The 121418-nt window shown below is 48.8% G+C and overlaps 1 protein-coding gene across 2 annotated transcripts; it reads left to right on the top strand.

The window, feature by feature from the left end:
• The first annotated feature begins 1274 nt into the window (after positions 1–1274).
• On the top strand, positions 1275–112691 carry MRC2 (mannose receptor C-type 2). 2 transcript variants are annotated; one of them, XM_090044145.1, is made up of 30 exons: positions 1275–1580; positions 52946–53353; positions 55442–55615; positions 56522–56686; positions 59283–59396; positions 60986–61129; positions 66568–66756; positions 71486–71640; positions 72195–72302; positions 82403–82518; positions 83186–83334; positions 84114–84331; positions 86213–86355; positions 87773–87875; positions 89536–89674; positions 92174–92209; positions 93299–93459; positions 94219–94286; positions 97022–97122; positions 98033–98178; positions 98970–99084; positions 99315–99478; positions 100958–101066; positions 102089–102327; positions 102789–102957; positions 104313–104462; positions 105041–105160; positions 106208–106387; positions 107836–107862; positions 109024–112691. In XM_090044145.1, the coding sequence occupies exons 2-30, from the start codon at positions 53098–53100 to the stop codon at positions 109242–109244; spliced, it is 4179 nt and encodes a 1392-aa protein (XP_089900271.1). In that variant the 5' UTR covers positions 1275–1580; positions 52946–53097; the 3' UTR covers positions 109245–112691. The 2 variants fall into 2 exon arrangements, with proteins under 2 accessions (XP_089900271.1, XP_089900269.1); XM_090044143.1 differs by lacking the exon at positions 1275–1580 and adding an exon at positions 1600–1926.
• Positions 112692–121418: the final 8727 nt, after the last annotated feature.

The following is a 121418-nucleotide window of genomic DNA, read 5'->3' on the forward strand; positions in this document are numbered from 1 at the left end:
ACGTTGAAGAGTGCAGCAATGCTTTTCATTTAGGCCTAGCAGGCTGTCTGGAGGTAAAGGCTGCCACTAGACACAGCAGAGCAGGTGAGCTGCTACCAGGACTACTTTAGCACTGCTCACTCAAGCCTGACTCTCATTGCATGGGGAGGGCTGCTCTCACTCCAGCTATAAGTTAGTATTAGCTTGAGGTAATCCTTTTGTGAAGACATAAACTAAGAAACCACATCTGGTGAGGCCAGTCCTTTGGAGAAGCTGCTGGGAGGGCAGTCCCCTAACTTAACTCAGAGTTTCTCAACCAGCGGGACTTGATGATTGTGTAGGTGGGACTTCAACTCATTGCCCGCTTGAAAAAAAATCAGTTGTTTGCACTTCAAATAGATGAATCAGCAGATATCTCGAACAGTGCATAAGTGGGGTTTTGTTTTTATCATGGTGGGCATGAACGATGCATGCCTCCGAAGGCTGGGGGCAAGGCATCTGCCCAGGTAGTGAGCTCCCGCAGGCAGCTGCGGTGGTGTTGGCGGCAGGGGACCACCAGCAGACGCCACTGGCAGTGGCGATCGGAAACCGCCTGCAGACGGTGGTGGTGAGGGGGTGGGTGCTGAACATTGGTGGCAGCCAGCGGGGGTTGGCAACTGCCCACAGACGCTGCCGGTGGTGTTGGCATGGCCGGCAGCGTTGGCGGCACTTCTTTCAGAGGGTGCACAACCAATCTCAAGGGGCGCACATACACCCCCTACCACTGGTGACTCAGAGGACGCATTGGTGGTGCACCCCCTGCGAAAAGGTGCCATCGACACTGCCACCCCCCCTCGCTGGCGGTGTCTGCGAGCGGTCTGCAATCGCCGCTGGCCACTGCCGGTATGGCTGGCAGCTTCTGTGGGTGGGCGCCAGCGCTATGGCCGCCTGCGGGAGTTCGCCGTGCCCTGCCAGCCTCGGGGCAGGCGGCCTTCATGCCCCCCACGCCACGCCAACGATGGTGGGGCCCAGGGTGTTTTGACCAAACGGTCGGTGGGACCCAAGGTGCGAAAGGTCTTCCCTAAACGGAGCCCTTCTCCTGGGAGAAGCAGCGGCGCGGGAGGCAGGAGGCGCTGTTGCCTTGCCTGCACTCCCCTCTGACTTGCCATGGCCACCTTCCCCGAAAGAAAGGGCGGCCAGGTTGCAAGGAGCGCCCCGGCCCCATGCGCGGCGCCTCTGCCCGGGAGAGGCGCTGGGGCCCGGGGTTCCCGCGCCGGGGGGAGGGGGGACGCGGGCGGTTGGGCGGCCCCGCGCCGCCTCAGCGCTGCAGCCGCGAGGTCTCCCTCGCAGCGGGGCCCCGGCGCGGCCGCCCCCTCCCCCGCACCGCGGCCAAGTGAGGCACCAACAAAGGAGCAGCCCCGAGCCCCGCGCCGCCTGCCAAGCCACGCAGCCGTCTGCTGCGAGCCCGAAACTTTTTTTTCCTTCTTCTTCCCCTCCCTCCCTTTCCCAGCTTTTTTGGGATCGGCCCACAAGTGAGGGACTGCCCGGCTCTCCGGTGACGCAGTGTCTGAGGCTCGCTTTGAACCATTAACAGACACAGAGAGACACACTTTTTTTTTTTGGTTGGTATTCCTCCTCCTCCTCGAGCTGTCCTTCCTTCCCCCCCTCTCCCTCCTTCAGCCCAGTCCCTGCATCCTCCTCCCGGCCCGAGTGAGAGCAAGAGGGGAGAAAACAGTCAGTTAACCCACCAAGGCTGCAAGGACAGGAGGGAAGAGAGACAGGAGAGGGGGCGGGGAGGTAGGGGGCAGAGAAAAAAAATCCAGCCTCCATCCCAAAAAAAGCCCCCTTCGGCTACTCCATCCCCGGGCATGAAACTCTTGAATCCCGCCTGCTTTCTATGGCCACGGCTGCTGCGCTGCACTTTGTGCTTCTTGAGCCTGGATGCGGGACTCGGCGCCGCTCGCTCAGGTAGGGGCTTGCAAAGGGGGGGTGCCAAGTCCGGGGGGGCATCTGGGCCAAGGAGGTCTTTCCCTCCCCCCTTTCTCTGGTGGAGAGGGGGGAGAGAAGGAGCCAGCTCCAGGAGGAGCTGAGTGAAACCAGATGTGGAGGACTGGCTGCCGGGAGCGGGGCTGGGCTGGAATGAGGCTGCACAGCTCATTCAAAAATAATGACCCCCCAATCCTGTGCCCCAAAAGGTGCCCCCTGTCCGCCCAGATCAGTCCACTCCACTGCCTGGGCTGTCCCTTAGCAAATGCATCCACCTGGCACATCCCCTCAGGCCAACAACTCTGGGGTGGATGCAGAGGTAGAGGGCCTGGGGCCCTTCAGCCTCTGGAAGTGACAGTGACCTGGCACACATCGCTTTGTGCGTGGCTTGTCAGTCCCCAGAGGTCCATAAAGACCCAGAGACTCCCCCCCTCCCCCCCCCCCCCAAGCACCAAGGCAAGCTCAGGAGTGCTTGTGTGGCTCCGTTGCGTGTTGCTGTATTATTATTTTTTTTCCCTTTCCTTGTTTTTGGCCAAGTTGGCAAACATCCACCCAAGAGTCTGGACAGCTCGGGGGTGGTACCAGACAGGAGGGCTCAAAAGAGGGGGGGAAGTGTCTCTTCAATCCAATTCCTGCTATTTTTAAGACGCAGGCTGGTAAGCGCAAACAGAAAGTCAGCGCGGCCCGAAGGAAGCTTCCAAGGAATTGGAGGCTGTATCATAAGAGGAGAAGAATGCTACAGAGAGAGGGACTGCGGGGGCAAGAGTGGGTCTTGTGGGACAGGAGTTTATTAGGTCAGGCTGGATGTTAACCAAACTGCTCAGGAGCTGGCTTGCCAGCTCTGGAAACTGTAGATGCAGTATGGAAGCCTTTTGTCTTCAGTGGGAGGGTTGGTGTGGATTTGTAACCATTCCATCTTTTCAGGCCGCAGTGCCACCCAGCACGTCATTCAGCCCCAACACTGAGCATAGGTTTGGGTCCCAGTAGGAGTTAAGCTCCTACTTAAGCGTTTTGCTGAATGGAGCATAGATGGGAATTTATCAGCTATGATTTTTAATTTTTCCTGACAAAATCTGTTTTTTTAAACTCTTGCCAGATGCCTGTGGCTTTTCAAGACATCCCATGTAATAACCATTATAAATATTTTAGAACCCAGAATGTGTCTGTTTCCAGAAAGGAGTGATCAGTGTCCATTTCTGTCACTTCTTTTAATTCATTGTGCCACATTAGCATCCAAAAAAGAAAAAAATTAAAATTGTCTACGTTTGCCAAAATGAAAACAAACTTAAGGCCTTGGCCTAATTTATTAGAGTACACTTTGTAAATCTAAACCAGATTTGTGACTGACAAATTAGAAGGCCTGTGCTGTTTTTTTCTTCCTCTGTGTATAAAATAACAATAGGGACAAGAATATGCTGGTCCGGATTTTACCCTCTGAGGTTACTGGTTGCATATGTATGACCTGACCCATCCTGAAGAATACTGATAGAAAGAGGAGTCACAAAAGATGTAATGCACAAAACTTGCATGACTTCTGTTTGTGTCACAATAGCATTTAGAGAGTTCAGTAAAAACCAAGTGTGGGGTGCTGTACTAATCTCTGTTAAGAGGCAGCTCCTGTCCCAAAGAACTATATTTGAAATAATCTAAGCTAAGGCTAGGAGGGGAAACAGAGGCACAAAGAGGGAACTCATCAGATTGCCCACAAAATTTAGAAAGCAGTGTCAGTAAACTAATGGAAAGTAAACAATGATGTTGCTGATTTGGAGATGAGAAAGTGAGGCATGGAGAACTTCAGGGTCTTTACTATAAGTGCGAGTAGTTCTTTTTATGGTCCAGATTTTCCAAGGTAATCACGCTCCAGCTCCTGTTGATTTCCCCAGTGACTAAGGTAGTTCTTCTGCAAACAAGAGGTTTGGGAAAGACCCAGAAAAAGAACCCAAGTCTTGTAAGGCCCAGTTAATGCCATAAAAGCAGGGCCCCAAGGACGGTCCTGTGTAAAATGGGTTTGGCTGTTCTCATTTGTTTCCATGCTGAGGTGAGACTGGGAGAGCAGATCTCTGGGTTGTCCTCTGCTAGCTGTGGGTATGGGGCAGAGTTTAGTGTAGCACATTGTATCAGTGGCCAGATTCATTAGGGAGGGTTTTGGCCAGGGGCAAGAGGGTGAGCCCCCTGCTGCATGAATCTCTCCAACTATTTGTGGAGTTTGCAAAACTGCTTTGAATTCAGAAACTCTTCCTATCCCTTGTAATCTTAAACCCCTGCTTTTTATTCCAAGGGTAATTACATTTAAAGACCTCTACCCATGATTTTGCAGCTAAAGGGGATGTCTGTGCTTAGAATTAGGTCTCAAAAGCCCTCCTTCCAGTTGCCCTCTGGTGCTCCCTGGGCAAAAGTGGGTGAACTTTGAACAGCACATGGGCTTTGTTTATTTTCTCCTTCCCAGTTTGCTCCTTTCCTCTGAATTCTCTATTCATTTTCCACTTGGTCTCCTTCTCCGCTCCATTTTTATCCAGTTCCTTTCTCCCCTGCCAGTTGTTCTCTGCTTCTCCCTTCTCTTCCCAAACTTGCTATGCAAGGAGCACTAACTCCGTAGCATTTCAGTTTGCTTGTAGGACTGTGATCTGCTGTGGCAAAAACTGGGTTTCCTGTCTCTGCTCCTGCCCCTAGTGAGTCAGGCCTGTTTAGTTTACTGACCACAAGAGTTCATGCTTCAGTTGGGGCTGCCAGCCCAATGGGGAAGGGAATCGAGCAGGCTGCCTTCTGCTTTGCTTTGCACACAGTGTGCCGCGTTGTCAGCAGGGTTCATTGTGGCTGGGGTTGTATGGAGCAGGCTGATACTCCAGCACTGAGCTGAGCTTGCAGTTTGGAAAGGACTCTCTCTCCCTTTGAGTTGTGATTTGAGCAGATTAGTCATAAAAACAAGCTGTTTCACAGTCACTGGCTTGATCCTTATCTTTCCTTAAACCAGTGGTTCTCAACCTTTTTAAATTGGAGGCACCCCTCATAGACTCAAGGCAAGCCCCCCCAAAAAGCTAGCTCTTAGCTTTCATTCATTTATGAACTACAGAGTAATAGAGTAATTCTTCTGTTGCAAAGAGCAGAGAAAGACCACAACAGGGCCAATGTTTTGATCACTTTTGATTCCTGTTTGAAATTTCTGGGTCTATCTTCTGTACCAGATTTGGTTACCTAATGGTGCTAAATGTATGTGGTACCCCATTGGTACCCTTGAAAGGATCTCAAGGCACCCTGGTTGAACATCATTGTAAAAACAAGGGTGGGCAGTTATTTTGGGCGGAGAGCCACTTACTGAGTTTTGGCAAGCCATCGAGGGCCACATGACAGGGAGTCAGGGGCAGATAAATATTAATTTTCTAAATTTTTTAGGGGCCCTGCAGGCCAGATAGAATAGCCTGGCAGGCCACATCCGGCCTGTGGGCTGCATTTTGCCCACCCCTGCTTTAAAGGGACACTGCAGGTAAAATCTGGATCCTAAGCAGCTGGCCCTCAGACACAGAGTACCAGCCTTCTGGAGAAATTCCTGGGGGACAATGATCACTAGGTTCCCCTTGCAGAGACTCCTACTACACATCTCCCTCAGGGAGAGAGTGAACTGGAGGCAAGGCATCACCTGGGTCTGGAGACATCTGCAGTAAGGATTGCTGTGCCTTCTGACTGTAGTTCCTTCCAGCAATACTCTTGCTGCTGTTGTTATCTGTTATCTCCAGAGCTTGGCCAGATCCTCTGAAGAGTCCCAATGTCAACATTTTGCAGCAGTCATTATTTTCTCACTAACTCTAGTTAATGCCACATATTGGGGCTGCCCAGCAGTGTTCCCAGTTCACACAGAGGAAGCTTGCAGGCCAGCAGGAGCCATTGTGATTTTCTCATCTGACCTCTTGCACAGCACATGGATTCCTACAGCTGATGGAATTATTCTTCCCTGTTACATAAACGAACATTTTCAAGCCCTGTAACTTGTGTCTGAACTAAAATATGTCTAGGAGAAAGGCATTCTTTTACAGACTCCAGAGGGTGGAGCCCACCAAGTCTCTTGGGCTGTGCATGCAATGTGAGCACCCAGACTATATGATCAGATGGCCTCTTCTGGCAATAAAATCACTGACTCCTCAGCAAGCTGCTCCAGTGGTTAATTACCCTCATTGTTATAGCTGCTGTCAGATCCAAGCTAAATGGAGCACAGTTTGGCTTAGCAGGTTTGGGTTGAACACTGTTCCGTTCACTTTACATTGTTTCCTGCTGTGGGTGATCATTTGGGGTATGAATTATTTCTTGTGCATTGGCACCCACAAGTCTGTTCCAAGGTCCATGGTACCAGCTGAAACCCCACCCCGTCAAAGGCTGTGGCAAACTCTTCATTGATTTCAGTCAACTCAATGCTCATTTATTCCAGTTTTACCCTTTTACTTCAGTGAGGGAGTTTACAGTCTAAGGCCTGGTCTGCCTGCCAGGTTGTCCTTCTTCCCATGTTGGAATAAGTATCTGCCTTCAAATGAAGGGAGGGTGCTTCTGTTTTAAGTTTATTAAATATATCAATAGGGTTAATGTTTGCAGGTAGGATCTAGAGCAAACAAAGGTCAACAGAGATTAAATGACTTTCTCAGGGTCACATAGCAGGTGGGTGGCAAGGCCAGGAGCAGAACACAGCTCTCTTGGGCCAAAGCCCACACGTCTGAGTCAACTGCTATTCAGCTGCAGTGGTTGTTCAGCTTAACTGAATCTAGACTTGGTTATTTTTAGGAACGTAAGAAGTGCCATACTGGCTATGGTGAATGGTCCACCTAGCCTAGTACCCTATATCCAGTGCTGGCAAGTAGTAAAAGCTTTAGAGGAAGAGTATATGAATGGGGCAGATCTATAGTGGTCCATCTCCTGTCAGACCCTCCCTGTTGCGAACTGTTGTTCACTTAGGGATGACAGAGAATTTATCCCAGAATGTTCTGTTTAATAGTTTCCCATGAACCTGTCCTCCATGAACTTGCCTAATCCCTTTTTGAACCTGGTTATACTGTCTGCCACTGCAACCCCCTGTGGCAACAAGTTCCAGAAGTTTAACCACATGCTGTATAAAAAAAGTACTTGATCTTGTTTTTTTAAATCTGCCTCCTGCTAATTTCAGTGGATGCCCCCTAGTTCTTGTATTGTGGGATTTAGTGAATAAGTTTTCTATTTACTTTATTCACACCCTGAATGGTTTTCTAGACTTCTGTTACATCCCCCCCTCAACCTTGTCCTTTACAAACTGAAGAGTCCCAGACTTTTCAGTCTTTCCTGGGAAGACAGCAGCTGCTCCATACCCCAAACACCTTTGTTGCCCTTTCTGTTTCTCATGCCTTAGCATTAGGCAGCTGTGTTTGGGCTCGCATCATGGAGGATGGTAAATAAAATGAAAAACTCTTCTCAGTGACCTTGCTACTTACAGCAGAAAAGTCACAAAATTCTTCCTGCTCCAATATTTGTTTGTAAAATGCTTTGGCTTGAGTTTTTTAAAAATCATCCTTGATTTTTTGGGTGCCCAACTTGGCTTTACTTGTCAGAGTTTGTGATCATGCCCCCTCCACCTCCCATCCCCATGCTCCCAGATGGAGTTTGAAAGAGCTGCACATGCTCAGCAACATTGAAAATTGAGATCAAATTGTTCTCTTAAAAATTGAGGTACCCAGTACTAGCAGCAAATCTGCCAATGTGGCCTTCATGTGTAGAGCTACATAGAGAGACATAAAAGTTATAACTGGTCCATGTATTTCACTAAATTACAACCTTTTTAGCCTTCCACTAAATTGCCACCATGAAATTTACCACCTTTTTAGCCTTTCTTGACAATGACCAACATTTTTGCATGTGGATAAAATATTTCCACATTTGTCACTTAGATTGCAAGTGCTTTGGGGACGGGACCATGTTTTTGTTCTGGGCTTCTGAAAGAGTCTAGTGCAACAGGGTCCTAGCCCGGGACTAAGCTACCTAGCGGGGGTTGTACATGACATGGAGGTTTAATGCTCCCTAAATTGAACTAGTGGTTTTTTGAAAACACTGCTTCAGTTTAGGGCAAAATAAACTCGTGTCATGTACACCAGTGTCGGAGCCCGATCCTTACCTACCTCTCCAGTGGTGGGTGTGGGAAAGAGCGAGCTGCTGGCAGGCAGAGTAGCGGTCCGTGAGGTGGGGGTGGGGGGAGAGGGGACTGGTGCTTCCCTCTGCAGCAGCAGTGGCTTCCCCCCACCCCTCCAGCAGCACCTGCCTGCAGACACCTGGCTCGAGTAGTCCCAGGGGGCACCGCAGCCGTGGAGGAAAGCATTGGGCCTCCGCACAGCTCAGCAGGCAGGCTTGGTGGGGAGATCAGGCTCGCCACTTTTTTTTTCTTTCTTTTTTGTGGATCCTGCCTTCCTGGGCTGCTGCTGGGCTGCCTGCACAGTCCCTGAGCTGCATGGGGCCTGCTGCTCCCCTCCATGGCTGTAGGGTTTAGAAACTAAAACTCGTCGGAGGTTTTTTACTTTGCAGCTCCCGAAAGTCATTTAAGGCGCGTTATGCTGTTAAAAGTGCTACAGCAGCTGGAATTAATGCTCAGTACGCCACCAAATGTGCAAGCAGCAGTGCCATTAAAGTGGTGCAAAAGGCATTGAACCCACCTTAAACCTGCTTTAAAGTGTCATCTACAAACTCCCATAAGTGCTAACACAATACAGATAATTCAGAATAATAAATAATAATTACTACTTGGGCACACTTTGGTCCCTTGGAAATAACTTTAGTATCATAGTTGCATTGAACAGACACGGTGAACAGTGGACCCATATTTTGGTAACCAAAAATCATGTGGCAAGTGAAACCAATGGTGACCATTTGGAGCTGGTTGGATTACTGAACCTTTCTTTTCCCTTTGTTGTATGCACTGTTTTCTGACTGGCATGGAAGTCATGCAAATCCTAAGGCAGAATTTTGCTCTTTAAGATTATTGAATGGTACACTTGGATAGAGCTTAAGTGCCGGAATTAGGAGGATTGCATCATGGCCTCCTTTCTGCATTTGGATCCATGAAAGTAAATGGAGCCCTGGGAAGACAAGCATATGCACTGGTTTTGTATAGAGTGGTAGGGATGTCAGGTGTGTTTAGATTAGGATATTAAGAGACAGGATTCCTGGTTTCTGCTCCTGACTCCCCTGTGACCTTGAGCAACTAACATTTCTAGGCACAAGCTTTCTCTAAAATAATTATAGATAAATTAGCCTATGTCAGTGGTTCTCACCTGGGCTCACACAGGTGCTGCGGGACCCTTTTATGGGTGCTGCTGCTCCTGCCACCACAGCCAAGCGAAACTGCTCTGCAAGTCTCTGTGCCCAGAAAGGGCATGCAGGGCCAGATGGGGAAATGGCTGTGGCAGGAACAGGTGTTCCTGCCTGCATTAGGTTTTTCTCCCATCCCTTATTGGCTGATAGTTTGGCTGTAAATAGGAAATGCAGGCAACAGTCTGTAGGGGGACTCTCTACATGTAGGGTAGGGGTTCCGGAAGTATGCAAGTATGCAAGACATCTCTGCGGGTAGTACACAGGAGAAATTGTGTAATGGCTGATTTAGTTTTCATTATAATAATTGGCATTTAAGGGGTTAAAATACAAAACGTATGTTGATAGGGGAATGCGGCTAGCTGGTAAATCTGGAAGGGAGTATGCAATTAGAAAAAAGTGTAGGAACCTCTGATGTAGGGTATAGCTACATTCAGTGTCTGCAAAACCTGCAGTTCTTATTTATAAACTTTCAACCAGTGGGGGAGGAGAGCAAACCCTAAATCAAGCAGGGGTGTCTACTCTTGCCATAGCTCTTTCCCCATCTGCCCCCCACACCCCTTCTGGAAATAAAGGTGCATAAGGCCGTCTCAGCTGTTGTTGGTGGCAGCCTGGAGATAAAGGAGGTAAGCTGAGATTTTCTAGTGGTTCTCAGTTGGGGTGTAACCTAGTCCAGGGGAGTTATGGAGGGATGCCTTGAGTTTAAAAGGTTGAGAAACTCTGCCCTATGTGCTACAGAGTGTGCAAGGAGGACCAGAGCAATTTCATAGTTTCATAGTTTCTAGGGTCGGAAGGGACCTGAGCAGACATTTGTTAATTATCGTAAAACCTATAGCTTAAATGCTCTATCTAGGCCTGATCCAAAGCTCCTTGAAGCTAGTAGAAGAAATGGCTGTTGACTTCACCAGTCAGGGTCATAAATAGTCTCCCCAGAGGTGAGATCAGATCTGAATAATGGGGCATTCTGGTAACTCTCTCACCACATAAACAACATCTTTGCTATGTGCCATTGCCATGGCCAGAAGGAGTTTGTTGGCTCTTTATTACCCAGAACAAGGCTTCAGGGTGTTTCACATGCAAATCCAGCCCATCAGAGGCTTTACTTTTTTCCTGGAGCAAGAGAACAGCTTACTTTCCCTTGAGGTTTAGTAAGATTTAAAAAAAGAAGGAAAAAACAACTCACAAAAAACCCCCCTACTTTTCTTTTACTTCTTGGCCTGAGTGTGTAGATCCACTTCCTGCTGAGTCAGGCCCCAGCCAGCACCAGGCAGGCCTGACTGGGTCTCTTGTGTGACAGGCTGTGTCTGAGGAGGATGCTGGAAGGGAAGCAGAACACTAACCAAAGCTGTGCTTAGAAATGATTTATTTCTTTTCCTTTTTTAACAAGTATTTTTAAAAGGGTTGGTGGTGGTTGGGGGCAGGAGAAAATAAACACAGATATAACCCAGGAAGTTTCTCAGCGTGGGTACCTCTGACCATCACAGAGGTCTGACTTGAGATACCTCACCCGCATTTATTATTTTCCCCTTCCTCCTGGAATTTTGGACCTCAGTCAAGATCCAGGCTTGAAGTGCGCAGCCACAGTCATCTTTAGGACTCTGGGGTCTTTATCCTGGCTCAGCCGCATTGGGTAAATCACCTCCCCCCACATCTATTCAGATTGTAAGGCCTTTGAGACGGCTACTGTTTTTCTTATTATATACCATATTTTCTTGCATACAGCACACATCTTTTCACCCAAAATCAACCCCTCAAAATTGGCTGCATGTATTAAGTGAGGAAGCTGCTTTTAAAAAAATCTAAGATAGAAGCACCTTGCTTGGATCCCTGGTCCACAGTGCAGCAGCTCTGGTATTACTCGTATGACAGCTGAGGGAGTCAGTGACCAATTAATTGTTTTTAATTTCAGAGGTGTTAAAGATCATCAATCCTTTTTAATAGCCTTGATGTTCCACTAATGAAACTAACTTTTCTTAGGGGAATTTTGCTTTCTGCTAGGGCTTATTTCACAGCTCTTTAGCTCTTTTCCAGATCAGAGATCCACGCATGGAAACCAGTCTTCAGCAACGTCTAGGGCAGGGGTGGGCAGAAAACGGCCCACATGCTGGATCTGGCCTGCCAAAGGATTATGCCTGCCCCGTGCAGGTCCCTCAGTCCAGCCCAGCTCAAATGTAGAGGGCGGCCCTGGCTGGATGCCCGATGGCACTAGACACGCCTGCCAAGATAGAGGAGGCAGCTCCTGGCTTTCAAACTAGAGCCCCAGCACCAAGGTGGCCACTCCCACCCACCTGCCCCAGTGACTGGAGGGAGCATCAGCACTCAACACAGCCTGCAGGAAGGGACCCCAATGCTGGCAGTGACAGGCTGTTTGCAGAGCTGCTGCTCCTGATTGGCCCTACTGCATGGCGTGTCCAGCACAGCCCCCAGTGTGTGGCTCCTGCCCGGTACTTGCTGCCCAATATTCCCTGCATAGCCCTGCCCTGCCCGCGCTCTCCCTCCCCACCGCCCAGGCCCTCCACCGCTCCCCACCTTGGCAACGGCTCTGCTTGAGTCTCGACCTGCTGCGAAGCTCTCGTGCACCGCCATTCCAGCTGGGCTAATGCTTGGCTCCGCACAGTGCTGGGAGTTGGGACGTCTGCAGAAAGCGCCAAGCCCCTGCTGGGACTGTAGGGGTGGCGGGAGCCCTTTGCATTCCTTTCGCTCTGAGGCCCTTCAGCTCTTGACACCTTACTGTTTGGGTTTTGCAGGCTGCTGCCGCTTAGCCCAGGATCCTGGTCCTGTGCACCTGTCCCATTCCTGATGCTGCTCCCTGCTCACCTGTAGCCCCATGCTAGCTGGGGCCAGGGCAGAGCCCAGGAATGGGAGGGGTACAGAGGGTTGGGGCTGGGATCCCAGGCCAAGCAGTGTGGCAGAACACTTTAATTTTCAGGTTCAGTCTTCTCAGGACCTTGGGGTCTGGCTGTGAGCTAATGTCAGTGTACCTGTATTGTGAAGAGTTATTTCTGATTTACCCCTGTGCTAATGGAGAGATCAGGCTCTTAAATTTTGGCTCCCTGTGGCAAGGGGTGTTTTCCTGCTTTTAAGAATGCTTTGAAGATTTCAGATGTTTGTCATCTACCAGCTCGGGGGTATGTGTTGGTTCCTAAGTATGACTTGCACTTCCTGTATGCCAGAGCCTAAGCAATCTTTAAAAAGTAATTGCACGTAATATCAAAGGAGAGACAAGACGGCCCTTCAGGGATTTGTTTGCTATTGAGTGTGTGGGCTCCTAAAAAATTGGTGTCTGTTTCTAGCACAAGTAGAACTTACCTTCCAGCACATTTTCTCACTGCCCCTCCAGGGTACAGGCCTGAACACGTACTTGTGTATCCCTTTTTTTTATTCCTTAATTAAATAAATGAATGACCTCAGAATAAATATTTATGTGCCTGTCTAATTCTCCCAGACAGCACAAGGTATGTTACTGCATCTCTAACGCCTGCCATAAAGAACTCTGTTATAAAGTAAGAGCCATGTCATGACTACCGTACAATCCCAGTGAAGCCAGTAGGTGTGCCTGGGTGTTGTGGTGGAGGGTGTGTTACTGAGGAGAGGATGTTTTCAATATTAATGGAGATGGTATCATGCTGAGTTGTGCATGGACCAGATATTGTTTTCAGTTACGCTGGTGTAAAGCTGCAGCTGGAGTCATGGAATTATTCAGGCTTTCATTACTGATTGAGACCAGAATCCTATGAGGGTTTCCTTCCCTCACCCTGGATTTTTTTTTTTGCACTAGCTCTTTGTGCTTGTTAGCTGAGGAACAAAATGTTGTTCTGGCATTGTGCTCTGCCACTCCTGGCATCTGAGAGGTTGGATTCAGGATAGGCAGTGCAATAAGACTACAGAACAGCCACCAGAGGCTAAAAATTTCTAATTGCCTTCCTCTGGATTCAACCCTGTAGCCTCAGTGGCCTTCCTGGGGCTAGCTCATGAGCTTTTCAAATGCATGTCAGTGCATGGGAGTTGGGTATCCAGGTGTGTTATTGCTTGCACGGGGTCTGGGTGAGAGAATTAGAATAGCATCCTCCTGCAGGCTGTTGTTTTTGGTTGGAGGTTGCATTTTGGTACTGGAAGAGAGCAAAGGTAAGCAGCCCTGTCCTGAGGACAGAATCCTTCTGGCAGTCTCTGTCCATGTAGAGTAGGGGTGGTCAAAATATGGCTTATGGGCTGGATCTAGCCCATTGACAGATTGGATCTGGCCCACAGGCAGGCAGCTGCCAACTCATTGGATTTGTCCCAGGGTCATGAACGACATGTGCCCCTGGAGGCGGGGGGGCATGATGACCGCCTGGATGGTGGTGGTGACAGCAAGCAGGAAGCTCCTGCAGGCAGCTGCAGCAGTGTCATGGGAGACGGGGTGGTGAATGCTGACCAGCGGTTGGCAACCACCTGCAGACACTGTTGGCACTGGGCAGGTTGGCAGGACTGCCTCCCAATTATTTTGGGTAGAGGGCTGCTTTTGGCAAGCTGTTGACAACCACATAGGTAGCCCTGCCCCCTGACAGGTGCCCTGCTCCCTAATTGCCATATTGTGTTTGGAAGTCCTGCCCCCTAACCTCTGACCTTTGCCACCAGAAGTCCCTCCCCTTGCCTCTGGGAGTACTCCTTTCAGCAAAGGGTTTTGCCATCTCAGAACCAGAAAAATACCAAATTATATTCTAAAAATTGAACATCTACAACATTCATTAATTTGATTTCAAAAATTTTTTTGTCCTGGTTTACACATGTTTGTGTAATATACATAGAGGTGATTGCACAATAGCTTAAAATGAAGTCTTACTCTTGTATATTGTGGGGCATGGGTATAGATTTGTGGGGCGCTGTGGGTATGTAGGGTGTGGGGGAGGTTATGGGTGTCTGGGGGCTTTGTGGGGGGGATAGGTGTGTGAGTGTGGGGTAGGGAGCATGTGAGTATATGTGTGAATATGTCAGGGGGTGTGGATATGTGGAGAGTGGGTGGGTATGGGCTTTGTGGGATGCTCTCTGTGGTGGGAGGGTGGCTGGAGTGTTTGAGGGGGTATGGGGGTCTGCATGTATGGCAGGCTGTGTTTATGGGACTCGCCCTATGAACACACAAACACACACTCCCTCCCTCACTGCGTGCGCGCGCGCACACAAACACACTCACACTCCCTCTTTCTTTCCCTCTCCCTCATTGCTCTCTGTGTCTCTCACCCTCCCTCATTGCATGCACACACACAGCCTTCCACTCCTGGTTCCAGGGTACCGATGTGGCCCTATGCTCCTGTGGTCCATCAATGCAGGCTGGGGCACGTGGTACTGGAGGCTGGCGGGTGTGCAGGAAAGCAGTGAAAGCCAGGCCAGCAGAGGCTTCTGGTTGGGAGGGCGAGGGTGGGAGGGGGTTGGGAATGGGTTGGAGCTGGGCTTGCCTTGTTGCTGGCTCCCCCTGGGTCCTACTGCCTTTGGCTCCTGTCATCTCTGACAGGCAGCCAGGAGCAGATAAATATTAATTTTCTGAATTTTTTTAGGGGCCATGGGCTGGATAGAATGGCCTGGCAGTTTGGATCTGGCCCACAGGCTGTATTTTGTCTGCCCCTGAAGTAAGCTCTGCTGGTGTTTCTTTTAGCTGCCTGGACTCAGATTGTAACTATTTTGGAGTTCCTTGACAAATCTGAGAGCCCTAGGGACATCTCAGCCTCCTTGCTGATCTGTCAGCAAAAGTGACTAGGGATGGGGGTGGCTGACAGGGTCCCAGCATTAGGAATATTGGGTCTTTTGAACCTCCAGCTTCATATCTCTCCCAGGATGGTCTCGACAGGCTACTGCAGATGGAGGGATATCTCAAGGAGCTTTCTGTAGGAGAAGGAGCAGGCATTGGTCTCCTTTGTGTGAGGCAGCAGACACTTTAAGATATAACTTTCACAGAGAAGAGTAGGACTGCCTAAGCCAGTGGCCTGGGCAGCGCTTGCCCCCTCCCTCACTGTGGGGGGAATTGATCTGTCCCCTGCGTTGATCTGCACCCCCCACCCCCCATTCCCCTTCTGTCCCCCCTCCCCTTCCACTACACTGGACTTACCAGCTGGAGGCAGCTGTATCAGATATCAGATCGGTATAGGCTGATATGCCTCCTTAAATATCAGCTATCGGTATTGCCCCTCAGATCTATTGGTGGACCCCTCCAGTTTACATACATTCATTTTGCACTTTTATCCTTTGGGACATAATAGCAGAGGTTGCTGTTCTGCACTGATTCTGTTTGGTAGGCTGGTTACACGTTTACAGTACTTATTACCTTGGTATGTGGATGTGGAGCCAGTTTCTGGCTAGCTTCTGTTACACATATGTAACAAGAAGGTCATGGATTAAAAATGTCCTTTTGCAGATTCCGGCCAAAATCCTGTTTTGGATGCATTCCTTGTGGGTGCTAGGTGCCTAGAGGAAGCTGGGCTGAATATAGGGCTATATGCCCCTGCAGTGGCTACAGAGTGGCTGGGAAACATGTTGAGGTACGTTTTGCAGTGGAGATGCCTCTATCACTTTCGCTCAGGACAGTCCATCTGATTGAGCCAAAATCCCACTGTGGGGTTTCCATCTGCCATGCAGTTCTTCTGGCATATAGTACAGTGTGTGGCAAGCAGGGGGGTGGTGAAGGGTACTGTTGAAATGCTGGGTGATGGGATAGTGTTTTCTGGAACCTTGAATTTATATGAGGCTCATTGATGTTCCTTATGGAAAGAACAAGACCTGCTGCTTTATAGAACTCAGGTCAAGGTTTGCATCAAGTGCTTGAAGCATGCCCAAGGGAGCAAGCGAGTGTTAGGTCCCCATGTTCCTGTTCCTTTCTGTAGCATGGCCTTCTCACATTGTTTCAGTCATGTCACTTACATTCTCTGTGCCTCCTGTCTCTTTGTTTGGAGAAGAGTGATGAGCCCTTGATGTTCAACTGAAGGATCTGGAAAAATGGCAGAAGAACCTGCTGCCCTCACGTCAGTTTGGGTACATAGTACTGACAACCTCAGCTGGTATCATGGACCATGAGGAAGCTAGGTGAAAACACACAGGAGACAAAATCCTGGGATTCTTTTTCTAAAACTTGTAAGCCAGGCGTACTAATAAATTGTTCAAATGGGAAAAAAACCCCAAAAAACAAAAAAACCCCTCCCTCTCAGAATTAATTAAATACTGATAGCTCTTATCTGTTGGTCTACATTTTGCAGGAATGATCCTGCCTTGGGCAAGGGGCTGAACTAGATGACCTTGCAAGGTCCCTTCTGGCCCTACTTTCCTGTGGTTCAGTGATTCTATAACTAATGCAAAGAATTACCTTCTTTGTAACGGAAGGTAATTTTGGAACCTCACAAAGAAGATGTACAGTATATTTTTTTCTCATGGAAACACCGAGTACAGTCTTGCTTTCATTGCAGGTAAAAGGAGCTTTCCTACTCGGTTTCATGGGGCCTGAATTTCACCCCAGGTATTCTGTGCCTTGTTCATGACTGGTTTATGAGAAGGCTAGGTTTTCAGTGTGGGGGAGAAAACATTGAGAAAGAACAGATTGACTCCACACTCATAAATAAGTCTTATACACTTATTAATTCCCTCTCAGAATTAATTATTAAGACCTCCCTCTACATGGTGCTGCAAATTCATTGCTGTGATGTAGAACCTTTTGAAAGCTCACAAGGGCTGTGTCTGAGACTACACAGTAGCTCATTACTACTGCACGGTAGCTGCACATGGTATGAAGTGTAACTTAATGTTACTGCGCAGTAGTAACAGGCTGTTGCACAGTAGTAACGAGCTACTGTGCAGGTGGCATCACCAAAAGCCTTTCGGGGACACTACTGCACAGTAGCTCTGTTTACTGTGCAGCCATTTAATACTTGCGTATGCAAGTACTAAATGACTGCACAGTAACAACTGTGTAGGCATCACCAAGAAGGGGCATTTTATCAAGGCACTGGGCCTGTCTTGCCCAAGCTGGTGGTGAATTGGTAGTTTGTGTCAAGTTTTAAACCATACCTGATCTTACATCACACTTTTACCAATAGATCTCAAAGGATTTTGCAGAATATCGCTATCAATATTCTTGTTTTACACAGCTGGGGAAACTGAGGCATGAGTACACGAGACTAGCCCAAGGTCACCTGACAGGCCAGTGGCAGAACTGGGAACAGAAGCTCGGTCTTTTGAGTTTCAGGAGGCTCCATCGTAAAAAAGAAGTTCTCCCTTCACTAAGCAGCAGAGTGCACCTTTGTGAGCAAGCAGTCCTTGCAGAGATGCCAAGGACTGCACAGTTCGTGGGAACTGCAGTCTACTTTCTCTTCTACAGCCTCTGTCCAAGTCATGGCTGAGGCATCTCGGCAGGGTGGTAGAGAGAGATCCCGTTCTCTGTGTGTTTGTGGTTACAGAGCCTGAGTCTCCAGGTGGTCAGATTGAACATTTAATTTATTGTAAAGTAACAGTTACAAGAATGGGTGGGATGAGGACAATGAGGCCACTGATGTAGTGCCTTTCATTAGAGAATGCATCAAACCACTGTGGCTGCAGAGCTTCTGAAGTCAGACCTCTTTTATTGTTCTGGCTCTGAGAGGGGCCTAGGAGCCCTGAGGCCTCTCTGTCTCTTGTATTCTGCAGACTTATTGGTGTGCTACTGGGAAAAGCAGTGTCTGGCTGTCCTGGCTCCCAGCACCCAAAAAGGAAAGGTCTCAGTTAAAACTGGTTGGAAACCTTCTGGGAACAACCCTTTCTTCCATGGGAATGCACCAAACCACTTGCATTAAAACATTTGACAGAGGTGTGATGATTCTGACAAAACGGTTTTCTTCTACCCAGGTTCCCTTCTACCCAGTCCCTTGGCCACCTCCCTGGAGGGCTGACAAGGCTTCCCAGTTTGTTGCCACTTGGCTTCAGGGTCTTGGATAATCCACAGCTCATGTCGGTTCCCCCAGGCAGAATGCTCTGGGATTGACAGAAATTCTCAAAATATGTGTTGTTCAGAGTTGGGACCAAACCCGATTTCAGAATATCAAACTGTCTTAGAAACTGGAATGACCTTTCTCTGCACAGCCCAAGTGTTGCCCTGTCCCCCGCAGCACTGGTGGAGATCCTTTGTACTGGATAAAAAGGAGGAAGACAAATCCAAATCAAGGAATCACTCTATCCTGTTCTGTACCAGCTGGGCTTAGACAGCCCCCATGTTTTGTCAGGCCAAGGGCTTTGTTGCACCTTGTGCTGAGAGCTGCACAAACGTTGGTGGGTGTAAGTGCTGGCTCAAGTTTGGAGCAGTCACACATTCAGGCCAGCAGGGACCTGGAGGACTGAAAGGTGAGAACCCCTGCATCCCATTCTGGACTCCCCCCAGTTTGCCTTCCCTCAGGGCTTCTCTCTTGTTTCTAGGTTAACTTGCCTGCACAGCCGCTGCTGTTGCAGGGCTGCTGCTCTTTTGCCCAAAGAGCAGCAGAAGTAGGGACTGGGCGGTCAGGTTAACCCTTTCTTGCCTGCTCCCCCAGAACAGACAGTGTAAGCAGCCACAAGTAAGCAGGGGCTGGGGTGGGGGGCAGTGAGCAGGGATCTGGGGTGCTGGGAAGCGTGGGGGGTGGCAGTGGGCCCAGTATAGGAGCGGGTGCGGTGTTTACACTAAGGTGTAGCCTGTGGCTGCACCTTAGTGTGAGGGCCTTGTTGCATGGTGCTTTTGGGCAGGCCCTGGAGCTCTTTACCCCTGGATTTTCTGCACATTAACACCTTAAAGCAGGGGTTGGGAATGGTTTTGAGCAGAGTGCCAAAAACACCCCCAACCTTGACTTGTAAGACATTGGCATGCTGGGGGCAGACAGCAGAGGGCCGCGGGGTGCCCAGTCCTTGTTGTGCTGGGGATTGCCTACCCCTGCTGTGAAGTGATATTAAGCACTTGTTATGTGGCTCAAAGTTACACCATTCCAGGGAAGGATTATCTCTGATCTGTACTACCCAGCTCCTGTTCCATTAAGGTGAGCACTCCCCACAGATATGCTGCCAAGCTGAAGTCATCCAATATCCCAGGTTCTCTCACACCTTCACCTCAAGAGCAGGTTCACCAGCCCTCTAATGGCAACTCACAAGTATAGCTCCTAGTCCTGCCCCTGCTTGCCAGGCCCTTTAGTGTGGTAAGTCACAGATGTGCAGGTGGGAACAGTCAGAGAAGGTTTCTGGACTAAGGGTGTGACTGCTCCAAACTCGCAAGCTACCACTAACACCGAACAATATTTGTGCAGCTCACAGTGTTTAAGTATAACAAGGCCCTAGCACGAGCTGGGTAGCACAGATCAGAGATAATCCTGCCCTGGAGTGGCATCACTCTGAACTGCATAACGAGTACTTAAAACCAGTTTGAGGTGTTGATGTGGGGACAATACAGGGATTAAGAGTTTGAGGAGCTGCCCAATATTACCGAGTTTTGAGGCCCTGAGGTATTGTAAGAGATCTCGGTGGCATGTATGGTGCAAGAAGATGCATCAGATTTTAACTGCATGCTCACAAGCTCTTCAGGAATACAGGCATGAATAATAAGCAGACAGCACAGGTATTCTTGGGATTACTGTCCAGACAGCACCTCTATGATGGCTGCCAGGACAGTTTGTATTTGGGGACTGAGCTACAGAACTCCAGAGGTAAAAGTATGAACTGCTACAGCTAAAGAGGCAGGGCTCCCTAGCTGGGGGCTGTAATGCCTCATATGTTTGGCAGACTGGGCATGGAAGGTGCATATGGCATGTATTCATTGGTGGGTTACAGCTGCATCTTCTCCCTTAGACTGATAATCCTTTGGCCAATCTCCAGACCTACTGCTGCATGGTGTGGTATCTTGAGGCTCTTGGGGGATAATGCTCAAGGCTTTTCTAAAAAAGAGAGCAAATAAATAGCTTCAGGGCTGGCAGAAGTGTCACATGGTTATTGCTTGGAGAGCTTGATAAAGCTTTACTCCCACAGCACTTACAGAAGACGACCAACTTCTCTCCAACACCATCATGTTCATCTGCTTCAGTTTTCATCTGCAGGGATGACAAGAACAGGAAAAAAAATGCTTTCCATTATATATTTTGGATTGCATATAAGTTTTTAGTAATATGGGAAAAGTTTAAAATCAGCTGAAGCTCAGAAAAATCAATGGTAACAAGGGAATGAGTTTTCCTCATTTTTTCTGTATTAGGTGCATAAGGGCAGGAATTATGTCCCAGGAAGGTATAGGGGGACCTTTATGGGTAAGAGGGAAAAGGTCTCATTGCATCTCTGCCTCATAGTCTCAGTATTAGTGCAAATTTTATCTGTTGTGGTGACAAGAGACATCTGCTCCCTAGGCTCTGTACTGAAATCCTTATGTTCATTTCTGGGAGGCTGCCAAGCTATACAAGTTGGCTCTTTGGGGGAAGGTCTTGTTCCATCCTGAGCTAAATTCCTGTTGTTTACTGCTCCATGGACCTCTGTGACTCACAGTCCTGTGGTCCATATTTCCAGGATCCTTGAGTTAATACATTTGGTCAGAGTAGGGAGAACTAGCAGCATTCTCTGCTGTGGCCATTCCAGAATTCTGGCTAGGAAAAGTCTTGGGATGACATTTAAACTTAGCTGCTTTGGTTTTCCATTTGTTCCAGAGACTGTAGTCTTCCCAGAGAGAGGTCAGCAGCTTGTCAAGATCTTGTTTTGAGGCAAACTCCTCCATATGTTTGACTGAAGACGCAGAGACCTTAGGGAGGTCTGCAAATGGGAGCATGTTAGTGTTCATAAGGCTGTTCCATTACCCATATACTGTCTGCAGCTACACATGGAGGAAATATCTAGTGGTACTGGGCTCTTCAATTTATCTGGCAAAGGTGTCTTTCTTAACTGCCGGAGCTGAAAGATTGAGTCTGAGTATAAAGTACAGACTTTTAGCAGTGAGTTCAATCATTTGAGTGATTGACCTTGGGATACGGTAGATTCTTTTGAAGCATTTCTGAAGGAGATGCTCTAGCTCACCCAAAAGTTATCAGCTGGATGTGGGAATCACAGGGTGGATTCTCTGATCTATAGGAAAACAGAGTAGATGATCATAATGGCCATAAAATCTGTAAATAACAAATTTAAAATTTAAAATTTTATTTTTGCCACCTGGGCTCACACAGAAAGCCCTCAGCAAGGTGCTTAACTGTTAAGTGGACAACACCAACACAGCTATAACCACCACCCTTGAAACATGGACGATTACTTTTAAGTGTGTGTTTAAACCCATTGCTGTTCTACAAAGGATTTGAGCACAGTATCGGTGGATGTCATCATGGGCATAGAGTTCAGCAGATGCTGTTAAGTGTTTTGCTCAGCAGGGATGGTTTTGATCACCTGCCTATGTGTTTGACTGGCTCTGGGCCTTTGCTGGAAAATTTTGATTTCATGTGGTCACATTGTAGATTTATTCCTTCCACGTCTCTCTTCAGTTCTGCTGAGTCAGGTTTCTGTCAATCTCTGACCTCTCAGCCTCCCTGACACTGACATGTATCTTAAAAAGTCTCCCACAGCTGCAGCACATCCCGCAGCTGTAGTGCTTGCAGTACAGCCCTATCTGGTGGAGTTCTGGAGGGGCATGTAAAAAGGTACCAGTGTGTACTAGGCAGCTCTCTAGAGTGCTGTGTGCAGTGTTAGTCTCCATGCTTTAAAAAAGGACATGAAACAGAGAGCGTCCAGAGGCAGGTAACCAAAATGATACAGGACTTGGAAGGTAAGCCATAAAAGGAAGGGCTGAAGGAAATGGGCATTTTCAGTTTGCAGAAAAGATGCTTAAGAGGGAATATGATAGCAGTCTTCAGATATCTGAAGGGCTGCCATAAAGAAGAGGGAAAACACCTTTGCTTTCTTACTGCAGAGAGTAGGAGGTGGACCAGTGTTTTGATGCTGTAGAAGAGTAGATCGAATAGCAAAAAAACCCATCTTCACTGGAAGTAATAGGCTGCCTAGGGAAGTTGTGGAAACTCGTTCATAGAATCATAGAAGTCGGGTCGGAAGGGACCTTGTAGATCTTCAAGTCTGACCCCCTGCCTGGGCAGGAGAAAAAACTGGGCTCAAATGATCCCAGCCAGGTAGGCATCAAGCCTCCTCTTAAAGACCCCCAGGGTAGGAGCCAGCACCACTTCCCTTGGAAGTTGGTTCCAGATCCCAGCCGCCCTAACTGTGAAGTAGTTCTTACAGATGTCTAATCTAAACCTACTCTCCAACAACTTGTGGCTGTTATTCCTTGTTATGCCAGGGGGCGCTAGGGGAAACAAGGTCTCCCCCAAACCCTTCTGGTCCCCCCTAGTGAGTTTATAGCCGATCGCCAGGTTCCCCCTCAGCCTTCTCTTGTGAAGGCTGAACAGGTTCAGGTCCCGCCGTCTCTCATTGTAGGGTCTGCCCTGTTGTCCCCAGATCATGCGGGTGACCCTACTCTGGACCCTCTCAATATTGTCCACATCTCTTCTGAAGTGAGGCGCACAGAACTGGACACAGTATTCCAGTGACCAATGTTGCATCGAGGGGGAGGATCACCTCCTTGGCCCTGCTTGAGATGCACCTGTGGATGCACGACACGGTGCGGTTAGCCCTTCCAGCTGTGACCTCGCATTGTCGGCCCATGTTCATCTTGGAGTCAGTAATGACTCCAAGATCCCTTTCTGCCTCCGTGCTCTCAAGAAGGGAGTTTCCCATCTTATAAGTGTGCTGCTGGTTACTACTGCCCAAGTGTAGCACCCTGCACTTGTCAGTATTGAAACGCATCCTGCTTTTGTTAGCCCACTCCTGTAACCTATCCAGATCTTGCTGAAGTCTTTCCCACCCTACTAGCATGGTCACCTCACCCCAAATTTTGGTATCATCAGCGAATTTAAACAGGTTGCTTTTCACCCCGTTGTCCAGATCACTGATAAAGAGATTGAATAGCACGGGCCCAAGGACCGAGCCCTGGGGCACTCCGCTGCCCACTTCTCCCCAGGTCGAATATGACCCGTCCACCACCACCCTCTGAGTACGACCCTTCAGCCAATCTGCAATCCATCTGACTGTGTAGGCTTCAATGCCGCAGTCACCCAATTTTTTAATGAGGATGGGGTGGGAGATGGTGACAAAGGCCTTGCTGAAGTCCAGAAAGACTACATCCATGGCAACACCTGCATCCAAGACTTTTGTGACCTGATCATAAAAGGCAATCAGGTTGGTCTGACATGACCTGCCCATAATGAAACTGTGCTGGTTGCCCTTGAGCATCATCTCTGAGGCCGGCCCATCGCAGATGTGCTCCATGATGATCTTCTCAAAGAGTTTCCCTAGGATTGAGGTAAGACTGACAGGCCTATAGTTGCCCTGGTCCTCCCTCCTCCCTTTTTTAAAGATGGGGACCACGATGGCACCTTCCAATCATCCGGCACCTGGCCTGAGCACCACGGGTGCTCGTAAAGCCATGCCAAAGGCCCTGCAATAACGCTGCTAGCTCCCTCAACACCCTGGGGTAGAGAGCATCTGGACCCGCTGATTTGAACACGTTCAGCCCCTCCAGAAGCTCTCTAACCCGGTCCTCCCCAACCTGAGGTCTGGAGGTGTTCCCCTTGAGTCCATCTTGCATCATGGTGGGGAAGTCCTAGTTACTGCCCAAGAAAATGGAGGTGAAGAATTGGTTAAAGAGGTCTGCTTTCTCTGGTGCAACCACCAGATTGCCCAGAGGATCTTGCAGGGGCCCCACATTTCCTGGTGCTTTCTTCATCCTCCCTATATATTTGAAAAAGGACTTTTTGTTATCTTTGATTTTGGACGCAAGTCCTAGCTCTATGTCCGCCTCAGCTTTCCTGACAGCCCCCCTACAGGCCCGAGCAGAGGAGGTGTACTCCTCTTTGGAGATAGCACCCCCTTCCACTGGGTGTACGCCACCTTTTTGGCAATCAGGCATTCCCGGACGCCCTTCGTGAGCCAGGGGGGCTTTCCGGCACTCCTGACCCCCTTGCTTTTTGTTGGGATGATCACCCCTTGGGCCCTGAGTATAGTCTCCTTAAGGAACGACCACTCATCTTGCGCACTGAGTTCCCCTGCCCTTGAGAACCCCAGCGCCTCTCCCAAAAATCTCAACTCGTTGAAGTTGGCCCTCTTGAAGTCTAGGGCTACTGCCTTACTGCTGGCCCTTGACACCCTGCGCTGGATGGTAAATTCCAGCAAGCGATGATCGCCATCACTCAGGTGGTCAAGGACCTGGAGGCCCCTTACCAGGTCATTGCCTGTGGCCAGGACCAGGTCCAACAAGGCATTTCCTCTGGTGGGACTGCGCACCTCCTGAAGTAAGTGGGGGGTCCTGTATCTCGGCCAGGAACCTCCTGGAACTGTCCAGCCTGGCTGACTGTTTCTCCCAGCAGATGTCCGGGTAATTGAAGTCACCCATGACAACTATATCCCTTGCCTTAAGTGCCTCTGCAAGCTGGCCTAAAAATTCCCAGTCCAGCTCCTCCCCTTGGTTGGGGGGTCTGTAGTAGACCCCCACCGTTAAATCCCTCTCCCCATGGCCCCCACGCATCTTGACCCAGAGCACTTCAGCTTGCCCCTCCTCTGACCCCATTTTGCTGGCAGAGGATGTGTATTGCTCCTTGACATAGAGCACTACACCCCCGCCTTTTCTTCCTTCTCTATCCTGCCTGTAAAGCCTATAGCCCCTAATGCTAACTGCGGAGTCGTGGGATGAACCCCACCAAGTTTCTGTTAACCCTATTATGTCTGGGTCTGAACTGGCTATTCTGAGGGCAAGTTCCTCCTGCTTATTCCCCATACTATGAGCATTGGTATATAGGTATTTAAGGCCCTGCCTACCTGCATATGCCACCCCCCAATTTGGGAGACTGTTTGGACTCCTGTTTCTTATCTGGGCACTCCTAGCATTTGTTACCTGTCTTGCTCGGGTGGTGTCTCCTTGTCTTCCTGCGGCTCCCTCCCTTGGCGATGCTAGTTTAAAGCTCACCGTATGAGATCAGCCAACCTGGAAGAGAAGACACGCTTGCCTTTAGGGGAGAGATGAAGCCCGTCCCACCCCAGCAAGCCCCCCGCCTGAAAGCATGGGTCATTATCAAAGAACCCAAGGCCTGCCTGGCAGCACCAACTGCGTTCCTACATGTTTGGGGGTGGGAGGGTCACCTTCCTTAGAAGCATTGGGTGTTGGCTGCAGCCAAGGCTGGGGATTTTGACTGAGGTGTGCCAGTGTTCCTACTGGGACTTAAACTCAGGGGCTTCTGGCCAAAGGATCTTGTCCCTCCATTCAATGTCAGACCAATAACCACATTTGGGGTCAGAAAGCACTTTTACCCTATGGTCATATTGGTCCAGACTTTGGGATTTTGGTTTGTTTGGTTTTTTTTCCATCCCAACGAAGCAGGATGAACGCCTTAAGGATCTAGAGCAGGGATTCCTAAAATTGCCATACAATCCCACAACTGTAGCCACTCAGATTAATAAACCCATACTCAGACCTCAGTCCAGCCTGCTTCAATACCAACTCTGGGACAGGGACAACAGCGTCCTTCTAATTGTCACCTACAGCCCCCAGCTTGAATGCCTAAGACATATAATTAATGACCTTCAAGTCCTTTTGGCCTTGCAGTGGATCCAAATGTTGTGTCCTCCTGTCAATACAGAACACCATTGGCAATGCATAGGGGGTGCATGCGGGTGCACATGCACCCCCTGAGCTTGGCGGTGGACCCCTGATGAAAAAGCATCACCAACACTACGCACGGTCGCCATTTGCCAACTCCCCCTTGCCGCCGACACGCCAGCGGCATCTGTGGGCGGTCTGCGACCGCCGCTGTCTGCTGCTGACACTGCCGATGGCATCTGTGGGTGGTTGCTGACTGCTGGTCGGCACTCGCCACCCCCTCACAGCTGCTGACAGCACCACAGCTGCCTATGGGAACTCCATGGTGAACTTACTGCTACCACGCTCCCACCGCCAACAGTGCCACTGCCACCTGCTGCAGCTCACTATCCCACTCCAGCTTCTGGGGGCACGCAGCGTTCGTCATCATCATGACGACCTGATAACAAGGAGTACAACATCCAAGGTTCATTCCCCAGCAGCTCTACCAATGTCATAGGCCATCACCTGCTTACAGTGCCTTCTTCTGTCTCCTTGGAGAGACAGGGTGATTTCTGTGTGTAAAAATGAACTAACACTGATCTGACATCAGCTGAAGAAACACATAAAAGCCTGTGGCAGAACCCTTCAGCCTCCCTAGACACTCCATCTCTGACCTCGAGTTTGCTGTTCTTGTGCAAAAAAAAATTATAAATCAGTTTGAACTGGAAACTCCAGAACAAGAAATCTTCCACAAACTGGACTATGTTAAGTGTGGTTTAAACAGGGATTTTGGATTCTTATCTCATTACCTGAATTAGTTTTTGTAACCCCCTTTGTTGGTATGGATTTACTACTCATTTGCTTTTCTCGCCCAGCACTGCCCCCTCATCCCTATAAGGTGTCAGTGGACTGTGCTCTAACATATGCAGTGCTTTTCCTTAGTTTTGATGGACAAGTAAAACTTGCCATGCTCTACAGATGGCTTCTTACATGAAGCTCTGAATAATTTTTCAGTAAGTGTGCACAGCAATGAAGTTATGTATTCCTAGACAAGAGACAATGTTGCAAGAAGGAAGCAGCTGAGCTGAAGTGGTTTCTGCTGGTGGTTTTGAGTGTGGTTTTCCAAAGCGGTCAGCCTTTGGGTACTGCTTTTCCCACTGAGATTAACTCTTGGAGGACCAAAGTGAGTCTGAGTGCTTTAGTAAAAATCCCACGTTTACTGTCTGTAGCATTGGTGGTGACTGTGTGATAGCTAAGTTTGTGTGATTGTATTCCGTGTAGGAGTTCAGAGAAGAGCAACACAAACGGATGGGTGTGGGTGAGGGTTGGAGGGAAAGCTGAACAAGTAGCTTGCATTTGACAAAGGGAACAAGATACTCCGTATATATTAAATGAGTCAGGATACCAGTGATAGGAAATATGTAGGGTTAAAGTCATGTTATAACTAGGAGAAATGGGATAAAATTTAGGAAAGGGAATATCAGGGAAAGGTCATGTCAGTGAGAGTTATTAGGCTGTGAAGTAGCCTTTGTAAGGAAAGGGGAGAAGGAGGATTATAGGGAATGAACCCACGTTTGCCAGGGGATCATTGGACAAGATGGGATGTAAGAGGTATTTCTTATATCTCAGGTTATATGGTTGCCTACAAGTATGCCTCCTTCTGCCTCTATTACCTAAGATGCCTGTTCCTGCTGACAGAGGTTCTATGTAGGTATTGCAAGGTTGCAGGTAGCAAATGCTGTAACTTCAAGTGAACTGGCTGTTCTCGTGTATGTACGTTCCTATGTTCTTGCATCTCTTGATTACTTTTTACTAGTCTAAAGGCATCCTAGCAGATTGGCAATGGATTGATGGCATGGGTGTTAAAAGCAGCTGTTCTCCTAAACTGTTTAGTTTCCATGCAACTGTGATCTTTTCCTGCTAGGTGGCCATGACATTTGACTTTAAGCTGCTGTTTCATTGCTTGAAATATGTCAGGGGTATTTTTGCAAACCTGTCTTTCAGGGCAGTGTTTCTCAACCCGTGGGTTGCGACCCAAAAATGGGTCACGAGACTATATGAAGGGCTCGTAAATAAACTTTAAAAAATGGATTCTCTTCTAAAGGAGAAAAACGTGGGAAACCGTAGCTTTTCTCTTGCAGGCTGGCAGAGTTCCAGCCTGTGAGGGGCTGCTTGGGGCCCTCTATGTCTCACACACCCACCCCCTACCTTACACACTGAGGGGCTGGGGCCTGGGGATAGGCTCGGGAGTGAGGGGCACCGGCTCAGGACTGGCCATTGATGTTTACAAATGGGTCCTGGTACAAAAAAGTTTGAGAACCACTGTTTTAGGGCCTTGATCTTTCTTTCTAGCTTAATAAAAAGAGTGGAGATTGAATCAATTTATGACTTGGATCATCTAAGGGATGCTGCTTTGCAGTCCAGGCTCCCAGCAGGGTGAGGGAGACTGAGAGTAGTGGGTCCAGGTGAGGCCCACTGAGTTCTCTTCAAACTGAGGAGAGGGATGGCTAGTAGATGCAGGCTCCAAAAGGTTTCATCTTTGTCAGGTTGGTGGGATTGGCACATCAAGTTTGGATCTGAAAAGTATCCACTTTGTATTGACCCCCAGATGTGATCTGGGGAACCACATTAGGTCCAAGAGACCTGGCTGAATGAAGTCAAGTAGTCTGAAAGATGATTAGAAGAAAACTTTTATTTTGTAGAGGGGTAGTTAGCTTTGTTAGTTTGAAGTCAGGGAGAAGGCCTGAGAGACACGATCAGATCTTCATAACATCAGACAAACAAGCTGTTGGCTACAAAAGTTTATGCATTTCTTAGTCTGTAAGTGTAAGAGTGATGTGGTTGTGATGTTCCAGAAATTACACAAGAGAGAAGGATTTCTTAGGGTGGTATCGTTTATTGAACCAAATATGTAGTTGGGATGATGTTAGACAAGCTTTCTAATGCAAAGTGTTCTTCATTGGGTCTCTGAAAAATTTGCAAAGGTTAAAATGGTTAGAAACCAAAAAGAAGGAAAATTGACAGTTCCCCAGAACAAAAGGAGATCATCTTCATTTCTAAACACACCAAGCTCTAAAAAACAGTGCTGTTCAAAGATATGGCCCCCAGGCCAGATCTGGTTCCTAGAGCTGCAGCAAGTAATGCTACTGGCACACACATAGCTGTCAGATTTTTTGCCCCATGGGTTTTGCAACTTCCAGGGGCACCTCTTCCATTCCCACTGCTGCATGTTCATCAGTGAGTAAGAGACAAAATAGAAAGCAGATAGCCTTTATTCACTGTCAGTTTAGTCACTCCACCTGACTGAAAGGGGAAATACATCAGGGAACACACAAATCCAAAGCTCACCAGAAAACATATATGTGCATTAACATTTCAGTCCACCTTTCACATTCCTTGACTATCTCTCTGACTCGTGCAGCGTTTAGGAGGCTACATCTTGATTGAGAGCCACTTAACACTTTGACACCTGCCAGTCCTTCGAGGTCATTTACCAGTTCTCGTTAGGTTTCCAGGGTGGGTCTGATTATCAAACAATCTTGAGACAGCCAATAGTGGAAAGCCCCAAAAGCCAGGTGACATGGCTCTGCTCTATGGATCTAGCCTGTGGGAAGCCCTGCAGGGGGCAGATCAGTTTGACACCGTTGCTCTAAAATGTGAAGCTTACTTAACAGGTGGCCAGCGTAATCGTGCAGAAATCTCACCCAAATTTTCAAGACTAAGTCCTGGAAGAGAAAGGGTTAGGAAACACTTGCAGGCAGTCCTTTTATTTGATGAAACATATGAAGAAGTAAACCAGCTGTTTACGAAAACTTATGCTATACATCTCTGATTTAGTTAATCTATAAGGTGCAAATCTACTCTACCTTTTCTCTGACTTCAGACTAACGTGGCTATCTATCTCTTTCTGTTCCTTCCATTTACCAGCTGATAATTTGAAGTGACTTTTATACTAACATTGAAACTATTTCAGTGGTTTTCAGAAATATGTTCCTAAAGGGAAGGAATTGTTTACATGTTGTGAAACCCTGCGGTTCTGCTGATAGGTTATCATCAGGGGTTCCACAAAGAGATTGGGGTAATGGAGGAGTGGTTTGCAAGGCAGTGAGCCACCATTGCTGGGCCAGTAGCCTGGCTCTCTTTCAGCTCATGTGACCTGCAGGGCCAGGGGGTAGGGGTTCTGCAGCAGAAGTGATATGAAAGGACTGCGCTCTAAGGGCATTTGTAGATGACATGGGGGTTTAATTCTCCCTAAACTAAAGTGGTATTTTTTTTAAAAACACTGCTTCAATTTAGGGCACCCCTATGCCGTTTACACCCGTGTCAGAGCCCAATCCTTACTTTTCTCTCCAGCAGCGGGGAGGGGAGAGCAAGCTGCTGGCAGGCAGAGCAGTCCCTGAGCTGCTGGGGGATGGTGCTTCCCTCTGTGGCAGTGGCAGCCTCCCTCAGGCAGCACCCAGCTTGGGCAGTCCTGGGGGCCGCTGTAGTTGTGGAGGGAAGCACCAGACCCCTGTGGAGCTCAGGCAGGCTCCAGGGGAGGAAAAAAAAAAGATTAGGTTCCCCACTTCTTTTTTTTCCCTTCTGGTGGAGTCTGCCTTCCTGGGCTGCTGCTGGGCTGCCTGTACGGTCTGCCTGCACAGCCCCTCAGCTGCACAGAGCCTGGTGCTTCTCTCCATGGCTGTAGGGTAGGAAACTAAAATTCCTCAGAGGTGTCTTACTTTGGAGTGCCCCAAAGTAATTTGCTGTGTCCCAAAGTCATTTAAGGTGCTTTATGCTGCCAAATGTGCTACAGTGGCTGGAATTAACATGCAATACGCCACTGAATGTGCAAACAGCAATGCCATTAAAGCAGTGCAAAAGGTATTTAACCCGCTTTAAACCCGCTAAAAAGTGTTGTCTACAAACACCCTAAAGCCTACTTTGAATTAATAGCACATGTAGATGTGCCCTATGACTTAAGGAAGTTTGAAATCCACGGATCTATTTCATCATTTGATGGTTAGGCTAAATACAGCCAGTTCATGACAGCTTAAATCCTTTCACTTCTGTGTCCTTGCACTTTCTCAGTTTAATCCTGGTCCTACAATTCAGTTGCTTAAGATGTTGTCTTGCCTCTTACCAGCTCCTGAAATTCCATTTCCTTTAGCCTAACTGCTTACTTATCCTAGGTTTTCCTAATCTACTTCTATAAAGCAGCCTAAAGCTTATTGATGTTTACAGCTGGCACTAAAAGAAGGGCAGGAAAAAAAGGGCATGAGCAGAGTAAGTTGCAAAGAGAAAGGAGGGTGACGACAAGGCAAAGGAAGAGAAATAGACAGTCTCAGAAGCATGCTGTGGGGATACATAGATTATAGGTTTGGAGGCTCCAATATCATGGCCATGAAGGTCAGATAAGTTCCTAAGAAGGAGGGAACTGTTTGCATTTTGAGGTTTGGCAGAGCCAGAGGTAGGATGGACAGAAGTGTTCTCTGAATGTGGGAAGTAAGAGTCACAAGACTTGTCTGAATAGAAAATGCTTGTGTGAAGAAGGGGCATTGGAAGGCAGCAGACTGTCCCAGGGTGTTTCTCCTACCCAGGAGTTTTGTCTGTGCCAATATGGGTATGAAAGAACGGGGACAAAACCCTCATCTGGGCAGCATGTTCTCTGTCCTCTTCTTTTTTAACAGAGGTTGCACAGAAGCTCCTGTTTCTTTTAGTGAGTAGGTCCCTCTGATTGGTGCTTTCCAGGTTGAGTGAAGCAACAACAGCTACACTGTTGCAGCCAGGTACCACATGGGGATGAATCAGCAGTTTGGTCCTTGCAGCAGGGCATTGTGGGATAGCTGGTTAGCTTTCTCAGGTCCCAACAGCTGGAAACACTAGAGTGTGGGGATAGGCTGGCCACTGGTAATGTGTGTGAGCGTGCCTGTCTGTGAGTCAGTTCTGAGCACATGTACAAGAAAGACTGAAATAAAATAAAAAATACGTATATGGGGGAAATATTTTTTTTATCTGACATGTTTTGGAACCAATGAAAAATTCAACTGACTGTAATAGTCCTCTTTTATTTTGGCACCGACTCACAAACAAGGATGTTCACACATGTCAGCCTATCCCCAGACTCCAGCTGTTGGGACCTGAGAAAGCTGACCCAGTTACCCCTATATCTATAACTATCTGTTGATTGATCAATAGATAGATAAATAGCTGAAAAATGAATTTCTTTTTTTGTGAAAATGGAAACTAGCTTAACTTTGGAAGAGGAAGTTTCCCTTTTCTTTCCATCCCCTGTCGTTCGTCCTTTGCAAGCAAAGATGAACTCATCCAGCAGGCAGGGGGTGAGGGAGAAGAGAGATAGGAAGCAGGAAAGAAAAAGGGAAGGAGAAAAGAGAAAGGGAGAAAGAGAGGAAAAAGAAGAAAGAAGAGAGAGGAGGGGTTGGAGGCTAGGTTGCATGGGTACGCAGGTGATTTATAAGCCCAATCTTTTCCCTGAACGATCTGCTGCAGCAGGGGCAGAAGAGTGACAAGGACTGGACACGAGGTCCTCATTTTTGTGGCCACGTGCTTCCTCACTGCCTCTGCTGTGCATCGCTGCTCGATGGCCAGTGCTTCACTCTGGACCAGTGACCACCAGGATGGACTGTCATGTGCGATTTGCTCCCATGACTGTGGGTTGATGCCGAAACTCCGTAGGGACATCTTTAGGGTGTCCTTGTACCACTTCTTTGGTGTGCCATGAAAGCGTACTGCATTTGACAGTTTTTTGTAAAAGATTTTCTTCGGCAGGTGAGTGTCAGGCATTCTTGAAAGGTGGCTAGCCCACCACCACCTTTCCATCCCACACAGTTGGGAAAATGGAGGAGGAGAATTATCTCAAAATTTTGGGGAGGTTAAATGGGAGCTGTGCAACTGTGAATGGTGGGGGCCGGGGGCCACACCATGGTAAATGGGAAGGCAGCCCTGCTATAGGCACTTATGTTTCTCCCTCACCTTCTTGTGCCTCACCCCCCCCCCCCCGCAATAACACATGAAGAAGAGTATTTACCCTAGGTTTGGATTCTGCTGACTATGCCCGTTGGAGAACAGTTGAGTACTGATTTCTGCTGAACATTTCCATTGAGAATGGTGGAACCTCTGTGGCTCTTGGAATCATGTCTTTGACACAGGCAGTTTTATCTTCTGTGGCCTTTTATTGAGGGATAGAGTCACTATTCAAGGCTGTGCCTCTTGCTTGGGTGATTCAGAAACCAGCTGCACCATGGTTATTACTGAGATGGCTGCACATACAGGAGCAGATTTAGCTTGTTGGTTGATTTCGTTATGTAGGGAACAGCCTCTGGAACCCTTACCTAGGTAGAGCAGGTAGTTGGTGACTATTTGCTTCTTGAAACTTCTGAGTCCTTTTACTGCTCTTCCCCATACCCCTGAATGACTGGTACCTCCTGAGACTTGGGGGGCACCATGGCAGTGAGCGAGGATCACCCACAGCCATCGGTGTCGGCAGTGCCAAGCAAGGACTGCCTGCAGATGCCAGTGGTGGAATCAGCAGCCGGGGGTGGGCGCGAACGGTGAGTGGGGACCACCTGAAGACACCGGCAGGCAAAGTCATCTATGGGCCTCGGTCCAATTTTTGCCCGTTTGAGTACTGACATTGTGAAAGAGCTGGCACTCCTACATCCTCTTACTGTCAGCTGGTGCAAATGGGATGAGGAGGCAAGGCTCTTTCCCATAAAGCTAGTCCCCCTGCTGTAGGATTGTCAGCTTGCTGAGACAAAAAGAGAAGCATTTGCTTTCCCAGGTCTCCTGTAAGCCTTAAGGCTCCGCGGCTGTCAATCACCAGTGCTAAACTGGGCTGGATATGCCTGGCCAGTTTTTTGCTGTATAGGCAGTATCTCTCTAGTGCCTTCACAGGGTTGCAGGGGCCAGAGCCATCAAGCTAGGAAGGGGATTGACTGACTGTAGGTAACTTTCCACTGTTTCTTTTCAGGGAGAGTCTTTTTAGCCTGTGGGTCCAAAGCTCCAGGCTGTAATTTTCTAGCTCCAGCCTTTCTCTTTTTAGAGTAAGATGATATTTTTTGCCTTTCCAGTCCCAGGCATCCCTGTCTGGGTTGGACAGTTTACTTTAGCCTTTAGATGACATGCAGCTGTGCCTTAAAGGCTTGCAGCTGAGTTGGGAAAAGATAACTAGTGGATTTGGGTACCTATTGATTTTAGTGTCCTAGCTTGATATAGCTGCAAATGTTTCAATCAGGAGACAAAACGCAAAAGCAGAGAAGCTCTTTAGCACAGGTCTTTTTTGGCATGGTAGAGATAGAGCTAGTCCTGGCAAGGTGTTCGGCACCCATCAGAGCTAGTAAGAGTTGAGGGCACTTCCCACATCTCAGAATCAGGCCCCTGCGGTGTGATATTTTGAGAGGTGCATACACTTATTATAGCAGTGACAAGACTAAATTGGGATAGTAGGGAAATATTCATGGGTTGTGTCCTGCTGTGGAGTGAATGATGTTTGGGTCCTCTTCCTTGAAACTTTCATTATGTTTGACTAAATAATAATCCATTAAGAAATCCAGGCCCAATTTCTCCGCTGGAGAGAAGTACCATGTATGGCAGGCATTGGTGGTGTGTAGGGGGTGCACATGCACCCCTGAGCTTGGCAGTGCACCCGCTGCAAAAAGGTGCCATGAACACTGTGCCAGTGGTGCCTGCAGGTGGTCACAGCTCGCCATTCCCCCCCCCCCCACTGACAACACCGCCGGTGGTGTCTGCATGTGGTCCCCACTGGCCGCTGCCGCCGCTGCCAGCAGCATCTGTGGGTGGTCACCGACCACCAGTCCGCACTTGCCTGCCCTCCCTACTGCCAACAGCACTGCGGCCGCCTGCAGGAGCTTGTCGCTGCCACTTTCTGTGCCTTCCCAGCCTCTGGGGGCATGCTGTGTTCATGATGACAGGTGCCCTGATGCCATGGTGATGCACCCAGTTTGAGAACTTGAATAAAACAGAATGGAGGGGGAAAGGCATCCTCCTCACACTAAGATCTTTGGGGAAGCCCTGCTTCACTGTCCTTTCTCTCTCACGCTCTGTGGGTTTACAGTTAAGGCTCTGTTTGGGTCTCTGTCGTGACCTCACTCTTTCAGCTGCCTCACTGGCAAACTCAGCCACGCAGCACTGTGTGGGAGGATAAGGCAAAGGAATTTAACCAGGACAGGCCAGAGCTCTGAGCATAACAGCAGCCAGCACTTAGCACAGGGGTGGGCAATTATTTCGGGTGGAGGGCCGCTTACTGAGTTTTGGCAAGCCATTGAGGGCTCCATACAGGGAGCCAGGGGCAGATAAATATTAATTTTCTAAATTTTATAGGGGCCCTGTGGGCTGGATAGAATGGCCTGGTGGGCCGCATTTTACCCACCCCTGACTTAGCAGCTGAGGAGAGTCTAAGGTTTAGTGAAATCCTAGGGAAGGAATAAGAGAGCTACCTCTTCTCTCACAGCTGTTTTGTACCAGTTTAACTCCTGTGACATGAAAATCTGGTGCAGGTCACAGTTGAGGGACACTGGCAGAGCAATGTGTGTGCAGGAAATCCAGGATTGGAAGGCAAGGGAGCTATGGGTTATGACTGAGGGGTACAGCCAAGCTATGTATGGGGAACCCAGGAATGGGAAACCACAAGTGTTGAAAGTCAGGAGTGAAATGCATTTGGAGTGCTACAGGAGGAAAACTTGCCCAATAATACATGGTACCTTCAAGTCTTATAAGCAGGGATCCTGGTTTTCCCCAATTGCAAATTCTCTGATGTAAAATACCAAAATCCCTGATTAAAATGAAAGGCCACTATATATATGGACGTATCAGTTGAACACAATGTTTTCTTGATATATTTATAAATCTAAAGCAGTTTGGAAGCCTACCAGTGCCTCAGTCACTATAATAAATCACTATAATAAAATAATAAAATAAATTCTAAATACCTATACATTTTGGGTTTTTTATCACAGAAAATCAGAGTTCCCTCTGCCCCCTTAGCTTACAGAATGCAGGGCCAAGCCCCTCACTCCTCCCCCCCACAGCCTCCTGCCCCCAAAACTCCCTGCTGCAGGGGGCCCCCACCTGTCAGGGCTGCAGAGCCAGGGACCTAGGTCTGCAGCCTCCTGCCCCGCACAGGAGCCCCCGAGTGCCGGCTGCCACCCATGGGAGGCAACAGCTGCTTCAGCAAAACAGAGCGTGGAGCCTGGCTCCCCCACTCTTCTTCCCTTCGCCTCCCCTCCCCTCTCCTCCCTTCCTTTCCCTGCCCCCCCCACCTGCCAGCTGTAGGTTCGGGCAGGGGGCTGGCTCCCTGCTGCTGCGTGCACACCGGGGGGACGGGGGCATTCTGTGCTTCCCAGATCTGTGTGCAGGGCTGGGGCAGGGGCAAGCTGACTGTTGCAGGCTCAGGCTCTCTGCCCTGCTATCCTCCCATGGGGCCTCCATAGCCCTGTGGGTGCAACCCGGCATTGTAGGGCAGCAGTGGGCTGTGCAGGGAACTCCTTGCTGCTGCAAGCTCTGGGTTTCTCTGGCCAGGCACCCCCTGCCCACACGGCAGCAGTAAGGGGCACAACCCCCTGCTGCTGCCTCTACTGCTGCCCCATGGGCAGGGGATGACTTGCTAGGGAAGCGTGGCGCTTGCAGCAGCAAGGAACTTACCCATGCGGCCCCCCTTTGTCCTGCAGTGCCGAGTCATGCCTGCTGGGCTGCAGAGGCCCCAAGGGAGGGCAGCAGGGGAGGGAGCCCGAGCCCACAGCGGGTAGCCCACCATTGTCCCCTGCACAGATCTGGGGGGACATGGGTCTCCCCTTTCCCCCTGAGAGTACATGCAGCAGTGGGGAGCCAGCCCTGCTACCCCCTGGACAAGCTGCTTGCATCCCCATCCTGCTCCCCACTGGGGCCCTGTAGACAGGTATTCCGGCCCTGGGCCCCGAGCTCCACACACCCCGTGGCTGGGGAGCAGTCCCAGCCCAGCTCGCTCCCTCCCTCTCTCCCTCTCTATGGGGGCCTCAGTTCCACCCCCCACTCCCCCTTACCTATGGGAGCTGCTCTCCAGGCTGCCTGATGGCCATGTGCATATATATGCACATGATGCCCCCTGCCTGACTGCCCTCCTCCCGTTCCCCCCAGCCCCTTGCAGGTTGGAACTCTGCCAGCCTGAAGAACGCTCTTTGCAAAAGTGCAAAATGCGTGGGTTTTTCCATTAAAATGAAAATCTGGGTAAAGAGAGAGATCCACATTTTTCTCCATGTGTCCGTGGGAAACAGAAAACCTGGATCCCTGATTATAAGACCTTTGATTTCTTGAATACTACGATAAATTCAGAGTGTTTTGTTGTGTTCTTGTAGCCTGGAGCCCCACTATAATGAATCCATAAGTAACTTGTTAGCTTGGAGCATACTGCCTGAGGTCCTAATGGTTCAGTGCAACTCAACAACCATATCTTATTTATCTGTGTTGTGGAACCCCCTAGGAACTTCTGCCATGGGTCAGCATTCCATCATGTTAGGTACTGTATGGTGTCACCCAAGTGGTGTTTCCATTAAATGTGTCCTGGATCAGTTTATAGTGGTCTCATTATGGGCATCAGTTATGCAAGGCCTTATGGCGTGCTAGTTGTAAAGAAGAGGCACTGGGAATGTTGCATATATGGCAGCATGACTAGACATTGCCTACACACTCTGGTTAATAGAACTGCCTCAATGTAACAATAGTATGAATAAAAAATATTAGACCTGGGGAGTCCCAGACTCCTAAGATATCCGGCTGCATCACTGCCAGATAGAAAGGTCATCTAGAGTACAACTTGCAAAAGTGCATAGTCTTAATTTCAAAAGTGACTCGAGCCAAAATGTCAGTGAAAGTTAATGAGGCTTAAACTTCAAAATGCCCAACTGATTTCTCAAAACAGAACCTAAACACTTGAGTCACTTGGGCCCTGTTATGCTGAATAGAGCAACTTCTATATACCTTTGCCTTTGGTAAGTATCCAGCTAGCACGCAGCCTCAATACCTCACTTCATGCATTCATAAGACCAACCATCCTTATGCATAAAACAGTAGCAGAAAAAAAGCCATCCTGAGCCTGGAATTACTGTACCTTGTTGCCTGGCCCTGGAACAACTGGGGGAAACTGCAGTGCAGAAAAGCAGTTCACTTGATAAGGAAGATTCTGCCTCTTGTGGTGTTTGTCTCTGGGAGAACCAGCTATTTCATCCCCGCCTATCTCAGTTGCTAGAGCAGGATGTAGGTCCCATGAGATTTTGGGTCAAGGGTTAAGGTGCTGCAGTTTGCTTGCCCAAGCAGGATGTAGGTCCCATGAGATTTTGGGTCAAGGGTTAAGGTGCTGCAGTTTGCTTGCCCAACTTGAGACATCTTCAAGAGACACGATTTTCAAAGGGCAGGTCTATAGGGCAGTCTGAAAGTGAGACTCCTTTAAGGAGTCTCAAACTTAGGCATCCACAATTACTAGCTGCTGTGGAAAATCTCCGCTGAAATATCAACATTGGGACTCTGAGACACCTTGGTTAAAGCAGAGGATGATTTCATTGTACAGCTGGAGACTATGATGCTGTCCTGTGGGGACTGGCTTGGGTTGAGGTAAGAGCAGCAGTAATAACCATTTCCTGCAAAAGAAACAGTGCATCAGGCACTGTATGATACAACTAGGGGTGCACCGATAAAGATTTTTTTGGCCAATACCAATGGTTAATAATCAGCCAGCCACATTAGCCAATAACAATCTGATTGCTGATATGCAGACCAGCAGCTTAGACAGCAGTGTCCAGCTAGTAAGTCTGTGGGGGGGGTGGGGAAGGAAGGGATGTGGGGGGCAGATTGAGACCTCCCATGGTGGAGGGAGTGGGGCTGGGGCAGAGGCAGGTGCTGCAGAACTGGGGTGGAGTGCAGGACAGAGCTGCAGCTTGTATGGGGAGGGGGTGGAAAGCCTCCTGCCACTGCGCACACCCCCAGAGGAGGCATGGGGGGGGCACATGCCCCCTGGATCTGATCGTGGGGTGAGAGTGGGCTGCCTATTGTGCACTCAGGGTTGGGGCTGCTCCAGCCTCTTCCCAGCGGCGGGGCTGGGCCAGGGCTGTGCTTGGGGTGGGTGTGGCAAAGCAGGTGGTGGTGCTAGAAGGGGGGCTGTGTGGGGGGCTACAGCCACCGTAAAATTCGCTGTAGCACCCCTCCCAAGCACTGCCACCACCTGCCCCAAGCACAGCTCCAGCCCAGCCCCCCGTTGGGAAGAGGCTGGCATAGCCCTGGCCCTGAGCATGCAGTGGGCAGCCCGCCCTCCTGCCTTATACAGATCTGAGGGGCATGTGGCCCCCGTACCTGCCTCAGGGGTGCAGACAGCAGCGGGAGCTGCTCCCCAACTTCTCCTGTTCCCCTTGGCTGAGCTGTGGCTCTGTCCTGTGCTTTGCCCCGGCTGTGCAGCCTCTGCTCCTGTCCTAAGCTCCACTCCCTCCACCACTGCAGGGGCCTTGATCTGCCCTCCCCACACTCCTTCCCTCCTCCCACCTACTCCTTACCCCACTACAGACTTAATGGTGGAACATTGCTCTCCAAGCTGCCAGGCTGCACTCCTGGCTGCATGCATGTTGTGGCTACACCCGTGCATGCTGAATTTATCAGCAACATTATCAGCCACATCAACAAAAAAAGCCAATTGCCAGTAATGTCAATTTTCCTTTTATCAGTGCCGCTAAGATATGGACCAATATATCGGTCCACCTCTACCCCTGTGACACTCCGCATGGGACTGAACCCCACCTGGGGCAGCCCCCGCTGTGCTTTCGCCCACAGCCATTGGCCCGGCCTGGGCTGGCCCCAGTCCTGGCCTCAGCCAGCATGCAGCTTCCAGTGGGGCTGTTCCTGGTGCTGTTCTGTTTCTTTTGCCTCCAATGGGAGCTGCCCAGCTGAAGCTTCCTCCATACCCACCTGGAGTAGAACAGCAGGGGCAAAAGTGGGAAGAGGAGGTGCTTCTGGAGGTGGTGGGAGAAGAGCAGCACCTGCATTGGGACTAGTCCCACTGGAAGCTGTGTACACTGTCTGGGGCCCTGGGCCAGTGGGGCTGTTCTGCTCCCCTCTCCTCCAGCTATGGGCCCTGCCTCTGTCCCTACTGCTGGAGCAGGACAGGTCCTGCCACAGTGCACTAGGCTCTGGCTCCAGCTCCTGGCTGCCTTCCACCTGCTCAGTGCAGTGAGCTGCCACATGCAGGCAGGCAGAGTGGGTGGAAGGCAGCTGGGAACTGGAGCCAGAGCCCAGCACACAGAGGCAGCAGCCACCCAGCTGAAGCTCCCCCCTGATTAGAGCAGCACAGCAAGGAGCAGGAAAAGGAGCCACAGCTGGAGGCGAGGGGAGCAGAACAGCCCCGCCAGCCTGTGCTCTGGACAGTGTGCAGCTACTATCAGGGCTGTTCCTGGGGCAGCTGTAGCTGGGCAGGTGCCGCTTTGTTCCCCTTGCCTCCAGCAGTGGCTCCCCCACGCTCCTGCCTCTGCTGCGCCACTCTAGGAGGGAAGATCCCGCTGGTGTAAAGGTTAGCAGAGTAGCACCGGGAACAGCCCCACTGGAAGCTGCACACACTGGTTGGGGCCCAGGTCTGTGGGTGTGGGGCAGAGCTTGGTGTGGACTGCGCTAGGAGGAGCTGGTGGGGTTCAGCTCCATGCAGAGCACTACAGGGGCAGCTGTGGACTGGATTCAGCCCACGGGCTGTATTTTGTCCACCCCTGATATAAGTCCTATTTCTGTGGCTTATATAGTAACAATACCTGACTTTTATCCAGTGATCTAAAGTGCTTTACAAAAGAGGACAGTATCCTTGTCCTCACTTTGCAGATTTGGAAACTGAGCTGCATGAAGGTTGAAATGATTTGTTCAAGGGCTAGTCATAGAACTAGGTCTCTGAGTCCCAGTCCTTGGCTCAAAGCCCTTTGCCGGGGGTCTCAAAGAGGGAAACACGTGTCACAACCTCTCAGCCTCAGTTTCCCTGTCTGTCGAAGGGGTGGTGGCAACTGTGTATAAAGTTCTTTGAAGAAAAAGCACCATACAAAGGGTAAATATAACAATTAACAAAACATGTAATAAGCTGTGGAGTAACTATATTCCCAGGAGGGCAGGTTCAGCCATTTAAGGGAATGGAATGCAGTAACAAATATGATTTTCGAATTGTCACATGTTTGATCAAAAATCTACCCAAGTACAGACATCTGGGTGACCGGATGCTTATTTCGGCTAACCGAAGTGCAAATAGCTGGGCTGACTGGATGTTCATTTAGATGCAGGTGTGTACTTTGGAAAATGAGATCATCTTCCCCAGCATTTGGAAAAAGTGAAGTCCAGCCTAAGGCACATCAGACTCATGAGCTAAACCTTCCTTTGTCCTTTAATACTGTGAAGTTTCTTGTAAGGGCTGTACTGGCACATCTGTGGCAAAGGTGTATAGTTAAGGTGGGTTTATGCTATTTTAAGCTATGTGAAGTGCACTTACTTTTCACGAGGTTTAATTTCTTGCACATGCCAGACAAGACTTTGGCATCCAAACATTTTTACTTGCCTCAGAAATGGGAGGTGGTATTAACTTGGCTACAAAATACCAATAGTATTTATTGCGTGGAGCAACAAATCCCTGGATGCTGACTCTAAGGCTGATCAGAAACTGGTTTGAAGCTGTAACAAAACAGATGTTCAGTGTACATAAACCAGTTTCAAAATGGCTGAAACTGGTGTAAGATAAACCTGGTTGAATGTAGTATCAGACCTAACTGATTTAGGTCAAACTGGTTTATGAAACTTCTGTACCCCAGCATCCTGACATTTTGCATCAGCCCTGGGCTGGGCTGTGCTGTCTGCTCCAGAGAGCAGGGCTGGCCCTCCTGCCTGCTCCCTATCTGGAGCAGTGAGGGCTGGCTCATTGGCCTCACTGGCTGACTGACTGACCCCAGGCAAACCCCTGCTGGAGACTGGGGCCAGGGAGGGGGCTTAAACTTCCCTTCCCCCAAGTGCAGAGCTGCCCTGCCCTGCTTACTTAGTGTTGGCTGCAACTGTAGACTACAAATCCCAGAGGCCCCTGGAAGCAGGAAGAGGAAGTGATGAGCAACCCTGCAGAGTCCAGCTGCTGTGAGTCTGACCTGCATATCCCAGAGACCTTGGGAGCAGCAGGAAGAGAAAGCAAATACACAGCCTATGCTGGCTACATGCAAGTGAACTGTTTTAACACCCCTTGGCTTCTGGCTTGAGCCACTGCAGGCATGTGGCTACATTTCCTGAATCAAAAGTGAATGCCTGTTCATTTGCTTATTGGTTCAATTTTTGCAGCTAAGACTAACCTGTGAAGATTGAATCAGTTCAGCCTCAGGCTTTTTGACTGTCTGTACTTATCCTAATGGTCTAAACCTTACTCCATAATAGAATTCATATGGTAGGGTGTGGGTTATCCCAGTCAATATGAGGGTGCATTGTTCTAGGCACTGCATGTGCACCCAGTATGAGGCAGCCCCATCCAAATTGTTAAAAAAAAGCAGGACAGACAAAGGCTGGGAGGAGAGAGCCACAGAAATGAAGTGTGTTGTATAAGGTCATACAACAAGTTAGTGGCAAAGCCAGGAAGAGAACTGAGGTCTCCTGAGTCCTAGTCTGGGGTCTTGCCCCCAGAATCATGCTACCTCTTAAAGCTTCAGATCTGAATCTTCTACTGAAACCCTTGTTCACTTTCTGTCATCCAGTGGCAATTCTTTTCTTCTTCCCCAACAACACCATCTTTCCTACTCTCCTCTTGTCCCTTCTGCAGCCATTAAGATTCTGCATCCTGTCTATATACTCTGATTCCTGCAGCCAGCTTGTTGCTTACCATCCAACAAAGCAGGTCAGTAGTGCATGACTGCCATGAATGTTTCTCAGCATAAGCAGGGCAAGCTAGTAGTCTCGACTATTAAATTATGGGTACAGTATTAACATAAGCAGCCAATTGAGTCCTTATGCTGTACCTTGTCATTTATTGACACTGAAGTGCTAACAGTAAATCTGTTATTTCTGCTGATAGGTTGACAATACTTCTTCCATACAAAAGTGCTATATTTAAATACTAATGCATAGTATATTATGGAGGTGCACTGATACATTTCATCCACATCATATCGGGACTGATAAAAGGCAAATTTACATTACTGGCAGTTGGCTTTTTTTTTGGCCGATGTGGCCGATAAAGTTGCTGATAAATACTGTGCACGTGCGCACAGCTCCAGCCTGGCAGGTTGGAGAGTATCATCCAGCTGGTGAGTCTCTTGGGAGGGAAGGGGTGTGTGGGGGGAAGATCAAGGCCCCTTTGGTGAGGGAGGGAGTGGGGCTGGGACAGGGGCAGTTGTTGCCCAGCTGGGGTAGGGTGGGATGCAGGACGGAGCTGTAAGCGGCTCATCCAGGGGTCATGGGGGGGGTGGCTCCCACCACTGTGCACACCCCTGGGGGAGGTATGGGGGGCATGTGGCCCCTGGATCTGCACGTGGGACCATGGTGGGCTGCCGCTACGGTCTGGGGCCAGCACTGGGCTTTTCTCAGCAGGGGGCTGGGTCGGGGTTGTGCTTGGGATGGGTGACAACTCTGGTGCTGGGAGGGGGAGCTGTAGCCACCTGAAAATTTGTAATAGCCCCCCCATTGCTCCCCAGCACAGCCCGCCCTGAGCACAGCCCCAGCCCAGCTCCCCCGCCAGAAAGAGACCGGTGCTGCCCCTGGCCCCAGCCTGCAGCAGCAGTCCGCCCTCAACCTGCACATAGTGTGTGAAGCTTCCAGTAGGGCTGTTCCCTTCCCGGTGCTGCTCTGCTAACATTCAAACCAGCGGGACCTCCCTCCTAGAGTGGTGCAGCAGGGGCAGGAGCGGGGGGGGCACATGCTCCCCATGCCTCCCCTGGGGGTGTACACAGCAGTGGGAGCCGCTGCTCCCCCAGTTCCCCAGGCAAGCCACTCACAGCTCTGTCCCCTGCCCTGCCTCAGCTGTTCAGCGCCTGCCCCTGCCTCAGACCTAGCTCTACTCCCTCTCTCACCATGGGGGCCTTCATGTGTCACCCCCCATGCCTCTTCCCTTCCCCTGCCCCTTTCCCTTCAACGGATGCTGGATGCTGGTCTCCAAGCTGCTGGGCTGCATATCAGCAATCAGATTAGTATTCGCTGATATGGCTTGTTAATTATCGGCCATTGGTATTGGCTCATTTATCAGTGCACCCCTAGTATATTACCATGAGCTTAGCAATGCTACAGCAACCTACAACTAAGAGTTCTGCTGGAGTGGTATATATAGTGCTGCTGATTGGGGCTTACTTGTAGTAACGTTTTTACCAAAATGGTACCATAGTACAAATGTAGAACTTTCAGTCCCATAGTAGGCTTGTGTATCAGGTACTCATACTGCAGGACTACTTGGTGTTTTTGTTAGGGGAGTGAGGTAAGACTATGGAAACTATACTAAGTTCTACTTAAAAGCGTTATTTTGTTAAAAGTCTGAAACTCCTGACCCATCACAAAATAAAATGGAAGAACAATAATCCCAGTGCCCAACACTGGATACCTTTGCAATGTCCTTCTGGTTCTTTGGGACCCATGGCAACCCATGTCATGCAGAGATGTGGGTTTTCCAGAAAATTTTGAATTGGAAAATTTTCCAATGCCCTAAATAGAGCGTGATCTGATTTAGCATGCTTATTTGACTTATATTTAGTAAACAACACTAAAAAAGTACCTTCCATGTTAATTTTATGTCCCAATAGCCACAAGTATTTGAACTGACATATTTGATTAGGAAAAAAATTAAATACAGCATACTTAATGTGGTTTAAATGTTATAGTCAAACAAATTCAAAGCCTTATTTGGAAAGAAATTATTTTTATTGGAATACTTTAAAAATGTAAAGACCATACACAATAACATGTACTTCCCTTACATTATTTGTGTAAATTTAAGAAAAAAACCCAAAGCACTGAAAACTGTTGACACACTAATTTTAGCACACCCAAAGAGCTGTGCATGATATGCCGCAGCTGTCCACTTATCTACTTCAACAGAGTTTAACTCTCTTCCACTGAGGTCATTGCAGCACCTCCAGTTTCACTGTCACTACCTGTGGAATCGCTTGCACTACTTTTTAGTCCCATGTCAGAATTAGATTGAGACAACTCTGATTCAGAACTACTTGAACCACATTGTCTTTTGCTAAAGGATGGTTTTACCCATGAGTCTATGGGCAAGTGCAGTTTATCATCACACTGCATCTTCTTCACTAATTGTGCTTCTGACTGATTCTCCAGAAGCAAGAGATTTTGAGAACTAGAAACCAGCTTAGCGGTGTGTTCATTTGTTAGCCTATTCCTCTTTTTTGTCTTGGTTGAGCTGAAAGCTTTCCAGTTCCATTCACAAGAAGCTGCTGTTGGGGGAATGCTTAGGATGCTTAAAGCAATCCTGGACAACAGGCGGGTGTTAGTTTCCCTTCCACCATGTGAGAGGAGACATATTCTCTGTTGCCCGACAAATGATGTCTTTGCTCCAAAGTTTTTCTTTTGCTCAGTACTCGGCAGTGTCTGGCATCACAGCTGTTTCGTTGACGCTGGGGACATTCTTACCTACTTCCATAAGTGTATCAAGAGCAGTAGATGATTCATTTTTTGATAATTGGTGTCCTCTGTGTTGAGGATCCAAAAGGTTTGCTGCCAGATTAACTGGATGAGAACAAAACTCAGATCTCTTAGTAAATATCTGTTTTACTACTTCTTTTTTGGATAGAGGTGAAGAAAGCAAAAGCTCAACTAGATTTTCATTCAGTTGTCTGAATTTCTCTGGAATATTTGAAAGGCTTGGTGCATCTCCTTCAAGTTTCTTGATAGCCACTGAAACAGGTAGTAGCAAATTAAATGCTGCTTGAACTTGAACCCAGAACACATAGTTGTTGAGAATCTGCTTTCGAATGTTCATGGGAATAAACTGGGATACTGTGTCATCTACTGAAGCACACTGCAAACAGTTGTTGTTTGCGGCAAACTAAGTAAATACTTTGTAGCCGAGCCCCATCTAGTTTTACCTGGCTACAAAAGTGCACTTTCCTTCCCCTGCTTCTCTTTCTGTAATTTCTTCAAAATCTGATTAGCAACATGATTGTTGAATGCCTTCACAATTGCTTTGCAGTTTGCCAATATTGTCTTCATTGTATCCAAACTTACTGTGTCCTTTGCCAGAAGATTCAGCCCATGAGCAAGACAACCAGATCCTATTAAATGAGGATACTTTGTCTTTAATATTTGCCATGCAGCTTTCATGTTACTCTCATTATCAGTTACAAGGGCTTGTACCCTGAAGGGACCTGCACTTTCAATCTCTACAGTCTGTCCTTTGGCTATGTATTCACCTGTATGACGAGAAGATTTGGTAACGATTGCTTTCAGGAATATTGGTTCAGGTGTTGCCAACATAATGTTCAATAAAGAATCTCCTTGTATATCAGTCCATCCATCCAACATCAGAGTGATTGGTCAGTGATTCTGTTTGACCAGTCCTTTGAATAACCATTGTTTGAACTCGGTCATACTCTCTATCTAAGAATGTAATAAGCGATAATGTGACGGTAACTTATATGATGGGCAAATTAGTTTGTAATGTTCCTTCCAGTATGGATTTTCAGTTATGGAAAGAGGTGTACCACTTGTAAATATAGCTCGAGCTAATGTCTCATTTGCTTTTTCTTGATCTTCTTTTGGCATTTTATCCACAAAACTTTATAAAAAGCTTGACCGTCGTGAACAGCTACTCACGGTGGATCACATGAACCTGTTCAGCCTCCACAAGAGAAGGCTGAGAGGGGATCTGGTGGCTGTCTGTAAACTTGCTAAGGGGGACCAGCAGGCATTGAGAGAGTTGCTGTTCCCCTGAGCACTGCCGGGAGTAACAAGGTATAATGGCCATAAGTTGACTAAGAGTAGATTCAGGCTAGACATCAGGAGGCGCTACTTCACAGTCAGGGTAGCTAGGATCTGGAACCAGCTTCCAAGGGAAGTGGTGCTGGCTTCTACCCTGGGGGTCTTCAAAAGGAGGCTGGATAATCACCTAGCTGTGCTTGTTTGGCCCCAGCATTCTTTCCTGCCATGGCAGGGGGTTGGACTTGATCTGCTCAGGTCCCTTCTGACCCTACGAAACCCTATGAAACATATCTGGTGACAGCGATCTTGAAAGTGAGGAACCTGCTTCTTCTTTCCCCAGACCTGGCAGCTCAACATTTTCATTTTCCATTTTTTGCAAATCTGCTATTTCACTTGAGCTACTGAATTCCTGCAACAAAAGCGGGAAAAAATTTTTATTTTAGCCTATTCTGATCCGGCCTTATCCATCAGAAGGAGAAGGAGATGCCTGGCAGGGAGCTTGCTTCCCTCCTCCCTGCTAGAAAGAAGACTCTGCTGCTCAACTTGCTGCCCAGTTGCCCTGGGACTGCAGAGTGAAAGGGAAGTACATTCTGGCCTCTGCTACTGACCAGAGGACTAAACTTGCTCTGCTGGGTTGAAATAGCTAAGTATTTCTCTATTATGTAATTTTAAATATATAAATTGTTAAGCCTAAGCCACTTCAGGTGCTTAGTGCAAACAGAAAAGCAGGATAGAAATATTTTAAATAAATAAATAATAGTCTAGAGTTGCATTAACAACTTCAAAAATTATAATGTTTTAAAACAGTATAGATGCTAGTCTATATTGTGTGTTTTTTAACATATTAATTGGTTTACTTGCATAGGATTGCTGAAGTAGACTTTTCTTAGACAATGTTGTTCTACCACTTCATTCTATTAGCTTTCTGTATATGGCTTGTACTCTTTCAGGACAGTTTCTACATGTTATTAAATGTTTCTTCATTCTTGTTGCATTGCTAGCATACTCCTGCCCGCAATATTTGCATCTTTCAACTTTCTTCCTTCCTTCAGTGGCTTGAACTTCATTATAATGATGCCACACATTAGGGTTTTTTTTACTAATTAGGCATTATTATGACTACTTCAAGCCAAAAACACTAAGACCGTGTGTAAACGAAATGAGAGGCATGTGTGAATGAGACTTTAAAGTGGGCTAAATGCTTTTGCACCACTTTAATGGTGTCAGTGTTTGCATGCCTTGACGGTGTATTGTGTATTAATTCTAGCCGCTGTAGGAAATTTGGCAAAGTAATGTGCCTTAAATGACTTCGGGCACAGCAAACTAAAACTCCTTCAAGGAATTTTAGTTTGCTGCCCCTACAGCTATGGAGCGAAGCGCTGGGCTCTGTGCAGCTCCACGATTCTGTAGGAAGCCCTGCGGGCAGCCTGGCAGAAGCTTGGGAAAGTAGCTCTGCCCAAAAAAAGCAGTGAGCTTGATCTCCTCCTCCCCCCACCCCTGGAGCCTGCCTGCCTAAGCTGCATGGGGGCCCAATGCTTCCCTTCACAGCTGCAGTGCCCCCTGGGACCACCCGACAAGGGGTGCCTGTGGGTGGGTGTGGCCGGGGGGGCCACCGCTGCCACAGAGGGAAACACCAGCTCCCACTGCAGCCCAGGGACTGCTCTGCCCACTGGCAGCTTGCCCTCCCCACCAGAGAGGTAGATAAGTCAGCAGGGTGTGTGCATGACACAGGGGCTCAATCAGCCCTAAATTGAAGTGGTGTTGTTTAAAAACCCACTGCTTCAATTTAGGGCCCCGATTTTGTCTACACACTAAAAAACACATGCTTGTCTGGGAGAACTTTAGTGATCTTTGTCCCTCTCTATATCATGTGGAGTGGCAAGGCTGGTAGGAAGTGTGATACTCCAGTGAACCTTAGCTTGGTGTGGACATCCTACTGTGTACCAGTAGGCTTTGTAGGCAGGGCTTAGAATTTCTTCTTTTTCTGGTTGACCATGACTTTGGCATTTGCATTAAACTCCCATGTGGTGGTGGGGGCTTTGTTGTCAGGGCCTGGGGAATGATAAATTATCTGGAAGGGATATGAAAAGGTGGCTTTTATGTGTAAGCTTGAGGAGGACAGCAATTCCTAAGAGGCTTTATGCCATCCATGGCAGTGAGATGTTGTCATTATATTGAGAACCCAGGCAGACACATCCAGGGTCTTCTTTGCAATCTTGTATGAAAAACACACAGCAACATCTCAACGTGACAGCATTCAGTATATATTTGTAGAGCTTGGAGCCAGTGCTTTCAAGCTTGCTTTCTAAAAATTCAGCACCGTAATCTGTGTATAGGCACCTGTATTTAGCATCTTGAGAATCACAATGCTTATTTTATGGTTGGGTCAGCCCAGGACTTGGTACAGGGGTTGGCAACATTTTTGGGGGGCGTGCCAAAAACACCTGCAACCTGTACTTGGAAGATGTTAGCATGCCAGGGGTGGATGGTGGGAGAGCCATGAGGGCCCCAATCTTTGTTGTGTCTGCGCAGCCGGGGGCCCTTCTCCACTGTCTGCTTCAAGGCATGCATGCACGCACCTGCTGCTGGCAATGAGCTGGGCTGGAACTCCACAGACCCCAGTTCAGGTGCTTGCAGCCTCAACACAGCCTGCTGGGAACAGCCTGGGTTCCACGATGGGCGGCAGGGGCTGGCCCAGAGACTTGGCTGGCTGTGGCAGGTAGCTGGGAGGCTGCAAGCAGTTACATTGGGGTCTGCAGGGCCCCATTTTGGCTCGTTGCCAGCAGTGGATGCACACGTGCCAGGGTTGAGCTGCCACAAGAAGGATTGGGCCCCTTGCAGCTTCCCTGCCATCTGCTGCACTGGGACTTTGTAGACCCTGGTGCAGTTGCTTGCAGCTTTCTGGCTGCCTACCATAGCTGACCTGGACTCTGGACAGGCCCCTGCTGTCCGCCAAAGATCTGGACTGCTTGTGGTATGTGGCAGGGAGGATGCAAGCAGCTGCACTAGGGCCATTAAAGGTGTCTGTTTTGGGGGGGTGTTTGTATCCCTTCCAAGAAATCTGACATGCTTCCGTTCTCTACTCTGTGCTCATTTGTCTATTAATACTCTAGGATCCATACAGAGGGAAGTTTTGCCTCTCAGTTTGCCATTTTCTTTATAATTGAGTAAAGTGCACCTAAACCTGCCCATTTAACAGTGATATTGTAACAAAGGGGCGTTATTAGCTAGGGACCAGAACAACCTGGCCCCAGTCTGATGTAGACAGCATGTTGGCAGTTGGGAGTGGGGAGGGTTTGTCTGCTCCAAGGCCAAAGCCAGGCATCTGGAAGCTGTTCCTACACTGTCACTGCTTCTCCCAGTTCCCTAGTTAGGGTGCGGGTGTAGCTTCCAAGCGGGGGAAGCTGTGCAAGCAACTCCAGCACTTCTCTCTGCGCCCACTATGCCCCAGGTGCAGCACCAGCCAGTGAGGACCTGAGCTGGGGCTAAGCAGCAGGAAGCTCCATGTGTGCTCCTGCTGCTTCTTCCCGCCTTACCTCCTGGCTGCAGCACAAACGTATCTTGAAGCTACCCAGGCCGTGTAGCTTCCCGGTGGCTGGAAGCTGTGCCCACACTATAGCCAGGTATTGGGAGGCAGGGAGAAACAATGGTGATACAGCTTCGAGCTGCCTGGCCCCAGTGCAACTCCTTGCTGCCCAGCCCCAGCATAGTGTAGGTAGAGGAAGGCCCTCCACCTCTGCAGGCCAGATCCAATGGCTCCATAGGCTGTATCTGGCCCAGAGACTGTATTTTAGCATGCCCTGCTATAACATGTTAAGTGGAGAGAAGCTGATTCTGACACTGTTCAGAAGGGGAGGCTTACTGTTGCACAGATTTATAATAGCATCCTTGTCTGGTTTTAAGAGCAGGTTAACTTTCCAAGTGAATAGACTCAGGCACAGTGGGGTTGACCAATCTGCAGAAACACAACAGCAACCAAAGTGCAATTTAAATGCAAAGTGTCACTTAAGCTAAAAGACAGTGGTGCCTACTGGCAAGATCAGGCTTAATATTCTTTCTGTTCCCAGCTCTGCCACTGGTGCTATGGGGATGGTCATGAGGAATCAGTTCCCCTTTCTTTATTTCAGCATTTCCTGCTCTGCAAAATGCGGGGATTGTCAGAGCTATGAGCTAGGTGCTTGACTGCCATTGTACTGAGCACCTAACTTTCCTCTGATAACCATTTAACTGTGAGGAAAAATCAATATCTGCCCCAGAAGGAAGGCATAAGAAGACAGGCACCAAGCAGTACCTGCAGGGTCCAAAGAAGTGAAGAAAAAGCTTCACCTTATATCGTAAGCGTTATTTAATTTTTCCAAAAGTGTTTTCTATCAGGAGGGCAGAGCCCATGAATTAGGTGATGTAAGACCTTCAAGTATTGTTTGTTCCAGTATTTTTAACAGGTCCCTAAGTGCACATAAAACTGACTGACACTGTTTTATTTTCCTGCATTGCCATATTTTTTTAGACTGGAAAGTATTGGCAGTGATAGGGACAGCTGTTCTTTCCCTGTTGCAAAGCTAGTGTGAAATACATTGCTACAAGACTATCTTAGCAGCTTTTTAATGGGTTCATTGGATTGTTAGCTTCAGTTACTGAACTTGGAACAGGCAAAGGAAGTTCAGGTTTTTATGATACTTGAATTTCGTTGCTAAAGAGGTTCCTTTTTGCCAGAATTTTCAGACCTATTCTGATACCCGAGTTTTACACTTGTACTTCATAAACCAGTTATGAAGCTACATGGCGATGAGAATGAGTCTTGAGAATGCAGTAGTATGTTATCACTACAGTCACTTCCATCCTGGCACAGATCCATAGTCACTTTGGTGATGTAATTTCTATAACAGCATCATCTGGAGGTCTGGACTGAGATCAGGCCCTGGTTGTGCTAGGTGCTATACTAGCCCCGTACCCAGGGGTTCAGCCCTGGGACCTCACATTCCACACAAAGGAGAAGCAAATTGCTCATGGTCGTGCAGTAAGACTGAGAATACTAACCAAGTCCCCAGACTCCCGACATAGGAGTCCCGACCAATGCAGTCCTTAGACTGCACTGACTGACTCTCAGGTTAAGCCTATGTATCCAGTATCCTGTCTATGGCAGCAGCCAATCCAGGATGCTTCCAAGGGGAGCATGAACCCAGCTTCTGTTACACAACTAATTATGTAATACAGAAAAGTGGGACACTAAACCACTACACTGCAATCCCCAACATGTCTCTGTGCCCAAACGTTGTGTCCTTACCTCAGTTTCTTTCCTTCCCTTACAGTTTTAGAATGGGGCCTGGCTCCTTTTGATCAGGAATTCTGTTATTTGTAAGACTTCCAAACAATACCTTTTTAAAGTCCTTGGCCTGTTAACAAAGTACTTTACATGCAGTTGCTGGCTATGGACAAAGCCCGGGGGGTTAGACCATTTCAGAAGGGGAGGGGCAGTTGCTTAGGAGGGCTTGCAGGCAGTTTCTCAGTAAGGTACTCCTGCGTGCTCTTGCAGCCATTGGACTGAGGTAAACAGCTGTAAATGTAACCCTGAATGAAGCAGATTTAATGTTGTATCAGCTTTGCTTCACTTCTGTAGGGTAAGTCCCAGTTACTGTAGTGTGGGTATTCTAATGTAGAGCAGGGAGTGAGTGACCTGTCATGATCAGTAAGAGCATTAGTAAGCTGGACAGGCTGGGATGAAAATTCTATGAACTGATTACCTGAAAGACCGTAGGGGACAGTAGTGCCCCGCCCCAGCATCAAGCATCCATGCACATGACCACGTGGAAGGTTGCCTTTCTTGTAAAGCATGAGGGCTTGTCTGCTGCTGGAGGCAGGACACTGGACTTCGATGGCCTATGGCTCTGGTGAAATCTGGCATGCCCCTTGTTTCTCTTAAGATCCATTTGCACTTTGCAGCAGAAGCAGGGTTTGGATCTTGTAACTGGAGTCAGGCTTGTGTCACAGCAGAAACCACTCACATTTGTATCAGGCCCTAATCCAGGGGTGGGCAAAATGTGGCCTGTGGGCCGGATCCAGCCTGCGGAGGGTCTTTGTCCAGCCTGTGATGGGTCCCTTGGTCCCCTGGCCCAGCAGCAGCACAAGAGAAAAGTTAAGTGGCCCTGCAGCCGAAATAATTGCTCGCCCCTGCCCTAATCCCTTTTCTCTGGCTTTGCCCTTTTTGTCTTCCAGATTCCAAGGTGTTCCTGATCTACAATACTGGCCTGTCAGGCTGCCTGGAAACCAAGGACTCCCTGGTGAAGATCTCTAAAGCCTGTAACACCAGCACCCCAGCACAACAGTGGAAATGGGTCTCCCGGAGCCGACTCTTCAATATTGGGGCCATGCAGTGCCTGGGAGTCTCCTGGCAGGGTGTCAATGCTACCATGAGCATGCAGTCACTAGCCACGTATGAGTGTGACCGTGAGTCCATCAACATGAGGTGGAACTGCCGGAGCCTGGGGGAGCAGCTGTCTCAGTATCTGAGCACCAGGATAGGGAACTCTTCCCTGGTGCTTGCCGAGAGAGGGGATCAGGCACGCGGAGCACAGTGGAGAACCTATGGCACTGATGAAGATCTGTGTTCTGTACCGTACTTGGGTAAGATCCACAGAGCAGTCTGTTGTCATCCACTCAGAATCCATTGCAATTATCTGTTACTGGGGTTATGGTGGTGCCTGAGGCTTCCATCCAGACCACTACTTCGGCATGGTAGGTGCTACGCAAACACACAGTGAGATCTTGGAGGCAGTAAGAATTCATCCACCTCCCCATTTCTGTGGCTCCATATGAGGCTTTTGCCCTTTTTGTTGTTACTATTTTTTAACTAAATTTAAGGAAAACGGCCCAAGGAGCTTACAGTCTGAGCTCTGCATCCTGCAGTACTTGGGGCCTGATCCACTTCCAACTGATGTCAATGGACATGCTTTCATTGGCTGATTTGATTTTCAGGTGAGGAGGGATTATGTCAATTTGTTGTACTTATGGCAGTTCTTAGGAGTCCCAGCTATGGACCAGGACTCCATTGTGCTATACCCAGTCTGGCCTCCAGTGTACCATAAGATATACACCTTTGCCAGTGACTTCTACATTAAAGCTGTTTTGGGATTGAGCTAGGCTAGAGCAGCAGAACGAGCAGCAGTGGGGTTAATTCCCTGTGTGCTGGCCCTGCCAACACAGTGGCTCTGGCAGCTGTGGGGGTTAATGGTACCATCCTTTACCCTACCAGAGAATTTTTGGGCCCGCAGGCCATAATTTAACCACTCACAAGCCATGTGGCTTGGACGGTCCTGGAGTAGAAGATTATTAATTATTTTCCTTCTGTAATTATGGAAGAACTTTACACTTAGACACGTGCTTTGCTTCTGGGACCTGTTTCTGGGGCAAATGTCTTTACATGGGGAGCAGAATGGTGTGCATGATTGCACCTTCTCCTGTACTTTCAGAGCACTAGAGAAGTGGGATGGTGGCTGTGGGAATTCAGGGATCCTAGTTTTCTCCGTTTAAAAATTGCAAATACTCTGCACCCCCCCACTTCTGATTAAAAGAACCAAATCTGCATTTTTTCTGTGATTAAAATGAAATGCCACTATATATGTAGGTATCAGTTGGACATGACGTTTTATTGATATATTTACAATTTTAAAGCAATTCAGAAGCTTACCAGTACCTCAATTGTTATAATAAAATAAATTCTAAATGCCTATATATTTTGGCATTCGATTTTTTTGATCATGGAAAATAAGAGCTCTCCCTGACCCCTTTGCTTTCCAGGATGTGGGTCCAGCTGTAGCTGTCCCCCAGTAGTACTTTGTGGTGCTGAGCAGCCCTGATATGCTGGTGCCTTACCCTTGCACATGCTGTTACCCCTTACCCCCAAACCACAGGCCTCCCATCCCTACTGGTGCCCCTCACTCTCAACCCATACCACAGTCCCCTGGCCCTGCCACTGCCCCTCGCTCCTGACCCACAGACCACCGCCCCCCGCAGGTCCCAGCCCCCTAGTGTGTGGGGAACAGGGTGGGTGTGTGGGGAACGGGGTGGGTGCAGGCAACATGGAGGATGTGGAGAGCACAGACAACGCATTGGGAGAGCAGGAGCACATGTCTCCTGAGATTTCTGCGCTCACAGTGGGGCATAGGGCTTCAGCTGGACTGGACCAGCTCCAGTGGGCAGGATCTGGCATGGGAGGGAGGGTTACCATGGCCGTCAAGAAGAGTTGTGCCCCCCACTGCTTCTGCGCAGCAGGATGCCTCACCTTGGTAGCTATGGCAGTGCAACGCTTCCTCTCACACCAGGTTGCACCTGCTGGGCTGGGGAGACAGCAGGGTAGTATCTTCCCCCCAATTTACAGTAACCCCTGAAAAGCAGGGCAGTAAAGAGTTAGGGCATCAGGATCTGATAGGATAAAATGAACAGAGGTGGGAGTTCGGTTCAGGGAAGATAAAGATAGGCCTGACAGAGGTCTAGCAGAGCACTAGTGTGGAGAATTGCATGGAGCCAGGTGCCTAGTGCTGCTCCGGAGAGTCCAGCAGAATCCTGTCCCCCCTCTAGCCTCAGGTATGATGGCAATTTCCTGAACTCCTAATCCCTCTGCTCCAGATTGCCCTCCTCCTCCAGCATCTCTCTCTCCTCCCCAGGTAAGGGAGGCTGAACCTGTCTTTGGATTCTTTTTTTTTTTCTCAACAGAAATTTACACCATTCAAGGCAATTCCCATGGGAAGCCATGCACCATCCCGTTCAAGTATGATAATCAGTGGTTCTATGAATGCACCAGCACAGGGCGCGAGGACGGGCATCTCTGGTGTGCTACCACACAAGATTATGGCAAGGATGAAATATGGGGCTTCTGTCCCATTAAGAGTAAGTGGTAACATCTTATCTGGATGCCTAGCACCAGGCAGACTCAGGATTGGTAATAATCAGCCTGGTACCAGGGGTGTACAGGACAGATTCATAGGTGATTACAGCTCAGTACTGCCATGAGGTTATGGCTGCCAGTGATATTAACTGGGCATTGAGGTGAGGGGTCCACTTTGGAAACAAGGGATCCAGTATGTCTTCTTGCAGAAATTCAACTGTGTGTTTGTTGGGAAGGAGGCTTTAACCCAACCCCATTCTCCTGAAGCACAGGGAATAAAACCACCCATGCCTCTTTCCTGCCCATCAATGCATGTTTGAACGTACCTTAGGGTGCCGAGCACTGATGGGTTCTCCACCACTGATGTATTTGCCATCCCTTCCTTTCAAGGACCACAACTTTAGGTGCCCTCTGTTATTTCCTGGCCCTTCATGACCTGTTGACAGATCTCACTAATACTTCCACCATAGCCATTTACCTTGGCCAACACTGAAAGCATCACAGGTCACGGACTCAGTGTTTATTAGAGCTGGTACAAAGACAGTGATCCTGCTGTGAGGCCCAACATGTAGCAATTTGTCAGCTGTTCAGAGAGAGGGAGGGTTCAGGAGGAGAATGATGGCCAATGCAGTCTTCCAGGCTCCAGGGATGTCCATGGTTGCTCACCCAGTCAGAGCATTCCAGCTCAACAATGGGTTTGTCCTGCCTATGGGACGTTAAGACAGAAGCCTGCCTAAACAGCAGCTGCAGACTTTGTGGTGGAAATAAAAAGCTAATGGGAACTGCTCTGGGGCCATTAGAACCACCTGCGACTGGCCTTAACAGGGGGCTACATACCCTTATCCAAGGAGCAGGTTTGACCTGTCACTCCCCTGCTCCTTCCTGCCTTTTATCCCTTCACCCTATAGGCAATGACTGTGAGACCTTTTGGGACAAGGACCACCTGACCAACAGTTGCTACCAGTTTAACTTCCAGTCAACCCTGTCATGGCGGGAGGCCTGGAACAGCTGTGAGCAGCAGGGAGCCAACCTGCTGAGCATTACGGAGATCCATGAACAGACCTATATCAACGGTGAGTCTGGGAAGGAAAAGTGAGGCAGGGACAGGGGCTAGTCTGGGGCATCAGTGCTGCTGTCCCATGGTGAACCTTGCTTCCAAATACAATGTGCACACAAGTTTGGTGCAGGGCATTGCTTGTTATTACTGCTTGGCCCCAGGCCTGTTAGAAGAGCCCATTAGGTTCTAGCAGCTACCCCTCTAGATCAGGGAGGAATGTTGTAGTGGGGTCCCATGGGGATCGATGCTCAGGTTTATTCAACATTTTCATCAATGACCTGAAAAAGGGAGTATACAGAGAAACCTCAAATTTTGCAAACAATACCAAATTATTCTGGGTTGTCAGATACCCAGATGAAGGTGAGAATCTGCAGAAATATTGCGTGAAACTGAGTGGGTAAAGAAGTGGTAGATAAACTTCAGAGTTGACAAGTACAAGGTAATGCATGTGGGAAATATAACCTTAAATATATACACAGAACTAGGCTTTGAATGAGCTGTTATGACTCAGGAAAAAGACCTTGTAGATACAGACTCAGGAGGCACCAGTTGCCCATGTGCATCAGCAACCACAAAAGCCAATAAAATCTTACATTGTTAAAAAAAGGAATTGAAAACAATGCCTTTATATAATTTCATGATGTGTCCACATCTTCACTGCTGTTTGCAGTTCTGGTTTCTGCATCTAAGAAAGGATATAGTATAAGGCAGAGAGATGGAGCAGCTACCATAACAAGACAGACTCAAAACATTCAGACTCTTCAGTTTGGAAAAGAAAAGGCTGAGGGAAAATACAGTAAAAGTTTATAAAAATCATGCAGGCTGTGGATAGGGAATAGGTTGAAAGCGGGGGCATTATTCATGAAGTCCCAGAATACTAGATCTGGGGGCACCCACTGAACTTACCAGGAGACAGGTTTAGAACAAACAAGAAAAAGTACAGTTTCAAGCATGACCTAGTAAACTTGCAGAACTCATTGCCACAGGAGATTGTAGAAGTAGATAGGTTTGAAAAGGGACTAGACAGATTCATGGGTGATAGATCCATTAATAAACATTAAACACAACAGCCAGGGATGTATCCTCTGACATCCCTAAACCAATGATTTCCTAGATTTCATAGACATTAGGGCTGGAAGGGACTTTGGAAGATCATCAAATCCAGCCCCCTGCCCCAGGGGCAGGAAGTCAGCTGGGGTCATAGGATCCCAGCAAGATACGCATCCAATTTTCTCTTGAAGGCGTTCAAAGTATGTGCTTGAACCACCTCCAATGGCAGGCTATTCCAAACCTTGCGGGCTTGGACAGTAAAGAAATTCTTCCTTACATCCAGCCTGAAACGGTCTTCTAGAAGTTTATAACCATTCAACCTCATTGTCCCTTCGGGCACTCTGGTGAACAAAAGTTCCCCCAGATCCTGGTGGGCACCCCTTATAAACTTATAGGTGGCCATCAGATCACCCCTGAGCTTGCACTTTTCCAGGCTAAAGAGCCCCATAGCTCTCAGCTGGTCATCATAAGGTCTGTTTTTCTGACCTCTGGCTCTTCTCTGGACTCTCTCAAGCTTCTCCACATCCTTTTTGAATTGTGGAGCCCAAAACTGGATGCAGTACTCCAGCTGCAGCCTCACCAAGGCCGAGTACAAGGGAAGAATGACCTCCCGGGATTTGCTTGAGAAGCATCTATGCATGCAAGCCAGCATTTTGGTCGCTTTACTAGCCGCCGCATCACGTTGAAGGCTCATGTTGAAGATAGGCACCACACTGGCCTTCTTCCAGTCTTCGGGCACTACACTGGGATCCAGCAGATATCACTATTTTGTAGTACACAGGTGTTTGGGAAACCACCCCAAGGTAATGCGGGTGGGTTCCTGATGAGTTATAGAGTCATAGAGGAGTACAGCTTATTGTCCTAATTTAAGAATGTATCGTTATCCTCCATTTACTGCTTCTGCAAAACCATTGACCACCACAAGGTTGCTTTCCACCCACAACTGCAGGTCCACAGTATTATGCATGGTGTGATACGTATACAGTCCAAATGACAGAAGGCAACCAAGTAGCCCTGCTAGCATAACATGGGGTATTGCCATTGTATTTCCTAGGCTTGAGGGTATCTGTCTGTTCTTACCTAAAAGACATGGTTAAGGTTTTAAGATTGGAGAGGCCAGAGGTGTGGGGGGGACATATTTATTTGTGAAAGGTTTTAGATGGAAAGCCTCAGGATTGAAAAGCTTCTCTTTGCAATGAAGCAATGAAGTGGGCACATTTAACCTACAAAGCTCCATTTGAAAGCTCTTCTTCTAGGTCTGGAACATCCTCCCATGGCGCTGAGGGGTTAGCTCAGCCTCCTTGACTGTAGTTTCTGTCTTCTCTTCTGAGACCGCCAATGAGGTAGTCAGGTTGTACCAGATGTAGCAGTTTGTGACACAGTCACTAGGGGCTGCAGGGACCAGTTTTTCTCTGAGGGTCAAGGTGCTTAGGGTCATGCTCTCCTAATGAGGCCTGAACTACACAGCTATGATGTCTTCCCAAAGAAGGAAGTCTATGAGGCTATTGACTTCTCTTTCTCTGTGTTTCTCTCTCTCTCTCTTCCCCACCCCTGTGTCACAGGACTGCTGACAGGATATAGTTCTACCCTTTGGATTGGGCTCAATGACTTGGATATCAATGGGGGCTGGCAGTGGTCAGACAACTCGCCACTGAAATACCTTAACTGGGAGAATGGTAAGGCCTTAAGTGCTTAAAGGGTACTTAAAGTGTTGCGTGTCGTGGGGGAGGATCCTGCAGAGAGCAGGTCCGGGGAAACTCAAAGCAGGAGAATGCTGTGGATAGCAGTGGGGAGGTGGCAAGTTCATTCAGAGCCAGTGTCAGCCTCCTTCTCCAGAGAACTGAAAAGGGATGGTCCAGGATGTGGCAGCACTCAGCAGGCAGGTTCTCTTGCTGGTGTCTGTGTAGCATGAAGCAAGGGAGACAGTGCCAGATTACAGCAGTCTTTCATTTGACATGGGATGACATTACTCACTGTGCTCTGCATGATGCCTGGGAATGGAGTGCTGTATAGAAATGAAGCACTGATGCTATGGCAGGGTCTAAGGCTAGGGTGGGCAAAATCCAGCCCACGGGCCAGATGCGGTCCACCAGGCCATCCTATCTGGCCTGAGGGGCCCCTAAAAAATTTAGAAAACTAATATTTAGCTGCTCCTGGCTGCCTGTCATGTGGCCCTCAATGGCTTGCTAAAACTCACTAAGTGGCCCTCTGCCCGAAAGAATTGCCCGCCCCTGGTCTAAGGGAAATTGTCAGCAGGAAACTGCGTTGCCCTTGAACAGGCTTTAAGATACCGTGGGACTCTGTACCACATGATACCAGGGAAGTCAGGGCTACATGGTGCATGAGATTCCACAGTGTGGTGGATGCCCTGGCTCTGTGAAACTTGGTGGTAAGGGGGGAGGCTGACACTGCAGTAATCTAGGAGTGAAATTAGATTCTTGCTGCCTTCACTAGGAATTTTGCCATTGATTTCACTGGTGTCTGGATCTCACCCCAGTGCCTTTCCCAGCTCTGATTAGGGGTGGGAACAATTCTGAACAAATGAATGTCTTTAAAATCAGTATAACTCAAGCAGGGACCACAAGCACTACAAAGTTTAATCATAATAATATGGTTACTGCAGGGCAGAGTTAAGGTTATTTGGATAGCTTTATTATTCTATCTCACCATGTTTGAATGTCTTTTAATGTAATCTTAATTCTGAATTCCTTGGGTTTCTCAGGCTTATGAATTTATTTTATTCATAGGTGACTGATATGTTCTCTCAACTATATTTGTGTTATAACCTAGTTTTTTCTGGGAGTGAATGGTCCTGAACAAAGGAGGCCAGCTATCTGTTTTTCAGTGCTGTCTGTTGTCAGTGCTGCTGCCCCCATTGACTTATACTGTAGTTGTGCATGCTCCACACATTAGGCCCTCGTAAGTTTCAGGACTAGACAGAGCTCAATTGTCTGAATGCAAATATCTGCACTGACACTAGCTAAGCCAGGTATCATTACAAAGGCTCCAGACGTTAATGTTTCAAGGCAAAAAAATTGATTGCCCTTTAGCATTTGGGAAGAAATTTTCTTTGCTGCTAATCATTATTCCAAGAGCAGCATTACAGCATTTCATTCCTTTTGAAGCATCTAGCATTGTCCACTAGATGGACCACACTCCTGTGTGATGATTTGTTTGAATTCTTATATTATCCATCTAGATGACAAGCTTTCATGTCTGTGTTTTCCCTACCTTTCCTTTCCTTGTCCCTTTCATCTACCTATAGATCAGCCTGACAACCCTAGCGAGGAGAACTGTGGGGTGATCCGGACGGAGTCATCGGGGGGATGGCAGAACCGGGACTGTAGTATTGCTCTGCCTTATGCCTGCAAGAAGAAACCCAATGCCACTGCGGATCCGTTCACTACAGGTTAGCTGGAAGGGCTGCCTGTTTTGCAGGCCTCCATGAAGGAGTTAATACCCTGGGCTTGTAGCAGTATCCTTTTTTTTTTTTTCCCCCTTCTCTTTCTTTTTCCTTTTTAAAATAAAAAAACCCAGCCAAACTGAACATGCCTGTAGGTACTTCTGGCCAGGTCTAGGCTGTATCACCCCATTTCCTTTCCCAAATAGTTTTCAAGTAGTCATAAATACAGAAGTGGGGTCTGTCATCACTGTTCCTATTGCCTGTACCAGGGAGGAGCAAACCTGAACTTTTGCCCCATTGGCAATTGGGAAAGCTTTGTCTCTGACTCAAAGCACATGATTCTTTGAAGTGCAGAAGGATTTGGATCTGTAGGCTCTGCACTTCTAGGTGGGATCTAGAGACATGTGGTACAAAAAGCTGTTCTGAGAAAACTCATAGGCCAAAAAGTGTCCCCAGGGATTTTGTAGAGGATGAATTTCTGTGAACTTTTGCAGCTGGTAACCAATTCCTTTCCCCTTGTGCAGTGTGTAACCTCTGCAACACTGCTATTTTGGTGGGATGCATTTTACCCCCACTTGGCGTCACCAGGCCCAGATGTAGTAGACTCACTAAGTTGTGAAGAATCAGGCCCCTTTTGAATGTGCCCCATCCTGACCAAGACTTGGGTTCTGATGTTCCTTTTATAATGAATGCAAATCTAGAGTGCTGCTCACCTCGCAGGCATGTCTCTTTTTTTTAAGGGATAAAATACATGATGAGGAAAGCAGTTGAGATGCCAGAGCACACCAGTGGTGTAGGAAAATGCCGGGGTCTCCAGGACATATGGACAGCGGCATATTCAAGTTGCCACCATGCTGCTGGCATGATCACGCGATTGCTGACAGCAGCATTTTGGGGTTTTTTCCCCCTTTTTCCACACCCTTCTCCTCCCCAGTCAGTGTCCAGGGCATTTCAGAAGTTACACCACTGAAGCATGCCATGGGAATGATGCACATTTCAGCTCTTCATTCTAGGCCTCTATCATCTCTCCCAAATTGTGCGTAGAAAGCAGTGAACATGTATCCCAGGTGTACCGACCCTCCTCCTTTTAACTATGGAAGGAAAATATTCCCCCCCAGAGCAGCACTGCCTAGGGACACTCAGTGCAACTGTGAAATGGAAATCAGAACAGTGAAGGAAAATGGAAGATCAAAGAGGGAGTGACAGCTTTGGCTAAAGTGATTCTGGTTTCAGCACCATGTCAGCTGGGTCTCCCCATTACTAAAGCACATCAGTTTCTTGTCACATTATTGCTGGTGCATGGCCTTCTCCATCCTGCAGGCCTGCTGCCTGCTTGGGCCTGCTGAGGTGCCAGCTCAGCTTGCTCCTCAATCTCTTGCTGCCTTTTTAATCTTGCAACAAGTAACTAAATCCCTCCCCAGATAACCTAATTTGGACTTAAGGTTGCCCCTGTGAATTGCTTGAGCGGGACATCCTGCCAACTGACAGGAATGAAAAATTAGCCATTGCCCCATCCCTTACTGCAGTGGTCTTATACGGATGCTGTCAAGTTGCAAGGAAGGAATGTACTTCAGGAGCCTGCGCAACTTGCCCCCTTTCCCTGGCTCTACCTTCTTGATAGTCTATTATGCCCTATAGCCTTACCCAGCCTGCTTTTTTTAAGTGGACTATTCAGAGCCTTGGTAGAAGGGCTCAGACTGGCTTCCATGATCCCTGCATTTATCCACAAAGTAGACAGTACTCTATGTGGAGCAGCAGGAGCTTCCAAAACTTTGCCTTTCCTACAGGCATACCAGTGCCCTCCCCTGACAGGAGCAGCAGGAGGGGAATGCATGCCTTTCTAGGGACGAATCTTTGCCTTCACCACAGCAGTTAGGTCAGAGGTACTACACCTGAATTACTTAGCTCACATTCAGGGGAGAGAAACTGCTACAGCACATTGTAAAAAAGGGATGGGACTAGAAGAATGAGAGGGTTAGCAAAGTGATGAACTGTTGTGACTTGAACAGTCACTGCTCAATTACTAGCTTGGGCATTGGCAGAACTAAAGCTTAAACACATTCTGCAAGCCAGCTGGCTAGTTTCAATTAAAGCACCACTCAGAGAGACAGAGATTTCTGTGTGTGGGTGGGAGTTGGGTTAGTGCGGAGAACTCAAGTTATACTTAAAAAATGCAAATTTCAGTAAAAAGTCATTAGTAGGGGTAGCTCTGCAGGACCAGGGACCAAAGGCAAAAGGAGTGCATGAAGAGTGGTCGTTTCTTAAGGACACGATCCTTGAAGAACAAAAGAAGTCCATTCCCATGCAGAGGAAAGGTACCAGAAAGGCTGAGAAGGACCCTGTTGCGGTCCTCCTAAAAGAAAGAAAGAGGCATACAAACAATGGAAGCTTGGGACAGGCCCCAAAGAGGACTATACTACAGCAGCACGCACTTGTAGGGAACAAATTAGAAAGGCTAAGGCAGCAACTGAACTTAAATTAGCAACTGGCATCAAGGACAACAAGAAGCTCTTTAGGTACATAGGGAACAGGAGGAAAACAAATGGGGATGTGGGCCATTGCTCAACAACTCAGGACAGCTGGTTACCAGCACTCAGGAGAAAACTGAACTCCTGAATGACTACTGTGCTTCAGTATTTCACTGGGCCAAGGGGAAAATCATACCAGATAGGGTACAAAATGAGCAGCTCAGGAATGATTGCCTTCTTACTATTGCTGTAGAACTGGTGTGTGATCACTTAAAGAAATTAGATATATATAAGTCAGCAGGACCGGATGAACTCCATCTGAGAGTGCTGCAGTAGCTGGCGGAAGTCATCGCGGAGCCCCTGGCAAAACATTCCAAAATTCATGGCGCTCCAGAGAGGTCCCTAAGGGGTGGAAGAGGGTTAATGTTAATGTCCATCTTCAAGAAGGGGAACAGGGGGGACCTGGGTAACTATAGGCCAGTTAGCCTAACTTCTATCCCAGGGAAAATCCTGGAAAAATACATTAAGGAGTCTACGTGCAGTAGGCTTGCAGAAGGTAGGATTCTGAACGACAGCCAGCATGGCTTCATCATGGGCAGGTCTTGTCTTACCAACCTCATCTTTTACAACCAGGGAATTTGCCACCTAGAAAAGAGAGAAGAGGTTGACATTATATACCTCGATTTCCAAAAAGACTTTGATCTAGTATCCCATGATGTTCTCGTGAGGAAATTGGAGGAGTGTAGGCCTAACTGAGAGACTGTTAGGTGGGTAGGACTCAAAGTGTCCTAAAGAATGGATCTGTGTCGTCCTGGCAAGAAGTGGCCAGTGGTGTCCCACAGGGGTCGGTGCTTGGTCCAGTAATTTTCAACATCTTTATCAATGATTTGGATGTGGGGGTAAAGAGCTCACTGGCTAAGTTTGCAGACAACACCAAGTTATGGGGAAGCATGGTCATGCTTAAAGATAGGCTACAGATACAGATGGATCTAGACAGGCTAGTAAGTTGGGCGGATCAGAACCAGAGGAAGTTCAACATTGAGAAATGTGAAGTTCTCTGTCTAGGGACAAACAACCCTCTACACACCTATAGGCTTGGTGGCACCAAACTGATCATCACCATGAACGAAAGGGACCTGGGGATAACAATAGACCACAGTATGAATATGAGCCGGCAGTGAGATGCTGTAGCTAGTGACAAACAGTCCTCTGGCATGCATCAATCAGTGCATCTCCAGCAAAACCAAAGAAGTGATTCTCCCACTCTACCCAGCATTAGTGAGGCTGCAGCTGGAGTACTGTGTCCAGTTCTGGGTACCATGCTTCAACAAGGACATGGTAAAGCTTGAGAGAGTCCAGAGGAGGGCCACCCATATGATCAGAGACTTGCACAGCAAGCCATATGAGGAAAGGTTGAGGGATATGGGACTCTTCAGCCTGAAAAAGAGAAGGCTGAAAGGGGACTTGGTAGCAGCTTACTGGTACATCAGGGGAGTACATCAAGTGCTCGGTGGACAACTGTTCACCACAGCACCCTTGGGGAAAATTAGGAGTAATGGCCACAAACTCCTGGAAGACCGTTTCAGGCTTAATATTAGGAAAAACTTCTTCCCAGTTAGCATCCAGACTGTGGAATAATCTCCCTCCAGAGGTGATGCAATCACCTACCCTGGAAATCTTCAAGAGGAGACTGGATGGTCACCTTGCTGGGGTCATCTGACCCCAGTTGTCTTTCCTGCTTGGTGCAGGGGACTGGACCTGATAATCTTTCAAGGTCTTTTCCAGCCCCTAACAATCTATAAATCTATACCTCAAGGTAACAATTTAATGAACAAGCTTTAGTTTCTTTCAGTGTCTGGCTTTTCTTGTTGCACTTTATTTTCCCTGTTTTGCTCACCTTGGTGTGGGATGCTTCAAGTAGAGCGTTTCAGTAAAAGTCTCCTTCTCTGTTCTGCTTTCTTACCTGACCATTCTCTGGTCATCTCTGAGAGGGCTATCCACAATATGCTTTGAGTTGTATTTATGTGTACGGTGGTAGTGCCTAACAACTCCAGCCACAGACCAGGCTCCCACTGTGCTAGGCACTATACAAATGCAGAAGAAAAAAGATCCATGCCCCACAAAGCATCCAATCTAAGATCCATCCAAGACCTTTTGTAGTTGTGATGGCTTGTGCATTGTGAAAGTCCATCCACTGAGAACTGGACTGAGACCCTCCAAACTCATTATGCATAGGTCTGCAGAAAGCTACTGTAGGACTATGACTTTCTGTCTCTTATCCTCTGTGAGACTATGGTTGTGACTCAAAAGGGCTGTTTTTCATACTTGGGCTAGGAGTAGGAGAAAGGGGTCTTGGAAAGAAGACCTTCAGGTTTCTCAGGAAACCAAAGGCAGACCCTCCCCCAAAATCTTCCAGAGTCCATTGTTCTAGAGCAGTGTTTTTCAACCCACAGCTTGCGGGCCACATGCGGCCCAATCGGCACGCTGCTGTGGCCCATGTGATATCTTGTTGAAATGTTTTATAAATGGAAACATAGGAAGTAAGTTGTGTGGGTTGGTCCACATAACTCCTTGAATGCTGCAAGTGTGGCCCTCTGTGGCAAATAGGATGAAAACCAGTTCTAGAGGCTGTTCTGATGAGATGCCAGTAGGCAGACATAGGAGTGTGTGACTCCTCCTGAGATCTGAGGAATGACAGAGGAGCCTACAGAAGCAGGAAAAGAGATCTATGGAGAACTTGTTGGCTTGGGGTAGAATCTGGATGTTGCTGAGTGGAAAATTTCTGTTTCAAAATCAGTGATCTCTGATTTTCCCCCACCACATCATTCAACAGCAGTAACACAGGGCTAGATAACTCAGGCCTCATTAATTTTCATACCTTCCAGTAGCTAACAAGGGGCAAACCCAGAGTGGCAGTGGAGAGGAGACGTTGAAGTGGTGGCAAGATTCTCTGCAAGATGCTCTGTATTTCCCCAGATTCCTGGTCAGAGGTGAAGGTAGACTGTGAGCCCAGCTGGCAGCCCTTCCAGTCCAACTGCTACCGCCTGATTGGTGAGAAGAAGAGCTGGCAAGATGCAAAAAAGACCTGCCTAAGAAGCGGTGGGGACCTGGTGAGCATCCACACTCTCTCCGAGCTGGAATTCGTCACCAAGCAGATCAAACAAGGTAAGGGTTAAAAAGCCTACATATGTGCTCCTTTGGAAAATGATGTATTTTTTGTATTCAACACACCCCTCCCCCAATAAGGTATACAGATTGTTTTTGTAACGCAGAATGAAGAAAAAAAGATCTTTTCTTGCAAAAACTGATAAGTATTAGTAAGTAAACTGAATAGTAGCTCTTGCAGCAGTTAGGGCAGGGGCACGCAGTTATTTCGGGCAGAGGGCTGCTTTCTGAGTTTTGGCAAGCTGTTGAGGGCTGCATGGGTAGCCCCGCCCCTTGGCAGATGCCCAGCCCTCTGGTTACCATCTTGGGCCGGAAGTCCTGCCCTAAGCTCTGACCTTTGCCACCAGAAATCCCTCCCCTTATCCTGGAAGTACTCTGTTGGGGAAGGGGTTTTGCCATCTTAGGGGGAAAAAAGGCAAATTATATACTAAAAATCAAACACCCATAATAATATATTTTAATATAATTTAAAAATATATTTTGTCCTGATTTGTGTGTGTGTTTGGGCTGTGTATGTAAAAGTGATTGCATAATAGCTCATAATGCAGTCTTACTCGTATATTGTGTGGGGTGTGGGGGGGTTATGGGTGGGAGGGTGTCAGGTTTGTGGGGAGCTATGGGTGGGTGGGAATGAAGGTTTCTGGGTATGTGGGTATGGGAGCCACATGGTGTAAAGCGGCTGGTGGGTGGACAGGAAGGTGGGGAAAGCAATGGTGAGGAGTGGAAGTGAGCGGAGTGCAGGGGCTGCGTCGGTGTCTCGGGGCCAGCGCTGGAGAGGCCCAGAGTGGGGTGGCAGGAGTGCGGGGCGTGGGCTGGCAGGGGTCCATGGAACTGGGCTAAACTGCCAGCAGGGTGAGAGGGGAGCTACCCAACGGCTTGGCATCTTTGGGCCAGCTGCAGTGCACCTTGGCCTCCTGCTCCTTCCTGCCATGTGAGGTGGATCAGCCCTTGTGGCGCCCCTTGGGGCCACTTGGTGTAGTTGTGGCGGCCACAGGGCTTGGTGGTGGAGGAGGAGAAGGAAGATGAGACGGCTGCCTGGAAAGTCCCATTTAGTGCAAATAAGGCAATCTCAGTCTGATTCATATCCCACTATGTTACTGGCTCTGACACTGATTCACTTTGTGACCTCCAGGATGCCACTTTGTTTTTCTGTGCCCCACCTGTAAAATATGCCTCTTTTTCCCTATCTGGTAAATAGGGTGAGGGTTACATCTCTGTTTGTTAAGAGAGTTCTGGTGCTACATCTGTTAGTGTCTGGAAAGGGTGTTAAGATCCTGTGGTGGAAGGTGCTAGAGAAAGTATTAGTTTTGTCCACTAAGGGCTTGTTAATCTACCAGAGACAGTTCAGAAAGCACTCACCAGGCAGTAACTGCACCATTTGTTTTCTGAGGCAGTGACAGAACCAAGCATTTAATACATTAATCTCCATCAGGAATAAGAAATAAAGGCCTGGATCATCTCAGCTCATGCCATGCCAGTGCCTTTGCATGGTGGTAGGAGGTACTGTGCTTCTGGACATGCCATCTAACTGCTCTTGACCACCTGAGCTAACTGAGGGTCTCTTGGCATTCATTGTAAGGGCCTTGACTAAGCACCCTAGCCAAATCCCAAATTTGGGTAGCTACTTACAGGGTGAGTCTACATGAGATGTTAACTGCACAGTAGCTTAACAACACTGCACAGTAGCATGCCAGGCAAAGCCCATCCAAATACAGTACTGTGCAGTAGTATTAGGCTACTGCACAGTTAGCGTCCAAAAAACCCCATGCACCAGTGCTACTGCGCAGTAGTGAGAGTTACTGCATATTGATTTAGTACTTAGTTATCCAAATATTAACTTAATGTACAGTGACTACGGTGCATTAATGAATCTGTAGATGCACCCACTGAGGAAATAACCAGGAGCTTCAGATCAATATGGCTTTAGTCCTCACTTCTTTTTATTTTATAATGTTTGTATACACAGTTAAATGGCTTCCTTGTTGCATCCAAACGGTGACTGCTTTCCACTGAGTGAAGGGATGCTATAACCTGCCTTGTTTAGGAGCTATGAAGCACTTTTTCACTCTCCCAAGAAAAACAGCAAACATATGGCATATTTATTTATTGTTAGAACAGAGAAGATTATTCTGAAAGAAACTGGGCCCTGTGTTCCAAATCAAAACCTGTTGGAGCTGCTCCAGAGATGAGTTTAATCTTAGAGTTTTGATCATAATTGTCAGAACCTCTTGCTGCAGCAAAATATCCTGGAGAAGTGAGAGAAATATCACTGTTTACACTTTACAGACAGGGATTGGAGGGGAAGTCTGAAAAGTAATTTTTATTGTGATGCAAGAAATATTTAACAGCATCCAGGAAATGAATGTCACCTCCTTCCTGGTTAAACAGCCTTGTGTAATAGACTGAATTGATAACAACATTAGTATTTCAAGTCACCTAAGTCCTTTCATTAAAGACCCTTTTATTTTTTAAAACTTGACCAAATTACAAATGTTTGGCCTGACATCATTTATGCTCAAGATGAACATTTTTGGAACACTTCAGCAGAAAAAGTTCAACCATTTCTGAGATGAAAGTTTGGGAAAGTTGCATTTATTTTGCCAAGTGCTTAGATTTGTTGTTAAAAAGTAATCTTAGGACAGTTTCATTGAGAAGCTCTAGCACCTGTATGTGTGTGTTGGAGCAGGAGCTTATAATTTGGCAGCAAAGGTTATTGCAGTATCAGAGGGAAGCTGCTTTCTGTCCCTGTGGCTGTACTGTAAAGCTCGAGCACACACAGTAGAGTTCTATTACAGCTTGCCAGCAAAATTTGTTGAAAATTTTATCAACCTAGAACATGCTTCACTTCTTCATGGCTCCAAATCACTGACGAGGCAGAGGATCAACTAAACTTGCTCCATCCCAGGACTGAAGGAGCTGAGCAGGATTTTTCCTGGGCCTATTCCTCTCAGCTACTGAGGGTCTCAGTGGCACCGGAATTATGAGCAGAGAGACTTTCTCTTCTGCTCTGCATGCTCTGAAGCTGGTATCCAGGCAGCTAAGGAAAAGGAGGAAGCAAACTCACTTGCAAAGGATGAGGGACATTGGTAAACTAAGTAGGAGCAACAGCAAGAGAATATAGACAGCAGTTCAAGGGATAGTGGTAGTAGAGGGTTACAGAAGCTAGATCCAAGGTGTGATAAGCAGAAAGAGGCAGAAGGTTTGTAATCACTAAATCACCTTCCATAATCTGGGATCGTATCCTAGAGTCCTGAGTCTCTATGCTGGCAGCTCATTGCTGTGAAATTCTGGCAAATTGTGGGCCTTTCCTTTTTCTGTTGCCTGGTTCCATATAAAGGAAATCACCCTAATGCTACCTGATGCTTGGTTAGCTCAAGTGCTAAACATTTTTGCTGTGGAAGTAAAGGTGCCAGCTCTGCTAATGACTCAGGTCAGTGGCCAGGCAATCCCACCTGGAAATTCCCACAGATGGAGTTTATATTATTTTTCTCATTTGTGTTTAAAAATGTTTAGATGTATGGGCTGTAGAGTTAAGCCATCATAAATGAAAGAAGAAAGGTGGCTAAAAATATTACGTAATCATATATATACAGACTGCACCATAATGTGCATAATGTGGGGCCTGAATTAAAGCTGTATATACCACCTACAGTCCATCATTTCCCACCATTTGAAAATATGACTTGGGAATTCAGGCTGCATACCATGATCAAATGATCTGGGAGAATTCTCCTGGGTTTGTCCTCCCTTTAGAAAAAACGTATTCAGATAAGCCTGAGCAGACATTCAAATGCTGAGACCCTGAAGAGCAGAAAGCTTGCAGTGTGGACACTGCACAGCCAGGAGGTCCTTTTACACACACCTCAGCATACTCTGCATGCTCCCGCTGTCTGCCTGGAGACACATATGGTGCATAGAGCAGCCCTCATTGGCTGATCCAGCCTTTGTCTCCCTGAAGCACAATGTGGGGTCTGTGAAGGGGGTGTGTTCCGTTCCCTGCTCAGTTGGAACAATAGACTCCATCGTAAGTAACACACTGTCTCCCTGAGGGGGAAGAGGGGAGCAAGGCATCCTGGGGTGTTGGAAAACTGTCCTGTGGCTTCTCAGAAAATAATGTGTACGGACATTTGCTCTCCCAAGAGAAACTCTCCTGGGAGCAACTTAGCCATGATTGTTCCCATGTTATTTTTCTCCTGGAGCAGCCGTATTTCCTCCAGGAGAAAGAATCCTAAACATCTGTACATCTTTGGTTTCTCCTGGGAGATCATTGACTCTCCCAAGAGAAACTGGATGTCTGTATGTGGCCTGAGACTTCTTTTCATATATTCTGTTTGCATATTGCTGTCACTGCTTAGATTCTCAGAGGGGCATAAAGGAGGCAATCTTCTGGGAATGGGGCACTTAACTCCATTGGATTCCTCTGACATTTGTAATCATGATTATTTATTTTTCTACTTTTTGGTAAACCCTAAAAATTCCAGTTGGTGCTCATGGCCCCATAGTACTAGCTGCTGTACAGGCAGATTGCAAAGTCAGTTCCTGTCAGAGAAATTACAACCAGTGTGGTTTTCTAGCATTTTAGAGCTGAATGTGACTAAAAGCTGATCTTCCTGCATGAATGCTCAGAGGAGGCAAACCTTATATCATAGTACTCTAGATAAGAGCAGGAGAAGGTTCAATCCAGTAGTCTGTCAGGGCTCTGATCTGTTTTCCTTACTCTGCTTGGCAGATGTTGAGGAGCTTTGGATTGGCCTGAATGATCTCAAGCTGCAGATGAATTTTGAGTGGTCGGATGGGATGCCAGTAAGGTTCACATACTGGCACCCATTTGAGCCAAACAACTTCCGAGACAGCCTGGAAGACTGCGTGACCATCTGGGGACCGGTGAGGGCTATAGACAAAATGGGGCCTTTCTTGTCCAGTTTACAGGGGAGGGCTAGGGGCAAGTGAGATTTATCTCATTCCAGAGTGTGAACATTGTGTGATACTCCAGCATCTCGCATCCTTTGTGCCCCAGACAGCACAAGGGAAGGCTCCCCAATTCCTCCCCACCACCCACCAGTGTTCCAAGCCTTGATTGGAAGGGGTGAGCGGTGAATTTGGTCTCCCCATTCCTTGCCCTCACATGCAGAGGCTGTTAACAATGGGGATGGTTGTGTGCAGGACACCTGCCTACTGGATTGAGTCCTACCAGATTTCTGTCATGCAGGCTACCCACCAGCCACTTTTGGCTGCTGCCCACATGGGCTTTGAACCTACTGGATTATACTCTACAACATCAGACCCACCAGCCATAAAGGGACAATTAAAGGGAAGGGGCAGGAGAGGAAGTGCAGGGCCAGTGGGACTTGCCTGCATGTGGAACATGGCTATCTTACTGAGGCAATGTGAACACCATGTTTGCCTCTGTCTGACCTGTTCTTGGATGTCATGTCCAGGAAGGAAGGTGGAATGACAGCCCATGTAACCAGACCCTGCCCTCCATCTGTAAGAAGCCAGGCCGGGTGAATCAGGAGAAAGAGGAGGAGGACCACGGCTGCAGAAAGGTGAGGGGGAGTGGAGCAGCATGCTGCCTGGGGTGGAATGCTGGAAATACCAAGCTGGGGGGGATGCTGCTTGCTTTGGTATCTTGATAAGGACTCCAAAAGGATCCAGTACCCTGCTTGCCTGAGGACCATCACACGCCCAACTGTCACTATGGTTTGGGGCTTTGGGGTCAGGGTGCTGGGCTAGCTTCTAGATTTCTGCATGCCTGGAGAGGGACTTGGGTGAAAAAAAAAAAGTCTGTGAGATGCTGGATCTCTGTTTGGCCCCCATGAGACTGAAAAGTGAGAATTTATCCTGTCACCTCATTCATCAGCATAAGACAATAGTTCCTCCCTGGTCACCCCTTTGTGAAGGAGATTGTTACTCCATATGGACTGTACATGTGGCAGCAAAGCCATACTTCTCAGCTTCTACCACTGAGCCCTTGAGGGCCAGCTGCTCCTTTTGGCAATTGGCAGAAGGCAATAGAGAGCAAGGTGTTTGCAACCAGAGGCCTGCAGCAGGTGGTAAGATATCTGCCTCTGTAGCTGCTTTTGCCCAGCCATGGGTTTCCCATGAAGCTTTGCAGCAGGTGGTTTCATTGTCTGATTGTTGGTGTGTAACAGTTAGCATTGACCTGGTGCTGTTCCTGAGAGATCCAGCAATGGTAGCATCAGCCCAAAAGTTCTGCCCCTGAATAGCTTGTGGGACTGAATGTGGAAAGTGAAAAAGGGGCTGAGCAGTGAGAAATGAAGAGTTAAATCAGTGTGCTCATCCCCAGAAGCCTTATATCCGTAGTGAACAGAGGCAAGACAGTGTGACAGCTGTGTACTGTCTGTGGCTGCAGCTGTCCACAGGCACAGGATCCAGATGAGCATTCATCACTGCATCAGGCTCAGCTGTGCACCATCCAGATGTGTCTGTGGTCCAGCTGTATGTTGGCCAGGGGCTGATGGGACTCAACAGCTGTTTATGTCAATAGTGAAAGGAGCTGGTGGGCCTGGGAGTTAGTGGTTTTCTGTGGGAAACCACAACTGTGAAATGTTAGGCCTGCTATTCCTACCAGAACATATGATGTTGCATGATTATTTCCTGAACAGGGGTTGTTGCAATACTGAGCACTTCCTCTGAAAGATTAAGCACCTGCATTTCCCACTGTGGAAAGCTGAGCGTGCCTGACAGCTCACATCATTGAAGAGTGTAGCTTCTGCATCTAGCTAAACAACTCCCTTCCATTTGTCCTGTCTTATGCAGGTCATACTAACACACTCTCTGTGCTACCTTAGGGCGTGTCAGATATCTCCAGGGCCGTTAGAGCAGTCAGAATGAGACCCAGGTAAATCAGTTGCATAATCAGACCAGAATGGGTCCAAAGGAGAGGATCCCAGCCTCTGGTCAGATGGAGAGCAAGGAACGAGGGATTCAAACGACAGGTCCCCACCAGTAATGTGAATGGATAGGGACTTACCTAATTTACAGCGGCTGCCTTCAGATTTTGTGGGTGCCATTTTCATGGCAGAGTGCAGTGGGCCCCCCCATACCTCTGGCTGAGGGGCCCCAGAAGTCCTACCCCTCCCTGGATATTAACAGATGACCCATCAGAGGTGAGGGGGTCCTGTTGCACTCTGCTGCAGAAATCCCCCTCACCCACCTGGTGGTTCAGGACACCAGAGCTTCCTGCCTGTTTGCAGCTCCCCACTCCCCCCTCTGGCTGCCATTCCTTCAACACTTGCAGGAAGCGCAGAAGTTGTCTCTACAGGGTTTTAGTTGTGCTGGCAGATCAAAGTTGTGTTTCTGTCTCAGTGAATGGCTCTGAAGGGCTGGTGCAAAGCAGACATTTGCTTCTGGTGGAGTATTGCTGTATTGCTCTTTGCAGTATGAAGCTTTGGCTCCCTATTCATAAGGGTACTGAGCTGACCTTCATCCCTCTACTGAAATCATGGAAGCTCCATGACACAACATTTAATGCCACACTGGACTTGCAAACATACTAGAGGGGACAATCCTGTACTGATCTGGAAGATGGACTGAGTATGGCACAGTAGGGCTGTGATTCCAATGCTTCCTCATCAGCTGCTTGGTCATCATGGAGGGCTACTGCAGGGCTGGCAGAGCCTAGCTACTGATTTCCCACAGGCCTCTTCCTGGGATTTGACCTGGACTTTGTGCCCCATGGGGACTGAGGGCATTTGAGCCTACAGCATGCAGTTTCCACTGTAGGGAAATGGGGAGCAGGGTGGCAGTTGCTGGCCACCTCTTGCTTGCCTGTATTTGTGGCTGATCTGTTCATGCTAGGTTTGCTGAGGGGAGGGAGCATTGGGCTGCTTAACATAATGGATCCTGCACCAAGGATTGCAGCCAGTTGCTAAGGGCACCATTTATCCTCAGTGATTAGTAGCTACAGGCCTCCTTTGCCTCTGGGTCACTCCTCTCCCTGCTCCTCCCCTCCCTCCCACATAAGTTGGCAAGCAGGTCAGCAAAGCAGGAACTCCAAGGATCTATGTAACATCAGGACTGACACTAATTCCTGCAGGACAGCTATGCTGCCTTGCCTCCAGGGAGGAGCCAGGCCCTTGGGCACACAGTGGCATTCAGAAGGCAGCAGAAGGGGAGTATCTCCAGGCCTGGGCTTTGAAGACTCGGGCTGCTGGCTTACCAGGAGACAGCAGTTGTGTGCACTCACCCACACAGAAGGCAGTGAGGAGATGGCCTTTTGGTATTGTGGTGCTGTTGCTGTCTACTCAACTGCATTCATGTACTCTGGGGTGTCAAACAGTCTGCAGGCTTGATTTGTCCATGGAACCAATTTATCCGCCTCACTGCACTACTGGCATGGCCAGAGGAATGGCCTACTACAAAACGGTGATCAGTAACAGGAGGGCAGGCGAGAGCTGACACAGCCCTGGTCACCCTCCATCCACTTCACCCTTAGCCACTGCCATAGCTCTTCTTTCCTGGCCACCAGCTCCCACCATGTGTCCCATGCTGGACATAGGGCTGCTGCTGCTCATAAACTTATAAAGTAATAATGGACCTTCTGCAAATTGCAGTAGGGGCCGTGATCTGAACTCATCATACCACTGTCCATCCTGAGGATCCCATAGCACTTTGGTGACCACATTTCTCTGGAGATCACTAAAGTGCTGCCACCTCTAAAATGGATTAGATCAGTGATTCCCCCCACCCCCCAACTCACACACATACACCAGACAGTATCGCTTGCTGGAGCACTGAGTTCAACATTACCTGAGAAATGAGAAAAAGCCACCTTTAGCAGGACCCCAGCCAGTTCGTGTTAGCACCATTACAGCCCAGAAGGCCTAAGAGTGCATCACTGTAGGATCCATAGATTTAAACCACACCTCTGTTTGCAATCTTCACTCCATCCAACCCTGGAATCCTGGAGAAAATAACCACTAGCTGGAACATCAAACAAGATGGTAAGGCTGCAGATCATAATCAAGACCTGGGTACTTCCTCTAATCTACCCCACTGTTTTTGGATGACTCTCATTTGCAGTAAAGGAATAACTGTCTTATTAATGACTGGCCCCATTGTTGTGTGGACAGCTGTCACCTGGCTCCATCCATTGCTGAGAATTGTCCACCCTCCCCCACACAGAGGGAAGGGGAAGCCCATCTGTGCCTGGTGCCACCTGGGTACTTGCTGCTGGTGCTGCACAGCCTGACTGAAGACAAAGGTACACCTGGAGAAAAAAAAAAACCAACAGACATGCTGGACAGGGTTTGGTGGAAGCTCACAGTAAAGGCTGCTTTTCTGTGACTCAGAGGCTGTCTGAAAGTGTGCCCAGTCAACAGGTCTCTAGAGAACCAGCAATTGAATACCACTCATTTCCTCCATCAACGTGTATTGATTCACCTCAGGAAGTGTCCTGTGCTCGGGCAGAGCTGAACACAAGGGGCAGCCTTCTCCTCTGGTGGTAGGGAACAAAGATGTAGAAGGAAGAGGGGAGAACAGAGGCGTAGTGATTTTACAGTGATGCCTGCTGAGAGCCCATTTTTCCATTATGTAGGGTGGGCTTAGCCACAGGTATCATTGGAGGCAACAAGGACTCATCCATTTACCCAGGATCCCCCCATCCCAAACCAGTTGTGTTGTGCCCTTTGACTGAGCACCGCACAGCCCTTTGCAGGTGTTCATTAGCTCTTCCAAGAGGATTGGTGCTTCTCTCCGTTTCACACAGGCAGTTACAGAAAGCATTGCCATCTCCTGAGTTGCTCTGCATGGGTCAGACACAAGGCTGCTGGCCAAACCTGGGCATCTTGACTCCCAGCCTTAGGCGTTCGCCATGCAAACCTCCTTGCTTCTTCCATAAACCAGACCGAGATGGCTGTGTCCTCCATTCCAGCAGCTGAGCCAAAGGAGGAGGAGGCTAGCTCTCTCTCTCCTTCCCTTCCTCCCTCTCTCTCTCTCTATTCCAGTCTATTCTATATCCTGCCTGCCGTGGCCTCCCTGGCCCTGCATGCTCTTCAGGGTTGGTCCTTAGTAGCTTATTCCCAGTAAACCCTGCAGGGGACCTAGTAGTACTGTCTTGTCTGATAAAATGCTGTGGTATTTTTGGCAAGTAGTGACCCCATCTGTTAGAGCTATTGGATGCATTCCTTCCAGACCTCACTGCCAGCTTGAATAATGGGCTGTTTTTCTTTATGGGTTTTTTCTCTCTCATCCCACTCCCTGCTCCCGCCCCCCCTCCTTGCTGATTTATTTTGGTAAAGTCTTCAAGAGAAGCAGTAGATCTGGTCCTTAGACACTACATCACCTAGAGGAGCAGGAGGTAGCTGTCCTAAGAGCAGGGGAGGAGAATAATGAAGAATCAGGACTGTGTGCAGAGCAGAGGGCAGCCACATCAGGGAGCAGGGGGCTGGAGGTGTGGCATCTAAGATGGGGAAAGGAAACACCCAGAAAGGGAGACCTGGAGGTACTGAGATGGTGTGGGGTACCAAGGCACAGAGACTCAGGAGGGGACCACAAGTACTAGGAAGGGGTGTGCTATGTCTTGCTGAAATATCATGGCATGAAGTCCCACACCAAATCTCTTCTGGGAAGGGACAGTCATTTGGAAGGAAGCATGGCACTTGAGCATGAGGTCTATACAGCACTCACTGCTAGTAGGGACTGCCACCCACTTCATGTGGTACACCTCTTCCCTGACCCATGGCCTACCCTGATGTGACAGCCCTGGGATTCTCCAGGGTGCATCAAGTCCTGAGCTGCAGACCTCTGATCCCTAGCATTAGGCCTTCTCCTGTGCAGAGTTTCTGATGCTCCCAAATTGTTTATCTTCTGAGGACCTTGCCCAACATAGCTGGGTTCAGTTACCAGGATTCAATCCTCCAGAAATGAGGGGTGTTGCTTCAGCCACCTCTTGTGTCCCACTGGCCTATATCCTATCTCCAATTTTAGTGGAGTGAAACAAAGGTGATGGTTAACATCCCCATAACCCAGCTGGTTATCTCAGGGTGCACACTTGATGGGAGAAGGCACCTAATCCCCCCCGTGCCAGGCCAGTGGTACCAGCTCATTGTTAATCTTCCTTCTTTTGGTCTTATCTCTGTTTTCACCCTTTTTGGGGCAAGGGGTGCATCTTTCCACATTGTCAGCCAGGCACACAACATGTGTTGGGTTCCTTGAGATGTAAAACATGCTAGTCTCTTGAGACCCTCTCCAGACTTCATTTGCCCTGGTTCCTTCTCTGCCCCCACATCAGATTTGGATATCTGGCACTCATCCCTAAGACATCCAGGCCCTCCTGGAGCATTCTTAGCATCCCCCCTTCTTGTGGATGGAGGTTCTTCAAAATACTGGCCATCCAGGGTAAGACCCACTCTGTTTGCCTCTCTGGTATCTTGCATTTTGTAGGCATGAAAGAAATATTGTCCTGCCTGTGGATGCTGCATAATCTTCTGGATGTTACAGAGGATATTTGGCTCTAGATTTTGCCTCTGTGCCAGGCAGCAGCTAGAAGTCCAACACGAGAGAAGTGAAGGGGCTAGCTTGGAGACATTGTCTCTCTCATGCTTTGTCACAGGTGCAGGTGTTACAGCAAGAGACAAATTTTCCCAGCAGTTTCAAAGGGCAAGTGAGGGTCTAAGCAAAGCATTGGGTGTCAGGAAATGTGTGTCCTGGCCTTGATGCTAATTCCCCCTGTGAGTTGGGGGGCGGGGTGCACCCTCCCTCAGTAGAAAATTTGAGTGATAATTTGCTCCTACTTCAGATGGGATTGAGGAGACAGATGAAATCATTGTGGGGAATGAGAAACATGCCACTCAGAGTATTTAAACACAGTTGCACCTTTGGTAGTGAGGACTGACTGGTTGGTATTTGCCTGGTGCATGCACAGTTCTCCCACCTTGTGCGGTGTGAATGTGTAGCCCTCCAGTGGCTGTGCCCTGCAAGCTGGCTCCTTCCTCCCATCACGGAGTGTGAGTTGCTGTTTTGCTTTTGTGGTACAGATTTATCTGGCTGATACGAACAGTCCCTTCCAGCGACAGTCGGAGTTGCAGTATGACAGAACTGTTGTGCTGGGACTCTGAGCAGCCATAAGGAAGGGATCCAGGCAGTGAAATCAGAAGGAGTGGTGTGGATGAGCATTTCAGCCTGAACATAGCTGTTATGTACATCTACATCTTGGCATTTTCTTGGGGAGCAGTCAAGTGATAGGATAGCTCACACCTGAGCACTGCCATCCCCTCCAGCTGAGCCGTCAGTGCCTTATTCTTCTCTGCTATCAGGCTTTGCTAGGAAAACCTACTCCCTGCTTATTCTTTTGTTACGAGCATTTTCTTTCACTCTTCCTCCCTTTCTCTGCCACTGTCAAGCCCCCACCTCCCCCACAGCCTCCATGCAGCTGCGGCTGCTGCCTTTGCTGCAAGTCTTTGGAGCTCTCTGCACAGCCCCTCCTGCCCCCTGTCAGTCTGCCCTGTTCGTACTGCTTTGGCAGAGAATGGATGCTATTGTGTCTCCAGCTACAGAGAGCATCCAACATCAACAAACCAGGGCTATTAAAATGGACTGCGGTGGGACTTGCTATTCGTTTGGCCTTTCTGCATAAGGGGAGGATTGTATTCCCCTCTCTGAGCCTCTGATCAGGGGCTGGACATTGGCAGCAGAGAGAACTTTCTGCTGCTTTGAAGCTGGCCTGATGTTTTTTCTGCAGCCCTATCCTCCAGGGCTGCAATCTCATTAGATCTCACTAACTAAACAGGGTCAAGCCAGGTTAGCCTGTGGATGGGAGACCTCCCAAGATAAACTCAGGGTGTGGCAGGAAGTGGTATTGGCAATCTCAGAGATGGCGCTCTACCCTCAGAATCAGGACTTAGCCGAGTACCCCACAAGAAGAAGTGTGCTCTTCAGTGCTGGTCCCGAGCTGAGAAACAATACCAATGTGCTAAGGAGTGCCAGTAAACTGGTACAGGGATTGTGGCTCTGTATTAGACCTGAGTGGTCTTCTCTGGTGCCTTGTCTGACAGTGGCCACTAACAGATGCTCCAGAAAGAAAATCCCTTGTGCCATCTTTAATAGGATTACAAGGATTTCCTGGGTCCCTGATATAACAGATCCCACGTCATAGATTCTTTTACAGTGCCCAATCCAGCTCCATCTAAAAACCAGCTGTACTTTCTGTTCTCACGGCTCCTACAGGCAAGCTGTTGTCCACTCCTCTGCTTGTTAGAGACCTTCTTGTTCCAATCCTAAATTTATTCATGACCTATTTGTTCTTGGGCCACCCATACCCTTTTAGCTTATGTAGCTTACCTCTCTGATGCAGTCAAATCTCCTCTTGGCCTTTCCTTTCCTTTGCAAAGGAAGCCAAGCTCTCTTGGTCTCTTCTTGTGTGAGAGTTTCTTGTGCTGGTACTGACCCAGTTCGGATTCATCTGTCTTCAGCATGGATGCCCAGAATTGTGCAGTCCTGTACCAGGTGGCATCTCACCATGCCTTGTACAATGGAACTAATGCTTCCCTACCTTTCCTGGAGATAACACACTTGGTACACCCTGATGTGCCTCTGATGGAAACTTCTTCCTAAGGCTAGGCAGCCAATAGACTCTTGTATCCTGAAGCTGGAAGGTTTATGTTCCAATGACGACAAAGCTAACATGTTTAAAGATTTCTTTGCCTCCGTCTTCCTAAGTAGGGACCAGAACAGTCATTTCCCTGCTGGGCCCCCCTCAGGCCCCAGGGGAGGCACACCTGGGTCAAGGGTTAGTGAGGAACTAGTTAGAGAACTTCTGGAGGGACTGGACATATTCAAGTCAGCTGGTCCGGACGATCTCCACCCTAGAGGTCTAAAGGAATTGGCCGAGGTCATTGCAGGACCCCGGCATGACTTTACGAGCACTTGTGGTGCTCTGGTGTGGTGCCGGAGGACTGGAAGAGGGCCAACGTGGTTCCCATCTTCAAAAAGGGGAAGAAGGAGGACCCGGGAAACTATAGGCCAGTTAGTCTTACCTCGATCCTAGGCAAGCTGTTTGAGAAAATTATTCTGGCACACATCCACAAGGGGCCAGCAGGTGACTGCATACTTAGGGGCAACCAACACGGGTTCATCAGTGGCAGGTCCTGTCAGACCAACCTGGTGGCCTTTTATGATCAGATCACCAAATCATTAGATGCAGGGGTAGTGGTGGACATAGTCTTCCTGGACTTCCGGAAGGCTTTTGACACTGTCTCTCACCTTGTTCTCATTAAGAAACTGGGGGACTGTGGTGTCGACACCCACACAGTCAAATGGGTCACCAGCTGGCTGGAGGGCTGCACCCAGAGGGTGGTAGCGGATGGGTCATTTTTGACCTGGAGGGATGTGGGCAGTGGGGTCCCCCAGGGCTCAGTCCTCAGGCCCGCACTGTTCAACATCTTCATCAGTGACTTGGACAAGGGGGTAAAAAGCACCCTGTTCAAATTTACTGATGACACTAAGATGTGGTGGGACGTAGGCACACTAGAAGGAAGCAACGGGCTACAGTCGGATGTAGACAGGTTACAAGGGTGGGCGGATGAGAATAGGATGGGATTCAACACAGACAAGTGCAAAGTGATGCACTTGGGGAGGAACAACCGGCACCATACCTACAGGTTGGTGAACTCCCTCTTGTCAGCACAGAGGTAGAAAAGGATCTTGGAGTCATCATTGACTCCAAGATGAACATGGGCCGGCAGTGTGGGGAGGCAGTCAGGAAGGCCAACTGCACGTTGTCATGCATCCACAGATGCATCTTGAGCAGGTCCAAAGAGGTGATCCTCCCCCTCTATGCGGCACTGGTCAGGCCGCAGCTGGAGTACTGTGTCCAGTTCTGGGCGCCGCACTTCAAGAGGGATGTGGACAGCATGGAGAGGGTCCAGAGGGGGGCCACTCGCATGATCAGGGGACAGCAGGGCAGGCCCTATGAGGAGAGGCTACAGGATCCGAACCTGTTCAGCCTCCAAAAGAGAAGGCTGAGGGGGGATCTAGTGGCCTGTTATAAACTAGTCAGAGGGGACCAGCAGGCATCGGGGGAGTCCCTGTTCCCGCGAGCACTGCCAGGAGTGACCAGGAATAACGGTCACAAACTGGCAGAGGGTAGATTTAGGCTAGACATCAGGAGGCGCTACTTCACAGTCAGGGCAGCTAGGATCTGGAACCAACTTCCAAGAGAAGTGGTGCAGGCTCCTACCCTGGGGGTTTTTTAAGAGGAGGTTAGATGAACCATTTGACCCCAGTACTCTTTCGGGTCGGACTAGATGATCTACTCAGGTCCCTTCCGACCCTAGAAACTATGAAACATTATCCTGACTGGTGAAACTGAAGGGCTAGTTTTGATTTGTGTAAATGTTCAGTGGATGTTTTCTTTTTATTTTTTTTGTGGATCTTGCTTAGTTCTGTGTTTTGTTAACATTTTTGTAGCAGTGTGTTCCATGAGTCATAGATTCAGAGGAAAGAACTAGAAGGGACTTCTTGAGGTCAGGGCAGAATCATCCCTGGCTAAATCACCTCAACCAAGTGTCTGGTCACTTATGTTTGTTTGCAAAAGGCCCAAGGGAAGCATATCTGTGTGGGTGAAGCTGTAGCTGGAGGTATCTTCAAGAATGTGTAACTATTATTACTACCTTGTGCCACCCAGGGCTGGAAATGGCACAGCCCATCCTGCTACTGGTTGGGAGAAGACCACGTAACATACAGCGAGGCTCGGAAGATGTGCTCTGACTATGGGGCCACTCTGGTCACCATCACCAACAGGTGTGTGTGCCCCAGGGATCAGCTTTATTAGCACAGCAATTTGGGTTCACTCAAGGGGAGATTCTCAGTGCTCCATTACTGGCACTTGTCTGTCTGAGCAAAGGACAGGGACCCGGGACTCCTTGTTCACCCTTGGGAAAAATCAGTTCCCTGCTGTATGCTATTCAGGGAATAGACTAACAAACACACTTTCTACCCATGATTGAAGGCCATTGGGGGACATAGCAGGAAGTATATAAGAGTGTGGACAAGCGAACAGATTGCAGCAGAAGAAAAGCTGCTCTGCAGTAACTGTCCATTGTGTCCTTTCTTACCCCATAGGGAGGAAGAAGTCAAATCACACAGTAACTTAGCCCTGTTTCACTGAGGACTAAATTGCCCATTTTAGATTTCACTTACCACAGGGTAATAGCAGACACATGGATTGGTCAGATGTGTCAGCTGCTCCCACCTCTTTTTTAACCCAAATTAATTTGCAAATAAACATGTAGTCATTTGTTTGTCCATACCCTAAGACCTCCACCTCGTGTAACAGCGGCCATCTTGAATGACACTCGAGGTTGGTCTGGGAACTCCCAGGTCTTAAAGCCAGAGTTCCTGTAGCTTGAGCTGTAACATACCTGGAGGATATTGAACAGTAAGGATAACTTGTGTTCTCCCATGTTAGGTTTGAGCAGGCATATGTAAGCAGCCTCATCTATGTCTGGGAAAATGAGTATTTCTGGACGGCGCTGCAGGACATCAATGAAACAGGCTCTTTCCGCTGGCTGAGTGGTGACGAGGTCATGTACACCCACTGGAACCGCGACCAGCCTGGTAAGGACACAAATGCCAACTGACTGGGCTGGTAGGGTGCAGAGCAGTCCCAAAAGGCATTAGTTCCTTACCCCAGGGTCCCACTGCATTCCCCCACCCCACACTAACAGAAGTGGTGCTTCTGCCTCCTACAGGCCTAAGCTGCCTGCCACTCTGCAGAAGGCAGAGAGAGGGACAGTATTATGGCCAGGAACTAATGGGGAAATATGCAACAGACTAATAATGGTGCTCTCTCTCTCTCTCTCTCTCCCTCTCTCTTTCTCTCTCTCTGAGGTGGCTCCACATCTGCATGGGTATGGACCCCAAGCATCTGTGGAGCTAACTATGGCAGTACATGGGGGGTAACTAAGAGCCAGGGTTGGAGCAGAACTAAAGAACATCCTCACAGTCCAGTCTGTTTGTCTGTGGGGGAATCTTCCACAGTTGCCCAGCTCTGGGGCTAGCTAGCACTGAACAGTGGAACAGCCTTTTCAGGGAACCATCTTTCACTGGCTGCGTGGTGGGAGAAGGGGTTCCTTTTTACCTCCCCAAAGAAGAGCACTGGTGTCCTTGCATCCTGGGCCTCCAGAGAATCAAGGCCAGCAATAGATCCTTCCATCCCCAGAAGAGGGCTTTGTCCTCTCTGCATTCAGTCGCACACCCTCTGGGCTCTCAAGGATGAGTTGTGGTCACAGGGGGCCTAGAGTTTGATCTGACCCTGGCTGATGGTAGGAGATGATCATGTCCTTCTGTCATGGCTTAATCCTGATGTCTTTTCCCCACCTCTATAAAAATTATAGGTTACAACAAAGGTGGTTGCGTTGCCTTGGCCACCGGGAGCTCCATGGGGCTGTGGGAGGTAAAGAACTGCAGCACATTCAAGGCCAAGTACATCTGCAGGCAGAACTTGGGCACCCCAGTGAACCCCGACTTACCGGCCTCATACCCCACACCCAGCCTCACTGGTTCCTGCCCTCAGGGATGGAGTTCAGACCCCAAGCTCCGACACTGCTACAAGGTAGGTAAGAGAGGAAGGCAGCAAGGTGCCCATAGCCCTGCCTCACCTCCTAGTTGTTAGTCCTAAAGGCTCTTTAGGACTATCAGGAAAGCCAAGCTGTTTGTAGAGGATGCAACAATGCCACCCAAAGCAGCAGAAGTAGCAATTGTAAGAAGCAGTAAAGAATACAAGTTGATTTGTATCTGGTGGCTTTGTTATATGGAAGAAGACAGGGCAGGCAACCCCACCTGGTTAGTATGTCACACACACGCCCTCCCTGGGCACTCAGGGCGAGCTATGCCTTTGAGCCCTTGTTCTGCATTGGATAGGCAGGGATACAGAGTCATGGCAGTCTGGGGAAGGCTCTTAGAGGTTCTTGTGGACAAGACAGGCAATGGAACTCCCACCAGTCAAAACAGTTACAAAATAAGCCTCCTCCCATCCCCTTACTTGCTCTCCTTTCTGGTTAGTGGGTAAGGGAGGGTTGCCTTGGGCAGCTCAGTGCTGCTGTAGATGCTGGACTCCTCCAGGAAGGTAGCTGGATCCTGAGCAGGTAGTGGGGGAATGTCCCACCTGCCACAGCCTGGGTCTATAGAGTACTGATTGCAGCAGGGGCCTAAAGCCAGGGAATTCTTACATCTCCATATGTGTATCTCTGTTGTTATTATGGGGGATGGAAGGAAGGGTCCCTGTGGACTCAGGGTTGGCTCTTCAGGCCTGTGCCCTATATCCAGGACTCGATGTGGTAGTGTGTGAGGTATTACAACTGGACAGGAGAGTATTTACAGCAAAAAGTATTTGGAGTGGCAGACAGGGCACTGTTAGTTCTTGGGACATTTCCAGTCCCTGGGTCTCTCCTGTACCCCCTGGTTACCACCCTCATAGATGCAGTGTGATTCTGCTGCAACTTGGCATGTTTCCATATGACCTGAATTGCTTCAGGCTAGGAATGCTTCTAGTAGCTCAGGATACTGCTGACACCCAGAGCCTGCTTTTTCCTGGCCCTGCACTTGGTGTCTTTGCCCGTGTGAAAAGAGGGTGTAAAACTCAGCCACTGCAAACCTTTGCACCCACTGCATGTGAAAGGGGTAGTCATGCCCCTGAAGAAAGCCCTGCCCATGGAGAGTATCACCCCTTGTTACTACTGGTGAGGGGACAGACGTCTGCTGTGGTGGGTGGGTGGGGGCAACTTCCAAAGGGGGATGTTTTCTCAGGATTTCTGCTGGGGTGGGAGGCTTCTCAGTGGCTGCAGGTCACATTCACACTGGGGGTAGCTCACCAGACAGCACTTTGGGAGATACACTTCACAGGAGACCTTCAGCTGTCAGCAATGCAGTCAAAACCTCTCCTTGGGGCAGAGCTTGGGAGTGGAATCCAACATTTTAGGGATGTCTGCAGAAGTGCCAGGAGAGCAGGTTGTTTACAGGTGCAGTGTGGTTCAAAAGCAAAGGGGGAATCCACAGATTAAGGAAGGGGAACAAATCTAGGCTTGGACAGAGCCTAGTAGGGGTGGCTTGGGTTCTTATGCCCTCTCATCCCAGCCTGTTGCTGAAGGCCTGAGCTGGGCTGAATTCTGCTGACTCCTTGTACGTGCATATCACTGGGCAGCCAATTCCTCCTTCTTGCAGGGTACCATAGATACTTAAAGCAGCTTAAAAAGCAGTGGGGGCAGCTTCAGGGAGATGGTGCTGTGTGGAAATTCAGGTCTCGTCTACAGAGGGTGCACATGTTGCTGAGACTCCAAAGTTACTGTGAAACCCCTGGCACTGGCCCATGCCTGAAGCCAAACTCCTCAGAGGAGCTTGGAAAGGACTTAGCACCTCTCTGTGTGTATTTGCCCCCACCCCAGGATTAGGAGTAAAGCAGAGCAGCAAGCCCTCTCCACCTTCTTTCCCTCTCCAGGTGTTCCACTTCGACAAGCTGCAAGACAAAAAGACCTGGATCATGTCTCAACTGTTTTGCCGTGAGCTTGGGGCACAGCTGCTCAGCTTGGGCAGCTATGAGGAAGAACATTTCATAGCCAACACTCTCAACAAGATTTTTGGGTAAGGACCAGTTTACAAGAAGTGTGTGTATGTGTGTGCATGCATCTGTACCCTGAGGTATGTGTGTGTGAGAGTGCACGTGTAGGTTTGGGCCATGTGCATTGGGTGTCTGTGACTGTGTGTGCATGAATTTGCAGCAGCACATTTGTGTGTGTGTGTATGTGTGTGCGGGCATGGGGATGTATTTCTCTTTATGTGCACCTTAGTATGGACAAAATGGGCTCCCATACGTGTACAGGGAGGCTGTACTCACAGTGCATCAGAGCAGACTCAATTCATCGAATCTGCTGGAGCTTGGCAATTACCACTCTCCAGCAGACTCCAGCATGACGTGTATCAGCGTCCCCACACTGAAAAATGGCAGCGAGGCATTTTAAACTAAAGCTCGTTTGATGAGCTTTAGTTCAAAGCACACCACGGCCACTTTTATGCATGGGGACATTGATATACGTGGCTCTCAGAACTGTGCTAATTAAAGCAACCCCCCTCACGTCTATAAACATCCAATATGTCCTCTTGTCTGTGTGTGGGTAAGTTTAGAGGGTTGCTTGGTGGCTGCATATGTATACATAAATATAGGAAAATGAAACTTTCCAATGAGCTGCTGTAGAACACCCTTTTTGGCACCCCTGCCCTTGCCTGGGCACATGCTTCTGAGCACACACCAAAGCCAGAAATGTAGCAGTCAGGCTGCTCCACAGGCATCCCTGCAGCTGCTGTCAATCACTGTGGAGACCATTTCAGAGGTGACTGTAGAAGTCCATGGGCTTGGTGTGGCAAGGTGGTTGGATGGTACATACATGTCCTGGTAGCAGCAGGGATGTGGTAGAGACATACCCTCAAAGTGTCCTCATACCTTCTGCTGCTGATCAGTCAGGATTCTGTACTTGCAGGGCCATTGGTCCCATCCCATCTAGCATTCCTTATTCCCTATATTTCCTATACTTGTGTGCACACAGATATAGGATATCTGTATATTTGCTAGTGTGCCAACATGTTGGCTGGGTATGTGTATGGGCCTGAATGTTACCAAGGCATGCATGCATGAAAGCAGAAAGTGTAAGTGTGTAAGTGTATGTTTTCTTCACAGGTAGTCCTGGGATAAAAGTGTGCCTGGGTCTGTATGGTGAAAATAGGGCTAATTAGTGGCTAGGAATGGACATTTGTGTGGTCCCCCCATCTATGGCAGATGGGCAGTGACCAACATTGATATTGCAAAGCAGCTGAGACAATTTAATATGCAAATCAATAAAGTAGCCCTGCATTCTTGCCTTCAGGGTGCTTGGTTCAAGCATAAATAAAATTGTTAATAAGTGCACTTTAAACATGGCATTTATACAAACACAGTTCTAGCAGGGCTAGTTAGGTAGGCTCTGTTCCCTTTTCTCCTTCTTATCATGGCATGTGCTTTCCCCAGTGAATCAGAACCAGAAATCCATGAGCAGCACTGGTTTTGGATTGGCCTGAATCGGCGGGACCCCACCAGTGACAGGAGCTGGCGATGGAGTGATGGCCTTGGGGTGAGTGCTCTGCGCTATGAGCAGCAATGGATGCTAGATCAGTTATGATCTTCTAAGCACGTGGAGCTGTCACATGCTGCAATGAGACTCATGTGACATCTCATTATGGATAGATAGACAGGAACCACTTCACCCCAGACCAGTGTATGAATGCAGCCCAGTCAGGGAAACATCAGTAGTTCCACACCACTGGTCAGTTTTTTGGGGGCTTAACAGGAACCTTTTAAATAGCCAGGGGGAATTTTAGGAAGGCAGGTGATTCTTATCCATGTGGAATGTGGCCTGGACACCTGGGGGGCAGACCTGGAACTGATGGAACACACTTTTCTCTTTTCAGTTTAACACAGCCATGCCACTTTATACCAGTAGAGACCCTGGCCCTCGCAGAAAGCACTGTGCCCTCTCTAATGACCACCAGTGGTCAAGGCCCTAGGAAGATGCTATGCTTTTCCTACCTGTATGTGCATTAAAGCTGATTTAGGGAGTGAGGAAGATGCTAGTCAGGCTCCAGGATTATCTCATGCTCTGTGTGTCAAAGCCGCCAAGATCTGTAACTTCCTTTGGGGTGGAAAGAAGGATAGGCAGCCAGCAGAGAGGTACTAGTGAGACTTCTGGAAGGCATCACTGGGAAACACAAGCTGTGGACTGACACCAAAAGAGCCTGAACTCCCCTACTTCACTATGTGACAACACATGGGTTCTCTAAAAGGATGAGACACCCAGCACCCACCTAGCTCTTCTGTTTCAGCAGTCTCTCCACTAGAGGCCACATTCTTCTGGTCTCTCTAGCTCAAACCAGTTTCCCAAATGGAATAAATTAGAAGACTTTCTTTGCTGGTATACCTGCTGGCATAGCTGTCAGAGATGGGGGAGGAAACCTGGTGTGTATGCGTGGGGGGGTGAGTGCTACATCTCAAATAAAAGGGCTGAATAACTTTCTTCTGGGACCGATTCCCTGTACCCACTCCTCCTGCAAAGTGGACAGCCATACAGTGCTAGCAGCATTTCACACTTGCATTACAAGAACCTAGATGATTATGAAAGGTGGGGAAGGTTTCCCCTTGGTCATAAAGTGAGATGGGACAATCAGGGGTGCAGCAGATCATCAGTTGGGCTGGCCTTTTCTCTTGCATGCAGCACTACACAGGTGGCCAGGTGGACGTGGGAGAGCTTTGCCCTCTGCTGAAGAATAAGACTTCAGCTTCTGTCTCTCAGTCAAAATATCAGCTTGCTGTTGACAGACTAGCAGCCTGGCCTACTGCACCAAGAGACCAAGCTATAGGTGCGTATACACAAGCAGTGAGGCTGCTCCAGTGTGCTGTAATTACAGCACAAATCGAGTCTGCTGGAGCATGGTAATTGCCACGCTCCAGCAGCCTCCAGGATTTCATGCATCAGTGTCTCCGTACTGAAAAATGGTGATGGGGGCACTTTAACTAAAGCTCGTCTGATGAGCTTTAGTTAAACCACCCCTGCCATAATTTTAAAGTGCAGGGACACTGATACACAAGATGCTCCAGGTGCTTTAATTAGAGTGGCTCTCCGAACCTTCTCCCCCCATCCCAGAGCACACGTATAAACACCCTAAGAGCCTACATGGACACCACAAGCTCTCATGGAGCAGCAGACTCTAATTCTCCCTGTCTTACTTGGCCATCAGTTTTATTACCACAACTTCGATCGCAGTAACCATGATGATGATGACATCCGTAACTGTGTGGTGCTGGACCTGGCATCCTTGCAGTGGATGCCCATGCAGTGTGAGTCACAGCTAGATTGGATCTGCAAAGTACCCAAAGGTAAGAAGGGAAAGAACCCCCCCAGGGAAGACAGGGTGGGTAAATCAGAAGTGGTGAGAACTTGGTAAGTTCATGGTAAGAATACAGCATCTCATCAGTGGGTCTCAGTGTACTGTTTCAGACAATGTCTGTTTCAGCCTCACAGCACCCCATCAGGTGGCATCTTCAAAACACAGCAACCAGGCTCCTCAGGGCTCCTTGTTTGGCTTCTGCCAGCAAGCTCTGGCTGCATTCTCTAGCAGACATGGAGCTACTTATGGGTATTTATTAAGTCATCCCTTCCAGAGCTGATCCAGGCTTGCAGACATCTGAGGAGAAAAGGTTTTGCCTTTGGAATGCACCAGACTGAGGCAGGGTAAAAAAAAAATCTGTCAGTACCATCCCTTGCATAGACAGTGTTCCCCACTGAGAAACGACCCATGTGTGACACATGAATCATGTCTCTTAGTGCATGACTAGAGGATCTACAGATCCTGTAGTAGTGTGAACAAAGAAGAATTGTCCTAGGACAGAGTAGATCCCAATTGGTGTGTGAAGAAATTTCTGGGGAAGAAAGCCCTGCCCACCACAATACTTGCCTCAAAGCACTAAATTTGTACGTAGATACAGGTACAGACCCTTCATATTATGCACCCCAAACACTCAACAGGGTATCAACATACTTACAGAGGCCTCTGGAGTAGGAGTATAAATATTCCAGCAAATCTACTGAAGTCTGTTTGCCAAATGGTTTGGCTCATTTTTATGATAAAGCAGTTTTGTTTGAATGGAAAAATAAATAGCTATCTCCTTCTGGTCTCTGTGTGACTACACATGGCCTGGAGACACGTTTAGATAGGCAGAGAGCCCTTTATTAAAATACTGGCTGTGCCTTACTGTAACTGTTTAAATCACTGTGACCCCACACAAGAGTTTGGAGTAGGAATAGAAGAAAAACCTGTGTCTATTTGTCTTTAGCAACTGAAAATTTCAAATTCATCAAAGGGTTTTGGATCAAATCCTTTAGGCACCTTTGAAATATGGAGGCGCTGGTTGTTCCTCAACAGTTTAAAGTCAAAAACACAATGCAACTTTACCAAGCCTTTATCTTCAGTTCACATAAAGCACATATTGCATCCTTCCTACATTAACAGCATATGGCTACAGAGTAAAGGCTGATTTTTTTTGAAACATGCATTGAACTCAAATCCAGACCCCCTGCACCTACACTGAGGAAGCATCATGGTTGCAAAGCTAAGCTCTCACAAATTACTTCCATTTGATTTGATAAAAGTCTTCAAATACCTGAAGGACGATTTTAAAGAGGATGGAGATGGGCTTTTCTCCATGGCTGTAGGAGAGAGGACCAGGAACAATAGCCTCAAGCTGTGGCAGAGGAAATTTAGGTTGGAGGCTTTTTGAGATTGTTCCTACAAAAGCAGCTGGAGCCTAAAACTTACCAGGGACTTGGCCCCACAAAGGGCTGGAGCCTGGCCTTGCTAAGGGGATAAAAGGATTACAAGTTGTAGGAGAAATATCAAAGGTATAATTCTTGTGTCCATGTTGGAATGCATCAGCACATGGGTTGATTAGCAGAGCTGTACACATACCCACAGCCCTTCCTTCTTCTGTCTCTTAGGCTGTATTTTTATGGAAGGTTTCTGTTACCATTATAAGACATGAGAGTGGATCTCGAGTGATTTATTTATATACATCCTCAAGTCCTTGGAGAGTAAAAAGGAGTCTCTCAATATAGTTTCATCTCTTCAGTCTTCCAGGATGCATCTCTCTCTCTCTCTCTCTCTCTCATATTCTGTCCTTCAGAATCTGGGGGCTTCTGAAGGCACTTTGGGCAGGAACAGGAACAGAAATGCCTTTTCTAAAGGTGGCTGGAGAGACTGAACCAGAAAAGGAGCACCCAGAGCTTTGTCCCCTGGGTGCCACCCCACCAGTGTGCAGAGCTCTTGTAGAAGGTTGGCCCTGGATGCCAGTGTTTTTGAATCCTAATCAGCCTAACTGCAGGGCAAGGTAGAGGCACACTGGTAGGGCACCACTTGCTGCTGCTGCGGCTGCCCAGGCAATACTTATCCTGTAGAGCTGTGGAGAGCTTTGCTCCTTTGAGTTTTCAGTCAATACCTTTCCCTAGAACCACATTTCTGTAGGGAAATAAAAATGTTCCCCTCCCCATCACTGCAGACACCTCTCCAAGTACTGACACTGCTGCGGTGCAGGTTGGCCCACCCCGCGCTGAGGAGCAGAGCTAGCTCATGTCAACAGGCTCTGGAAGGCAGGTGAGCTGTAAGAGCCAGAGAAAACTGCCATCAGCCAAGGATGCTAAGTTCAGGAGGTCTTTGATTTAATTGAAACCCAGTTGGAAGTGATTCTCTCAGCTCTGAACTGGAAGGAAGAATTTCCCACCCTGCAAGATTCTGAGCCTCAGGGTCTTTAGGCCAGAAGCTGAGCCAGCCCAGGGATTTTTGCTCCCTCTCACTCACTCCCTTCTCTTTTGTGTTTGAACAGGTGCTGACGTGAAGGAACCAGAGATCACCACGCAGGGTGTGTTACCAATTTGCCTCCAGCAATTTACAGACAGGGCTAAGCAGCCAAGCTCATCCACCTTTAGGTTCTTTTCAGCCTTTACAAGGAGAGCTCTGCTGTCTGCTGATTGCCGGCAGCCAGGCAGAGCGTTAAAAAAAGACAGCCAAAAGTAGGATGAGGTTAGCAAATACATGTCAGCTACAGATGTGTGTTGATCCTTGTGGGGGAGCTACCCAGGCACCTTGGGCATTTTAATATGTACTCCAGAGGGAGAGGGTGTGGGGAGGGGGTTAATTAGAGCAGCTCTTAAAACACCTGCATTAAAATGCCTGTAGTGTCTCATGTATTCAGCATCCTACATTTCAGAATGGTAGTGGAGGTGCTTTAACTAAATCTCGTAACTAAAGAACAGTCCAGCAGGCTCAATTAATTGATTCTGCTCCAGTGTGTTCTAATCAAAACATGTCAAAGCCCATGTATAGGTGCCCCTTATGACTCATTCATTGCTGAGTGTCTGAGAAGAAAGGGCAGCGTGCTAGCAGCTTCCATGGGAGTGCTGGCCTCCCAAACACAGCGAGCTTGCTCTGAGCGTATTCCCAACATGAGCATTTGTCAGCATTTACATGCAGTATGGCTTACTTACAGTACTGCTTCAGAAAATGCCAGGACTGCAATGGCAGTGGGAAGAGAGCTGAATTAGCAGAGCTAGGAGGAATGAGACAAGACTGGTATCTCAAGGCATGCTACAAGGCAGGACTGAGCCTTGGCGGTGCTGTACCTGGGGCAGGTCTTGACCAGCAAAAGCTGATCTGTAGGTCAGGTAAGGAAAATTGGCAAGGCTAGAACAGCACAGGGTGCAACAGATAAGGATTATGGGGCATTGGCAGAACTGTAGGGAAGGGCTAGGCTTATGGCAGGGCCAGCCATAGGTCAGGATTATGGGGTTCTGGCTGAGCTAGGAGGCACTGGTACGGGAGGGTGCTTGTGAGTCAGGGCTGAGGGACATCTGCAGAACTGTGAGGGACAAATGCAAAGCAGTTCTCTTCCCTACTATCAAGGCCATTCTGGGTTCACCAGGTTCACCTGCCTTGTGCTTCTTCTTTTCAGGGAGCAAAGAGTGGATTAAATACCAGGATGAAGAATACAAATTCTTTGAGCATCACTCAAGCTGGGTTCAGGCCCAGCGCATCTGCACCTGGTTCCAAGCAGAGCTGGTGTCTGTTCACAACCGAGCAGAGCTGGATTTTTTGGGCCAGAATCTGAAGAAGGTAAGAGTGTGTGGGCCATCACAAGCTCATCTTCCAACTGCACATTCATTCAGTAGGAGGCAGATCTGCCCCATTGAGGAGAACACCTGCTCTCATTCTGGTGTACTTTGCTTATTAAGGTAATACTTCCTCTATTTGTGAGGTTGGAGCAGGGACACAGGCCCCATAGAGCACCAGCATGTGCTCTCATGGGTTTTTCCTGTCCAGTTTTCTCCTGCATATCTCTGGCATCCCTGATTTGGCTTTAGCACACAGCTGCATGTTTTATGACCTGGGCCCTCAGGCACAGTGGCAGAAGCTGGGAGTGTCTTGGCTGGTGGCAGTGGAATTAGGCTGGATTTACCCCCATATAGCTGGGAGTAGAGCCTTGCCTCCCAGCATTGCCTCCTGGCTTGGCCTTCATCTTGGGGTACTTTCTGCTGACTGATGCATGAAGATGCCAGTGTTACTATCGGCACATCTTAGGCTCCTCCCAAGGTGCTGCAGAGCAGGCAACTGCTGAGCCTTTTCCCATCTTGAAGAAATCACTTCCCCACTTCAGAGAAAGGGGAGCTATTCACAACCCATCCTGCTGCTGTTCTGCTTCTTCTCCAGGCTCCTGGCCTTTAGAAGTCATGGAGGAGCTACAGGAGGCAGTGTGGCTGCCAGCCAGACTCAGCCAGCCCCAGGGGGATGGCCATACCTGCATGTGTCCACAATGCATTTGGTCTTCTTGTGCCTCTCTCTACCTGTGACTCTAACCTGTGTCATGTTTGCCAGTTCTCCAGGGGCCAGGAGCAACACTGGTGGATTGGGCTACACACATATGAAAATGATGGGCGATTCAAGTAAGTCTGTGGGGATGGGACTGACTTCAACACATCCCCCCATCATGCACACACACATCCTTCTGCTCTCCCTCACCCTCCTTCTTCCCTCCATGTCCAGAGAGGATTTTGTCTTAGCACAGGTAAAACCTGGAACCCCTTGAAACCCCGCCTGGAACTCTCGCTGTGGTGAGGACACCAGGTTGGGAACCCAGCCTCCCCTGCCCACTGCAATGAGAGCTGCCTGTGGCTGGCTGAGAGCTGGCAAGGGATCTTGTCTGCCTGTTTACTGCCTACACCTTTCTGTCCTCAACCTGCCCTCATACATTGCATCCCCATCCTTCTGGCAGTCAGGGGAGAAGGAGATGCAACATATCCAGTTCAGAGGGCTAATAGCCAAATAAGAAGTCCAGCTCCACTCATCCTAAGCAGCTACCCAACAACCAGACCCCTTCTCTACAGCCATTGCCCTCTGCCAGCTGGGTTAGCCACCATGTTTACCTTTGGGACATTGAGTTCCCATCTTCCACCCATAATCTCATGCAGACAGCACCAGCTTCACCACCTTTTAACTGGCTTTCATCCTGAAAAGCCTAAAGGATTGAGTCAAAGCCTCTGCATCTTGAAGTTTGAGCCTCTGCTACCCAAGCTGAATGTCCCAGCTCTGCTAGCCAATGCTGCATTAGGTTCACTGACATCTTGTGGCCCAGACACCACTAGGAGGAACCAGAGTCACATAGGGGATCTGCAGGTGGGAGTAGAGGGAAGCACACTCAGTTTATAGGATATTAATCTTGCCAGAATTTCCCATATGTATAATGTGCAGCGTTGGGCAGAAGCCTCTTTCCCACCCCTTCCTCTTCCCTTCATTCCTGTTTTGTTCACTTCTCAGATGCATCCCATTTGACACCACTTTCTGGGCTCCTTAGCCTTAGGTCCTGTACTGAGGGTGCCTGGCAAGGCTGAGGTTCCAGTGATGTGCTGGAGCCTGCCTGGCAGTGCATCTAGCAGGGAGTAGTGGTGACGCACACATATAAGTCAGGGCTGCTCCTGGGCCCATTTCCAGTGCTGGCAAAGTATCCCTTACAATTGCCCCTGGGCACATCTACACAAGACACTTTACTGCACAGTAGACTAACCTACTGCACAGTAAAGCATCACTGTCTACACATGTATGACATTTACCACACAGTAAATTAGTCTATTGCATATTTAACTGATCCCTGTAAATACAGGTATTAGATTAACTGCACAGTAGTTGCTGCGCAGTAGCACTTGTGTAGATGATGACTAAGAGCAAATTTGCTCCCAGTCAGCCACACCAGCAGGGGGCCACAGAGGATGAGGGAGTTCTCTATCTCCAGTCCTGACACTGCTCAGCTCCTGGGTCCCCCCAGGAGCTGGGAGCCAATCAGTGCCAGGACTGAGAAACTCTAGGCTTCTCTTCTCAGCCAGGGAATCGCTGGCAGCTGTCCCACTTATGGGGCAGCTGCCAGCACTGAGCAGAGATTCCCCACCCAACAAGGGGCTGGCTGGGACCTGTCCTACTCCTAGCGCAGCTTCCAGCAAGCCCCTGGCTGGCCAGGGATTCTCTGCCCAGCAGGGGGCTGACCGGGACCTGTCCTGCTCCTGGAAGCTGTCCCAGGAGCAGGACAGGTTCAAGCCAACCTGTGCTGGGCAGGGAAGCCCCGCTGGGTATGGGGTTTGCTGGCAGCTGTGTGTCCTGATGTGCATGGGGCCAGGAGAGCTCTGCCAGCTGCAGCAGCAGCTGTCTCCGCGCCCTGTGCACATCTGGAGCCCTCCTGATGTGGACAGGGTTGAGAGACAGTTGCAGCTGGAAGGGTTCTCCTGGCCCTATGCGCATGGGGCTGGCCCTCATTCCACCTGCCAACCCCCAGGCTAGCACCCCAGGGGAACCGGGAGTTCCCCCTGGCTGTGGCAGTGGGGCAGAGCAGGGCCGGAGCATCCCTGTATCAGGCTACTCCCACTGGGAGTAGATTTACTCGCAAGAGGGTGCACATGTAGACATGCTCCCAGGGAAGGCTTACTGTGTAGTATTTTACTGTGCAGGAAGCTTATATCACATTAATAGCATGTGCAAAATTACTTCTCAGCCATTCAACCCTGCTGGTGTTTGGGTTTCTGTAACCCTCACCCACCATCCCTCTGGGTTAGACACAGTCCAGGCTATGTGAGGGACAGCAGCAGTAGCAGACACCAGCCAGTTTGTGAAGCAGGTAGAGTTCGTGCAAGAGCAGCCACTGCTATTCCCAACCACTTGGTGTCCCAGCTAATTGGATGCCTTCCCAGAGGGCTTGTCTGCACATGGTGGAAGTTAATCTGGAGCAAGGTAGGGTGTGAATTCTAACATAGATTAGCTGTTCCTAATTCACTCCACAGCATGCACTCTTTCATCCAGGGAATGATAGGTTAAACCTTGGCTAAACCTATCACAGGTGCAAATGCCTGCAGTGCATGCCCAGCCTGCTCACCTCTGCCCAGCTGTCTGTATGGTTTGCTCCTGGCTTATGTCTCAAGCTTCCCCTCTCCTGTTAGATGTCTTTGGCCAACAGGAACTTGGCTAATTCAAAGCACAGCACTCTTACACCAGAATAAGTATGTCTGTACATGGAGTGGAATGGGAACAGCTGGTGCAGAATAACTCTCTGTAAACATGTCCTAAGAGTGTCAGAGCCCACATGCCTGGTCTGCAGAGTCAGAGCAAGGATGATGTTGCCTAACATTGCCTTTCACAGGTGGTCTGACGGCTCCTTACTGAATTTCATTTCATGGGCACCAGGCAAACCCCGGCCAATCAGCAAGGACAGGAAGTGTGTGTATATGACGGCCAGCAGAGGTGAGAGGTTTGCAAATGGATGTATGGGTGTTTCTTCACTGTCTGGAGACTGTTTGACAGCCAGATGGGGAATCATCCCTGTGCCTGTTTTGATATGGCTCTCCCTCAACAGGGAAGACACAGCCACATGGACTGCACTGTGGGCTAGCTACTCTGGTACATCCCCAGGGCTTCCAGCAGCCATGTATAGCCGAGGTTAAAGCTGGCTCAGGTGTTCCTGCCAGTGACGCCATCCCCTTAGCAACAGTATAGACACAAGACAAAGAAACAGCCCTCCTAACACTATGTAACCACATTCAGCAACAACACTTCCTGTCCTACCCCAAATCCCCACAAGTTGGCTTAGTACCATTACCCCCACTTACTGGCAGGAGGAATGAGGCCAGAAATGGGGCAACCAACACTTTTGTGAGTGGTATATGATTTTGAGGAGCCCAACAGGAGACATCTTGGGCCTGATGTTCAGAGGGGCCTGATGCCCATGGCTGCAGACAGAGAGCTTCACTAGGTCCATGTGTCAAGCCTGGGGCGGCTTAGCAGGGACACCCAAAGATAATGACCACTGTTGAAGCCTGGGGCGGCTTAGCAGGGACACCCAAAGGTAATGACCACTGTTGAAGCCTTGGCCTAAGTCATTTGCCCAACAGCTTATTGACTGGGAGTCACTGCTCTGCACTAGCCAGGTCTTGTGTCTTATGAGGGATAGAGGATGCACACTGTATCTGGTACAGCCATTCTCCATGCACTCACCTTGCCTGAGCATGCCTGTTCCAGATGTGTCAAGATGATGGCTCAGTGCTTGAGGGAGCTGGTACTTTGTCATCACCATGCTCATTTCCATGGTGCTGCCTCCACCAGTTGGGGTGCAAGATTGCAGTAGAAGAGGCCTATGCATTCCTTTCCTCTGCAGAGGACTGGGGTGACCAGAAGTGTCTGACTGCTCTGCCATACATCTGCAAACGGAGTACCTCCACTGCCATGAAGCCCACCCTCCCACCATTGCCCACTCCTGTTCCTGGTGGCTGTGCTAGAGGCTGGATCCCATTCTTCAGCAAGGTACGACAGGAGGCCTACAGACCCAGCATCTGACCCTGGTCACACTTGTGTGCGCTTGTTTATATTCCTGCGTATACACTTGCAGAGAGGCACTTTGCAAGGCCATGAGCCTGCAGGCATGGTTTGTGGCCCCTTGGGGGCAGCAATGCCGCAGCTGCTGTCTGCACTACCTAGCTGTGGGATGGATTAGAAAGGAAATGCTGCATTGGAGGTGGGAGGAGAGGCACGCAGGGACGGTGAGTGTGTATGCAGAGCTGGGACGTTATGGTGTGCTTGCATGAACAGATGAGAGGTGGGGTCCAGCATGGGTGTGAGTGTGTATAATGTAGTGATCAGTGCCTGCATGTGGGATCAGTGTCTGCATGTGGGAACATGTGATTGTTCCAAGATCTGCCTGGTATGTCTGATTCCATGGGAACATCTAGGATGCTTTCTGAGGTTGTGGAGGTGGGGAAGGCTGGGCTGGAGGGAGTTGACGGACAGAAATTCTATGTAGAGAATTGAGGGAGGGTGTGGGAGGATACTTGTGTGGTGAAGCAGGGAGTTGCATGGGGTGGGAGGTGGGGTGAGGATGTGGCTAGGTAGGGAATACAGGGTGCTTGGGGGCGTAGATGCACAGCTGGGAATGAAGTGCCTGTGGATGGGGATAAAGATGTAAGAAGTATATGAGAATAGAGTTAAATACTAAGATTTGTTACCGGGGCGGAGAGGAGGGATGGGGAGGGAAGAGCCAGCTGCTGAATGCATTGCTCTCTGGGACACATTACTCATCTGCCCATGGCCTTGCCCAGTGTTTCAGCTTCAATGGCCACGACAAGGCAGAGAAGGTGACCTGGCAGGATGCAAAACAGGCGTGTGAGAGCCAAGGCGCTGTGCTGGCCACTATCTCCAACTACCTCGAGCAAGGTAGGGCCAGGGGGCTTCTTTGCTGCTGCCAGGGCTCTGCAGTTTCAAAAAAACTGCAGGATCAAAATTGCTGCCTGGGAGGAAACTGGTCCTAGAATGCTTTGGCCCTGAGAGCAGAGCATGTCCTGGGTGCAGCAGCTGTTTGGATAAGCCATGGGGCCAGGTGCAGGGACCCATACCTCCTTGGAATAGTTGGTTTTCTCTCTCACATCCATACTTTCATTTTCCAGCTTTTATAACCTCCCAGCTTCCAAACATAACCTTTGACCTTTGGATTGGCCTCCATGATGCCAAGAAGGAGTTCCAGTGGGTGGAATCCGAGCCGCTCAGATACATCAACTGGGCCCCTGGGGAGCCCTCTGGATACGGCAGCTCCACATCCAGTGAGAAACCAGTGAGTGACTCCCATGGCCTCTTAACCTGTCGTTTCAGCCCAGATCAGGCCAGGGTTCCATCTGGCCTAGTACCCGTCGTTATCAGTGCCCAGCACCAGCTGCTTCCAAGGAAGGTGCAGGAACCCTGCACCAGCAAAGGCCCCCTAATCTGCAGGAGTCAGTGATCTGCTTAAGCACTGAAGCATACTTCAGTATTATCTACCAGTCCTTGGTGCTGACCAATAAGATCATTGCCCCCCATCCCTCAGTGCTACTTGGCTAAATCGTAGCTGGCAGGGGGAGGGGCCATCAGCAGGTGTTTGGGGAATATGAGCCCTGTTGGGGAGAGGAGACAATTTCAGGGGAATCACAAGAGCACTGGGACCTAAGAAAGGGTGGTCTGGCAGTGGAACAGTCTGTTAAGAGAGGGGTTGGGAACCCTATTTCACAGGATAATTAGAATTGGAGAAGAGATCAGCTGACCCCCTAATATTCCCAAAGCACCAGCCAGCACCATGCTGAAAAGATACACTGCTATGCTTGTGCCAATTAGCTGTCTCACCTGATCTCTTCTCCACCCCAGATCTGTTCTTACAACCCATGCAGTATAAGAAAGACCCTTGTTTAAAAGTGAAACAGTAGAACATACAGTTTAGACATCTGCACTGGCAGGAGGAATGGGCCTTTGTCCCAGGGCCTCTTCCACTTTTGCCTCCTCTCATGCTACCCACGTGCTGTCCCCAGGCAGTGAGATGGGACCAGGATAGAGAGGGGTGGTTCAGTCAAGAGCACTCTTGAAGGGGCTCCCAACAGCGCTTGGCACACCTGAGGAGGAGTCTGGCTTATGGCCTTTATGCCAACCTGTCCTCCACCATACCACAACTGACAGCAGCCTAGTTTGGCTCCCAGCTCACTGTAAAGCAGCTTTCAGGGGTGCTGCTCCTGAAGGGGATTGCTAGAGCTTGGCTTTGTTCCAGTCATGCCCCATGCACTGGGGCTGAGAGCAGGTGCCACAGAGCTTGTGTCACTAGAGGAATTAATCCTTGGAAGGTAGGGGATCCCCAGCTAGGTGGCAAAAGCCAGCTCTTCCCCCCATCGCAGAGCATGGGGTTGCTGTCCTTTCAGCTCCAATCAGTGAGGTACAAATACTTACATAACAAATCTGTTCTGAGTGCCTCCACTCACGATGATCAAGACTTCTGCCCCACTCCTCCTCAGACACTGAGAATTGCCAAACACCTCTAGGGCTGGTTGCCCCTGTTTGCATTGGGAAATTTCAGAGCCAGAGTGTCTCCATCTGCTGTACAGGGTGTATTAGATGTGTCTGGAGAGGATGCCTCTGGAAAGCCTGGTCAGGCCAGCAGCCACAGGAGCGAGCTCAGCTCACACCACACAACAGTGTGCTGCACTCTGAGCCAGCTCAACCAGCTAGCTGCCCTCCAGTGAATAGAGCAGGGCTCACAGAGGTAGCCCTGACCCTACTGGGTGCTGTTTTGCAGACTAACTGTGCTGTGGTTTGGCATGGCGCCCCTCCCCACTTCACCGGCCGCTGGGACGACAGGAACTGCCTGGAGGAGATGCACGGGTTTATCTGCCAGCGAAGCATAGGTATGGGGCAGAAGGCATTGGGTTGGCAGGGAGGGCACCTGCCAAGAGAAGACAAGGACAGTGCTGAGGTCAGAAATGAGCTATGACCTGGTGTAGGCATCTTCCGCTGAGATTGTTGGCTGCAGCTGGGCTTTGCTCCAGCCAGCACTAATGAACCAGGCAGGTGGCTGTGCTCCAAGCCGGCCCTCAGTGTTCAGCCATCTCTGGTTTCTATAGGGTCCCCACGTAGTCTGGTTGCCCTGCAAACATGACACATGTTTCTGGTGCTGACAGTCCAAATCCAGTTGCAGGTTCCCCCTGGGAAGCAGAGAATGAGTGTGTTGTCAAGATGCTATCCGGGGGTAGAGGGGGAAGGGTGTGTGTGTGTGTGCGCGTGTGTGCACGCACGTGCATCCATGCGTGTGTGTGCGCATCCCAGTGTCCACATCTGTGCGCATGCCTGTGTGTATTCATATGCATGCATGCATGTGGGCCCATTTCTAATGCTAGGCCAGGCGCATCTCAGAGTGCTGAACAGCTCCCCAGGAAAAGTCTCACCTCTTGTGTTTCCGTAACCTGCTGTTGGGCAGTCCCTCCCCACCTACTCCCTGCACTGTAAGCACTGTATAATACACTCTGTCCCCAGAGACTGCAGTTGCAGATCTCCCAGTCCCATTGCCCAGGAACTGAGATGCTGAGCCCATGAGTCACTTCTTGCCCTGTGCTGTGCCCAGCTCTTGATGCTCATAGGGCATCCAATGGCAGAGTCATCCCCTGTGGCAGGACACTGCCTGCTGGCACACGGGTGCTTTTCTGCCAGCAGTATTGGGCCCAGTGAGATGTGTGCGCAGAGTGGGAACATTGACTCCACCTGGGTTTCTGTACACATGGTTATATTCATGCCTGCTCACCAGTGCATATCTATGCCTGCTCATGGGTGCTTGTGCCCAGAGGGAGGGCCATGCAGAAGGGTAGAGCAGTGTTATTCTGGTGTGAGGGGAGACTTGTGACAGCAGTTTGACCTTGCCTCTTTCCATCCACAGACCCAACCCTGAGCTCCTCCCGGACGACGTATCCCCCTTCCCCCAACTCCACGCTCTCTTATCTCAACAGCACCTACCGCATCCTGCAGAAACCTCTGAAGTGGCATGAGGCCCTGCTGCTGTGTGAGACCCACAACACCACCCTAGCCAGCGTGCTGGACCCTTACACACAGGCCTACCTCACTCAGGCAATCAGCAGCTTGCGGGCCCCTCTCTGGATTGGCCTGGCCAATGATGAGGTAGGGCAGGGGTTTTCAACCTTTTTAAATAAGTGTACCCCTGGCGACCAGATGGTGTGGGGAGGGGGGTGTACGCAGCTGGACACAGAGCGGCAGCAGTGTGGGGTGCTGAGTGGCGGCAGCAGCCGTCACACGTGAGCTTCACCCCCCTCCCCCCCACCCCATGTCCAGCCGACTGGCTGGCGCCTGTGCAGCCTGCAGAGGGACTCCACTGCCCTTGCCCCCCACCTCCTGGCCCTACTCCTGGGAGGTAGCAGTGGGGGGTTCTGCCATTCCATCCCCACCCACCCACGCGTACCCCCCCTAGGGCCTTCCCAAGTACCCCTGGGGGTAAGCATACCCCCAGTTGACAACCCCAGAGGTAGGGTCACAGGGGCCATTCCCCCAGACAAGCATGAGGGGTGACAAGTGTTGTGGGTCTGAGCAGCCTCTGAGCCTTCCTCTTTGTCACTGGTTCCCAGGGAGGCCGGAGCTATTCATGGTTCACAGAGGAGAGTCTTTACTATGTCAACTGGCAGGATGGTGAGCCCCAGCAGGTCACAGGCTGCTCCTACATGGATGTGGATGGGTCCTGGCGAACAGCCAGCTGTGACACCAGATTGCAAGGGGCTGTTTGCAAGATCAGTACAGGTGAGTGCGTTTCCAGCATCTTGCAAATGCTGGAGAGACTGGCAGAGTCTGGGGAAAGGCATGTCAGGTGCCCCAGGGCTTTTCAGCTGCAGAGTGCAAGTGTTCCAGTGCATGTTCTCAAGGGTTGTTTTGTGGCTCCAAGCTATGACCCATACCAGTAGGGTGACAAGTGTGCCTCCTGGAGAAGGCTTGCTGTACAGCTGCTCTGCAAACCTTCAGTGGGGGGCAGAGGAACTTTTCCAGCTCTCACTGATAAAGCAACCAACTCCAGGAAACCAAGACCCAGGCCCCTCTATAGCTCTGAGATGTATGTCTGGAAGCGGAAATAGCCATGCTGGAAATTAAGGTAGTGTGGTGCAGCTGCTTCATAGTGCCACTGCAGGTAGACCAATTTGATCAGCTGAGAGACAGCTAATTAGCACATTCATAGCAGTGTGTCTTTTCAGCATGGTGCTGGTTGGTGCCTTGGGAATATTAGGAGGTCAGCTAATCTCTCCTCCACCCCAGATCTGTTCTTGCAACCCATGCAGTGTAGCTGAGGACCAGCAGCTAAGAACCCCTGTTAGAGTAAATGGAGGTTCATTGTGCATGGCTGGTAAAGATGCAGGACCAATTTTCCTAATGTGGGACACAATTCTCATTTTGAGAGCTCTGTCAGGGGCACCAGGGTCCAGTCCTCAGATTCAAGGTGGTTGGTTGTCTGAGGCATTTGCAACGAGGCAGTCATAGGACAGGGGTGGGCAGGATGGCGTATCTGGCCGGCAGACAGACTCCATTTCCCAACAGCCCCTGCCTGCCTTCTTGCAGCCGGTTTCCATGGAGACCCCAGGAGTGGTGCAGCTGTGACAGCACTGGGCCAAGGTTTCCATGGATACCAGCCTGAGCAGCCAGGGCCCTGACTCCAGCCCCAGAGCAGCTCCCTGCCCAGCTGCACACCCTGCCAGTGCTGCTTGGGCTAGTGTTCATGGAAACCCTGGCCCCATGCTTTCAGGGTGCTACCACTCCTGAAGTCTCCATGAAAACTGACTGCAGCAAGGCAGGCGGGGGGGGGCTGCTGGGAAATGGAGTCCGCTGCAGGCCCAACATGGCCTGTATGCTGGACTTTGCTTGCCCTTGCCATAGGATCTCACCTGACCTCCTTGTCAGAGGTGCAAAAGTTAGCTTTTGCCTTTCCCTTCCACATGTGCAATACAAGGGATAGCTATGCCATAGCACGTGTCTTGGCCAGCTATAGCCTCTGTAAAAGCCTCCACTGTAGGGAAGTATTCCCCTGCAGTGCTCTGGTCTGTCTTCCCCACTCCCATCTCATTATCTTGCCATCTCTTAAAGTTGCCTGGTGTTCCCCTCCTTTGCAGGGCCCCCTCGAACGCACAAGTGGAGCTTCAATGGGAGTTGCCCCAAATCACTTGAAGATTCCTCCTGGATTCCCTTCAGGGATAATTGCTACACCTTCCACATGGAGGTCACTCTGGGCCATAAGGATGCCATGAAGAGATGCCAGAAAGGTATGAGCAACATGTTAGAGTAGGGAGATGCACAGCACAGCAACACTAGAAACTTGAGATGGCCAGAACTTCTGAAATCCCTAGGAACCAAGGGCCCTGGATGGCCTCTTCTAGGTTCAGTAGTCACAAGCAGGAGAGGAGGATGCTGTTACCCAGGCTCTGGTGCTCAGTGTCACTCAGATTGAGTCCCAACCAGTGGGCATCCCCTCCTTATTTCCTGGCACAGTCCTCTTGTGCATCTCCATCCTGAGAGTTTACCTGCTAGACTTACAGGTTGTTTTGGGGCACCTTTGTCCTGCTTCATCAGCATTTAATTAGCCCAATCCAGTTAGTAATTTCCTTTCTCAAGGACAGAGGGTATCAGTTGTCATAGATCTATTAATGTCCATGGGATTAGGACACTTCATGCTCCTGATGATATGCCTCGGAGTGCTAATTAGCTAGCCTGGGACTGGGCCTGGATCTTGGTTTTGGTAGGTCTGAAGAAAGCAAGCAAACCCCTTACTGGAACTGAAAGGTATTGCCCCACTTCCATTAATTCTGCAGGCTTTCTGCTTGATGCATCTTTCCCTCCACAGCTGGTGGCACGGTGCTGTCCATCCATGATGAGACGGAGAACGTCTTTGTTTGGGAGCATCTCCAGGCCTATGAAAGCCAGTCCAAAGGTGCCTGGTTGGGGATGACCTTTAACCCCAAAGGTAAAATAGACATATTGCAAAGGAAGATAGCATTCTGCTAAAGACCTTTAATCATGGGAGATGCTGGAGCTGTGCTTCTGCAAATCATGGGTGCTGACAGAGGCAGCCTGGCTTCAGAGCACTGGTTCCATCTCCAGGTCTTCCACAGACCTTGCCTCTCCAGCAGTCAGTTTCCCTGACTGCATAAATGAGACTCATGGTATAGACCCTCCGGTGCAGAAGGGCTGGTGGCACACAAAAGGGAATTGCTAGGGTTGAGATTAGTGATGCTGCCATTGTCCTCAGTACATTCCACAGCAAACCAAGGGATCGTGTGCCTGCCAAAGTCAGGCAAGGGTGCACAGACTGATGCCTTTATATTCAAGCGCAGGCTTGTACACACAACTGCCTTGCACCTTCTACACATAGGGACCTGTTGAACTTTATGCATGTGGGAGGCAGGGTAAATGTGAAAATGATTGTCTGTATTTATACATACAATGTAACTGAGGAGGCAAAGAAAAGAGTAAAAGAAGCTAAGGGCAGATGAAGATTTACAGCCCCGCTGGGCTTCTCGGAGAATTCAGTCTGAAACTGTCTCTTCTGTGTGCCTGAATCATGTTGAGCCAGCCTGTCTGCCAGGATCTCCCTGGCCATTTGTGCTGTTTGGATTCAGCACCACCTGCCAGGGTTGGTTCAAGTGCTTTCTGTGGCCAAACATGGCCCACATTTCTGTGGTGCACTTTACAGCTCCAGCCTGTAAGATGGAGGTGTGGCCTTTGGACATTACCAGTCCTGCTGCGTACTGTGGCCAAGCCAATCACATCATCACACTAGACTTCTAGACTCTGTGGACACCATGTGGGATCAGAATAGGCCGTTGTATGGCAGGAGGTATAGTATAAGCTGGAAGCGAGTGCAGCAGCTGCCTACCTCATTTAGTGGTGTCCCTTTAGGTGTCCTGAAAACCCATCATTACCACTGCTTGCAGCCAGGCAACATTGGGTGCTCTTTGCAGCACCCTTGTGGCACAGCATATTCACCTGCTCACCTCCGCCCTTCTTCTAGGGGGTACCTTGGTTTGGCATGACAACACGGTCGTCAACTACTCGAACTGGGGCCACCACGACACAGGACCAAACATGCTGAGCCAAAACAGCTGCTACTGGATCCAGAGCAATAATGGGGTGTGGCGCCTTGGCTCCTGCACAAATGTCACCATGGGGGTCATTTGTAAAATCCCCCGAGGTAAGAAGCCTGAGAAGCCTGTTGACTTTCTTGATTCAGTTCCTCTGGTGTTACTTGGCACTGAGTGACTCCCTGCCAGTGCAAAATATATGCCTGTGGGGCAGAGGCTCTGTTGAGGACTAATAGTTTTCTCCCCTGGACACCTTCAGCTTAGGGCACTTCACAAGGAGCTTCTTTTAGCTCCTTGTCATTAGCCCTCAAAGTGCAGCCCAGCAGAGAGTGATCATACCTTGCTTGGGGAAAAAAGCAGGACTGACACAGCAGGAGTTGCTGCAGGTCACCGTGAATGATGGGGTGAATGGAATAGTGTGTGAAGAGCCTGGGTCTTGGACAGCAGGGGTTTCTGTGGGCTAAGACTGAGACAGCCTCAGAGGCTGCATTTGGGGAAAAGCCTGGCTAGCTCTAACTCCTGCTCCTACTGCATATGTCTTCAATGAGAGCCCTGTGATGCTTGTGTTTGGATATGAGCACACAAGCAAGATGCCATGAGGAAAACATAATGCGTCAATTATATTACATGACCAGGGTGAGGTAGCTTGTCCCTCAGTGCAAGGAAGATGAGCTATGTCTCATGCCCATGGGCAGTTACAGCAGATATGCTGTAAGCTCACACCCTAGTTTACCTGTTGGTTTACCTGACTGGGCAGCCTTTGGAGTAAACATGTCCTCATTAACCCTAACACACAGGGCTCCTGTGAGCTTGGCTCTGAGACCCTAGGAGGGCTGAATGTCTTCAGTAAGTGGCTCATAAAATAGAGCTCTCTGTGAGTGTCCCTATCTACAAGCTGTTGAGAGTCACATGAAGTATAAGATGCATGAGTCCAGTGGTTGCACCACCTTTTGGCAAGGCAGGGAATCGGGCAAGGACCTGTGCACCTGCTGCTTCCTCCTGCTTTACTGTACCTGTACTTCTGCCCATATTTGCATGCCTGAGTTCCAGAACGGTGGTCTTGAGCACTGGCCATAGGAGACAGTGAGGTCACATTTGCCTGGCACTGCAAGTAGGCTAATCAGCAAGAGAAGAGCTAATTGGTACTGTCCACAAGGCTGTTCCTGTAATCCTGCTGCTTAGCATCTGACAATGGCTGTTTGTTTCACCCACTGGAACAGTGAAGGACCTGCCCACTTCTCACTGGGCATAATCAATGTCAGGCCACAGGGCCTTTAATGTGTGGGGCTTTGGGTGAAAGCATCTCCTCCTGCAGTAGTATCATCCCCAAGCCAGGGAAGTCCTGGAGGCTAGAATGCCAGTCCCTGGTACATATAGAGATGGGGACAGAGTGGGTGCTCAGGCCACTGTGCATGCAAGGCAGTGTCAGTGGGCTCCAAGGTCTCAGTGGGTGCAGGGTGGGCCCTGCAGGTGCCATTCTCTACTGGCATGAATGCAGCTGGAATGAAGGGTGCCATGGCTGGCTACTCATCTGTCTCTTTCTTTGTTCCCATTGCAGTTGAGGAAAGCAACTCCCCCCAATCAGGTGAGTGATGCAGAGGAATCACAAATCAGTACAGGCACATGGTCATGTTCCACTTCAGCCCCTGCTCTCAGGGGTTGTTCAGGACCAATAGCCAGTGCTGAAAGGGTTTGTTGCAAGAGCTGGTGGGGCTCACACAGCTGGATTGCCATTCATGCTATCAAGAGTAACCATCTCTAGTAGGATGGCTGGAGCCTTCTCCAGCCATTTGATTTTTTCATAGATTCATAGTTTGTAAGGCCAGAAGGGATCTTGGAAGATCATCGGGTCCAGCCCCCTGCACCAAGCAGGAAAGACAACTTGGGGTTAGGTGACCCCAGCAAGGTGACTGTCTAGTCTCTTGAAGATTTCCAGGGTAGGTGATTGCACCACCTCTGGAGGGAGTTTATTCCAGTCTGGACAACCCAACTGTGAAGAAGTTTTCCCTAGTGTTAGGCCTGAATCAATTTTCCAGGAGTTTTTGTGGCCATTACTCCTAGTTTTCTCCTTGGGTGCCTTGGTGAACAGTTGTTCACTGAACCCTTGATGTACTCCCCTAGTGTAGTAGTAAGCTGCTACCAGGTCCCCTCTCAGCCTTCTTTTCCTCAGGCTGAGGAGTCCCTGATCCCTCAGCCTTGCATTATATGGCTTGCCTTTTAAGACTGATCATATGGGTGGCTCTTCTTTGGACTCTCTCATTTAATGTTCCCTCTGTAAATTTTCAAGCCCAGGGACCCCCCATCTGAGCAGTATGGAGGAAGATTATGTGGTCTGGCTGCTCTGCTCCCTTCCTCCTGGACATGGTGGGCATTGCAGTCATGATGGGATCTCTCTTGCACATAATGAGTGGCAACCAGGCTAGATAGACACTCCCTGGTGGGCCATATCCTGGCTCTCCAGTGAGCTTCCCCTGCCTGGAGACTGAGCTCACCTGTCTGGGCTAGAGGGAGCTGTCTGTCGTAGTGACCTCTGAGGAGTGAGAGCAGCTTCATCCACCTGCCTGGTGAAGCTTCCAGCAGCTGACATGTGGAACTGGGAGTGGGGATGTACAGGTTCTGTGCCCACTGACCTTGTGGCACGTCTCTCTGCTCTGTGGCTCAGTCTCCTTTCCTCTCGATGGAGATGGCACCACAGACTATGGAGGGGGCAGGGTGGATTTCACAGGCCTTCCCTCCCTCTACCCAGCTCTCTCAGAGAATACAACTGCCATTGCTGTGGTCATCCTCTCGACGCTTGCACTGTGCGTGTTGATAGCCATCACAATCTACTTATACAAGCGCCGGCGGAGCTCAGAGCGGGGGGCCTTCGAGAGCGCCCGCTACAGCCGCACTACCTCCAACCCCAACGAATCCGCTGAGAAGAACATCCTGGTGTCGGACATGGAGATGAATGAACAGCAAGACTAATGGGGGAGAGGTGGGGAGGGGCTGAAAGCACTATACACACCACCCCTAAACAAAATCAGATATGCAGGGTCAGCAAAGGGCAACAGCAGAAGCACTGCTGCAGGGGCTGGGAAGAGGGACTGGAGGCTGGGGGTGGAATGTGAGGGCCTTTTTTCACAGGAAATCCAATGCAGCTTCCTATTCCCAGGAAGACACCACATACCCCCATCTGCTTTTCAGGCAGGAGGGATTTTCTGCATCCACAACGAGGTCACCTGCATAAGTGAGGAGGTGATGAGGCCTTTGAGTAAGAGCAGAGCCTTCCCCCAGGCTTTTTGGTGACGTTTTCAGGAACCCAAATGTGTTTCCCTCAGGTGCAAACAAGCCTGGCCATTTAGGGCCTGGAGATAGCCCCCTGGACTGGTTCCCCTAAAGGAGAAAATGGGCTGGGTACCAAAAAGAAGTCTCTCCAGAGTGAAATGTCTCTAAACCCAACCCCTCTCCATTACACACGTATCTAGGTGCAAGGCCTCTGTGCAGATATCTGTGCCTGGGGAATCTCTTCCCCGTTGTCAGAGCCATCACTGCACAAGGCCTTCCCCTACCCTGACCACACCATCAGAGTTGGTATCCTACCACCTCCTCCAGCAGTCAGTGAGATCTTCCTGGTGATCAGAAGGCAAAATACCCCTAGCAGGGGCTCTGCTGTCCCCCAGGCATGAAGGTGTGAGTGCTCCTTCCTCTTCTAGCATAGGGGCCAATTCCAGAGAGCCTGCTGCAAGGGGCTGGCTTCTCACCCAGCCCTTCCTTCAGACTTCATTGTACCATTGCATTTATGCCAGAGCGTGCCAGGCAGACTCTGCTGCCCAACTCCAGCCCACTGTACCTCTTCCCCAGATCCAAGTAGTGGCCACCCTCTTTCAACAGCACACTTCTGACAGGATAGATGCTCAGATGCAAGGGAAACATAAAAGGCTTCACAAAAGTTGCTCTCTGCATTCCCTCTTCCAGTGCCCAACTAGCGAGATGCTCAGTGGAGGGTTTTTCCCACCAGCGCCGTCTCTTCCATACCTGCCCTTCTGCTGTTAAACTCTGCTGACTTTCAGAATAATCATATGCCTGGGGTTGGGGAACAAGATGGATCATTACTTTGTTTGCAATTGGTCACCTCCCTTGGTCTGTGATAATGAGGATATGAGCGGGGGGTGGGGGGTGGTTTCAGATTTGTTTAGTTTTGTTTTTTAAGGGAATGGTAGCTTCTCACTATACTGTATCAAATGCGTGCTGAATATATACCTTCTTTCACACAGATGGCTGGGGTGTTTGTGGTTGCCTGTTTCGTGTGTAAAGTATAGTTGTGAAGGAGGAAGGCAATGCCTGAGCCTTCTTCCTTGCTTTTGAGCTGTGCAATAAGAAGCCTGGGTTTCCTGGGGCAGAAGCTGGGAATGGAGCTCAGCCTTTCCACTCCACCATCTGGCTTCAGCAACCAACCTCTGCTGGGGTCAGGATCCTGGATGACTGGAGACAGGGAGAGACATTCAGCACTTCAGGGGTTTTCTCTGATAGGAATGGGACACAGAGGAGGCCTGCGAGACCACAGAAGCAGGACAACAGACCCCCCACCTCTCCCTTGCAAGAGACACTTATTTTTAGCCCTCTGCCCCCAAAGGCTTGAATTTTTGTTCTAAAGACAATGGAAAATAGCTAATTGTTGTTGTTCTATTTTTTATGGCACCTATGTGAATTTTTAAATCTGTTGAGTTCACTTAAGCTGGAAATTAAGTGTTTGAAAAATTTGGTGGGGGAGGCGGGAGGGGGGTTGGTTTTGTTGATTTCTGACTTTGTCTAAAAGCCACCACAACATTCCATAGCAAGGGGCACTTTGGAGACAATAGTGCTGCCCTGGGTCCATTTCTCTGCCTTGGCTCTGTCTGCATTTATTTCCTGAGGGTCTTTATAGTTTGGAGCTGTTTGTCTTTACACATAGACTCAGGGGGCCTGTGTGGCTCAGTAGACAAATGCCTTCAGCCTTTCAGCTCTAAAGATCTGGGTGAGAAATCCTGATGAGGATGAAAAAGAAGTTGCTGAGCTCATCCCAGTCCCCACTAGGCACCTGTCTACATCACACACACAGGTAGCATTGGCAGCATTGGCTGCTGGGATCTCCAGATGCCGAGTGTAAGAAGGGTTGGTTGGGACAGAATGCGCTGGCACAGCTGTATGGAGGTCAATGGGGGCAAGAAAAGAGAAGAAAGTTGGTATTGCAGGTCAAGACTAAAGTGTCTTAGCTAGGAGATTCAGGAATAGGTGTGAAAGACAGGATTGGTATATGCTTGCAGAGCTGGTGGCTGTGTAAGAGGCCTCAAATAATAAGCGTGTAGCAGCTCAGGACAGGGGTTCATCAGAAGAATTGAGTGAGGGCCTAAGGCTGGACTAGCAGAGCATTCAGGATTGAGGTGCCTTGGTAAAGATGTGGTATGGGGGGAACGGGGCTGGCCTAGCAGGGAGACTGCAGGCTAGGATTGTGTCTGTAAGACAGTCAAACTGTGGGGGAGCCCAGGCTTGAAAGAGGAAAGACATGTAGCTTAGAAATGAAGCGCAGTGACAGGGTGGTGTGGGGAAGGCTGCATAGTTCTGTCTGACTTATGCATGGCTTTTAGTCCCTCACTCACAGCGATCCTCACACTCTTTAACACCCTTTTGTGGTTCGAGCAATCTCATTCTTTTTTTCTTCTTTCAAGGTAAAATAACAAACAAAACAGCAGTCTAGGGGAATGCTGTATGAGAATCTTGTCCTCTGGTAACTGATCAGGATTACAGGAAAAATGCATGTACAGTTAAGTAATATTTCCTATCACCATTAGAATAATGTGAAGAAATGCTTAAAAGGACCCGGTGTGTGTGTGTGTGTGTATGTATGTATGTGTATGTATATATGTGTATATATACACACACATATACAAACATACATATATAAAAGTTTTGCAATTTTTTTACTCTCTCATTTGTAAGATCCTTCTAGAAGCTTGGAAATAAAATATCCTTCCTTACCAGTTTTTTCCTTATTTCATGTGGCGAACACCAGGTTTTTCTTTCTTTAGATTCCTAAAGGGCATGTCAAGCTTGAGGTGAGGTTTAACCTGCCTCTCAGCATGGGAATGTCCTACCATTTCTCCTAAAGTCTGCTCTGCTGATGATGGAGTTGTGTTTGTCTAGTAACTGCTGCTATGCAGACAGCTAAGGGACTTACCCACTAGTTTTTGCTATGTTCCAAGATTATGGTGGCTGTTGTCGTTCTCTTTTAAATCTCAGTCACTGCAAAACCAAAAAAACAAAACAAGAACAAGAAAAGGAGCAGAAGGACTATCCATACCTTGAGTTCTAGCCCTGCCACTGTAAGGAGATACATAACATTTGGTGCTAACTTACTGAGCAGTTTCCCTTGAAAAAAACAGTAAATTCCAATCTTCCTCTATAAGGGTTAGAAGAGTCAGAGTTTGGAATTCAGGAGCGTTGGATTTGACCAGCTGAGCTCAAAATATTTACTTTGCCAATTTTGTAACTTGGTTTTCTGTCCCTGATTCAGGAAACCTACCTTACCCAGTACAGAACAGAAACATCGCTTACATGTAAGAATGTGCTCACATATTTAAGTCCATGAGATTTAAGCAAGGTATGTATATACAGTTATGCACATACTCAAGTATTGGCCTAAACTGCAGCCTTCCCATCTTCATATGCAATCTTGTACACCATGAGTAACTTGTTTACAGGATCAGGCTCCTTTCATTTTGTCCAGGGATGGTTACATTGCTGTCATACATGCAGTAACTGATAAAATGCCAGATTTCTTTGCATATCATAACTACATTTTCCCCAAAACTTACCCTTCCAAAACTGAGGTGCGTCTTAAGTAGAGCACCTGATTTCAACATCAGAATTGAAGCATAGGGATGCTATAATGGTTGCATAGGGATGTTGTAATGGCTGCTGGGGCTGTCCTCTCCCACTCAAAGGGTGGGGCAGAGTGTAGTCTTCAGCATTGCAGTTAGCTTTAACTCTTGCACAGCTGCTGACAAATTGGCCATAGCTTCTGGCTGAGCAGTCAAAAGCTGCTGCTAGTTTGGCAGTGGTTGTGAGAGGGTTAAAATTAATCTTTGCTTGAGCAGTAATGGTCAGGATTCACCCATGTGGTCAGGATTGCATGTGGTCAAGATTCAGCCATGATGGGATAAACCTTTTTTCTTCTTTTTTCTGCCTTCCCAAAACAAGGTGCATGACTTATTTGGGGCCATGTGGTATGTGGGGGAGTATTGGTACTCCCCATATTCCAAACCATGGTTCATTGTGAAGTGGTCCTGTTACAGAGGTTCTACATAAAAGGCAGGGGCTGATGTCTAATATTAGGAATCAGCTAAATCCCAAATAACTGTGGAGATGGTCAGCATCAGCAGCTAGAGCAACATAAATTTTAGGCACAATTTGACCAATTATCTGTGGAGAGACTATATTCATACCTCTCTAATTGTTATCCTAGAGAAAGCAGTATATGGCTGTGATGGGCAGATCAAAGATTTTAATCCAGGGAGCTCAGAGCAGTTGTTCATGTACTTGTCCCTATACACATTTTTTCTGATGGGCATGTCTCACATCTTGTGCTTTGACCGGAGACATTTCCCCCCAGCAGTACCCAAAAAGCACACTCTAGTCCTGTGTCTCTGAGTTGAAGAGGTAAAGGGCAAGTGCACTTTCCTCTCTTCAGTTTCTCTCAACTGTCTGTCTATAGATAGAGCACTCATAAGGGTTTTAATGAGCCTCAGGAATAATAGCAATAATCTCATTTTCTAGGCTAGTTTGCGGAAAATGTGTTGGCCAAACCTAGAAAAATGTTGAGAGTTTGTTTCCCTTGTTTCATGGGCAGACTGCAGCCCTTGGACTTTGCCTTAGTGCCTGCTCAGTTCTCTCCTCCAGTGCCTGCACAACATAGTTACTGACCCCGAGGATAGAGCTGTATAATACAGCCAATAGATGACATCAACTTGGGACAATAGTCTACAAGGTATCCGAGATGCTAGTTTAGCCAACTTGATTGTGAGGTTGCAACTCACACAAAGCTCAGGGCATCCATCAACCGTAAAGATATCTGCTAGAGGGCATTTTCACTTATCCCTAGATCATTATGAACTGTTACTATCAATAGTGAGGACAGAAGAATACAGATATATATCCTCTCCTAGTGCAACCTCAGTACAACCGGCACTCCAATAACAGGCTTTCAAGAACATATACAAAGAGGTACACATTGTGACGATACATGCTATATTGGGGTGTTTCTCAGCTTCAAGCTTCACTCCACTGTTATGCTTCATGTCTGCAGTGACTAGACTAGATTCTGCTCTTTGGATAACTCCTTACCCCAGCAAACCTCAGTCTTTCCACCTTTCAGCCATAGTCCAGCAGAGGCACTTTGCCAATATGTGCAGTGTTCCCCTTCAGTTTACAAAATACTGTAGTATCTGTAATTATCAATTGCTCTGAAAAAAATCACCTTTACCATGGACAACCAGTAAGGTAGATAAAAATAGCAATACAAATTATTATAGAAACAAGATAGATATATGAGTAAAATTACTATGAAATTGGAAAGACAAAAGCAAGAAATAAATAGAAAGGTCACCCTGCTTCCCTGCCTAAAAACAACTGCTGAGATAGCACCTGTATCCAGCAGCTTCATTCAGAAATGTCCTTGGATAGCCAATCAGATAATCCTATCTTTCCCTAACTAGGATCCTAGATGTACTCCCCATGGCCAGATGCCCCTAGACAAATGGTCTCCTTAGAAGGCATCACTTAAATTTACAAAACACTGTCAAAAGATGGGCTTGGAAATAAAAAAAAAAAAATCATTAGCTTACTGGACACTCAGTGGTGGCAGCAGCAATCCTTCGATTCAAAGATGATCTCTGCTACAGTTCATTGATTGGTCCTGAGGTGACCTAAGAGTCCAATTCTTAAGCCACAAATCTGTCTACAGAAGGTGCAGGTCTTTCCACAGGGGAGGGGAGGGAGAAGACCAGGATTTCTCTCCTCTTTCTTCCACTGCTCTCTTCTCTGCTTTGAGGGTGACATGCTTTACCTTGAAATAGGCAGCCACTTGGTTGATGTTGTGGTGCCATTGGAACCAGCAGCCAGCTCCTGCAGTGCAGAGCAGGAGGGGCAGGCAGGCCTGTGCGGGCTGGGGCTTGGACTGGGCTCAGCTTCTTCCCTTAGTTAATGCTGAACAGGGACAAAGTGTAGGGGAGGAGCCTGAGATGCTTGTTGCACATTTGTTCAGACTCTGCTTCCAGTTTTTTTGCAGCCCATGCTCTGCCCTGTGTCACCGCGTCCCCAGCTATGCCATTTACAGAGCAGAAGTGTGTGTGTGTGTGTGTGTGTGTGTGTGACCTTGACTCTGCTACACTAGCAGTCCTCTGGGGTTTATTCAGTAGCCAAGACTGTGTATTGAGCCCCTGGCTGGGGAAAGAGTTGAAGAAGGCAGGGGTTGAGCTGTGCCTTATAGACTACCTAATCACAGTTGCCAACTTTTTTGGTAGCTACAGGTGGCTTCATTGGTTGCTAGGTGGGGACTTCAGGGGAAGCACACCTGCAAGGCCCAGAGCCAGGGATTACAGAGCGTGTCTGGGTCAGCTAACCCCCTTGCGGAGTGGAGCCCCAGATCCTGGCAGGCCCTGGGAGTGTTAAGGGTCCCATCTGGGATGAGACTGGGCTTTGTGTGTGTGTCCAGCAGCTGAAAGACCTTTACAAATGGCCCCAGGCTCTTGTACTTGGAAGTGGTTAAGTCAAATGGGTCGCCAACTGGCTGGTGGGCCGCAACCAGAGGGTGGTAGTGGATGGGTCCTTCTCAACCTGGAAGGACATGGGCAGTGGGGTCCCCCAGGGCTCAGTCCTCGGGCCCGCACTGTTCAACATCTTCATCGGTGACTTGGACAAGGGGGTAAAAAGCACCCTGTTCAAATTTGCTGATGACACTAAGATGTGGGGGGATGTGGGCACCCTGGACAGGAGTAATAGGCTACAATCAGACCTAGGCAGGTTACAAGGGTGGGCGGATGTGAATAGGATGGGATTCAACACCGACAAATGCAAAGTGATGCACCTGGGGAGGAACAACCAGCATCATACCTACAGGCTGGGGAACTCCCTTCTTGTCAGTACAGAGGCGGAAAAGGATCTTGGAGTCATCATTGACTCGAAGATGAACATGGGCCGGCAGTGTGGGGATGCAGTCAGGAAGGCCAACCGCACCCTGGCATGCATCCACAGATGCATCTCAAGCAGGTCCAAGTAGGTGATCCTCCCCCTCTATGCGGCACTGGTCAGGCTGTAGCTGGAGTACTGCATCCAGTTCTGGGCGCCGCACTTCAGGAGGGATGTGGACAACATGGAGAGGGTCCAGAGGAGGGCCACTCTCATGATCAGGGGGCAGCAGGGCAGGCCCTACGAGAAGAGGCTACGGGACCTGAACCTGTTCAGCCTCCAGAAGAGAAGGCTGAAAGGGGATCTAGTAGCCTGTTACAAACTAGTCAGGGGGAATCAGCAGGCACTGGGGAAGTCCCTGTTCCCCCAAGCACTGCCAGGAGTGACCAGGAATAATGGTGACAAGCTGGCCGAGGGCAGATTTAGGCTAGACATTGGGAGGTCCTAATTTACGGTCAGGGTGGCTAGGATCTGGAACCAACTTCCAAGCCAAGTGGTGCTGGCTCCTACCCTGGGGGTCTTTAAGACAAGGCTAGATGAACACCTTGCTGGGGTCGTTTGATCCCAGTAATCTTTCCTGCCATGGCAGGGGATCGGACTAGATGATCTACTCAGGTCCCTTCCGACCCTAGAAACTATGAAACTAAGTCTTGATGTGGGCATCTGTTTTCTTAAAGTATGCTTTCAATGTGTCCTTGTAGCATTTCCTTTGGTTGCCATAAGATCTCAGGCCATTACTAAGATGGGAGAAGAGCACTAATTTTAGGAGTCAAGAGTCAAGCACACAGGAGTCTGGTCCAGTGAAGTTGGTGCTTGAAGACACCAATTCAGTGCTTGTAACACTGGCTTCAGCAAGGATGCTGACATTTGCACAGTGATCTTTACATTTTTTGTGGAGGATTTTTCTGGAGGCATCATTGGTGATACCTGTCTGGTCTCTTGAGATGACAACAGTAAGTCACCCATGTTTCACATCTGTAGAGGAGAGTAGGAATGATGATTACATTGTAGACCTGGATCTTGGTATTTTCCTAGAGATCACAATGAATAAAGATACACTGAAACAATTTCTCAAAAGAGGCATTTGTGCACCAGATCCTGTGCTGGATCTCCTCATCAATGTTCACTCTCCGAGAGAGGTGACTACCAAGGTAGGGGAAGTGCTTGACTACCTCCAGTGTCTTTCCCTTGATGAGGTTGGGGAGGTGGGGGGTCACATTCATGGCCTTGGGCAGGCTGATAGAGCACATTAGTGTTTATCTTTAGTCTCAGTAGGCTCTCCAAAAAGTTCCAGCACAGTCTGGAGGTTTCCCTCTGTGTGTATAAGGATGATACAGTCACTGGCATACTGAAGGTCAGAGATAGTTGTTTTGAATATTTTGATCTTTGACTGAAAATGTCCAGATTGAAGAGCTCTCCATCCATTCAGTATTCAATGTCAATTCTAGAAGAAGGTGGTCCTTAATAAGAACCAAGATGATTGTCAGAAAAATGGAGAACAGAGTTGGGGCAATGACACATCCCTGCCTGACCTCAGTTCAGATGACAGATGTCTTTGATCCTCCAGATAGAAAAATCAGAGTCATCTAGTTATGCAGAAGCCTCAGGGCCTTCATGTACTTTTCTAGACATCCAAATCTGGCCAGTACTTTCCAAAAGGCTTTGTAATTGATGGAGTCAAAGGCCATAGTGTGGTCAGTGAAGGCTATCTACAAATCCTGGTATCATTCCCAGTGCTTTTCTTGGACTTGATGAGCAACAGTGATCATGTCAGTTGCCCTATGGGATGGTCTGAGACTACACTAAGATTCTGGCAGGACTTCCTCAGCAAGAGGTAGAAGAGTAGGGGATGGTTCATTCAGGAGGATATGGGCAGGGACTTTCCCTGCTGTGGAAAGGAGAGTAATAGCTCAATAGGTCCCACACACAGATTTATCTCTCTTATTGAAGATAGTCCTCACTCCTCAGGTTTCCAGGGCTCTCTTTGTTGTTCCAAATGTGTAGAGTACATTTTTGACGTTTCAGTGCCAGTTCCTTGACTCCAAACTTGTATATTTCAGCATGGATGCCACCTGGTCCAGTGGCTTTGTTGTTCTTGGTTTCCTTGATGGCATGCCAGACATCTAGGATAGGAGGGCTGGTGAGGGATTCCTTTTCAGGGGGTTGGGGGATGGAGTCAGTGGTGGTGTCTGCCACAGTGGACTCACAGTTCAGAAGTGCCTCAAAATGCTCTTTCCATCTAGCTTGGATAGATTCATTGTCTTTGTGGAGCATTGAGCCATCCTATGATCTCAGGAAAGTAGAACCGTGGTATGCTAGGCCATAGATGCTGGGCCTTTGTTGCCCAGACAAACCTATGCATATCTTGTTTGTCAGCATAGAGTTGGATCTCTTTGGCTTTATCTTGTCACTGGGAGAAGGGGCTTGAACTAGCCCTAAACCAGCCCCATCCAGCCTAGGGCGATGGGCGTGACCTGGCTTCATCCAGCGACAGGGGGAGGGGGAGGGGGAGGGGGAGAGGGAGAGGGTGTGACCTGGCCACAACCTGCTACATGGGGCTTGTGGTTTGGGTATTTGGCAGCGGGGGAGGGTAACTGTTGTAATTGTTACTGCCCTTCTGTCACCAAATTTCCTGATCCATGGCAAGCCCCATGGGCTGGATGCCTATGGTTCTGTGAGCCACATTTGGGCCAATGGACGGAGACAGAACACTCCTGTTCTAGACGATCCTGTGACCATTGAGCCTCATTTCCCAGTGATGCAAAACTGACTTCTGAGAATACCCAGAAGCGTGCTTTGCAGCACCAGCAGATGTTGGAAGTGTCCAGGGAGCAACATGCAGTTCCCTAATGGGAGCAGCAGCATGCCCTGGGGATGACCAGGCAGGCAGCTAGTGGGCAGGTGCTGTTCCAGTTCAGAGGTATCACACACCCCAATCCAACTCGTCCCCAAGCCTGAGCAGGGGCAACATCTGGCCTTCTAGCAGCCTGCTTGGGTGGCCCAGGGGGTGTTGTTGCAGCATAGGGAAAGACCAGGGCCCCCCGCAGCTCAGGGGCCACCAGGCCGGCTGGCAGCTGCCTCCCCCGCTCCACTGCAGGAGATGTGGGCAGGCTCCGTGAAAAAATAAAAATGATTGGGCCTCTTGCTGCTTCTTCCTTCAGCCTACTGCTCCTGCGGTGGGGTAGGAGTAAGCTGTCAAAAGGCTACAACGTTACAAACAGCTACATTGCAAACTAAACTACATGCGGATGTGGTTCAGTTTGCAATCTAACATACTCATTTAAATTGTAAAAACCCCCCGCACATGTACAGCAGGGCACAATTAAACCACAAAAATGGGTTATTTTTTTTGTAATGTGTACAAACACCCAATGAAGCTTGGGGTCAAATGAAATTTTAGTTCAAATGAAGCTTTTTTGTTTCTGTTTCTCTTTGCTAAAAAACAGAGTAGAAACTGGAGAGCAGAAAAGAGAAGGGTGTTTGAAAAAGGAGCAGCTGTTTCTTTTTCAATGCACTTCTTTTGAGAGGTGAAAGAGAACTTGATGAGTTGGCAGGAAGGTCAGAATGGGTCATGATGTTTAATGGCAAACAGCAGCAAAAATCATTCTGGAAGACGCTACATTACAGAGAGGGAAAGGACGTTTGAGTCATCATCTCTCTAGAATTCAAAAAGCTTTCAGAGTGACCTGACCTGATTTCAGGTGGGTGGCTTATACTGGCGAGGGAGATCTGTAACAATTGCACTGCTGATTTTAAACAATAAAGTCTGGAATGAGAAAAATGCGTGTTGTTGTTTTAATGGAAACCTACTGAGCTTATTGTAGTAGCCTAAGTCTCTTTTCCCTTGATGGAAGTAAGTATCATCATTTTTAAAACTTGAACCAGGTGAAGCTGCTTTAAGGAAATAGCTAGATACCACCATGAAGTCTGATCCAGCCAAGGCTGATCTGGAGGATACTGAATATCCTCATTATAGTAATCTTCTTTAAATTCCCTACTGACATAAGACAGAAAGGCGGGTGACATCTCTGAGGCCGATAACTAGGACACTCCAAAATTAGCAGCAAATAGACTTCTCTGCCACCTCTGAATTCTAAACACTAAAATTTTCAAAAGTACTGTAATTAAAAATCAATAATAATTGTTTTTTAAAAAGTGTTTAGTTTACCCAGGAGCTCAAGTTTTATTTTAAAAAAAGACAAGCTCCACTTTGCTTATTGTGTGGCTTCATGCCTCTTATATCTCTTTCTGTATTGTATCCTAGATTTAACAGGAAGGGTGGAGGTTGCTCCATCACAAGAATATTCTATAGCCCAGTAGTTAGGGCACTCTCCTGGAAAGTGGAAGATGACAGTGTTCAAACTCTTAAGGCTGAGGAAGACATATAATCCAGGTCCCCCATCCTGGGTGGGAGTTTTAACCACTGAACTCCTGTCCAAAAGGTTGGGGGCAGCAATGCCAGTAAGTCTAGCTCAGGTAGGTGCTTATCCTGAAAAGATTATTTGACAGTCTTGGGGCAGAGCTGTACTGCTACCCAGTGCATCCACAGGTGGCGGATACTGTAATGACTTTTAGGGAAGTCTAGCCATGAAATACACAGGGGTAACTGACTAATAAGCAGTCATGGACCAAGCAGCAGCAGGACCCCCGGAAAGTCGTGAGGACAGCAGATGGCAATAGCTTCTCTGCTGAAAAGCCATATATATTCTTTGATGGTGCTGTGGCATGGCAGGTACAAGTCACCACTACAATAGGCCTGCCCAGCCCTCAGTCATGGGTTTATGAGTCCTCAACAGTGAAGCAGGTGGAAGAGGTTAGAATCTCAATGGCTGCAAAGGCAGATGAAAGCTGCAGCAGAACATGATCTCCATGCCTTGGTCTCCTTGCCATTGGATAAAGGTCCTGTTCAATCAACAGCAACAAGGGCCATGTGGAAGC

The sequence above is a fragment of the Crocodylus siamensis genome, chromosome 4, assembly GCF_052110815.1.
Source record: "Crocodylus siamensis isolate JL-2025a chromosome 4, ASM5211081v1, whole genome shotgun sequence".
Taxonomy (NCBI): Eukaryota; Metazoa; Chordata; order Crocodylia; family Crocodylidae; genus Crocodylus; species Crocodylus siamensis.

Bases quoted from the DNA above. Each gene is read 5' to 3' on its own strand.
- MRC2 (XM_090044143.1), top strand. From the start codon at position 1,827: ATGAAACTCTTGAATCCCGCCTGCTTTCTATGGCCACGGCTGCTGCGC. The intron at 55,616-56,521 runs GTAAGTGGTAAC...TTCACCCTATAG, and splicing joins GGGCTTCTGTCCCATTAAGA to GCAATGACTGTGAGACCTTT. The intron at 98,179-98,969 runs GTACGACAGGAG...GGCCTTGCCCAG, and splicing joins GGATCCCATTCTTCAGCAAG to TGTTTCAGCTTCAATGGCCA.